Source organism: Equus quagga, chromosome 11, assembly GCF_021613505.1.
Source record: "Equus quagga isolate Etosha38 chromosome 11, UCLA_HA_Equagga_1.0, whole genome shotgun sequence".
Lineage (NCBI taxonomy): Eukaryota > Metazoa > Chordata > Mammalia > Perissodactyla > Equidae > Equus > Equus quagga.
The window spans coordinates 109,650,250-109,787,208 of NC_060277.1; the positions used below are offsets into that span (position 1 = coordinate 109,650,250).

General features: G+C 50.4%; 9 protein-coding genes, 1 long non-coding RNA gene and 4 other non-coding genes across 21 annotated transcripts in view; 10 read left to right on the forward strand and 4 right to left on the reverse strand.

Moving 5' to 3' along the window:
• CDR2L (cerebellar degeneration related protein 2 like) overlaps nt 1-6,765 on the forward strand; it is a 12,066-nt gene extending 5,301 nt beyond the window's left edge. Inside the window, exons 2-5 of the mRNA XM_046677576.1 lie at nt 1,972-2,084; nt 2,332-2,480; nt 3,044-3,208; nt 4,158-6,765. Coding sequence (XP_046533532.1) covers nt 1,972-2,084; nt 2,332-2,480; nt 3,044-3,208; nt 4,158-5,049 — 1,319 coding nt within the window. The 3' untranslated portion in view covers nt 5,050-6,765. The remainder of the gene's footprint in view (nt 1-1,971; nt 2,085-2,331; nt 2,481-3,043; nt 3,209-4,157) is intronic.
• A 9,951-nt stretch (nt 6,766-16,716) lies between these two features.
• MRPL58 (mitochondrial ribosomal protein L58) lies at nt 16,717-23,817 on the forward strand. 2 transcript variants are annotated; one of them, XM_046675520.1, is made up of 6 exons: nt 16,717-16,848; nt 19,623-19,659; nt 22,274-22,333; nt 22,868-22,950; nt 23,043-23,212; nt 23,481-23,817. In XM_046675520.1, the coding sequence occupies exons 1-6, from the start codon at nt 16,750-16,752 to the stop codon at nt 23,563-23,565; spliced, it is 534 nt and encodes a 177-aa protein (XP_046531476.1). In that variant the 5' UTR covers nt 16,717-16,749; the 3' UTR covers nt 23,566-23,817. The 2 variants fall into 2 exon arrangements, with proteins under 2 accessions (XP_046531476.1, XP_046531475.1); XM_046675519.1 differs by having other exon boundaries at nt 16,750-16,935.
• Nucleotides 23,818-27,585: 3,768 nt separating this feature from the next.
• On the forward strand, nt 27,586-27,658 carry TRNAR-CCU (transfer RNA arginine (anticodon CCU)). Its single transcript has one exon. It is a non-coding gene; the product is annotated as a tRNA-Arg (tRNA).
• Nucleotides 27,659-28,074: 416 nt separating this feature from the next.
• TRNAR-CCU (transfer RNA arginine (anticodon CCU)) lies at nt 28,075-28,147 on the reverse strand. Its single transcript has one exon. It is a non-coding gene; the product is annotated as a tRNA-Arg (tRNA).
• A 258-nt stretch (nt 28,148-28,405) lies between these two features.
• On the forward strand, nt 28,406-32,260 carry LOC124246395 (uncharacterized). Its single transcript, XR_006890489.1, has 2 exons — nt 28,406-29,272; nt 30,194-32,260. It is a non-coding gene; the product is annotated as an uncharacterized LOC124246395 (long non-coding RNA).
• TRNAR-UCG (transfer RNA arginine (anticodon UCG)) lies at nt 28,834-28,906 on the forward strand. Its single transcript has one exon. It is a non-coding gene; the product is annotated as a tRNA-Arg (tRNA).
• On the forward strand, nt 29,149-29,221 carry TRNAR-CCU (transfer RNA arginine (anticodon CCU)). The gene has a single exon. It is a non-coding gene; the product is annotated as a tRNA-Arg (tRNA).
• A 3,772-nt stretch (nt 32,261-36,032) lies between the features above and the next one.
• Nucleotides 36,033-41,218, reverse strand: ATP5PD (ATP synthase peripheral stalk subunit d). Of its 2 annotated transcripts, none has more exons than XM_046674449.1 (6): nt 41,093-41,218; nt 38,857-38,987; nt 38,478-38,574; nt 37,455-37,526; nt 36,380-36,442; nt 36,033-36,233 (listed from the first exon to the last, which is right to left on the reverse strand). In XM_046674449.1, the coding sequence occupies exons 2-6, from the start codon at nt 38,976-38,978 to the stop codon at nt 36,102-36,104; spliced, it is 486 nt and encodes a 161-aa protein (XP_046530405.1). In that variant the 5' UTR covers nt 38,979-38,987; nt 41,093-41,218; the 3' UTR covers nt 36,033-36,101. The 2 variants fall into 2 exon arrangements, with proteins under 2 accessions (XP_046530405.1, XP_046530406.1); XM_046674450.1 differs by lacking the exon at nt 41,093-41,218 and adding an exon at nt 39,907-39,963.
• Nucleotides 41,219-41,369: 151 nt separating this feature from the next.
• Nucleotides 41,370-55,928, forward strand: KCTD2 (potassium channel tetramerization domain containing 2). Its single transcript, XM_046675791.1, has 6 exons — nt 41,370-41,754; nt 43,358-43,466; nt 45,572-45,663; nt 50,323-50,418; nt 52,160-52,285; nt 53,030-55,928. The coding sequence occupies exons 1-6, from the start codon at nt 41,416-41,418 to the stop codon at nt 53,057-53,059; spliced, it is 792 nt and encodes a 263-aa protein (XP_046531747.1). The 5' UTR covers nt 41,370-41,415; the 3' UTR covers nt 53,060-55,928.
• Nucleotides 55,929-62,593: 6,665 nt separating this feature from the next.
• LOC124247266 (E3 ubiquitin/ISG15 ligase TRIM25-like) lies at nt 62,594-67,912 on the forward strand. Its single transcript, XM_046676341.1, has 6 exons — nt 62,594-63,190; nt 64,507-64,602; nt 64,777-65,010; nt 65,938-66,100; nt 66,318-66,380; nt 67,243-67,912. Exons 1-6 carry the CDS (start codon nt 62,594-62,596, stop codon nt 67,797-67,799), a joined length of 1,710 nt encoding a protein of 569 aa, XP_046532297.1. The 3' UTR covers nt 67,800-67,912.
• A 13,608-nt stretch (nt 67,913-81,520) lies between these two features.
• On the forward strand, nt 81,521-94,076 carry SLC16A5 (solute carrier family 16 member 5). Of its 5 annotated transcripts, none has more exons than XM_046675114.1 (6): nt 81,521-81,889; nt 83,058-83,240; nt 86,088-86,346; nt 88,873-89,016; nt 91,639-92,448; nt 93,184-94,076. In XM_046675114.1, the coding sequence occupies exons 1-6, from the start codon at nt 81,536-81,538 to the stop codon at nt 93,432-93,434; spliced, it is 2,001 nt and encodes a 666-aa protein (XP_046531070.1). In that variant the 5' UTR covers nt 81,521-81,535; the 3' UTR covers nt 93,435-94,076. The 5 variants fall into 5 exon arrangements, with proteins under 5 accessions (XP_046531070.1, XP_046531072.1, XP_046531071.1 ...); XM_046675116.1 differs by having other exon boundaries at nt 81,747-82,293; XM_046675115.1 differs by having other exon boundaries at nt 81,788-81,889; nt 82,670-83,240.
• Nucleotides 94,077-94,478: 402 nt separating this feature from the next.
• Nucleotides 94,479-114,701, forward strand: ARMC7 (armadillo repeat containing 7). Its single transcript, XM_046675122.1, has 3 exons — nt 94,479-97,369; nt 97,463-97,606; nt 113,135-114,701. The coding sequence occupies exons 1-3, from the start codon at nt 97,279-97,281 to the stop codon at nt 113,494-113,496; spliced, it is 597 nt and encodes a 198-aa protein (XP_046531078.1). The 5' UTR covers nt 94,479-97,278; the 3' UTR covers nt 113,497-114,701.
• A 100-nt stretch (nt 114,702-114,801) lies between these two features.
• On the reverse strand, nt 114,802-116,923 carry NT5C (5', 3'-nucleotidase, cytosolic). Of its 2 annotated transcripts, XM_046675120.1 has the most exons (6): nt 116,452-116,923; nt 116,290-116,307; nt 116,040-116,140; nt 115,904-115,964; nt 115,345-115,459; nt 114,802-115,223 (listed from the first exon to the last, which is right to left on the reverse strand). In XM_046675120.1, exons 1-6 carry the CDS (start codon nt 116,647-116,649, stop codon nt 115,042-115,044), a joined length of 675 nt encoding a protein of 224 aa, XP_046531076.1. In that variant the 5' UTR covers nt 116,650-116,923; the 3' UTR covers nt 114,802-115,041. The 2 variants fall into 2 exon arrangements, with proteins under 2 accessions (XP_046531076.1, XP_046531077.1); XM_046675121.1 differs by lacking the exon at nt 116,290-116,307.
• Nucleotides 116,924-119,279: 2,356 nt separating this feature from the next.
• Nucleotides 119,280-135,907, reverse strand: JPT1 (Jupiter microtubule associated homolog 1). The gene is made up of 5 exons (XM_046677265.1): nt 135,726-135,907; nt 127,481-127,623; nt 127,011-127,108; nt 126,074-126,092; nt 119,280-120,306 (listed from the first exon to the last, which is right to left on the reverse strand). Exons 1-5 carry the CDS (start codon nt 135,779-135,781, stop codon nt 120,158-120,160), a joined length of 465 nt encoding a protein of 154 aa, XP_046533221.1. The 5' UTR covers nt 135,782-135,907; the 3' UTR covers nt 119,280-120,157.
• Nucleotides 135,908-136,959: the final 1,052 nt, after the last annotated feature.

Consider the following 136,959-nt stretch of genomic DNA (forward strand, 5'->3'; position numbering starts at 1 on the left):
ACATTGGGGGCTTTTCTAAGAAACAGCCTCACAATGGGAGAAAGAGCCAGGCTTTCCTGGACAGCACTTTGGTAGAAGGAATCAAATAGACCCAGCCTTTGCCCTGGTAATTCTCTTTCCAGGAAGTATCCTCAGGAAATAGGCTGTAATTTGCACAAAGATTTTTGTACTATGAAGTTAATTACAGTTTCATTTTTAATAGAGAAAAAGTTGAAAACACCCTAAAAGTCCAACAATAAATACTACTTAGGGATGGCTATTTGGGGACCTGCATAGACTATTCACCTCCACTACAAATGACCCTCTAGATCTGTGTTGACACAGAAAGCTGTCCATGCCATGTTATTAAATTAAAAAAAGTGGATCTGTTTACACAAAATTGTGTCCATAGCTGTTTTAAGCACAGAGAGCTGTTTAGGAGGATGGTTACCAGCGTGTTGACAGCACCTCACTCCAGGTGGTGCTTTTCCTTCCTTCTACCCCATCTCTCCCCACTCCCCCCTGCCCCACACACAGAGTGTGACTTTAATTACTTACAAATGTTCTTTCGTAACCACTTGGGGCCATGTCGGTTGTTTATGGAATTCCCAGTGATAGATCTAAGAATAGATGATGTACATTTGCAAGTAATTTTTTGTCACCGTTTTTTAACCTTTCTGTACTGTTTAATTGTTTATGTCAAGTGCGCCTTAACACAAACCTTAAAGCTCTTTTAAAAAGCAAAGAGCTGGGGCTGGCCCGGTGGCGTAGTGGTTAAGTTCATGTGCTCTGCCCCATCAGCCCAGGGTTTGTGGGTTCAGATCCTGGGTGCGGACCCACACACGCTCATCAAGCCACACTGTGGCAGCGTCCCACATACAGTATAGAGGAAGCTTGGCACAGATGTGAGCTCAGGGACAATCTTCCTCAAGCAAAGAAAAAAGAAGCCAAGAGCCTTGTGAACTTAGCCTGAGCCTGTCTGAGGGCCTCTTTGAGGGCCTGCTCCCCACCCCACCAGTCTCAGCTGCCTATATCTTTTTTTTGATAGTTTTTTTGAGATATAATTCACACACCATATAATTCATTCATTTCAAGTACAAGACAACTTAGTGGCCTTTAGTTTATTCACAGAGTTGTACAATCATCATCACAATCAATTTTAGTGCGTTTTCATCACTCTGCCCACCTCTTTTTAGAAACGAAAGGAATATATTTATGAATATGAATATAAAAGGAGGAGGTTGGGCCACAGAGCTCCGAAGCCTCATCCAATTCTAATACCCAGCCCGCCCTTCTGCCCCTTCCAATGCGCAGTGAGCTCCTGGTCACCCTTCCAAGCCCAGTTCGAAGGCTGCCCATCGCCTGAGCCTCCGCTGTCCCCAGGAAGACTGAACTCTCCCGTCCCTATCGTCCCAGGGCATTTGCCCGTATGTTTGTTGATGCTCTTATCACATTCCACTCATTCGTTCTTTCAAAAGAGATTCACTGTGCACCTGCTCTGTGCCAGGTACTGTGCTAGGGCCTGGGGATATCGGTGAACGAGACAGGCACAGTCCCTGCACTGTGGGCTAACAGGTAGTCAGGGGAGATGACCGAGGTAAATGAGCAGATTGTAAGTTAGATGCTGACACTTGCTAAGGAGAAAAATTAAGTGGAAGGGAGTGCATGGTCGGGGAAGGTGCAGTTCTGAATCAATGGGGAAAGGCCTCCTGGAGGAGGTGACATTGAACACAGACTTAAAGAAGGAGAGGGATGAGCCCTGGGAGTCTAGGGAAAGGACTTTCCAGGTAGAAGCCACAGCCAGTGCAAAGCTTTAGCTCCCAGCTTACAGCCCCTCCCAGGCCTCCAGGTTCTCCGAGGGTGCCACCGTGTCCTGGTTGCTTGGGGTCCCCAAGGTCCAGCCCAGAATGAATGCTCAGAACATCAGTGGGGGTCCTCTGACTTCATTCTCCCACTGCTCATGTTTCTCCCACCTTCTGCCCCTCCCTCCAGACTTGCACTTGGCCGCGGAGCTGGGGAAGACGCTGCTGGAGAGGAACAAGGAGCTGGAGGAGTCCCTGCAGCAGATGTACTCCACCAATGAGGAGCAAGTGCAGGAGATCGAGGTGAGGGCCGCACAGGCTCCCCCGCCCACCAAGGGCCCCTTGGCCTGTGTGTGCCTTTGTGCAACTTAGAAAAAGGCACCCTCTTAGCAGACACAGCCTTGTGCAGTTCGCAACCTGTACAACTGTGCTGCAGATGAATACCCCAAAGTAAACCTGTTCCTAGAAGTGGGAGGAGGGCCCAGGCAGAGACATTTTCCCACCCCTGTTCTGAACGTTACTCACCCCCCTCCCCACTTCACCCCCTCAGTACCTGACCAAGCAGCTGGACACGCTGCGGCATGTGAATGAGCAGCACGCCAAAGTGTACGAGCAGCTGGACCTGACAGCCCGAGACCTGGAGCTGACCAACCAGAAGCTGGTGCTGGAGAGTAGGGCTGCCCAGCAGAAGATCCATGGGTGAGGGCTGGGCAGAGGGCTGGGGGGCAGGTGAGGGAGAGGCCCAGCGCTGGGTGTGCATGTGGGTATATGGTCTGGTGGGTGTGACTCATGTTCCTTCTCCCAGAGGCCCAGGCCTGGGAACCTGGGATGGTAGTGAGTTTGCCCTTGTCGGTTTTTGGTGGTTTAACATTGAGGCCACCACCCTCCTTAAGCACCAGCTATGCACCAGGCTCTGTTTAGGGACTGGGGATATGGTCATGGGGATGCAAAGACACTGTCCCACCCTCTTGGGAGCTCACAGCCTGGGAGGGAAGGCAGGCGGGTAAATATTTTATTGCAGTGCAGGGTGATGAGTGATAGAAGAGGGTACAAGGGCTGAGGTGGCTCAGAGGGGAAATGGTCAGCTCGGCCTGGGGGGTGGGGAGAAGGGTGGGTCCTGGGAGTTCCCTGTCTGACCTCAGCACCAGGCAGCATGGCCCAAGGCCGCCCATCTGCCCCAGCCCCACATCCCTCCAGGGCTGCAGTGAGGAGGGCTGGCCTCATTCCCTTAAAGTCCCTCTCATGCCTGTCCCCCACCCCAGGCTGACGGAGACCATTGAGCGCCTGCAGGCCCAGGTTGAGGAGCTGCAGGCCCAGGTGGAGCAGCTGCGGGACCTGGAGCAGCTGCGAGTGCGCCGGGAGAAGCGGGAACGCAGGCGCACCATCCACACCTTCCCCTGCCTCAAGGAGCTGTGCACCAGCCCCCGGTAGGTGAGGGCCCCATCGTGGGTGGAACAGCCTGGACCCTGGACTGTGTCTCCGAGTGCCTGGGACTGCTAGCCTGGGGAGGAGGGAGAGGGTGGGCACCGGGCAGCAGGTGGGAATGAGAGCTGGTGCATGGCCTGGGCCATCAGAGAGACTGGTCCTGTTGCTAATGACGGTCAGCAGCTGGCGCTTCCTGAGCACTGGCACCGTGCCCACCACTCTAAGTGATTTAATTCTCACGGCAGTACCATGAGGTGTGTTATCATCCCCTCTACTCAGATGAGTAAATTGAAGCTCAAAGGTTATGTGTCTTATCCCAGGTCTCCAGAATTCTAACCAGGAGGGGTTAATCACTATACCTTTCAGTTCCCATTAAATCTCCTTAATGGGATGACTTCTTAATGCAAGAACACATATGGTGTATTTAGCGGGTGTTTCAGTAAGGGTCCTGGCAGGAGACAGAGAGCATCTCGCACAGAGTAACTGAGCAGCCACTAACAAAGAGGTATGGGCGAGGTGGAGGGAGAGCTCAGGGACACTGCAGCGGCCCAGGGTTGCAATAGGGAGAAGCTGTTACTGTCCCTAGGCCTACAGGGGCTAGGAGAAGGGAGGGTACCGGAACCGAGAAGGTATGCAGGGTGCTGCCTGCCGAACTAACCAGGAAAGGAGCCTGGAGAAGACATCCCCATGACCTTCTGCTCCCACCCACTGACTTCCTGCGGGTGCCTCGATTAGCTGAGCTCAGGAGAGAGCCAGGAAACCTGGCTGAAGCAGACCATTGGTGTCACCCTCCCAGGGCAGACAGCAGGGGGAGAAGGGCCGGGAGTGGATCTAGGGGAGAAACAGAATGTCCAGCCCAGTGGACAAGAGAGATGCAAGTGTCCAGGGCTGGGCTCCCAGGCCTCGGCCATGACCTCCGCCCTCTCCCTTCCTGCTCTCGCTCCCTCCCAGGTGTGAAGATGCCTTCCGCCTGCATAGTTCCTCTCTGGAGCTGGGCCCACGGCCCCTGGAGCAGGAGAACGAGCGGCTGCAGACGTTGGTGGGGGTGCTGCGTTCCCAGGTGAGCCAGGAGCGGCAGCGCAAGGAGAGGGCGGAGCGCGAGTACGCGGCGGTGCTCCAAGAGTACTCGGAGCTGGAGCGGCAGCTCTGCGAGATGGAGGGCTGCCGCCTGCGCGTGCAGGAGCTGGAGGCCGAGCTGCTGGAGCTGCAGCAGATGAAGCAGGCCAAGACCTACCTGCTGGGCCGGGAGGACCACCTGGCCGAGGCCCTGCTGGCGCCCCTCACCCAGGCCCCTGAGGCCGACGACCCACAGCCAGGCAGCGGGGACGACTCGGGCGCCCAGGACGGTATCTCCTCTCCGGCCGCCTCCCCGGGCCATGCTGTGCGCAAGAGCTGCAGTGACACGGCGCTCAACGCCATTGTGGCCAAAGACCCCGCCAGCCGGCACGCGGGCAACCTCACGCTGCACGCCAACAGCGTGCGCAAGCGGGGCATGTCCATCCTGCGGGAGGTGGACGAACAGTACCACGCGCTGCTCGAGAAGTACGAGGAGCTACTGAGCAAGTGCCGGCAGCACGGCGCCGGGGTGCGGCACGCCGGCGTGCAGACGTCACGGCCCATCTCCCGGGACAGCTCATGGAGGGACCTGCGCGGGGGCGAGGAGGGCCAGGGGGAGGCCAAAGCCGGTGAGAAGAGCTTGAGTCAGCACGTGGAGGCCGTGGACAAGCGGCTGGAGCAGAGCCAACCCGAGTACAAGGCGCTCTTCAAGGAGATCTTCTCCAGGATCCAGAAGACCAAGGCTGACATCAATGCCACCAAAGTCAAGACGCACAGCAGCAAGTGACCCTTTCCTGCCCCGGGCCTACAGCCTGCCCCAGGGTCAGGCCGTGGGGTCCCTCATGCCTGGGCCATGCAGCCTTTGGTGAGGGAGCCCTTTAGCAGCAATATATCCCAGTGGAGGCCGCTCTCTGGCCCAGGGAGCGTGTGGGGGATGCAGCATGTTCCCTGCTGACCTGAGAGGCAGTCCACACACCCTGCCTCCCGGGACCCTCCACTCAGCCCAAGGGCACAGCTCAGAGTTTCAAAGCCAAACATCCCCACTCCCCTGGGGATTCCCAGCTCCCCTAGCCCCGGGCTTCCTGACCCTGGGCCTTGCTCTCAGATTTGTGGCCAGGCTTCTGAAAGCCATTCTGGACCAGTTGCCCTTTTCTTTTTCCAAGTTCATTTTTTTCCGAGAGATTTGCAATGCAAGGTCTCCCTGACCCCTTGCCACAACTGGAAACACTTGAAGGGGGACCCCAGAGCCAGCTGTTACAGGTTCCAGGGGTCTCCTGGACCATCCACTGCTTCTCCCCAGCTGTGATGCGCTGTCATTCCCGGAGCACCAGCTATCCCACCCCCAGGGTCCTGACCAGGTCAGAGATAGCCCCTGCCATGCGAAGCAGAAAGTCTCAGCCGGGCCCCAAGTGCCGCCCACTCCAGCCCTGGTGAGGGGGGGCCTAGCCCTGGAGACCCTTAGCTCACTGTAGATCTGTAGCCAATCAGAGCAGGGAACAGGGAGCTCCTCAGCAGCTATCCACCGGCCGTATACCCTGTTCCCCTCAGAGCCAGCCTCTTTGGGTTCCAGCCCTGGAAATGCCTTCTGGGCATTAAGCCTTCTAGGGATCTGGGCAGAGGGGAGCCCCCCATCTCTGCACGCCGCCTCTGACTCACCGAGCTTGGCCTCTGCCTGCCCCCATCTCAGGGACCATGACGTCTCATTCACTTCCATGCTCCCCACCGGCCTACCCCAGTGGAGGTCATGCCTGCCACCCCCGGGATGCCCCTGGCATGTGCCACCAGCCAGTGGTCCCAGCGTCCACCCCTGCCCAAGATTCTCATCCCACACTGAACAGTATTGAAATGGGACCAGGATGGGGAACATCTCCTCCCCCGCATAAAATGTCTGCTCTTAACCTCCCACTTTTGTGGGGGGCTTTTGAGGACCCAGCTGGGTCAGGGGGTTAATCTTTTGTTAAGGCTTCAGACAGTCCAGCTTCAGCTAAGAGATGCCCAGGTCCCCAGCTTGCCCTGAGCAGTTCTTCAGGGCTTCCAGTTCCTTCTGCTGCCCATCCTGAGACCCTAGAAATCGGAGGAGCCACACAGCCCAGTGGAAGTTGGTGGCCCCGGCCCCTGTGCTGGGAGCCCAGTGGGGAACCTTCATGCCTTATTTGTTCTGAAGGGGTAAAGGGGTTTTCTTAACAAGCATGCCCGACCCCCCTGGAGGCACCACGCTGTTCTCCGGGCGGCACTGTGATGAGAGCTGTCAGCTGGTCCTGTTCACACATCTTGGAACCTTTTGTCCTTTGGAGCTGGGCAGCTCCCAGCCCTCCATGTGTCTGTGATCTAGGGTGGAGGGAAGGGGTGGGACGGGGTGGAGGAACGGCTCCTGCCTGTTTGCTCCCCTGCTCTGTAGCAGCCGACCAGCGTCACCTTTGAAGTATACATGAGAGAAATATATTTACAAATGCTTTATTCTCTTCTTTAATAAAAAACGCATCAGTATTCTAAAAGCAGAAATGGCCCCAGAGCCATGGTCCTGTGTCTGTGTGTCACACACCGCCTCCCATCACAGCGGTGAGGAGAGGGGGACAGCCTGAGCTTCACTCCCCTGTGATTGGCAGCCAAACGGCTCTAAAGAGTGGGCTTTTGGAAGTTACCACATTTATTGAGTGCCAGCTATGTTGCCTTGCAGGGCGCCCCGTGCTGGGTGGACCCTCCTTCCTATACAGATTTTGTAAATTCCCTCCTGCAACCCACACCTGCCAACAGCACAGGTGACTTCAGAAGCTGAAGAAAATGCTCCTGAATCTTGGAGGGGTCAGTTTCTTGCTGCCTTTGCCACTCTCCCATTTCCAGACAGAAAATTCAGCTGGCTCTGGATCCCAATCCCACATGGAGAAGCTTCCAAGGTATTCTGGAGGTAGGCTCGGGGACCCCCAACCAGCACCCCCCCCCCCCCCCCCCGACGTTCCTGAAGGAGCCAGGAGCAACCTCCCTCGGATCCTGGAGGTGAGCATGGTGTGGCGTGGGAATCCAGAGCTGGGCCCCATATTGGCAGTTTCTATGCTTTTTACATCAACTGAACTGTGTGGGGTTTTAACGTGCCCAGCATACAAGTGGCTGTCAGATTTTCCTCTCCTGCTGTGACCTGTCTCCAGTGGGATGGAGAGCACATTGTGGGGTGTGATACCTAGCGCAGTCACGCCTGAGGAGCACAGGAAGCTGTCTGTGGCCTGTATCCAGCCACCCTTCTCTCCTTGGCCTTTTAAATCGCCCTCTGAACATATTTTTTCCCATCCCTTCTTCCTTCCTGCCAGCACTTTGTCCTTCCTCAGCTGCCTCCCTAGGTTTTTCCCCCGGCCTCTCCTGCCTGAGACTGACAATCTTCCCCATCCCAAGACAAATACATTGAACCTCTTTGTAGGGAATTGGTCCCCCCTTCCACCGCCCTAGGAAACAGACCTGCCTGCGCCCTCCCTGCAACCCCTGAGCTGAAAGCCCTGGGTGTTTTCAGGGAACTACGCAGACCAGGGGCGGGCGTGAAGGAAGCTGCTTTCAGGACAAAGAGGGCAGCTTTGCCCACTCACTCATGCCAAGAGGCATGACCCTGCTGCCTGCCCAGCTTCTCCAAGAGGGAAAGAAGGTCTGGTATGGAGCTAGTCAGACTGGATTTCCCACCCCAGTACTGCAGAAAAAAAGCCATCAGATCTGCGAAAGTAAAATTTCCTTGAACCTGTACACACTTAGCATCCCTTAGTAGCAGCTAACATTTGTTGCCTGCTGACTTTGTGCCAGCCAGGGTTATGTGCTTTATATGTATGTGATGCCCTCAGCAGCCTTATGAGGCAGCTATAAAATCTCTATTTTACTGATGGGGATCCGGAGGCTTAGAGGTTAAGTTAGTAATTCAAAGTCACATAGAAATATTCGAACCCAGAGCTGACCAATGCCACTATGCAATACTGCATGTTCCCTATCTCCAAGTAATGCTGCATTTTAAGAGCCAGTCTGACCGAGGGCATTTCAGGAAGGAAGAAAGGAAAATTCTGTGGACCTCCTACATGGGAGTGGTACCCAACTCAGAGGCCATAGAGAAGGACTGGTGCCCGCAAGCTCCTCAGCTGCCGGGAATGTCTGAGTGATTATCTTTTCTTCCCCTCTTTCTTCTTGCCCCTATGAATGTCCCCTTCCTGAAGCACCATTTCAGCTTCTGGAAGACCAAGGAGGGGAAGGAGAAGGCTGGCCCCAGCCTTCAGTGCCCAGCTTTTTAAGGGAACAGGTGGCCCCTCGCAGGTCTGTTTCTCCCAGAAGGGCCTCTGTTCTGATGGTTCACGGCAGCAGCAGGTGAGAGGAGCTTGCCAGCTGCTCTTCTCTCCACCCCAGGGCAGCTTGTCTCATTCCCTCCTCTACCCGCCTCATCTCCCAGAATCCAGGCCACCAGATGGCCCGAGCAGGCAGTGTTTATTTGGGGCCATGGAAACCTACAGCTTCCTTTTCCTGTCACTCTGGGTCAGGCTCTGAGCTGGAGCCCAGCCTCAGAACAATAATGCCATGGAATGGTGCTGACTTTATTTTTCATAATCCCTGAGCTGTCGACCTGTGTGAGTCCCTGGCTTTGCTCCCCTGAGCAGCTTATTCCAGTCACCATGGAGACACCTCTATTCCCTCTGAGGTCTTGGGACTTAGTCAGACGGGGAAGGACTCAGGAGACTCCCCTTCCAGCCTAGAGCCCGAAGGCGTATGTCAATTGCCATTCCCTTCCTAGCTCAGGCTTACAAAGCCAGTGCCTGGGAGGGGGGTGTATTCCCTCCTAAAGAATTTGCCTGTATCACTGAGGCGAGGATGGTAAAAGCCTTGATTTAATGACCATCTCTTGTTTCTAACAGCCAGCATCCCCAGAGGCATATTTTTCTAGGTAATTATGCTTTTCCTAAAAACAGAATTCTTCATTAAGAAACAACCACTAGTATTACTAATAATCACTAACATTTATTGAGCTCTGTTTCCATTTACCACACTGCCTCTCACCTAAGTAACTTAGCCAACACTTAGCTGTTTCCAAACACGACTTGCTCTACTTTGAACCTTTCTCAGAGTTAGAACTCATCAGTCTTGGAGTTCATGTCTTAACCACCCTGTGAAAGGGCTCTGCTTAGCCTGTCTGTGGCTGGCTGAATCTCTACCTCCTTCCCCAGCCTCCCCATAGCTCCTGACTGGGAGAAACTGCCATCACGCTCCACAAAGCCGCTGTTTCCCCCACAAGACTAGAGGCGGCGGCATTTAAAAAAACCTTTCTTTCTCAACCTGCCTGCCTCTCCTCCTATCTGGTATTTGTCCTGCAGAACCATTAGACATGTGCTCCACGGGAATTTCTTTATAGGCTGCCTTGTGAATGAGCCTGAAGTTGACTAAAACTCACCTCTAGCAGTACTCAACTTTGAAAAAAAATTTGCAAAGAATTCACATTATCAGTATTTATGGAGTATCTATGATGTGCCAGGTTCTAGGTGCTGGAGCTCCTGCAGTGAGTCAGTGCCATCCAGGGGCTTATTACATTCTACCTGGGAGACAGGCAACAGACTAGAAAAATAAGATTGAGTGATGTGAAAGAAAAAAAAAAAAAACAAGTAGAGCAGAGTAAAGGGGATAGAGAAGAACTAGGCCAGACAGGGCAGACCTCACTGCGGATGTGAGATCTGGGGGAAGAGTGGTCCAGGAGGAGCACACAGGCTCCAAAAGGGAGAGAAGTGGTGTTTCTGGGGAACACGGGATCAGGGAGTTCTTTTCACCAGGGGGCTCTGTATGCAAGAGAGGAACAGCCAAGGACTGGATCACGGGGCTGGGGGAACTGGAAAAAGGTGTGTGCAGCCGATGGCAAAGCAGACATACTCTTTATTCACTCTGGCAGACAGACAGTGGGAGCACAGTAGCTCCCCTTGTGGCCACTTTTATATGACTACTAGACAAAAGTGGCATACCGCCAGATGACATACAATGTTTACATTATACAGGTTACACAAGGTGTTTACATACATGGTTGGTGCATGCGCTGCCTGCAGCGGACATGCTGAGTCACATCTGCCTGGACTTCCAGTCTGATGGTCCACAGTACCTCCATCTCCCCTTCCCTCCACCTCCATCAGACTGCAGCAGTGTGGGGAGCCTGTGGGAGATGCGGGCACACAGCCCAACGCCCTGGACCCACATTCCACAACAACAGTATAGAGAACAGCAAATGACCACCAAGAGACAGGTTATACCTCCTAATGTGGCGAGAGCCCACTGCCACGGGAAGGACAGCTTAGACCACCATTCCTGCAGGGCATCTCCCGTCAATGTCTGGATCCGTGAGATCTCCTGCTTGGCCTGTCACAAGGCTTGTGATATGTTCCTTGCATTATCTGGTATATACATGCAACACTGCACCTCAGTAACTGCACAGGTCCCCCCTTGTGCTGCAGTAAGAATGTCGAGAGCCTTGCAGTTCTGCAACACTACTTCCGGGTCTGGTGGACTCCATCAGTTGAGAGAGACAGGGCCCGGGCTGTATGATTGAGGGCTCGGGTGATATGCTCCGCCAAGGCCGTAACCTGCCACTGCAGAGCAATAGTCCCCGCGGACAGACTAAGAACAGCCAGGGGGTAAAACCACCAGGGCGTTCATTTCTCCCAGTGATAGTGCCCTTTTATCTTCTCCCAATTGCTGGGGCGCACATCCAAGGTTCTCCGAACAGTAGCCGGGAGGTAGGACCACCCCCAGGTACATCACCCTGCCCAGTTGGCCAGGAGATAAGGCCATCCATAACTACCACATACCCAGAGACTGCCCACAGGCATTTTGTCCGTGGGGACCGTCCCCACATAGGGATGGGCATTCCACCAATATTTGGGCCAGGTCACTTGTTGAATCTTTTGACACAGCTCCTTGGGTATCCACCCTACTATTACCTCCCCCTTCTGTTGCTCTATGCACAGGGGCATAGACGTGCGGAGCGCAACAGCCTCCCTGGGTAACCACTCATAGCCACCCCAGAGGCTTGGGGTCGCCCAGGGCCATTTATGTCCACGTTGTCGGTACAGCTGCTGGTCCACCTGGCGCCTTCTTTGGTCCCACTGAGCATCGGTGGGTCCCTAGAAACGCAGCCAGGTCCAGTTCCCTTCTGAAGCAGGGTGGATGTGCCACGGCAAGCCTTCTGTTGTGCTAGTGGGCAGTTCTGTGCACACCCAGCAGTTAGATACGTTGGCCACCTCAGCATAGGTGTGCGCCCATTCCACAACACTCTTCGCCACACTCCATCTATGGGCAAAAGGACAAAGCAGTGATAAGAACTAGGAGAGGCAAATCACGTCCTTCTGGCAGAATGCAGGCTAGTCTCTTATCCTGGGACAAGAGGGTGGCTGCCAACGGGGGCCTTTCCGGCCGTTGATACCTCATCTTTTCTGCCTGCAGAGGCGCTGCACGCGCTAGCTCCACATGGAGCAGTACAGGGGAACCCATTATTGGCCACGTGGAAATCACATACGTCCCCTTCAGGATAGAACCAGCATCAGTCTGTGGCAGTCTGACAGTTACCCGAGGGGGCCAAGTGCTAGTCACCCACGGGGTGACATGTAAGTCTCATTGTTCCCCAAGTCCCCAAGGCGCTAAAAGTGCCAGCCACCTGCAGTGAGGGGCTTTTATCTTCCAAGGCCTTTCCCATTCTTGTACCTCCCGCACATTGCGGCACACTGGGGCCGGCAAGAGAATGTTTCCCTTTTGGCCATAAGCAGGTTTTAGTAGCTCATCAGTGGTTATTACTTGCAGCTGTATGGGGGCTACGCTGCCATGCAGCAATGCCTCTACAGGGGCTGGCCCTCCCTTTTGAGGCTTTTAACACCATCAGCACCTGCCACAACCGAGTTGCCCAGCCTCGCAACAAGGGGGGGCTGTATGGCTGTGTGTAAGCCCTGCTTTAAAAGCCCATTGTACCTCTCTATTATCCCGGCAGCAGCCGGGTTGTAAGGAGTATGGAAAAGCCATTGAATGTCCGTGGTACTGGCCCACCACTGGACTTCTTGTCCTGTAGAGTGTGTCCCCTTGTCGCTCTCCACGATCAAGGGTTGACCATGAAGAGCACAGAGTACCTGCAGGGCTTGAAGTGTCCGCACCTTTGGTCTTTGGTAACGATCTGATGTAGTTTGCCTGCCATTGGACCAAGGGCACACGCCCTCTAGCTACTTGCTGCTGTGTGGACACCAGTTTCCTTCTATTAGGAAAGGCCTGGGCACATACTGTGCATTCTTGACATGCCGTCATTATTTGTTGCCATGTGCAGGGTAGCCCCCAGCGCTGACTCACTGTTCCCATGGTCTTGCTCCCTGCATGATTTAGGGGTCAATGTAGCCAGTGTGCCACATCTGCAGACAGGTCCCTTTCTAGCCACCTCACACGGGCCAGAGCATCATTCCCAGGAGCAGTTAGAGGCATATGGCTGGGAACATGATACACTGTCACCTCTTTTTCATGGCCCAAGGCCCACAGTTCCTACCACATGGCCTGCCCCCACACAGGGCGGTTTCTGGCCAACCACTGCTGAGCCCCCCACACAGATAACCATAGGGCCAATCCCCAGTAGACCACCCAGCTGTCTGTACAAACAGCTAAAGGCCCTGGTTCATGGGCGATAACCATCCAGACAGCCCATAATTCTGCCCACTGGCTGCTTTGGCCGGTGCCAGTATCAAACCAAATAGCATCAGTGCTTGGCTGCACAGCTATGGCTGTCCACATAGCAGCCGGCCCCCTACTAGAACCATCAGTATGCCAGGCATTCTCCAGGATAGGGGGCTTCCCCTCAGCATAGGGCGTGGGCTCTATCTCTAGAGGAGCTGTCGGAATCTGTTCCCCCACAGCGAGAAACTCAACCGGCCCTAATACTTGCTATAATTCCTCCGAGCTCCTTTCTTCTAGATAAGCCCCCCGATTTTGACAAGGTAGGGGTCTGGACCACGCCAGACTGTGGACAGGTAGCCCGTGACCGGAGCCATCCTTGAATGGGGTACATGGTTCTAAGCTGAACAGGGGCCATTCATGTGATAGCCTCAAACACTATCAGGGTGGCATAAGCGGCTGCCAACTGTTTCTCCACTAGAGAATATCATATTTCCACTCCTTTCCACAGTTGGGACCAGAACCTGACATGGGCTTGTACCTGGTCATGCCGTTCCCACAGGCCCCAGCCAAAACCCTCCTGGGTAACATGGACATCCAAGTCATGTAGCCGTCCTGGGTCAGCCACCTGTAAAGCTTGTGCCTGCTGCACAGCACGCTTGGCGGCCTTAAACGCTTGGTCCGCAGCATCCGTCCAGTCCCACAGGGCTCCCTTCTTTACCAAAGCATATAGGGGTCTCACCACCTGGGCTAAATGAGGGATAAACATTTGCCAGTACCCCAGCAGGCCCAGAAATGTTTGCAGTTGAGCTACAGTTGTTGGCAGGGGGTACGCGTGTATTTTATCAATGACTGTCTCAGGTATCACTCTCGTCTTACCCGACCAGACAACCCCCAAGAATTTTACAGGTAAGCCAGGTCCCTGGACTTTGGCATCGTTGGCCATCCAACCATATGTTGCCAGATGCTTCCGCAGGGAATTAGCAGCTTGCTCTAGATCTGCAAGAGAGTCAGAGGTTAACATAACATCATCAATATAGTGAAATACAAGTACTGTATCACTGTGAGCCCAAGCAGCTAAATCTTGAGCAATGAGCCCATGACAAATAGTAGGGTTATGCAGGTATTCTTGTGACAACACACAAAAAGTCTATTGTCTGCCATCCCAGGTGAAAGCAAACTGATCTTGACTCTCAGTGGCAATATCAATGGAAAAGAAGGCATTGGCAAGATCCACAACATAGTGGTACTGTCCCAATCAGACAGTCAGCTGATCCGCTATGTCATGCACCGAGGGCACAGCAGCATGCAATGGAGGAGTCACTATTTAATTCCCAGTACTCCACAGTCATACACCATGCACCATCAGGCTTCCTCACAGGCCAAACCAGGGAATTATAAGGGCTGTGAGTGGATCGCATGATCCCAACCTCTTCCAACTTTACGATAGTCTGTGCGATACTGTCAGGTGGTAACCACACATCGTGGCACCAGCAACACTTGCGGTGAGTGGTGTGTATGCCCCAGGACAACAGTCTTAACTACATGCACCCGTAGGCGGAGCTCACCCATGATTGTCTGCAGGCGCAGTTCTTGCAAGACATCCACCCGCAGAACATACTCAGGGATAGGAGACACACTGTGTACACTTGGGGCAGCAAACGGCCAATGCCAAGGGACAGAGACACTGGCTTCACTTTTACTATACGGCCTCCATAGCCATCAACATATGCCAGCTTCCCTTGAAACTTATCCGGGTTGCCATAAATCAGACTGCAATCAGCTCCGGTATCTACCAATGCCAGCACACGCTGCACATTGGTGGGGGACCAGTGAATTGCAAGTTCCACATGTGGCCTCCAGTCCTCTGGGGATCCCCCAAGCCAGGCACCTTGGCCTTCCCCCTAGTCAAAGAGGTACATGGGCTTGCCTCCTGAGGGCTGCATAAAGTCCCGGAGGCTTACCTGTCAGCTCTTGCCGAGATTCTTTTCCGTTCCCACAGTCTTTTGGAACTGTTGCTCAGGCTTCAACTGGCGCCACAGTGCCATCAAGCCAACATTAGGTTGCTGATCTATTGTCCTCTGATCAATGCCAGCAGCTAGCAGGTCTATCCATATTTGCATATGGGTGACTCACTTGGGCCCTTCCTCCACTGAGCCTGCTCTCTGCTTGGGCACCCCCTGCCATGGGACAGGCTCCGTTTTCTCCGTCAGCCTTCTATGTCCCCCAAAGTGGCCACTGCAGCGGTTACCTCATGTATCCAATGTCCCACATCGGGTGCCAAAATGGCCACCAAGGACCCAAAAACATTACACCGGTGGAGTTAAGAACCGAATCCTTCATCCTGGGCATAAAGTGCTAGTCATTGGGCCCCAGGTATTCAGGCTACAAATGGCTTGCCAAATTCCCAATTCACGGATAACTGGAACCAGTTCTGCACAGGTCTGCCATTGGCTCCCAGTCTCTGGGAGCTCCCCGGCATTATCTCACACTGTCTGGGCAGCAGCCGTCACGTACTCCACCATGGAGTGATTCCCATGCCCTTGGGCTAGCCGGCGGCTATTCTGCTGCGGTTGCGGGAGGGGTGCAACGTGATGGAGGCTAGCTTCTCCATCTGGTCCAGGAGTACAGACTATACTATCAGCCCCCTCATCCCACAGCTGCAGGAGCCAGGCCGGTATGGGCTCACCTGGCCACTGCCCACATTGCTTACACAGGTCCCGCAGTTCTGTTGGCATATAGGGGCTATACGCCGTGAACTCTGTCACGATCGGGGCTCCTTGGGTGACACCTCCTGGACCCAAGAACTGCTCATGCTTTACCTTTTGCTGGATTACTAGCCGAGCATGGATAGGACGTGCTTCCTCCACGTCCCAGTCCTCAGCGTCCTCCGCCGTCTCGCTGCGAGGTGCCATTTCCAGCTCCGGTTCCAACTGTCGCACCTGCGCCTCCAGGGCTTCCTCCTTGGCCCGCAGCTCCCATATCTGAGCAGCATCCCGCAGGGCAGAAGCCAAGATGCGGCTTAAGGCCGTCAAAAACAGCCAGCCAGCCCGTCCGACGGCAGGCCGAGCCTTCTCTGGCACCTGCTCTCGTAGGCTACGCAGAGCCGTCTCGATGCTGACCGGGGTCCCAGCCACGGACTCCCACCCTTCCGCAGGGGCCCAATTCAGCTGGACTTCCGCCACCGGGAACCACATACTAGCGGGTGGCCACATGTCCGTCCCGTCAGCCTCAGGAGCCGCAGGTCCACTCACCTCGGAATCCTGCCGGCGCCAAGTGTATGCAGGAGAGAAACGGCGGACGCCTGGACCACGGGGCTCGGGGAATTGGGAAAAGGTGCGCGCAGCCGATGGCAAAGCAGACATATTTATTCACTCTGGCCGATAGACGCTGGGAGCGCAGTAGCGCCCCTTGTAGCCGCTTTTATATGACTACTAGACAAAAGCTGCATATAGCCAACAGATGACATACAATGTTTACATTATGCAGGTTACATAAAGTGTTTACATACATGATTGGCGCATGCGCTGCCTGCAGCGGACATGCTCAGTCACATCTGCCCAGGAGCTGCCCCGGTCTGAGTGTCCATAGTACCTCCATTTGCCTTCAGGCTCCCTTGAGAGCCAGCTGAGAGCCAGCGTCTTCCCCACCGCGGCAGCGGAACTCAGAGCGCCAACCAGGGCTCTGGAGGCAGCGGATGGGGAGCCTCCAACAGGTGCCGCAGGAAAGCAATGCCGGGAGCTCAGCTCGCCGGCGGGCACTTTAGACCGCACGGAACCAAAGTCCTGAGGGAAGCGCGAGCTCGCGGACCGCGGAAAGAGGTGCCCACCGGAAGCGGCCGCGAGACCCGAACATGGCGGCCACCCGGTACCTGTGCTGGGGTCTGAGCCGAGCCGGAGCCTGGCTGCTGCCGCCGCCTGCGCGCTGCCCCTGCCGGGCTCTGCACAAACAGGTATACGGTACCGAGTTCCAGAGCATCTACAGCTTGGACAAGCTCTACCCCGAGTCGCGGGGCTCGGACACCGCCTGGAGGGTCCCGGTGAGCCGGCAGGGTCGGACGGAAGGGGCGTTTTGCCTCTGCTGGGTGACGTCAGGAACCCGGGGCCCCAGTGGCCGAGCGTGGAGCTGGTTGAAGGCGCCGCCGCGCGCAGAACGTGGCGGTCGCGGCGGGAGGGAGCTGATTGCCCGAGCAACCAGGGACTGGGGTCGCCGGGCGGGTCCTGGCGTGGCTCGAGGTGTGCGGACGCCCGGAGAGCATGCTGGATGTGTGTCTCACAGGACCACGAGCTTTTCCGTGTTAGCTCCCCGGCCCCCAGGCCCAAATTCTTGTCCCAAGAGAAAACGTGGGCTTTCTGACCTTCCAGAGTGGACCACAAAGGCCAGAGGCTGGCAAGCTGTTTACTCCCTTTTGGAACCTTTCGGAAAGTTACACTGTCCATGACCTCTAGGAACCCCAGCACTCCTGAGGAAACAGGCATTCTTGTTCGTTTCTTCAGGAAGCAGTTATTGACAGCCCGCTGTGTGCAGGCGCTTTATCAGGCCCCCAACCCGGAGAGAGAGGACCCAGCCAATTCTTTTGAGATTCCACCTACAGGACTGGAAGAGGACATTCATTCATTGATTCACTCATTCAACAAACTTCTGTTGAAAGCATTCTGTGTGCCTAGGCATTGGGATAGAGAAGTGACCAAAACACAAAAATCCCAGTGCTTGCCGCGCTGATCTTTTCTAATGGAGAAAGACAGGCAATAAATAAAATAAGTAATATATAGAGTATGTGAGGTGGTGATAAGTATTTTGGAGAAAATAAAGCCCAGAAGGAAGAAGGAGTGCTAAGGTAGGGCTAGGGTTGCAGTTTTAAGCAGGATGGTCTGGAAAGGCCTCTGAGAAGGTGACATTTGAGCAAGGACAGTAGTGGGGAGATCGGATCCCTGCAGAGGGAACAGCAGGTGCCCCCACCTCAAAGCAGTAGCATGCTCGACTTGTTCAGGGAACAGCAAGCAGGCCAGTGGGAGCAGGGGAGTGGGAGGAGAGGGAGCGGGTGGGGGAGACCCGTTTATGTGGCCTACAGGCCTTTAGCTTTACTCTGAATGCGATGGAGACGTGTTGAAGGGTTTGAGGCAGAGCAGCGGAATGATCCAGCTTAGCTTTCCAAGGATCACTCTTACAGAACCTTATAGAGAATAGACTGCAGAATGGCAAGAACAGGAAGACCATTTAGGAGTTTGCAGTAATAGAGGCAAGAGATGATAAGCAGGGTGGAAGCAATAGGGGTCATGAGAATTGATGAGGTTCTGGATACATTCTGAAGGAAAACCTATAAGATTTGCTAATGGATTTTCTATGAAAGGTGGGAATAAAAGAATTGAAGTCTGCAGCCTTGAGTGGTGGAAGGATTGAGTTGCCATTAATTGAAGTGAGAAAGTGGCAATAACATTCGTTTGTCTGTTCTTTCATTACACAAAAAGTGTGTTGTGTACCTACTATGTCGGACACGGTTTCAGGCGTTGCAGATACGGTCACAAGAAACAAAACAGATAGGGTCCGTGCTTCGTGGAACTTATGTTCTAGTGGAAGGAGCACTCAGTAAACAAGTGGGGACAACATATCAGGTAGTGAGAAGTAATGAATAGACCTGGGTGCTGTCATAGAGAGTGCTGGGGAGCTACTTCAGATTGTTAGTAAGGGAAGTCCTCTGTGAGGAGGTTTGGGTGTCCATTAGGCATCTGAGAGGAGCCATTGATAGCAGTCGGCTGTATGGGTCTGGAGTTAAAGAGGTTTGAGTTTGAGCCAGAAAGTTGGGAGTCATCAACATAGGTGATATTTTCATCCAACATAGATGGATGAAATGTTCTAGGGAAAGAGTAGGACAAAGAAAAAGGATTTCAGGGTCATGTCAGTGTTTAAAGGTTGCAAAGAGCAGGCAAAGGAGAGTGAGAAAGTCATAGGGAGGTGAGAGGAAACCTGGAGAGGACAGCTCAGAAGGCAGTGCAAGAGCAGACTTCAAGGAGGCGTGGTCCACGGTCTCAGTACTGCAGAGAGATGAAGTGGGAGGAGGATTCCACCCCAGATGCTTCTCAGATGCAGACACAGCCAGAGTGGCTGCAGGCAAGGGAGGATGGGCTTGGACGGCCAGAAGAGCCGCCGCAGGCAAGTGTTTGCACTGGGCATGTGGACGTGAGGATTTAAGGCTGGAGAGCTTTGCTACTGAGGAACAGCACGGGAGAGATGTGGAGGTGAGAAATCCTGGAGCAGGTCGTTCTGTCTGACACAAAGCCTTGAGGCAGATGTGCTAGTTACTGTTCAAGGCTGTCAGCTTGCCCTGTGAGCCTCCTGTGGCCTGAGAAGGGACAGGGCGGCCCAGTAGGTTTGTTGCTCCGGGTTGCAGAAGGCATTCCTTTTGGGGTCTCCCTGATGGGTGTGTACTGTGGTGCCTTTCCCGCCTCCCTGGAGGCAGGCCTCTGATGGTGCCCAACACTAGCTAAAGTGGGGGCAGGGAAGGCTGGAGAGGTCAGCTCCATTTTCCTGGAAGAGTGTTTCTGAGGTGGTACCTCTGGGAGTCTGGGGAAGCTTTTTCTGTCATTCTGATGTGATTTTGCTGGGGACCTGAAAATCGTTGTATTACATTTGCCTTATGGCTTTACATCATTTCTTTGGTTGTCCTGGACCAGTTAGAAGTCACCCAGCAGGTAATATTTATTTGACGCTGTGTATGTTGCATTACAGGATGATGCAAAGCAAGCCAACAATGACATTCCTCTGGGTAAGTAATTTTGTTTTATAAAAAAATCTGTCATTTCCCTCACTCCTCACACATTTCTTCTAGATCTCTCCAGCCTAATGAAAGTAAAGAAACTGTCTTTGGTGGGGGCCAACCCCATGGCCGAGTGGCTAAGTTCGCATGCTCCACTTTGGCAGCCCAGAGTTTCGCTGGTTCGCATCCTGGGCGCGGACATGGCACCACTCATCAAGCCATGCTGAGGGGGCATCCCACATGCCACAATTAGAAGGACCCACAACTAAAAATACACAACTGTGTACTGGGGAGCTTTGGGGAGAAAAAGGAAAAATAAGATCTTTAAAAAAAAAAAAGAAACTGTCTTTGGGTATGCAAAAGTGGAGTCTTTGCAGCCTTGTTTAGAATAGCAAAAATGCAAAATGATCATGGAGGCACTCTGCAATGCTGTGTGGCCTACGGCACAAATGGAGAGCACGGGATGCTTCTGTGACGTGGAACCATCTTTACAAGAGGGGAAGTGATCATTATTTGAAAAAGGTAAGGTGCACAAGAGTCTATGTAGTAAGCTACCATTTGTCTATTGTGTGTGTATATCTGAAATGTATACTTTCGTATATATACATAGATCTGAAAGGATGTACAAGAAATTGGATATGAGGACTGCCTTGGGGAGCGGAGAGGAAAGGACAAACTTGGTGGCTGGGTAACAGGAGTGGGGGACTTCTCCCTGTAAACTGTTTGCATAACTTTAGAATTGTGCACCCATCAAGCGTGAGGCAAGGACTGACAGGTGTAAAGAAACAACGAGCCCTTTTTAGATTCAGAGAGTTTATGATGTCCAGAGACAGTGAAAGGAAGAGAAGCCAGAGGTGCCGGTTCCTTGTTGCCCTTGTTCAGGGTGACACTGAAACAAAGAGGCCAGGTGACTACATCACAAGGGAGAGGACCCTGTGGCCACAGCTCAGCAGTGTGTTAGCCTGCAGCTGTGTCCTGAGGCGTGCATGTGGCTGGAGGAGGCAGAAAGCCTGTCTCATCAGACCGGAGATGAAGAGACTGTCTCGTGACAGCGCCCAGGGGAGACAGGGAGGCAGTGGGAAATGGCCGTGTGGCAGCCCTCACCTGCCTGCCGTGCTCCTGTGCTCTGGGAGGATCACAGGCGTTCCTGCGAAGACGTCCTCAGCTGCAGTGCAGGCGGTGTCTCGGTGGCCTGTGTGCATGCAGGCAAGGTTGCCGACACCGTGGCGGAACCGTCCCCCTGCAGTACCTCATGCATTCGTTACCTGTTCAGGAATATTAGTTAATTTGATTTTTCAAAAAAGGAAAGCCTCTTTGGAGCAGTCCCAACATGGGTCACCCATCTGCCCGCTGAGGCCTGCTCTCCACCACCATGGCGCCACACTTCTTTGCCGCCCAAAGCACTTGCGGCTCACCATCCAGTCTTCCTTTTTTTTTTCCCTGCTTTTTCTTCTGGAATCTCCCCAGTACATAGTTGTATATTTTAGTTGTGGGTCCTTCTAGTTGTGGCGTGTGGGACGCCGCCTCAGTGTGGCCTGAGGAGTGGTACCATGTCTGCACCCAGGATCTGAACCAGCGGAACCCTGGGCCCCCGAAGCAGAGTGCACAAACTTAACCACTCGGCCACAGGGCCGGCCCCACCATCCAGTCTTCTGAAGTTTCCCTCTACCACCCCTTTCCTGCTTTCCTCAGACACTATGAGGCTGCTTTTCATGAATTACGAAAAGAGAAGGACAAACCTCATTGTACAGATTCAAAAGACAAACAAAACTGAGACCCAGAGAAGCAGCGGAACTTTGCCAGGATCACATAGTCAGTCAGTGGCTGAGCCAGTGTTAGAAGGAAGGCGTCACAGCTCCAAGTCGAGTACGCATTCATCCAGCAGGTGTTTGCAAACACTGACTGTGAGTGAGGCGCTGGAAACACATGATGAACTAGACACACGCCTGCCTTCTTGGAGCTTACAGTTTATTGGGATTCCACATCCACCACACTTAATGAAATACAACATTAAACTAAGTTTGTCCCTTAGCTTGAGCTTTTGAAAGAGTCCTTGCTTTTAAATAAACAGCAAAAAGCTAGGGCAGCCAGATCTGGTGGAATGTACTGGACCAGAAGCTGACAACCCAGGTCATAATTTTACATCCTCTGCTGTCTCTGTGGCCCAGACAAAGTCCCTTACTCTTGATTTTATTTATTTATATTTTAATTTCTTTTGCTAAGGAAGATTTACCCTGAGCTAACATCTGTTGCCAATCTTCCTCTTTTTACTTGAAGAAGATTCACCCTGAGCTAACATCCGTGCAAATCTTCCTCTATTTTGTGTGTGGGTCACTGCCACAGTGTGGCTGCCGATGAGTAGTGTAGGTCTGCGTCCGGGAAGCAAACCCAGGCCACCAAAGTGGAGCGCACCAAACTTAACCACTAGGCCACAGGGCCGGCCCTTGATTTTAGTTTTGACATCTGTAAATAATTTCTGACTTTACTGATCTGAATGTTCTGTTTATATATATAAAAGTCATTGAAAGATGTGTAATAGGGATAGTTATATTGATAGTAGATTAACAGTTTGCACATTTTGTGATGGGATAATCATTTTTTTGGTGTATGTTCTGTTTTACAGATCGCTTGACAATATCTTATTGCCGGAGTAGTGGTCCTGGGGGCCAGAATGTTAACAAAGGTACAGGGTACCTTGTTGTTTTCTTTCATTTTAAAACTTAGCTGAGAGACGGACTTGTTTACGTTCATGTGGAATAAAGAGATTTTTTTAGCAGAAGCTTCAATACCACCAGCTTATAATAATCCTCTTTATTCTTTTGAATGTGGTCTGATTCGCTGGCTCAGCTGTGGGTTGCCAAGACTAGGCTTGGCTTGTTGAGTCTAAACAAAGGGAAATCACAGTGTGAGTTGGCAACCAGCTCCAAGAACAGGTTTCCTTCATTCTTAGGGAACCCATCCCCCCGTTCTTTTCAGAACCCAATAAACTGTAAGAGAAACAATGGGCATTCAGTTCCTGGAAGTTTATTTTTGTCCAGAAGTGCCTTACTATCTTTGCAGGCTTCTTCTGTGGCCAACTTTGTATCCCCAAATTGATACAGGATAGAAATGTGCCTGGTTGGGTGTCTCACCCCTTTGTTTCAGGATGGTGACCAGCCACCGGATGCTGAGCCCAAGAGTTTCAGTGACCCATGCTCCCTCCTCTCTTTATTTACAGTGAATTCCAAGGCTGAAGTCAGGTTCCATTTGGCAACTGCCGACTGGATTGCAGAGCCTGTGCGACAGAAAATGGCCATCACGGTAACCACTGGCCCCCTTCTTTTTCTATAATCCCTCAGTCGCTTTTAAACCTTTACTCTGTAGAACTCTGGTTTTGCCTTTGTTCTCTGCAGCATAAAAATAAGATCAACAGGTCAGGAGAGTTGATACTCACCTCTGAATGCAGCCGCTATCAGTTCCGAAATCTGGCAGATTGCCTCCAGAAAATTCGAGACATGATCGCTGAGGCCAGCCAGCCAGCCAAGGAGCCATCCAAAGAAGATGCTCTGCTACAGAGAATCAGGTACTAGAAAATGCCCCAAGCGTCTCAGCCGAGTCGTGTGGCCGAGGGGCCGCACAGGGAAGGAAGGAGGCAGGGTGGAGTCCGCGCCCTCCCGGCAGACAGGCGGAGGAGCCCGGGAATGGGAGAAGACCCACCCGGAGTGGAGGCTCCCCGCCAGCTGCAGCCTGCTGATGCGGCTACTCTGCTTCCCCTGAGCTGCCAGCTCCTCTCCCACTTTGAAAAGCACTGATTGGGCGTCTGGGACTAATTGCCGTCTTTTTGTTTTCAGGATAGAAAACATGAATCGGGAAAGGCTGAGAAAAAAGAGAATAAATTCTACCATAAAGACAAGCAGGAGGGTAGATATGGACTGAAGTCATCCTCCAGAGCCGGCAAAGGCCCTCTTCAGGGCATGCATGCAGCTGCAGCCGAGGGAGCTCTAACACCAGCAGGCGACTTCTTTGTTGGTCGTGGTTGTTAACGTTTGTCTAACACTGGAGCCATCATGAGAGTGTTCAATTGCACTGGTTGCAGTCACTGTTTGCAAAGGTCTTTATAAGCAATCACGTGTTGTCAAACCTTAATTATCTATTTGATACATTAGCTGCAATAAAATTCTAAATGCAGTGGGCTTCCCTCTCATTCCAAATGCATCAGAACAGAATTCCTCCCTTTTCTCTCAGTTGAACTCTGCCTAACAGTTATTGACTGGCACTGACTGCTTGTCACAGCCGGGGGGAAACAGAGGAATGAGTTGTGGTGTCTGCCCTCCAGGAATACACAGTCAGGTAGGAGGCAGGTGAGTGGGCATCTGAGCTGGGCCTTGAAAAAGGTAGAGAATTTTAATCAGTAGAGACGAGAGGAGGTCACGTCAGGTGAAGGGAACAGTATGAATAAAGGAGACCCAAGAAAAGGCTGGGTGGAGAGGAGGAGGAAGCCATTTGAATGGTGGATTGGTGCAGGAGATTGCGAGAGGTAAGTCTAGAGAGGGAGGGAGATGCTTGATGTGGAGACTCTTGAATTCAAGTTAAAGAGTTTAGACTTGAAGAAATGTAGGTAATAGGGGAGCACTGAGCGGGAAGGAGTGTCGTGAGTTAGGTGCTGTCGCAGTCTGGGGCTTTGGAGGCAGGAAAGGAGTGAGTTGGAACTGGAAAGAGGTTTTTGCAATCCTTTGGGTATGGGAAGCACCCAGGCCAGCGTAACAGTAGCACATTCTCTGGCGTGTACAAATGCCTTAGAATGTTCTCTGTCACTTTGATCTACTTCACTCATTTGGCAAATACTGCACGGTGATGCACTAAATGCAAGATAATGCCCTGGAGTGGTACATACGTGAGCAGGGCCCTTGTTATTCATGTAAGTGTAAACGGGAGAAAGTCATCGACCAGTGATTCTTACAAAATATAGAAGATGTGGAAAACATGGTCCCTGTCCTCAGGGGACACAGAGCCTAGCAGGGAGCGGAAGCTCATATGCAAGGAAGGGCAACATACATTAGTTCATTCATTAATTCAACAAATAGTGAAAGCCAGAAACTGGGTGAGGTCCCGGGGGATCAGAAGTGAACAAAACAAAGTCTTTTTCTTCCAGAGAATTTACATTAAACTAGGTAATGATAAAAGCTGAGAAGGAGAATAGATTCCTGTTACAGTAATGTGACCAAAACGTGGTAAATAGCTTAAGAAAGGTCTAAGTAGATTGCGGGAGACAGAGAAGCAGCTAGTTCCAGCTGGAAGGCAGAGAAGATGCACTCGAGGTGCTTGAGAGGGGCCTGAAGGAGGGGAGGGCTGGCCATGCGAACAAGGTAAGAACTTACCACCTGAAGGCTCCAGTGTGGCCAAGGGCCCTGCCTGTGGCCGGGACAGTGAACTATAGAGCCGAGAATGGGCTCTGAAGCCACACTGCCCCAGGTCCGTGCCTGCCCTCTGCCACCGGCAGCTATGGGCTTTGGGCAAACTCCTTAGCCTCTCTGAATCTTAGTTTCCCCATCTGTAAACTAGGGATGATGCTATCAGTGCTGTCTCATCCAGTGGTTATGGGATTTAGGTGAATAAGTGGTCAATGGCACTGAGCACGCACTCGGGGAAATTTAGCCATGATTAATAGCCCAGTTTGGCTGGAACCCCGGGGATGAAGAGCTGTGGAAGACACGTCTGCCACCTTGAGTGGGAGCCAGCTCTAGAGAGGCCTTAAATGTGACAGCTAAGACTTTTAGGCTCTCCCCCTCCAGAGGCCGGCAGGGGAAGATTAATGTGACAGTGAATGGACGAGGAAAGATTGCAGGTAAGTGAGCACAGGTTGGTGGACTGACCCATGTGAGCAATCAGAGACCTGGAATTAGGGCAGTGGCAACAGGGACAGAGAGAAAACAGCAGATGCAAAAGAATTATGGGGACAGAAAATTGGCCCAGGTGGAGTGGAAGCAGTTGTGTGACATGGGTGACGCTGTATATCAAGACAGGAAAGTCACAAAGGCAGCAGGCTTGGGAGGGTGGTTGATGATGAGGATGGTTTTGCCTGCAAGGAGCTGACTGTGGGCCTGAGGAGGAGTGCCTGGGTAGTGATGCCCAGGAAGGGGAATGGAGCCCTGGAGCTGGGGAGTGAGGTTGCAGCTGGGAGACGCAGGAGGGAGGGGCACAAGTAGTCTTGGGAATGGAGAGGAGCGGTTGAGGATGAGGCAAGGCGGAACCCGGGGAGAAGGTGGCAGCAGGAAACCAAGAAGGCATCCCTGTGGGTTGACTCTGGAACAAAGTGCTGGAATCGTGAGGCCCTCAGAAGATATTCGTGGCATGTGGAGGGACCTGGAAAAGCATTTGAAACACACAAAGGGGAAGGAGAAGTAAAAAGAAGCAGAACAAACTGGGGGACAGAGTAGAGCACAGGGGTAGGAACCATCCTTAACAAAAACTAAGGGCAAAAGAGTGCACATGGGTGAATCAGAGGCACAACGTTGAGCAGAAGAGGCCAGGCTACCAAAGACTATGATTCCATTTGCACATAGTTCAGCACAAGGCAGGGTCTGGCCCAGTGGCATAGTGGTTAAGCTCACATGCTCTGCTTTGGTGGCCTGGGGTTTGCAGGTTCAGAACCCAGGCACAGACCTAGCACCACTCATCAAGCCACGCTGTGGCAGCATCTCACATAAAATAGAGGAAGACTGGCACAGATGTTAGCTCAGCAACAATCTTCCTCAAGCAAAAAGAGGAAGATTGACAACAGATTTTAGCTCAGGGCCAATCTTCCTCACCAAACAACAACAAAAAAAACCCCAAGGCAAACCGGCTTTGTAGTAATGAAAGTTGGGAAGGTATTTGCGGGGGCGGGGGTGGGGGGTGGGGAGGAGGGTCTGGTGATTGGCTGGGGGGAGGCACAGGGAGCCTTCTGGGGTGCTGGAAGTGTCCTGCATCTCATCTGGCTGTAACCTTAAGATCTGTACACCTTGCTGCATGAATGTTGCACCTCAACAAACAGACAATTGATTGACTTAAAGGGAGGCATCCTCAAGGGAGGAGACTGGAGCCAGGTAGGTTAAATTATTCCTTCTTGCTGAAGTTAAGGGAGGAAGGAGAAGGGTTTCTGCAGACTCTGCGTGTTGGAGGGAGAAAGAAAGGAAGAAGAACGTGTCCAAGTCCCTGTACCCTGGGATGCTGGGGATGGACAGGCAAGGCCTCAACGCAGGCACCACGAGTAATAAATGCTGACCTTGGCTGAAGCTTCTGCTGTTACAACTTTCAGATGTGCATGGGTTTTAATATGGATGTTAAACTTGCGTAACGTTTAAAAATGTTTATTCTTTCTATTACTTTTTGTATAACAGTTTTAAAGTAATAAAATATTAGAGTGAAGTATCTATTTGGCTGATACATTTCTTTTCTATACATTATATGTTTATGTGTATATTTCTATTACGACTGGAAGGATTTGTTCCTCTTAGTTGTATATCGTCTTGTGACAGTGACGATTTTCAGTGTTTATGTTTCAATATTCATGATTGATGCTAATCTCTTCTCGTTCGTTTCCTATACTACTTTTTCCTAAAATTCCTGGATTTTCTGTCGGTTCTGTAGAGGTGGACACAGTGGCTCGATGGTAGGAAGGAAATGCCTCCAAATCTGAGCGTTCGCCTACCATGGTCCAGGTGGCCGGGCAGCCCCAGCGCCGGCCGCCCTGCCCCACTGTGCTTCCCGGCGCGGGTGGCTGGAGGTTGGTCAGCTCGCCTCCCACGGTAGTGTCTTCCCGCCTCCTCGCGGTCGTTCGCGAGCTCCAGAGGGCCTGTCCGCGCGCATCCCCGACACTGCATCCCTCGGCAAACGTGCGCCCGGCTGAGCCCTGCCTTGAAGACCCGGAGTCCGGCCGCAGACTAGGAGCAGAGAAGCTGGAAGTGTGTGCCGCGAGCCCCAGTGGCCTAATGGATAAGGCACTGGCCTCCTAAGCCAGGGATTGTGGGTTCGAGTCCCACCTGGGGTAAAGGCAACTTTTTGGGTATTTCCCAGTCTCAGGCACTGGAGTCTACTCCACCGCTGTTCGACCGCAGTAAAGACCGTGAGTACGTTCGGGCTCGGGAACTGCGGGCCAAAGACTGAAGGGTTCACCCAACAGCCCCCAATTTTGGTATAGCTCACAGGTCAAGACTAGAGAGCAGGACTTGTCCCTGCTTAAGGGTGCAGTATCCCCAGGACACTCGGGAACGCGGGGGCGAGGGCGACACTGAGCCCGGAGCCGGGAATACAGGACGTGCAGACATCCTGATTGCAAACACCAGGCCCTGTAAGCTGCCCGGCAGAAGGTTGGCAGGGGTCCTTGGGCGGCGCAGTGCTGAGGCACATGGAGCCCCTGGGTCCCAGGTACCAAAAGTTGCTATGGGAAGAGGTCTGAGCACACACCACCCCAGGTGGGACTCGAACCCACAATCCCTGGCTTAGGAGGCCAGTGCCTTATCCATTAGGCCACTGGGGCGCGATAAGAAGCCAGCGCCACGTGGTCTGTGATAGTGCGTGGTGGCGTGCACCCGCACGCGCACAGATCTCACGCGGTTCCGCCACGCCGGCAGCCGCACCGCCACCCCGACACCGAGTCCAGGTCCCGGGAAGCCAGCTGGGCTACGCAAAACGCGAGAGTTCAGGGTGAGGTGATTGGACAGTGTCCGCTGAGACCAGAGGGCGCCCGGCGGCGCGCAGTTCCACGGAGAGGAGCGAACTCCCTGGAAGGCGAGTGCCAAGCGGCCCCAGGGACCGGGGACGGGGATGGGGACGAGGAGGGAGGGCAGAACGAGCCCGCAAACGAAGCCCCGCGGGATTGCTGTACCCCTCGCCACCGAAGGGCGCGAGCCATTCGCCCAAAAGGAAGCCGACCACGAAGGGACTCAAAAAGCTCAATCTTCAGATCCGAAATCAGACGCCTTATCCCCTTAGGCCATGCGGTCGCGACGCCCAGTGGGCCCAAATGCACCGGCCAAGTACAGCCCCTTTGCTAGTGGCGGCGCCGGCGACTCGAGCCGGAGGGGACTGAGCGCGCTGGGCCACAGAGTGCGTCAGAGGGGTGGCGGGGAAGGGAGCCGGGCTACGGTGCTTAAGCCCCGCATCATCGCTGGTGCATCCAGAGATCACTAAATAGGCATTTAGGTAACCGTTTGTACGCAGGGAGACCGCGTGGCCTAATGGATAAGGCGTCTGACTTCGGATCAGAAGATTGAGGGTTCGAGTCCCTTCGTGGTCGAAACGTTTTAATCCCGAGGAGAGATGGCACACCTGTACCTCAACCGAATCCCAGAACTGTCCTTGTTTTAGACACACACAGGCCTCCGGACCCGCTCCTGACCCTTGCTCCCGTCCCCTGGAGCTGGGAGTGAGGCCTGCCTCCGAACGGCTTTTGCACCTGAGAGCTTCCTGTTGACGTCATTATTCAGCTCCGCGGCGTCACAGTTCAAGAAGCATGTGATCGGCCGCCATTTGCGTGAAGCCCCAGTGGCCTAATGGATAAGGCACTGGCCTCCTAAGCCAGGGATTGTGGGTTCGAGTCCCATCTGGGGTGAATTAACAATTTCAGCAAGATGGGGTTTTTTGTGTGTGTGTTATTTATAAGGTAAAAACAAAAACCGTACGGCACATTTTCTCTTTTTAATAGCATTCTTTTGCGTGTGTGGATGCCTCGGTTGCAATTAGTTTGCCCTTTCTTTTTGATCAAGCCCGACTACACACTTTGAAAGGTAAACCGATATGAGGGCGAATGGGGCCCAGCCTCTTGTTACTTCTCTGAATTGGCATCCAAATACCTCGTGAAAGTCCTCTGCAAGCCACAAAGCCACGTGCAAATGAAGTGAGCGTGTTCTGTGCGTGTCCATCACTATAAAGTTAAAAGCAGGTTAAAAAAAAAAAAGCCCCCGGCCCCTCCCTGCCCGCCAAGCTTCCCACTGGAGGGAGACGGGGCAGTCCAGGTGAGGGTGCTGCCTGACTCCGCGCCCTCAGTCCAGCTGTGGGTTCTGTGTCCATGGAGATGGCACCCACCAACCACTGCCCTGTGCTTGGACCAGGAGGGGTGCAAGGAAGCATGTGTGTGCACGCGCATTGGACAGTGGGAGTAATATTGCCATTCTTTTGTATCAGTCCAAGTATCCCAGGAAAAAGATGGCACACTCAACCTAGGTGATCCCAAGAGTGTTTAAAAAGGGACCTTTATCTACATTTATGATTTTCGCACTTTCCTGGATATAATCCTTTAGTAAAACGTTTAATTTTTTCAAAAACTGTACTATTCTGGTGAGGGGTGATTTTTTTTTACCTTGAAGCCCCTAGCTCCTAAGGAGCTATGTGTGGGCTTCCCAGGTTGAATGCCTCACGTTATGTGAGCTTTGGCGGTGGCGTATTTGCTCAGAGAGAGGCTGCATTGTTCCTCAGACTTTCGTAAGTTCTTGACTCAAAAAAGTTTAAGCCACTGTTCCTTATACTTCTGTAAAAGAAACAACAAACAAACTTGAAGTACAGAATCCTCCTCTCCCTTCTCCAGGGTCACCCCGAATTATTCCTGCGCCCTCTACTCCAAACCGGCCGCCACGGTTTATGGATGCTGCTTGAAGCTATCGCTGGCTCCCAAGCCCTGCCACGTGGCTGCGGCGCCCTGGCCCTAGCCTGCCCTGCTGGACCCACTGCTGCTTTTCTGGGTTTCCGACTTCAGTTTTCCCTAAAGCCATCCTCCAGGCCTTGCCTCCGTGAAGCTTACATTGTAGTGAGAGAGAAGACAGTAAAGAACTAAATGAACAAACGAGATGATTTCAAAATAAAGAGAGCCATGGGAAACTGTTAGTTGAGTAGCGAGAGAAAGCCTCTGGGTGGAGAACAGCAGAAGGATCACTAGCAATGCTGTCACCTTCAGAGGACTTCTTTACTGTCTTGGCTGATACACTACCTACCTCATAGGGTTCTTGTGAGGAGTAAAGGAGGTGATATTTCTGTGAACTGATTAGAACAATTCCTGGAAGCTCGTATGTGCTCTATAAGATCAGGCATGGTCGTCCTCATTTACCAATAGACTAGTTTGCCCCCTTATTCAAGGATTGTGTGATACTCTCCACACTAGGTGTGAACCCCTAACTGAAGGCTCAAATTTCATCTTAGATTTCTTCTCTTTCATTCATAGTGAATTCATATTAAGGTTCTTCTAAATGCCAAGCACAGTGCTAAGCCCAGGGAATATGCATATGTCTGAGGCGTAGTGCTGGCGCTCAACAAAGAATCTTTTAAAATCTTCTAGATCTCCCTAATCTTCTGGCGTTAGAGCAGGAACAGCAAATGCCTGATGGAAAGGGTGGAGTGGGAGGTGCAGTTAGCAGGATGCTGTGGCTGTAACGGGGGAAGGAGCACAGCGTACCAAGAGAGAACCCCGGAGTAAGAGGCTGCATTTGAGCTTGCGTGCAGCGGGAATCCAGGGGAGGGCTTTAAGCAGAGGAGTAAAATGACCATATTTGCATTTTGAAAAGATCCCCTTGGCAACAATGTAAAGAATGGACTGGAGGTGGGTGAGAGTACAGGCAGGGGGACCACTTAGGGAGAGATGGGTGGCTCAGGGAGGAGATTACCAAAGCCTGAACAGAAGCAATAGCAGGACCCCAAGAGGAGGAAAGTAAAGATGTTCAGGAAATGGAATCTGTGGGACGTGCAGCCCAAGATGGTGCCCAGGATTTGTGGGGATGGTGGTGCCACACACCCTGGGGAAGAACATGAGCTCAGGGTTGATCCAAGTGCCTGGTTTATTTTTCCCCACAATCTATCCTTTTTTTCATCATAGTTTCTAGTTTCTCCTTTGGTGTTATGCCTAGAAAAACTCTCACTTGAAGATTATGTAAATATTTACCTACAGTTTTTCCTGTTGTTTCTTGTGGGATTTTTAAAAATATTTAAATCTGTAACTGGAATTTATTTTGATTTTTAGTGTAGAGTAGGATCTGTTCTTATTGCTTTACAAATATTTAAACACTTAGATCAGTGCCTTTCCCCAGTGATGCAAAATGCTACTTAGATACAGGTTATGGACTTTTTCTGAAGGTTCTTTTCTGTTCCGTTGATCTAATTATTTTTAGCTTTTTATGCAACTTAACTGTGAGTACTAATTTATAACCCAATTAATTTTTAAATATTTTTCACTTTTTTTCTTATCTCTATCCTGATTTTTCTGTAATCAAAATGTATTGTGTAATCAAAGTTTTTATATCACGCAACTCAATGCTATGAATGTTTTAATATGAAATGTTCATATTATTTTTATCTTCCAAGCAGTCTGTAATTACATACTTTATTGCTCATTGATTCAAGATTTAGGAGAGTGTGTTTCAATTTCCAAGTGGCTGCATTTTTGTATGGTTTTGTGTTATTGTAGTTTATACTTTGACTATTAATTGTTGGTTTTATGTAATATTTGCTCTGGGATTAGTTGATGTGTGCTATAGTTTCTTATTCTTTTTTTTTTTTTTTACTTTGAAGCTTTCTTTATAGTCTAATATGTTGTCAGTTTCCAGTTATTCTGTTCGTATGACTTAGAACTTACTACATAAGCTATTAAATTAGCCTTTTTATTACAGTCTGCTATAGTCTCATTTGTTTTGCAAACATCAGAATTTTTACAACTGCTATGTTTCTTTTTTCTTTGTCTTTTTTTTGGTGAGTGAGATTGGCCTTGAGCTAACATCTGTGCCAGTCTTCCTCTACTTTGTACGTGGGATGCCGCCTCAGCGTGGCCTGACAAGTGGTGTGTGGGTCTGCACTGGGGATTCAAACCAGCGAACCCCAGGCAGCCTCTCTAGCAATTTCTTTTAAACTTTTTTTGGTTTATATATTTTAATACTTTTTTCAGTACATCAGGTTCCCATCATTATTTTTTTCATGTGGATGGTTCCCTTTATTATTTAAAAATTACATTTGACCCATTTCATGTTTTTGTCTCATTTCTACTATGCTAGATAGTAATATTATAACTAGATTTTTGCCTATCCTTTAAAAATTTTTTATGAAAATTTTCATACAGAAAATAGTAAGTGAACCAACCTAGATTCATCAGTTATCAAGATTTTGTCACATTTGCTCCATTAATCCCTTTCATCCTTCTCTTTTTAAGAAATCCCAGACATCACATCATCTCCCCACTACGTATTTCAATATTCATCTCTTAATTATCTTTTCAGTTAATTGGTGCAAAGCAGGATCCAAATAAGGTCCACACACAGGATTTGGATGTTAGGTCTCTTAAGCCTTTTTTTTTGAGGAAGATTAGCCCTGAACTAACAGCTGCCAATCCTCCTCTTTTCACTGAGGAAGACTGGCCCTAAGCTAACATCCATGCCCATCTTCCTCTACTTTATATGTGGGACGCCTGCCACAGCATGGCTTTGCCAAGTGGGGCCATGTCCGCACCTGGGATCTGAACCAGCGAACCCTGGGCCACCAAAGGGGAACATGCGCACTTAACCACTGCGCCACCAGGCCAGCCCCAAGCGTCTTTTAACCTAAAGCTCCCCCTCCTTCCCTCATCTTGCCCCACTCCATTGACTTCTTGAAGAACAAAAGGTCAAATGTCCCACATTTTGGATTTCCCTTTATTTCTTCATGGCATCATTTACTGGTTCCTCTATCCCTGATATTTCCTCCGAATTAGAAGTTAGTTTTAATGCCTTGATTAAATTCAGGTTCAACTTTTTGGCAAGAATCCTTTCAAATGGTGCTGTGTATTGAATATAGTATATCAGAAAGTACATAATATAGGCTTGGCATCAGGTGACAACCTGATCACTGTCATGTCCCTCATCAACCTTTCCTTTAATCATTTTCAACCATTGATGATCTTTGCCTGAGCAAGCTGTTTCATCAGGGATTACAAAGTAGCGATTTTACTGTTGTTACTTTTCTTTCCCCGTTTATGAACTGGAATACTTTGTAAAGAACTTTCTCTCATCAACTAGGTCTATTGGTTTATCTTGAAATACAGTTGTTCAAAAAGGCAGGATAAATGTGTAAATTTTTTTCCTTCAATGCCAGTTTTTAGAGCAATGACTTGATTGACACATCCAACTCATCCTTTTTTAAAACTTTTTTTACAGGATGGACAGCTTGTAGTTGGCTTTTGAGTTGACCCAGTTTGAGTTTTTGCCTCCCAGTAGGGATCTTCACCAATTCATAATTATCCTAAGGATGTTTGGTTCTGTATGCGTGCTACTTTTGGTTTTGCTGATTTCTATCTTTAAGTTTTGCTATAGAGGATGTACTTTATTTTCCTCTCTAGTGACTTGAAAAGCATCCTATTTTACGAGTGATTATTTTTAATGTAAAATCAACGCATGCTCAATGCAAAAATTTCAAACAATCCAGGAGGGTATAAAATTTAAAAGTGCCCCAATCCTAGCCACATGCCCTGGACTCAGCATATTCTCAGTTGTTCATTGCTGTTCCTTCCAGTAAATCTTCCAAAGGTTCTCCTCTGATACTAGAGACTCCTCCCTTTATCTACATATTTTTTGAGGAAGATTAACCCCGAGCTAACATCCACTGCCAATCCTCCTCTTTTTTGCTGAGGAAGACTGGCCCTGAGCCAACATCTGTGCCCATCTTCCTGTTTTATATGTGGGATGCCTGCCACAGCATGGTTTGATAAGTGGTGCTAGGTCTGCGCCTGGCATCCAATCTGGCGAACCCCAGGCCTCTGAAGCAGAGCATGAGAACTTAACTCCTATGCCACCAGGCTGGCCCTGAGACTCCTCCCTCCATGTTACAGAACTTTCATAGGACTCATGTTGGTTCTTTCCTTGAACATGAGTTCTAACCATACTCTAAAAGCAACCTGAATGGCTTTTGCTTAGATTATCCCTGTTTTCACTGGTCTGAATCCTTAGATCTTCATGGATGGCTCGGTGCCAGTTCAGTGATTCACAGCCTGAGGGGAGGGAGCGTGTGGTACTCATTTTTCTGTTTTGTGCATTCAAAGTCTTCTGGCACAGCTACCACTGAACATCACAGATTATAACTAAAGCAGCTCCAAGCGGAAGACACACTGCCCCTCATCTACATATTACCTTCAACCTAGCCCCTACCCCTACCCGTTAGGGGTGATGGTGCCCAAGCTCCCCTCTGCTCCTGTCCTTTAAATTGCTTTCTTAAGTGCTATCAGCCATTGTTGCTCTTCTGCAATAAAGTCCATCCGCAATCCTTGATAGAAACGTCACAAAGTTGTTGGCCCGTGCATGCTACCCTTTCCCTTCTAGGTTTTCCAAGCCATATCAAGTGAGATGCCTTTGCTTAGATCACTTTCTTACGTAGAAACTTCCTGGCTTATCTCATTTAATCCTCATTACAACTCTGATGTTTGTAAATGAGAAAAGGAAAGTCCCAAGAGAGTAAATAATTAACCTAAAACTAGCAATTAAATGGTCAGGGGAGTAAGTGGTAGGCACACCAGGTCCTCTGACTTCAAGGGTGACAGAACTCCTTCCACCACTGCACCTTACTTTAAACCACCTGTATTTTCTGGCATTGGTCAAGAGTCCTGCTAACTATAATAAACAGTAGGAATTTTTAAAATCAGAAGAAGGAATTAAAATAATTTTCTATGTTCAAACACAAAGCTGTAACCAGTTTTAACTTTGTGACAAAATTTCCTTTTAAACCACAATTATGGGGCTCGCCTGGTGATGTAGTGGTTAAGTGCGTACGCTCTGCTTTGGCGGCCCGGAGGGTTTGCGAGTTTGGATCCCGGGCGCAGACCTACACGCTGCTCATCAAGCCATGCTGTGGTGCGTCCCACATACAAAATAGAGGAAGACTGGCACAGATGTTAGCTTAGAAACAATCTTCCCCAAGAAAAAAGGAAGCCTGGCAATAGACACTAGCTCTGGGCCAATCTTCCTCACCAAAAAAATTTAAAAATTAAAAATAAACAAACCACATTTATGCTGAAGAGCTGAAGCACAGAAAAGCCGATCCCTGCTGCTACTCACCCTGCTGCTACTCACCCTGCTGTTACACCTGCAATTTGGCCCATCTGTTCTTCTGACTCACTAAGGGACAAAGGAGCACTCCCTAGGGACCGGTGGTTTGAAAGCAGAGAGGAAGTTCGAGGGAATCAGTAGATAATGAGTCCTCTTTACCATATTCCAGTGAAATACACTGTCCTCGGCCCTACTGTTATTTGTGAGGACTGCAGCAGCCCTGGGCACTCAGTAATTGACTCTATTTACTCTAACCGTTAGACATCCGGACCAGCCACACCTGTACGCTCACCTTGCCATTTTAACAAAAATCCCCCTTCCAAGGAGGTCACCTCAGAGTTCTACCTATCTCAACCACAAAGGAGCAGACACACATAGCACTATACAATTATTTTTAATGTCCGGAGTTTACAAGACGAGCACCAGAGCTTTCTCCCCAACTCCAGTTTATAAATTCTCAATTGGCTTGTGAGGCCAATAAGGGTACTTCTTCTTGTCTAATTTGGTTTCTGGGAAGACTTCATTCAAGTCCTCAATGGTCATCTGATCAAATGGAATTATGTTCTTCATCTTCTCCAGCTGGAAAGAAGGGAAATGTGTTAAGATAAATAGGGCCACAGAGATACAAAAAAGAATCCAAGGCAGGTTGCTGCCACTAGGTGAAAGATGTGTGACCGTGAAAAGAGACAAAACTATTACCAGCAACAGCCAAGGCTCATCCTTACCTCCTTCTCATATTCCTCAATCCTGGCCTTTGAGAGAGACAAAAACTCAGCACAGCTTTTCACCTTTAAGAGAAGAGAGAAATTCTGTTTTGAAACCAAGTTGTACTGTCCTGACCCTGAGGCTCCCAAGGTATGAGAAGTCCCCGAGCCCACTCTTGCCTTCCCACTCTGTATGGAGAATACGTGGCTGCCCTGCCTACTGGAGGAGCTTGCTTTGAGAGGCAAACTACAGCTTTTTCTAAAGGCACAAAGAAGCCTGTTCAGGAGAACAAGAGTACGATGACAGGACCAGGGTTCTTCAGCGAGTTACTCATCTAGGCAACCTACAAAAGGCCTGCGTTTCATAAGGGCCAGTTATTGAACGATCGGGACAAGCCGCCTGACCACCTAGCCAGAGATCTCTTTGGTGGAGCGACTGGGTTCCAACATTTGGTCGTCAGTACTTTCAAGCAGTTAGGTATTTGAATCCTACCATGGATAATCTTCCTATTCAATTCCAATTCCTTAATTGTTTTTAACAGCTTTGTTGAGGTGTAACTGACATACAATAAAATATACCTATTTAAAGACTACCACTTGATAAGCTTTTCTTTTGAGGAAGATTAGCCCTGAGCTAACTGCTGCCAATCCCCCTCTTTTTGCTGAGGAAGACTGGCCCTGAGCTAACATCCGTGCCCATCTTCCTCTACTTTATATGTGGGACGCCTACCACAGCATGGCATGCCAAGTGAGGCCACGTCTGCCCCCGGGATCTGAACCAGTGAACCCTGGGCCACTGAAGCAGAACATGCAAACTTACCCGCTACACCACCGGGCCAGCCCCCACTTGATAAGTTTTGATATATGTACCCACGTGTGAAACCAACCCCACAATCAAGACAGTGAACAAATTTATCAGCCCCCTCCCTCCCATTCCCAGGCAACCGCTGATGTGCTGTCACCATAGATTAGCTGCATTTTCTAGAGTTTTATTTTATTGCTCCTTTTAATTCACTCTGCTGTAACCTAACCACTAAGAAATACAGAGCCGTCAGGAATTAGAATTTTAGAATAAGTAAGAGTCTTAACTACTTACATCTTCTTTTTCTTCAGCATCCACCTGGACAGTATATTTATCCTCCGGCACAGGAACCTTCAGGGCATTAAACTACAAACACAGGGACATTGAGTTGTCATTAATATACCCAGGAGCCCACAGAAAGGGCTCAAAGGCGCTAATCCTTACAGATCATATCAAAACACATTCTCCGTTCCAAGAGGAAACCAGTATGCATATCGGGTGTTGTAGTGGAAAGAGTATTAGACTGGGCACAGGAGCTCCCATTTCTTCTCTGCCCTGTGACTGACTAACTGGAGACCTCGGACAATTCTTTATTAGGATGAGCCTCAGTTTCTTCACCTGAAAAGAACAGATGGACTTGATGACCTTGAACCTTGGCATTCTAAAGAAATTCTGATTTCTCTTTTAAGTGAAACCCTAGTGGGCTGATCGGTGGAAGTACTGTTTGCATGATGGAGATGGAGACGGGCTCTTCAGAGGCTGCTTGGGGTTGTCGCCCCAACACTTAGCACTGTACCTGGCACAGAGCAGGCCCTCGACAAGCACCTGTTGAATGAATCAAGAACTATATACTGAGGTTTAACGTGTAATTATCAGAAGAGGATAGGTGGATGAGAAATCACAGCTAGAAAGGACAGTAAACAACAGCAGAGAAATGAAGAAAATGGTGAAAGGTAGAAAAGATGTCAGTTTGTTCTAAAGGGGGACAGGTTGGGGGCTAAGAAATAATTCAGGAAGAGTTCACGGAAATATTTAACTTGACAGCCGTCTGGCTCCCTGATTTAAGGCTATACTGTACTGTTTGTTTGGATAAGAAACCGGCTGAATGAAGAAAGCCTGAATTCTCTGCACCTATTTACCATTTCCATCTACCACTGCAAGACCTTCGGCCACACCCATCTCTCCTGAGCTTCCTCTGGGGTCTGAGTGTTAACGCCAGCCTTCTTTCCTCACTGTCATCCTCATAGTTTCCACCATCCTGCTCCCTAGCTGGAAACCACATTACAACACCACTGCTCTAGTCGCCTGAAGTCTCACCTTCTTCTCAAAGTCATCTACCAAGCCCGCCTTCGCCACGTTGGCCTTGTAGTACGCCCAGTCGATAGCTGGTGGAGCCTCAGGCAGAGTAGCCAACCTGCTCACAGGGAAAAGCAAAGGCTAAGATTGCCGCATGAGCAACAGAAAATCCACACAGGAATTTCCCTGTTCCTTATTCTGATGGCCTGGAGCTGTGATCACACTTTTCTCTAGGGGACATCACAGGAATGTAAAAAATTTAGTTTCATTTGCAAAATGCATGGATTTCTTTACACTTTCTGTCAGAAGAGCATCAGAAATTCACATGTAATTCCAGAGCACTGTTTTGTTTCCACAATCAGTGACAAGTTGAGAGGCTCCCTCTCAGAGAGGTACTGACCTGGAGGTGAGGGTCTCATTCCAGGATTTCAGGGAGTTGGCAATGGCCTTCTGGTTTCGGGGTATGATCTCCCCAAAAGCTACCCAGTCAATGGCTTTTAGAGCAAGTTTTCGCCCAGCCATCTTGCAATCCTAGAAAATAAAATGGATCAGATCAAAAATTCGGCTCCTAGAAAGAATCTTCTAAAGGGCATTTTAGAAACATGCAAGTCTTGGGGCTGGCCCTGTGGCCGAGTGGTTGGTTAAGTTCGTGCGCTCCCCTGAAGGCGGCCCAGTGTTTCATTGGTTCAAATCTTGGGCGCGGACATGGCACTGCTCATCAAGCCACGCTGAGGCAGCGTCCCACGTGCCACGACTAGAAGGACCCACAACGAAAAGTATACAACTATGTACCGGGGGGCTTTGGGGAGAAAAAGGAAAAAAATAAAATCTTTAGAAACATGCAAGTCTTTAAGAAACAGACCAGCATCCTCTGAGTGCTTGGTGGGTAAATTTATCAAGTAAAGGAATTAAGATTAATAAAGCAGAAAAGGAGGACAGGTTAGCTTCTCAAATTCAAGTTGTGCAACCTGGCATATAAACATATTCTTTCTCCTAGATGGTCCTCCCTGTATTCCCCAACTCCGAACACATCCTTACAAGCCCAGTTCTCTGTTTGCTCTCCATGTGCCTTTAGAAATATTGCTGGGGGCCGGCCAGGTGGTGCAGTGGTTAAGTGCGCATGTTTCACTTCAGCGGCCCGGGGTTCGCCAGTTCGGATCCCGGGTGTGGACATGGCACCGCTTGGCAAAAGCCATGCTGTGGTAGGTGTCCCACATATAAAGTAGAGGAAGATGGGCACAGATGTTAGCTCAGGGCCAGTCTTCCTCAGCAAAAAGAGGAGGATTGGCAGCAGATGTTAGCTCAGGGCTAATCTTCCTCCAAGAAAAAAAAAAGAAATATTGCTAAGGTAATACTCATGCATTGCATACAAGTTAATAATTTAGATATATTTTCCATTCCGATTGTGTTTTATTCACTGATTCTCCAGTGCACAAAACCTGACACATACCCAAGTTTCAACAAGGCTTAGTTAAATAGAGCAGAGTCTCAGCCAGAATTTCCTCACCTGAAAATGGGGATATCAGCCCTGCTTACCTCAGAAAGCTGTTAAAAGTAGCAAATGAAATTGTGCACATCAATTTGCTCCACAGTCTTATACAAACTTCAGAGGCTCTCTACCCTCTCCCTATCAGACTAGCAATATACCAACATCTTCTTATTCATGTCTGATTATCCCCTGCTGCACTAACACACACCGAGTACACTAGCAATACCCTTAAAAGCGGTATTCAACACATATGTGCATGTGAGAGAAGATGGAAAGTGATTACAGCCATCTTTTTTTAACCAAGAGAGAATATGGAAAATAGTCAACTTAAACGAAATAAGATCAGTGTCACACATTAACAGGAAGACTGAAACGTCAAAGGTCTTTACAAACCATGGGGTGGATCACAAGGGAGGTGGAAGAAATCTTTCCCAGGATCTTAAAAAGAAACTTGCCAACACCTGCCGTTTCCTTTCTTTCCCTCTCAGGACAGCTTATGTTTCCCGGAGTGGAGGTGAGAGCAGGTGACTCTTAAAGATGCCAGAGAAATGAGCGCTCTTACAGAGACTTTCCCAGTACCAGTGGCAGGCAGGCTGCATAAACGAACGGATTTTTGTCTTTCATTTATTGCTGAATGCCCGGCGCCTGGAACAGGTCATGCACATAGGAAGTGCTCAATGAAAACATGTTGAACGGGTGAGTGCACCCGGCACTTGAGAAGCTCTGAATGCTCCACACACTCGAATGCGGGAGCCCTGGGGAGCGAGGGGAGGGCGCAGCCTTCAGCCCACTGAGTGTCCCTCTGCAAGTTAATGCTATCTCCGGGTAACGTTTCCCCAACCCCCAAATCGGACTACTGAAGTCGTCCGCGCTGGCGGCGGCCTGAACGAGACAAGGTTTGTGCAGGCGCCTAAGTCGGCGGCGGCCGGGTCACAGCCTGATCCCTGCGACCTCGCGCGCTGGGGACGGGAGGGGAACGGAACGCGGAGCAAAGCCGCGGCAGCTACCCCCAGGCAGACTGCCAGCGGAGCCTCAGCAGGGCCCGGCGGCCTCGGCACGGGTGCGACAAGGGTCGGTGCGAAGCTCGGAGGCGGCAGGGCACAGGAACCTGGCAGGGAACGGGTCCAACACCCAAAACCCCACTCACCTTCACCGACCCCGGCAGCCTGCAGTCCCCAGCAGCGAGCAACGGAAGTGGGTCACCGGAAGGCTTCCCCTCAGCCAACCCCTAAACGAAAGGGGCGGGCCTTGCTTCGCAGGTGAGCCAGTAGAGATGAAGACTGGCTCCGGAAGTCCCGCCCCCGAGGGCGGGCACGGCACCTCCACTGCGCAGGTCCCCGGGCGCTGGTTGGGGGCCCTCCCATCCCTCTCTCCCGGCCCCACCCCCGCCGATGGGCCGGCCCGGCTCTCCCTGCCGAGAGATGGGCCGGCCCGGCGGCGCGCGGGCAGCGGCGGCGGCGGCGGCCCAAGATGGCGGAGCTGCAGCTGGACCCGGCGATGGCTGGGCTGGGAGGGGGTGGCGGGAGCGGGCTGGGCGACGGGGGCGGCCCGGGCCGCGGGCCCCCCAGCCCTCGCCCCGCTGGCCCCACGCCCCGCGGGCACGGCCGCCCGCCCGCCGCCGCAGCGCAGCCGCTGGAGCCCGGTCCCGGACCGCCCGAGCGGGCAGGGGGCGGCGGCGCAGCCCGCTGGGTCCGGCTGAACGTGGGCGGCACCTACTTCGTGACCACCAGACAGACCCTAGGCCGGGAGCCCAAGTCTTTCCTCTGCCGCCTCTGCTGCCAGGAGGACCCGGAGCTGGACTCGGACAAGGTGCGCCCCGCCCTCGGGCGCGCCCCCGGCTTTCGGACCCCCTCGTTCCTCCTAGGCTCGTCCCCAGATTCCTGCGACACGCTCCTCACAGGCGGGCTCCTCCGGCCGGGTCCCCCTCCTTCTCCCTGTCCCTCGCCAGGCTAACCCCGGGAGCTGTTCTCCCCCATCCTCAGGCACGCCCCGGCTTTCTCTCTGACCCCGCCCTTCGTTCTCAGCGACTCTTTCCCCACTCCGTGCCCACCCGCACCCACGAGAACCCACTCCACACCCCTTCTCCGTATTCCTCTCATCCCAGCCCTCAGGTCTGCATGAGTTTTTCCCTGGCTCCCCGTCAGCCCCTCAGTGCCTGTGCCTGATGCATCCAGAACTGGGTCAGGGTGAGCTAAGGCATCTTTGTAGCTTTCTCAGACTTCCTCTCGGACCCCTCTGCCAAGTTGGGTGAAGGCCTGGGTCTGAAGATGGCTTCGACAGCTGCAGGAAGTGCTTCTCATGCTGTCACACTTCTTTCCTGTGGTCCTGTTCCCTGAGCTCCCATCTGGTAACAGTCACTGTTTTAGGTCCATATTTGAGATCAGATACTTTCCTTGAAAAGAGGTTACCATTTGCCAGTGCAAACCTAAGCTGAGTGGTTAAGATGGAGGGAAAATGATAACCGAAGAATGCTGTTGGACAAGATGCATGGCTGCTAACCAAAGGGTTGAGAGGTGACAAGACGCTTAACCCGTTTCCCGTTTGAGCTGTTGTTTGGATTTTTTTTAACTTTACCCGTTCACCTTTTAGTTCCCACCTTATAGGCATTGACCATTGCGTACACCACCTTATATCCCGAATAGCACTCAGTCACATACCTTGTGACAGAGTTGGGATTGGATAAACATTGGTTGGTTTCATGTATTCATCTCCTGCCTCTCCTCTAATAAACCTCAGATTGATGGAAATCTGTCCTGCCCTGACTTTAAAGGGTTGTCAAAATCCTTGCTTATAAACGAATTATTTTTATCTACCCTGAATCTTCCTTGTTGCAACATAAGCCAGTTTCTTCTTGTTCCTTTTACTGTAAAGATGAGTAGGATTGAAGCTGCTCAGAGCCAAGTCCTGGCCGTGCCAAGCTTCCTCTGGGCACAGAGCTGCGGTGTGTCAGTTACAGCTGGCAATGCAGACTCCCACTGATGTTGGCCTTGAGCTCAGGAGTGTTGCCAACTAAACAGAGGTTTTCTTAGAATTAGGAATGTGATTCGGGGGCACTAGAGAAGTCAGAATGTCCGTCTCAAGAAAAGATTTAAATCATGCAGCTATGACATTTTCCTCCTCCCTTTCTTTATGACAAATATGCCACAGAAGAATGTTGGTTAATTGTGTCCAAGTAAAGATTTTAGTAGTTCAAGTAGATGCCTAGATGATAAGACTGCACATCTGTAACACCTTACCGGATATAGTCTTAAAGTACAAGATGTATAAAGCTAGGCTTCTTGCCAATAGTTTGTGATAAGCAAACATCTAGTAAAACTTGCCCTCTCATTAATGAATTGTGACAGAGAGGTTGAAACCCTGCTCTGACTTAGTTTGAAAGCTCCATAATGATACCCTTGTGTTTGGTTGGCAGGACGAGACAGGGGCCTATCTGATTGACAGGGACCCCACCTACTTTGGTCCTATCCTAAACTACCTCCGCCATGGGAAACTCATCATTACGAAGGAGTTGGCAGAAGAAGGTAAGAACAGTGTTTGCACTGGGCATTTTCAAAATTCAGGCCGAGTCTTTAAAGTTGTATCACAGACTTAAATCTTGTTTGTGAATTTCATCGAGTTCATGTGTAGGTGTAGCCTGGTTAATGGAAGTGAGCAGGAAGCCTCCAGCTACCTAGTCTTGTCTGAGGGAGTCTAGTTTAAGGGAGCCCCATTGGGCTCGTTCAGCCTCCTTACTGAGAAGGGAAGTAGGTAGCTCAGCATTGTAAATAGCTTCAGGAGGTTTTTTCAAACCTGCGAAATTGCCAGGATCCCTTTTTACATTTACTTCTGTGCCAGCAGTCAACGTCCATAGCCGGAAACAACACATCTCTGACATTTATTTATTTATATTTTCAATTTTAGTTTGAACTTGCAGCTGTAAAAAATATAAAGGCTTGGCCTCATTTCTTTTAAGCCTAGTCTCACGCTTCCTTGTAAATTTTTGCAGCTGACCTAATTCATTCTCCAGTCCATTGTCAGGTGCATCCTGGGTTGCCTCATCTTTTTGGTTTGTAGGGCATCTGGGCTGTAAGTGGGTCTAGAGAGCTTTCTAAAGGCTTGGCTTGGTCTCACCGAAGGCGTTCAGTTGAAGACTGGGACCTGTCCCTAACTCCAGGGCGCCCTGATCTGGGAGCTGTAGCTCTGAGTGAGAAAGCTGTAATGGCTGTGCTGGCTGATGAAGTGACTGCAGAACACCTCCCTTTCAACCAGTGAAAAGAAAACTCGCGCTCTCTTTTTATTAAGGCCCTCTTTTTTTTTCCTTAACATTTCAAATGCATACAGAAGTCACAGGAATAGTACAATAAATCCCATGCGCCCACCATCTATCTTCAGCAATTACCAACTCATGGGGAATCTTGGCTCTTGAAAAGAGGAATCTTAAGCATTTTTTCTAATACCTTTAAAAAAAACACTTTTTATTTTGAAATAATTTCGAACTTAGAGAAAAGGGCAAGAATAGTACAAAGAACTCCCTTTACCCAGATTCACCAATTTTTAGCATTTTTTGGTCATATTTGCATTATCATTTACCCATTCTCTCTCCTTCTCTTGCCTCTCCCCCTCCCGCCCCGTTTTTATTTCTGAACTATTTGAGAACAGATTATAGGCTTTACCCCCTTAATACTTCAATATGTATTTCCCAAGAACAAGAGTATTCTGTTACATAACCACAGGACAGTTCTCAAATTCAGGAAATTTAGGGCCAGGCCCCGTGGCCAAGTGATTAGAGTTCTGCACATTCCGCTTCGGTGGCCTGGGTTCACAGGTTTGGATCCTGGGCACAGACCTACTCCACTCATCAGCCATGCTGTGGAGGTGTCCCACATACAAAAAAATAGAGGAGGATTGACACAGATGTTAGCTCAGGGCTAATTTTCCTCAAGCAAAAAAAGAGGAGGATTGGCAGCCGAGGTTAGTTCATGGCAAATCTTCCTCAGAAAAAAGAAAAAAAAAAAAATCCAGGAAATTTAATATTGATAATATGTTTAGCTATAGCTTATATTCCAATTTTGTCAATTGTTCCAATAATGCCCTTTATAGCAAGTGTTTTCCTAGTATAGGGTCACACATCCCATTTAGTTGTCCTAAAGCATTTGATTTTGTTTCACATGGGATTCTTTCAATGATTGCCTTATATATTGCTGAAATAATAAGCATCCTATTAAATTTAGGCCACATAAACTTACACACACACACCCACCCTTGGTCATTTTTAGGACAAACTGGGTAAAAATTGCAAGCTCAGGAGTTAACCAGTGGAACAGTTCCAGGAACTAAGTGACATACGGCAAGGATGTCCTGCAGCTAATGGGCAGGTGCAGAGAGGGTCGAGGAAGGCGTCAGGTGAGGACCCGTAGCGGGGAAATGAAGTGAGCAGAGCAGACCCTTGTGCTTCACTCAGTTTCGTTGGGGAAAAGGTAGTGGGTTCACCCTAAGCAGCAAAGAAACGTTCCGCAGGCTGAAGGAGGGAGACTAAACTTGCGCCTGAAAGATCCAGTTCTTAGCAAACACGTCAGCTCCGGCCTCTTCCTGCCGCTTGCCGGGGAGTTCGCACACACCTCTAACTACAGTTTCGTCCTTTCTCTAGGTGTGCTGGAAGAAGCGGAGTTTTACAACATTGCATCTCTGGTGCGCCTGGTAAAGGAAAGGATACGGGACAATGAGAACAGAACTTCACAAGTAATGGGTTTTGAACTTTTAAGGGGAAAGTATCTCAAGTGGCTGTCTTTGTCCATGTGTCTGGGTCTGATTTGCAAAGGATGATGTACTGCTTGGCGAGAGCCCTGCCTCTCCCCTTGGAGCTGAAGGTCTGTGTGGAACACGGTCCATCTGTCAGGCAGACAGCGCATACTCCTCCAGACTTGTTCAGAGCAAGGAAATAGAGAAGGAAAAATAATAAAGAAAACGAAACAGCCCATGTCCCCTTAGAAGAATGGGGAGGTTGTGGCTGCTCACCATATGGCAGTGGGAGGAGCCCACTGCACTTTAAGTCCAAAACCTGTTCTCTCAGACAGAATAGCTGTCTCCCTCCACGTAAAGACAGAACGGGGTCTTGCTTCCACCTGTTGGCCAGCCTTTAACGTGTGACCACGTCACATCCAGCTCCTGACAGCCACTTGAAACCCGCCTCATGGTGTAGACTTTAGAAGCTGCTTATGACTCATGCTTCTGAGAAAAATAATACCAAGCTTCTTTTTTTGTTATGAAGTCTGGATTTTTATACTAACTCAGTAGATATAGTAACAAAAATGAAACAATCTGCCACCTACTTTGAGAAGGGAAGACAGTAGGGCATACTTGGCTTATTTTATGTCACATCATCCGTCATGTGTCTTAAGTGGCCCCAGTGGCTTCTGTTAGGCCCTTGGGATTCTGTGACTAATAAGAGAAGGTCTGTGCCCTCGAGAAGCTTGAAGTCCAGCAGAAAGATGCTCCTTTTCATGTATTTAGGCTCTGTTTTAAGAAAGTACAACTGCAGTAACGGCAGAATGGGACTCCGCTGTGACCATCTGTCTTGCAGCATCTTGCTTCTTATCCCATCGGAGACTGGTGGTGGGTGCTTTCTTGAGATCTTACCCATTGCATTGTAGAATTTTCATGTGATTAAGAAGAAGGCGATTTTTCTTTTCAAAAGTAAAAAATAATTCCTTGCTCTTCCTGTTAGACTTCATATATCAAAGTTATCTGGTTCTAAATGGAATTTTCTAGATGAATAACTACACCAGTGATAGAAAATGAACTCTCTTACCCATTTTATCTTCAGCACTTTGCAAAGGTGGAAAGAAGGGCTTGTTCTCTTCACTCTGGCCAGTAGTTGAAAGTTTCCTTTTTAATGTTCAGAGACGAATTTGTAGTAGGCTTACAGATCACCGTTTGAAATATGATCTATTGTCACCAATCTTTTTGCCATCTCATATTATATTTACATGTCATCTTTTGCTATTGTAGATATTTAATAGCTTAGACATTCTGAAAATCTAGCTTTATCCTCAATTTTCCATGTTCCAAAAAACTTTTGATTGCTTAGTATAAATTTTGATGGTACCATGAATTATGTAATTTGAAACCATTCAAATCCTCGCACCTGAACATTCTCAGTTCTTTGCCATTAGCTAATTCCTTGAGAACATTGTAAGATTTCTATTTGATGACAGCAATTAAGTTAATTAGTCCTCTAGATTCTGAAGGCTTGTGGATTTATACCCAGTTGGAAGCTTTTTTCTTCTAGGAATGTCAAGACCTTTTTGATGTTAATTGATCTTCCATCTGTCCTTTTTATTTAGTGAAACTCTGGGCAATGGATTTGATGTTCAAAGATACCCTCTTTTGCACTTAATTGCACGTGGCTTTAAGGTGAAGTTGGCTGTGTGTGGATTTCCATGGCTGTCTCTTCAGATACCTTATCTCCTTTAACTTGTCTGTGTTTAAGATTTTATTTTTCCTTTTTCTCCCCAAAGCCCACCCCACCCACCCCAGTCCATAGTTGTATATGTTTTAGTTGTGGGTCCTTCTAGTTGTGTATGTGGGACCCCGCCTCAGCATGGACTGATGAGTGGTGCCATGTCTGCACCCAGGATCCGAACCGGTGAAACCCTGGGCCGCCGAAGCGGAGCCCGAGAACTCAACCACTTGGCCCCAGGGCCGGCCCCAACTTGTCTATGTTTAAAGGAGACACATGTGGTAGACATTCAGGCAAAGCCCAAGATGTGGGGGTCCTACCCCACCTTTTTTCAGTGACCTCTCATCTCTTTTAGTGGCTGCCACCATTCTCTTTCTTTGCTGTTTCCGATAATATTTTTTGCTAGGTGAGTAGTCTTGGTGCATTTGGGAGCACCAGTGGTTTACTGGTGAGAAAATAAAATGAGAAAAATAAAGAGACAATACAGACATCTTAAATATCTGGGACTTTGACAGCTGTGGCTAGTAGCATAGGTCTTTTATGATGCTCTGAGTCTTGTAATATAAAATACCTAGTTGTTTCCAAAGCGTGTGGTTAGAGCACTTGAAATCTTCAGAAGATCTGTCCTATATTTTATATGGAAGGAAATTTTTTTTATCTTAGTACCTTGGTTAATTAATGATAGCTGTACCTTGCTTAGAAGAAGAAAGCATAGAAGAAAGAATACAGTGTTATCAGGCAGACCTGGGCTCAAGGCCCAGCTCTACCTCCAATCCACTTAATCGCTGCACAGGTCGGGAAGATGCTGCTGTCTGACACGGTGTCCCACATGCAGAAGGGAGTCCTGCCTTCCAGGACTGCAGTGAAGACTAGAGGAGGAGGGTGTAATGCTGCGGGCTGTGGCCCTCACTAGTCAGTAGCTGCTTTTATTTATCCAGCATTTCCCAAGTAGTGAGTCGTTCTAAAACTAATTTTCCAGATGACTGAAGCCAACTCGTCCTTTTGAAAAAATACTAAGTTTTCATCGTTCTTAAGGAAACAGTCCATATTTTCTTAGAATCGTATGGAACATAACTGACCCCTCTCTCCATGACTGGGCATCGTTGCTGTTTGTGCTGTAGCAAATGCCTCGTGCCCTCTGGGGCAGGCAGGGAATGTGCAGCCTTTAGACCCACCACTGAGTGGTCCCAGACTGCTGAACACTGGGTCCTCCTGGGTGCCTTTAATTGTCTTCCTGTGGACGGGACCATCCATCTGGTGAGCGTGCCTCCCTGCAGCGCCCTCACCTGACTTTGGCTTCCACTGCCCCATGGGCCAAGTCCAAGTCCCAAGGGTGAGGGGTTCTCCGGTGGATGAGGTGGAGGGCCTTGTGCTGCCGCTTTAGGGCGTCCATTTCCGCTGCTCAGCCCTTTGGCCTCTGGTTCTCACTTTTTTTTTTTTTAATATTTTATTTTTTTCCTTTTTCTCCCCAAAGCCCCCTGATACATAGTTGTATATTCTTCGTTGTGGGTCCTTCTGGTTGTGGCATGTGGGACGCCACCTCAGCATGGCTTGATGAGCAGTGCCATGTCCGCGCCCAGGATTTGAACCAACAAAACACTGGGCCACCTGCAGGGGAGCACACGAACTTAACCACTCGACCACGGGGCCAGCCCCTGGCCTCTGGTTCTAATGTGAGTTCTAGAGAGTTGAGTCTGACCAGCAAATAACTTCTGTCTGAATTTCTGGCACCAGCTAGATGTGTAGCAGTTCAGTCTTCTCCTGACACTGACTGCCCAGAGTTAGTGGCAGACAGCACAGCTCTCAGGGTTCAGTCCCACGAGACCACCGCCACTTCAGTCATCGGTCCGGGGTCCCCAGGCCACCCACACTTCTGTCTGACATGGCTCCAAATTCAGGAGTTCCCACGACACACCCTTCAGGTTCAGTAATTTGCTAGAATGACTCACAGAACTCAGGAAAGTGCCATGCTTACTATTATAGTTTATTGTCAAGGGTACAAATGAACAGCCAGATGGAGAGATACACAGGGCAAGGTCTGGAAGGGTCCTGAGCGCAGGAGCAGCTGTCCTCCTGCACTGCCCTCCCAGTGCTTGGACATGTTTGCCACCTTGGAAACTCCCTGAACCCTGTCGTTTAGGAGTTTTTAAGGATGTTTCATTATGTGGGAATGGTTGATTAAATCATTGGCCATTGGTGACTGAACTCAATCTCCACCCCCCCGTCCTCCCCGAGGTCAGGCAGTGGGATAGGTCTTTCTGGTGACCGGTCATTAGCATAAAAAAGACACTTCTGTCACTCAGGAGATTGCAAAGGTTTTAGGAGCTCTAAACCAGGGACAGGAACCAGGGACAAAGACCAAATATTTGTTTTTTGTTATACCACATTTCTATAACAGGAATGTTACCGTGTAACCCTGAAACACTGCCTCTTTCAGGCAGCCTCAGCAGAGGGTACAAATAGCTTCGACGTTTGTACACTATGGGATTCCTATTAATGTATTATTCCCATAGAAAGATAGCACTCTGACTCAATGAAAATATGGTCTACATTTTCACCATATATGCAGATGTGAATGACTCCAGAAGAACATGTAGCTCTCTTGTCCAGAGGAATTTTACTCTACTCTCTAGTCAGGGAAATAGATGAAGTCTAAGTTTGTCCGCGTGGTCGCTCACCTGATCCCTCTCTCCGAAGTTCAGGATTATTTTGCCCTCTGATTCATGTTCTTGGACCCTTTATTTTCTTTCTTCCCTTGGATAAGGTTCTATTGAAAAACTGCAGTGCTGCTTGTAAAAGGGAATAGTGGATGGCTGCCAAGAAAAAAATTCCAAGCAAACTCCTTTCAGTCCTTACTCTTCTGAAGAGCCTCACCATGGCAGCTGCAAACTGTTGTGTCCTTGAAACTGTTCCTCACGGTCAGTTTGTGGTTGTCGCAGGGCCCCGTGAAGCACGTGTACAGAGTCCTGCAGTGCCAAGAGGAGGAGCTTACCCAGATGGTCTCCACTATGTCCGATGGTTGGAAATTCGAGCAGGTATGTTTCTTAGGTAGTAGCAACCGTGTAGCTCAGCCTAGGAGTCCACACTCTTCCAACAATCACTGTCTGTAGCCGGTTAATCACCCTGGGAGTTCAGGAGGGCCCGGTGTGATCCCATTCAGAAACACGGGAAAAGAGAGCCGCTGGGGTGGATTGTTTGTGCACCAAGTACGTGACGTACTTGGACTCGGTACACGATGAGTTGGGGAGAATTGAGAATAGTATGGTGTCTCCCAGCTTCATAGCCAAAGTTTCAGCTTGATGTGCCCCAAAGGAACCAGTCAGCTTGTTTAGGCTTGAAAATGCCTCTCTGGCTTTTTTCCCTCAGAAGGATTCCTTTCAAAAGTACTCACTGACATTCTAGAATAAGTACCTAAAGAAGACTAGAATTCAACAACAACCTTTCCTTTGCTTACCCAAGGGTCCGAACTGTATCGGTCTGAGTATCTTTAATCCACTGTCAAAAGCCAGGGGAACGGGTGTGATGTGAAAGGAATCAAACGCAATGAGAAGTGTGGCATGGGCATTTCCTGTCAGTCTATTGATTTCTGCTCTTTCAGCTTCGTGCTTATAATTGAGGCATCAGAACAAAGTGACTGAGAGTCAGAGTTCTGCCATTAGATGGCAGAGTTGTTCATCTGTTGTCTTCAAAACACACGGAGGCTGAGCGTGAATGGAATGGATCGTTTAAACGGATTGTGCCTGTGTTTATGTAGAGTTTAAGAGGCCAGTTGAACTGTCACCATAAGCTTACTTTCTAAAATAAAAGTTACTCTCTGTGTTAACAGTATTATGTTATAGATCAGATATACAGGTGTCTGTCTTCACTGGATTTCTCCTCACACTTACCTTCCACTGCAGAAGCGAGTCTGCCTGTGTGTGCCAACCTAGTTCTTGTTCAGGTGTGGGGCTGTACTTCTACTCCAGAAGTGTTTCCCCTGATAGAAAGTCTTAAGCAAAGGATATTTTGAAAACTTTTTGAAAGTGTTCTTTGTGAAACTAATGAATGATTTTTTATCTTATTTTTCTCATCGTGTTAATGTCCTGTGGGAGGAGAGTATTCTCCCATCCACTCCGTCATATGGACGAGGAAGTTTAGGCGCAGGAAGGCTGAGGTGTCTGTAGCCCTCGTACAGCCAGCCGAGCTGAGGCCCCGTGCCCTGGCCAGGACAGCCTCACCCTCGGGCTCAGCTTCTCCCTGTGCATGTGGACTTCCTATTTAGAACTAAATCCTAAATTCAATTCCCCAAAAAGCTTAAAAGTACCAGCAGCGCGTGGCTTACAGTAGCTATTTAGTGATTTGCTTGATGCTTTCCAGAGCCTGTCGAGTGCCTGCCTCCTGTCTGGGACTTCTGCTTAAAGATGAGCCAGCTCTGTGTCGTTGTTTTGGCTGAGGCAGGCATCCATTTTCATTCACAGAAACATTCTGTTTCACCCCAGCGTTTGCTAGAGGGAACGGCACCATGTTAATCTTAGTTGCTGCCTTTAGGGTTGTTTCAGTGCTTGGGTGAGGGGGACAGTGGCAGAACTCAGACTGTTCTTCTTTGGGGAAGCCTTGTTGATGATGCCCTGATGAATAACTGAGAGCCAGCTCTCCCCTGGGGCCTGGATAGTCCCCGGGAATTCTTCATCCTTTGAGAAGCGGGACTAGGAAGTTCAGTCAGGAGGAGGGTTTGATCCGTGTGGCACTTCAGTATTTTAAGATCACCGTGTGTTCCCCACGTTCTTGTCTTACCAGCTGATCAGCATTGGATCTTCCTATAACTATGGCAATGAGGATCAGGCAGAGTTCCTCTGTGTCGTCTCCAGAGAACTAAATAATTCTACCAATGGCATAGTCATAGAGCCGAGTGAAAAGGCGAAGGTAAGAAGTCGCTTCCCCAGCTTTGTCTGTGGCTCTGGGCTTTGCCTGACCTGGCGTTCATCGCTTCTTCCCTTTCCTTCTCAGCCAGCTTTCATTTCCCCTTCATATTGGGCTTTTGACTGTTGTAATTGAAATCAGGATTTATGGAGCAGTGACAGGGGCCTTTAGTTAGGAAACGCAGACTGAAACAGGGCAGAGTTTTCCCAGACTCTGTCAAATCAATGAAAAAGAAAGCTTATTGCCACTAAATACCTCAAGGTGAAAATTCTGAAACTTAAAATTGGAAAGTATTTTGCCTTTATCTTTGAAACTGTTTTATTTTTTTGCTGCCTCAAGAGACGAGGTATTTGGTTACTTTTCTGACTTCCCCCCAAGTTACTGGAAAATCGGACACTGTTGTCTTCTCTTCCTCCACTCTGCCCTCACACACACACACGTGCACACAGACACTTTAAATCACCAACACGTGGCGAACCTGACCCATGTCCTTGGGCCGGTAGCACGCGAGAAGCGGTCCAGCAGCATGTAAACTTGAGGCCCAGCCGTGGGCTGCGCATCTTTTACGGCAACTTCAGGGGAGGCTGCCCCGCCTCCTGGGATGGCGAAGATTGTGTGCTGCTCCCCGGGCTCCAGTGGAAAGCGGCTGGCGGTCTCTTCCCTCAGCAGTCTGCTTAGCAGCCTCAGCCTAAAAGCAGTCTGCATCCAGTCTGAGCCTCAGCCCTCTCCCCCATCTTCCACTTCCAGATTCTTCAGGAGAGAGGATCTCGGATGTGAATTCCAGAATCCTGAACATCCAGAAAGCAACAGCAGAGCACCTCCGTGAAGTCCAATCTTGCTCCTCTCCTGTACAGTAACCGAGCTCCTGCGAAGCGAAGCTGAGCCTGGCCTCCCAGTGGAGAAGTATTCCGGTCAAAACCAAAGGAACCCCACCCCCAGCCCCACTCCCAGGAACCCGAAGACAGATACACCTTCCGGCTGCAGAATACCTTTTCAAAAACCTTTTGTTTTCTTAGCCAGTGTTATGAGAAATCTTTATAGCAGCAGCTGGGCTGGGTTCCCAGTTGGAACCCTTAGGGGATCTGGGGGATGGGAAGCGGAACACCTGGCTCCTTGCACATGCCTACTTCAGGGAAGCTGGAGCAAATGGAAGAGGGCTGTCCCTGAGCTGTGCCATGGTTTCACCTGAGTGTGCCATGTTGGACACTGGCAGCTGTTTGTACACTATCTTTCCCCTCCTATACACCCAGAGTAATGGAGCAGATGCAGAGGATTCTAGCTTCAGTTTATCAGGTTGAATTGAGGTGTTGGATAAAGGGTAGAGTTGCCAGAGTACCCCACATTCCTGTGACCAAAGCCTCTTTGAGGAAGGGGAGGATGGGGTGTCGTTGGTTGTGGGTGGAGGTTGGGGATGGTTGCTCTGGATTACGGCACTTGGCTGCCACCATGTTCAGCTTTGTGTCATTTGTCTCCAGCAGCCTGGACCCTCCACATAGCTTGCTTTGTTCCCAAGAAGAGGGTGGAGGCAGGCGGCATCCTGCACTGAATCAGACAGACAGATGGGAGCTTTAGGTATTTGGTGTACCTGCTTCTGCAGCCTTTTCCTGCCCTCCGTTGGCTCATCTTCCTTCCCTGACTTTTTAAACTGGTCCAAGGATAAAGGGACTTTGGGCCCTCTGATGGCTTGGGGTGGGGACAGCTGTTTCTTTGTAAGTTGCCAAATGTGTTATGTTGTAGTATCCAGAAGTGTTGTTATTTCTGTGATTGTCTCTTGGAAATGCCTTGACTGAACGTGTGATATTTGTATTTCTTCTTGGTTTCTAACCTTGGCCAACCTACCCTGCAGCCTCGTCTGTGACCCCACACAATCCCCAGTAGTGTGTATACGTTTGCCGGGCAGTCTGAGGACTCCCTGCATCTCTGACCCCACCCCTCACCATCACTTCTTTCTATGGAGTGCCATGTCATCAGGGATCAAATGCTCGTTTGATGGTGGGGAGCAGAGCCCTCCTTTGGGCTGTGACCACAGAGCTTATATCTGGATTTTTCTGAGATCTTGAGTCTTGTGAGCAGTTGCTAAATGCAGAGGGGCCGGAGAATCCTTATTTTTCCCCAGATGACTTTCAGAGTGTGGCACATGGTCCAGAGAAGGGGAAGGTGCCTCTGAGGAATGCTCCATCTATAAAAGCCACCTCAAGCTGTTCGCTCCTGGATCCCTTCGCGGTTGAGGTTCTCTGCTCCGCAGCTTAACTCTTTACTGGGTGGGTCTGGGGTTGTAATTTTTGGAAATGACTATTGACTGTGCCAAATGTCTTTTGAGCTTGTAACCTGCCCATGCCCAGATGGCGCGACTCTTCTCCAGGATTCTCACTTTGACCTTATTTCTCTGTGTATAGAGTAGGATAGAAATGTGTGCAACAGTGTCTGCTGATACACGTGTGTCTGCACACCAACGTGAGCTTGCGTGTTGGCACCTCTGAAGTCTGGCCCATGCCCAAGATTTTTACAGCTGTAAAATATTAGAGACACTTCTACCTACAGTCAAAGTAGTCACCTTTTCAAAAAGGTTGCAGGCATCCATCCTATCACCTTTCAGGAAAAAAAAAAGATCTGAGTGCATCAAGCTGCTCTGACCAGAGTAGGAGAGAAGACTTTGGAAGAGGTGCTCTTTGGCCAATTCGAGGAAGTGACATCAGACTGAAAGGAGGAAAAGCAGCTTCATTTGGGGCCTTGTGCCTGATCAGATTTGCTTTCCTGGGGCTCGATGCCTGATAATCAGCCTCTGGTCCCGAGCCGGCAAGAAGGCGTGAGAAGGGCTGGAGGGCAGACGTGGGCAAGCCCCGCAGGAACGTGTTGTTACTTTGTTTCTCTTTTTGGAATTCCGCAGTGGGCCCTGTAAGAAGACTCCTGAGCCCCTTGCTAAGTGTTCTTGGAAGCAGACATAGTGATATTTCTGCTCTCCTAGAGGGCTGGCTATCACCAAGTTTCCCTGCTCACGGCCCCCAAGTGATAATTTAAATTTTTCCAATGCTCCAGAAATCTGAGGATGATTCATTTCTTAAGGTTTCTGGAAAAGTATTTTACCCAAGCCCCTTATGAACCAGGTTGGTGTTTTTCTTGAAAGCCATGTGCCCCTGGGAGAGTCTGGCTGATAACCTCAGAGAGAGATCTGGCATTGGTTTGGGGGTGTCACATGACCAGTGCCCCACACCCTCCAGCTGCCCAGTGCTGCCAAGCAGGGAGTGTCTTCCTGCTTCTCTGCCCATGTCTGGGGCCGCGGGTGATGCAGGCCAGGCCCAGGAGCAGCCTTGCCTCTCCTGAGTGATATCAGACAAATTAGCTCACTTATTCTTTTCCTCAGAACTTGCTTTTTCCTTGGCAGTGAGGTGGGGTCCAACCTCTAGAGTGACTTTGTTTCCACACAGTTAACTGATCTCAGGGGTGTCAGCAAGATGTGGGAGAAGAAGGAACAGAGATGCTGAGGGAGTAGGGCTGAGAGGACACCCACACCCTCCAGCATGGCCTTTGATCCAGACATTAGGGACCATGCCTGTCACTTGTGGGTGCCCCTTGTTACCGTTTGTGTGTTTGAATAAAGTCTGAAATGCTGTGACCTTTTTTTTTGTCAATAAAGACATGAAACAAACTTGTGAATCTTGTAGCTTTTGGTGTATGTTTTCCAGTTCGGCAAGCTCCTTGGTTTCCACTGTCGCTTTGGTGATCATCACACTGTCCTCAGGAGATGAATTTCACTGCACCTTTTCAGCAGAGCTGCCTACAAAGTCCTCATTTCTCCTGCTGCTAAAACTGCCTGAGGGCGTGTCGGGCCTTCTTCCTCCTGCTCTCATTTTACCGAATCTGAGAGGCCCTGGAGAGTGCTGGAAACAGAAGGTGGGACAGATGGGCTACCCACCAGAGAGCGGGGAAGAGTCAAGGGGAGGAGTGTGAGATGGCTTTTAAGGGAAAAAAGTTCCTGGAAGAAAGTGACTAGGTGCCGGTTTTCTCAGCAAGGAAGAGGTTGAGTAGGAAATGTGAGCTGAGAACGAAGTAACCAACGAGTTAAGAGTTGATCATTTCAGGCCTCAGGCAGGGTGTGGGATCCTCAAAAGGCGTTAGGTGGTCCCCTCCCATAGGGTGCTTACAGTGGAGAGACAGCGGCGGCTACACACAAAGTTAGTGAACAAGGTATGTGATTGTATCAGCCAGGGTCCAACAGACACGGAGACCATAGCAGCTGTCAACAATGGTGGGGAAAGGAAAGAGCTGGGGGGACGGAGGTGTCACAGATGCAGTGATTGCAGGATGCAGTTATAGCTCCCAGGACAGGAGCAATGAGAAGAGGTTGGGATTATTAAAATGTAGCAGCTCGGAGGAGGGCCCCTGTGGAGAAGGAGGGAGGGGCCCAGTGGGACTGGCTCTAGGAGTGGTAAAACTGCAAGTGAACTGACACTACTGGAACCAGCTATTGCTGCCAGAGTGAAGCTGCGTTGCTGTGGTTTCTGTGATAACAGGAAGGAGCACGTCCCTCCTTTTCTTCCCCTAGCTTTGCAGTCTCCCTCTCACGTTCCCTACAGGCAAGCCTATCAGGGAGCGAGCTGGTAAAGGAGAAATGGGCTTGGCAGCTTTCCAGCCCCAAGAGCACAGGGCAGCATCTGGAGGATGGGTCGGGGCTGAGAGAGAACAGTAACCAGCTCTGCCCACCTCTGGCTGGTCAGCATCCACATACGTGCTGCTCTGCATATTGGAACTTCCATACAAGGGTAAAAGCAACTTTATGTCTCCACGTATCAAGATGCAACCACTCTTACACAAACAGAGACGATCCTGCTCTCTCTTCAACATAAGACAGTGCCAACAGTCATTATTCTGGGGCCTGAGAGACAGTTACATCTATTTCTGGGCTATGTTAATTACTCTTCAAACTGGGTTGGTGGGTTAGACAGCAGCCATGGTCACTTGACGTCCCATGGTTAGGTGGCAGGAGCTGTTTCTCAAAAGGAGAAGAGTTATCTGCAAAAGAAGTCATGGCTCTCCCAAAACCCTGGAGTTCTGCATGGTGATTCTCCAGTCAGGGCTTGCCAGAGGCTCCATACAGCATTAATATTTGCAACAGATCATTTGAGTATTGCTGAATCTATTCAGTCATAAAGCCCAGGTGGCAGCCCAGAGCTAAATTTTTTTTTTTTTTTTTTTTTTTTTTTTTTTTAAGATTTTATTATTTCCTTTTTCTCCCCAAAGCCCCCTGGTACATAGTTGTATATTCTTCGTTGTGGGTTCTTCTAGTTGTGGTATGTGGGACGCTGCCTCAGCGTGGTCTGATGAGCAGTGCCATGTCCGCGCCCAGGATTCGAACCAACGAAACACTGGGCCGCCTGCAGCGGAGTGCGCGAACTTAACCACTCGGCCACGGGGCCAGCCCCCCAGAGCTAAATTTTTAATCATACCACACAGAAAGATTTTCCTCAGTAAAGCTTGTCCCTGGAGTGAACTGTTACTCCGTATTAAGCCAGTTTTCTGTGCAGTGCAATTAAATTGTTTCTAAATTTTCTATGTAGTGCAATTAAATTGTTTCTAAGTTTTCTATTTTCATTTTTCCTTAAAAACATTTTCATTAAGATCATTGTTTTCCATGAGATTTTATGGTGGAAATTTAATTCAATTTAACCAATTCCAGCTTTTGCCCTTGTGGGCTTTCTTTTGTGGCTATTATCTCATCTATTTTTATTTTCCCCAAGTCAAATTTGGCAGCTGAAAATCCAAGTCTCATATATCTAAATTTGTGCATTTTTAACTGAAGTCAGTTTTCTGTTAATTATTTCTAAGAAAACACATACAAAATGGGTAGAAGATTTATAGTTTGTTTTTGTTAGCTTTTCTATAAGGAAAGTCTGAGCAAGTTCCCTCAGATATTCCTGGATTGCTTTATGTCCAAAATTGGGCTATTGCTTCCACTCATATTTCATTCTGATAACTTTTGATAACAGTTTGATATCATTTTGATAACAGTTAGCAAATCAAAGAGCAAAACATCCTCAAAATATGCCCTGCTTTGCTCAGTTGTGATGGATAGCCAATAAGTACATATTTGAAAAAGAAGGATTTGGAAGGCTCGACAGACTTCTTGAACTAGACCCTGAAGTTGGAGAAGGGTGTGGTTGACTGGTGCAGGAAGGATGGTTAGCCTGTCACCAACAGCTATTGTTGCTCAGGTCTGTCACCTCCGTCACAGGGCTAGAGCAAACGTCTGTTTATTTGCTGCCATGTGCTACACAGCCACCACATGCCGGGATCTGTGCTTAGCACTGACAGCCAAAGCTGAGTCACAGAGGCCTGCAGGACACCAAATGGGAGAGGAGAAGGCTGGAGGTAGGGAGAGGACAGCCAAGGAGCTGCTCTAATGACCAGGGGACATTCATCAGAACCTGGGCAGACACAGAAGGGTGGAAATGCCAAGCTAGAATCAAGCCCCATTGGCATACTTGGAAGGCAGCCATGTATTCAAGAATCACTACAAATTCTAAGCAAGATAAATAAAACACACACATATATATAGTATAATAAAACTGAGGAAAATGCAATATGGAGAAAATCATAAAAGCTGTCGGAAGAGGGGGAAAAAAGGAGCAGCAATAAGACTGACGGCCAACTTCTCAAGTGAAAAATATAAACCAGAAGACAGTGGAATCGAATCTCTAAAGTGCTGAAGGAAAATAGCTGCCAACCTAGAATTCAACACCCATGAAAGTATCCTTTAGAATGAAGAGGATATAAAGGCATCTTTGACAACCAGAACCTCAGAGTATTCATCACCTACACGCCTATACTAAAGGAGATACTGAAGGTGTTCCTCAGGAAGACAGGAAAGGATCCCAGATGGAAGCTAGAGGCATAGGAAGGAATGGAGAGCAATTAAAAATGTAAATACGTGGATTGATCCAAATAAATATTGGCATTTAAGCATTAATAGTGCCTTAAGTTTTAAAAATACATAAAGACAATTAAAATACACAACAATAATGAAAGTTGGGATGAGGTAAATGAATTAAAGTATTCTAAGGCTTTGGCTTCTCTAAGAGATAAAAATAAAGCTTTATATTAGACTTTGATAAACCATGAATGCATGTTATAATTTCTCAGGTAACTACCCAAAAAATAATAATAATAAAAGTGTAACTACCAAGATAATAGAGAGGAAGAAAGAAATTTAATAATGAAAAATCAGGGGCTGGCCCCGTGGCCGAGTGGTTAAGTTCGCGTGCTCCACTGCAGGCGGCCCAGTGTTTTGTTGGTTCGAATCCTGGGTGTGGACATGGCACTGCTCATCAAGCCACACTGAGGCAGCGTCCCACATGCCACAACTAGAAGGACTCACAACGAAGAATATGCAACTATGTACTGGGGGACTTTGGGGAGAAAAAGGAAAAAAATAAATATAAGTAAAACAAAAAGAAAAATCAATAATGGTGAACTACAATTCACCAGGAAAACATAATCATAAATTTGTGTGCATCTAATGATCTAGCCTCAAAAACGATAGAACTAAAAGGAGAAATAGGCAAATCCATAATAATACTAGGAATTTTGTCACATCTTTCAGTAACTGTTACAGTAGACCAAAAAACCAAGAGGGATACAGATGCTTTTAACAAATGATTTCCAAATTTCATTACTGAAATATGTAGAACATACATTGAACAACTACATTCACATTCTGAATTTTTAGGTTCATGTGGAAGTTACCTACATTGACCATGTTCTGAGCCATAAAGCAAGTCTCAAAAAACTTCAGGGCTGGCCCAGTGGCACAGTGGTTAATCATGCACGATCTCCTTCGGCGGCCTGGGGTTCACCAGTTTGGATCCCGAGTGTGGACATGGCACCGCTTGGCACACCATGCTGTGGTAGGCGTCCCATATAGAAAGTGGAGGAAGATGGGCATGGATATTAGCTCAGGGCCAGTCTTCCTCAGCGAAAAGAGGAGGATTGGCAGCAGTTAGCTCAGGGCTAATCTTCCCCAAAATAAAAAAAAATTGGAAAGATTAATTCAGAGCATATTACCTGATTATAGTGGATCAAGTTAGAAATCAATAATAAAAAATATTAGAAAATACCTGTATTTTTGAAAAGTAAGCAACATGCTTTTAATCATTCATGGGTCAAAGAAGAAATCACAATAGGAAAATGTATGTATGTATGTATGTGTGTGTGTATTTATTAACATGTAAGAAAGGGGGCCAGACCCGTGGCTGAGTGGTTGGGTTCATGCACTCCACTTCAGTGGCCCAGGGTTTCACTGGCTCAGATCCTGGGCGCAGACCTAGCACTGCTCATCAAGCTATGCTGAGGGGGCATCCCACACAGCACAACTAGAAGGACCTACAGCTAGAATACACAACTATGTACTGGGGGGCTTTAGGGAGAAGAAAGAAAAAAAAGAAGATTGGCAATAGATGTTAGCTCAGGTGCCAATCTTTAAAAAAAAAAAAAAAAGACAGGTAAGAAAGGCTAAAAATCATTGTGTCCATCTCAGGAACTTACAACAGCAAATTCAACCCAAAGAAAGTAAAAGGAAGGAAATAATAAAGAGCAGAGCAGAAATCAATTACATAGAAAACAAACATACAACAGAACCATCAAAACCAAAAGCTGATTCTTTAAAAAGATGGACAAAATGGATAAACTCCTAATGGGACTCATCGCAGAAAAAGACAATACAAATGACATCTGGAATGTTAAAAGGAGACACAACTACAGAGCCTACAGTCTCTCTAAGGATTGTAAGTGATTCTCTTAGGTATATACCCAAAAGAAAGCAGGGACTCAAATAGATACTTGTACACCTATTTCATAGCAGCATTATTCACACTAGCCAAAAGGTAGAAGAAACCCAAGTGTCCATCAGCAGATAAAAGGATAAAAAAAATGTGGTATATAGTGGAATATGATCCAGCCACAAACAGGAATGAAATTTGGATACATGACATAACATGGATAAACCTTGAAAACATTATCTAAGTGAAATAAGCCAGACTCAAAAGGACAAATGTTGTATAATTTCAGTCTTATGAAATATCTAAAATAGGCAAATTCATAGTGACAGAAAATAGATTAGAGGTTACCAGGGGCTCAAGGGAGAGGCAAATGAGGAATTATTGCTTAATGGTTATAAAGTTTCTGTTAGGGGTGATGAAAAAGTTTTGGATATGGATAGTGGTGATGGTTGCATCCCTTTTTTTCTTCTGAGAATCAGAACCAGCGTGGAAGCAACAATATTTAGGATCACCAATGAGATAATGTTGGGATCATTCAACTTTAGGCCAAGAAGGGGCCTTAAAACATCATCTCCTACAACAACTCTGTTGATGCTCAGAGAAGAGCTGTGGTCCAGAGAGATTAAACAAGTTGCCCAAGAATCTACTGTCATTTAGTTGCCATTTTCCTTCTCTGGTTGGTATGGTGAGTCCCTGACGTCCACTGCAAGTGGCCCCAGGTGCAGCTGCAACTCTCCCGCCTGGGATGAAGGCTCTGGAGTAAAGAATTGCTGGTGGAAGGGCAGACTGCATCAGCACCGTGGCATGTCCAGGGGCACAACTTTTACCCTGCTGACATCACAGGCAGAACACTGGGGCTGATCACGCTTGAATTGTGACATCAGGGAGCAAAATTGTGGGTGGTCTTCAAGGAGGGGGTCCAATTTGATAGGGAGACAGCAAAACAGCAGCCAAAGGGAAAGGTGGGAAGGCGGTCATCAGAGACAAGAGACGTAAGACCAAGAGACATAAAGGGCTGGGTGGGGGCATGCTGGACTGATGGGGATCCTCCCAGCTGCTGGTGAATTGGGACCAGGGGCAAGGGCCCTGTGCCTGAGTACCCAAAGTTTCTTCTCCTTCCCACCGCAGGGCAGCCAAGCCTCTGGCTCTCCTTGACATGCAGAGAGTTTTACGTAAGTACTGTGCTTCCTACCTTTCCTTCCGAAGGGTCAAGGAAGTGGCTCCTTTCCTTTGTCACTATGTAACTTTCTGCTCATCCACCCTCTTGTCCAGGATTTGTTCCAGCAATTAGGGCTGGGACAAGGAGAACACAATCCGCAATTTATGCCTCCAATGTGGGATGACCAATGACAAAATCCCTGTACCCCATGGGCAGACAGCTGCTTCTAAGAGAAGGACTAGTGTGCCCCTCCAAGGCCCCTCAGTTCCTGCCTTGGCTTCAGCATGGCTTTGCTCTGTCTTCCCAGGGCCAGTCCAGGACCACATCCCAGCCCTGCAGCCCCCTGCCCAGCCCTCAAGACCCCCCCAAGGACAGCTCCTGATGAGTAACAATAGCGACCTCTGCACATTTGAGGACCAAGTCCTCTGTCCCATTTGCCTGGAGGTGTTCCGCAACCCAGTCACCACCGCCTGCGGGCACAACTTCTGCATGAGCTGCCTGCAAGGTTTCTGGGACCACCAGGCTACCATGGACGAGATGCCCTATTGCCCCCAGTGCCGAGAGACCTTCCCTTCCAGGCCACGCCTCTGCAAGAACGGCATCCTGGAAGAGATGGTGAACTGCTTCACCCAGGCCAAGGGCCAGACTCTGGGGTCCGCACAGAACCTGGCTGGGCCCACGGATGTGCCCTGCGACTTCTGTTCCCCCCAGAAACTCAAGTCAGTCAAGTCATGCCTGCAGTGCATGGCCTCCCTGTGCGAGAAGCACCTGCGCAGCCACTTTGAGGACCAGGTGTTCCAGGACCACCAGCTGCTGGAGCCCGTGTGGGACCTCAAGAGCCGCTTGTGCTGGAAGCACCGCAAGCTGCAGCGGCTGTACTGCCGCACGGAGGGCTGCTGCGTGTGCGGGGCCTGCCTGCTGGAGGAGCACAAGAACCACGACACCATCCCCCTGGAGGAGGAGCGAGCCCGCAAGGAGGTGGGGGTGGGAGGATAGGAGCCAGGGGACCCATGGTTCTGAGTTTCAAGCCCTGCCACACCTTTCCTTAGAGGAAAATTGTGCAGCCATTAAAATGATGATCATGAGGGGCCAGCTGGGTGGCATAGCGGTTAAGTTCTCGCACTCAGCTTCACTGCCTGGGGTTCACTGGTTTGGATCCGGGGCGTGGACCTACACACTGCTTATGATGCCATGCTGTGGCAGGCATCCTGCACACAAAAAAGTAGAGGAAGATGGGCACAGATGTTAGCTCAGGGCCAATCTTCCTCAGCAAAAAGAGGAGGATTGGCGGCAGACGTTAGCTCAGAGCTAATCTTCCTCAAAAAAAAAAGCAAAGGTCATGCCATGACATGAAAAAGTGCTGGCCAGTTAAATGAATAAGGATCCTAAATTGTAGGTATGAATCCTATGTTAAATTTTTTGAACAGAAAAAGAAAAGGCGGAAATAAAACATATCAAAATACAAACAAGTCATGTTAGGAGTGGGTGAATCCCTTCCTTTTTTTCTATTTCTCAATTTTGTTTAATATATTTCTATCGCTTTTTATAGTGGAATACTTACGTTTTAGACATTCTATCGTATATTCCATAACAGTGCTATTCCAGCTTTGCCCCCGTCAGTGGTCCATGGCCAAACAAGGAGCTTGTGCCAGAGTGTAAACCAACGCACCACACTGTTTAGTTCAGCGGACCACGTTTTCATAGCAAGACTTTCTCAACAAAGGAAGCCGTGTGTTGATTTACAGTCTGGCAGGAGCTGCTTCTTTTGCTGTGGGTCAGCAACAGTTCATGGACAGGCACTAGGAATAGCACAGTTCTAGAATACATTACAGAACATGAAAACGCCCGTTGCTGGAATAGGTGGGGACTCAAGGCTTATGTAGGACTTGGGGACACAGTGCTGCTTGGGCCCGGCAGCGCTGCCCCAGGGAGCCCAGGGCTCCATATCTGATACGCCCCTCCTCCACCCACTGCCTCCCAGGCCTCTCCAGCCACCGAGCCTTCCACAGCCCCTTCTCATGACCTGAAACCCAAAGGTCATCCCTGTGGGGAGCAGAGAACCTGACTGTAAGAATGGGAGGGAGACTCTCGGTGTAAGAGAGTAAGAGCAGGGGGGTGAGACTGGGCCGTCTACCCACCAGCTCTGGTCATTGTCATTCTCGTTCTCGCCTCTCGAGGAATGTAAGAAGGACGTCTCTTCTGGGCTTTGACAAGGGGCTGCTTGCAGAAGGACTTCTCCTAGGTTACCTCTCTGAATCAAGGGCCCTCTCCTCCACTCCACCCTCTTACCCCAGGTCGAGGTTCGGAAGGTCCAGGCCAGCGTGGAGAACCAGATGTTGATCATCACTTCTGACAGCCAGAAGCACCGCGGGCAGGTGGCCTTTCTCTCGGTAAGGTTGGCCCACGCCAGGTCCAGGCTTCCCCAGTGCCCTGCATCGGGCTGAGGGGAACTCTCAGGGCTTGGAGCAGATGGTGTGGGGCCAGGCATGGCTCCAGGCCATGACGATGGGGTCACCAGGGTGGGGCTCAGAGATGCCTCTCTATGCTCCCTCTCACCTCCCAAGAAAATGATCCAGACAACACGAGATGAGGTGAACGCCTGCTTCTCAGAGATCATCCAGGAGGTCACACAGCTGCAAATGAAGGTCTTGGATTTCGTGGAGAAAGAGGAGGCAGCTGCCCTGGGGAAGCTGGGCAGCTCCATGCGGCAGAGCCACAACCGGCTCCTGAAGCTGGAAAGGGACAGCATCTGGCTCCGCACCCTGCTCACCAACCAGAGCGACCAGCAATTTCTGCAGGTAAGGCCCCACCCACCCCACCCGCACCTCTGCCCCAGGCCCTGTCACGACCTCCACTCCCCCTCCACCCACAGATACACTGGATCTGCCCAGACCTTGGATAAAGGGATCAGCGCTTGGGGCTGCATCACTTTGTCCATTCCTCTGCCTCAGGGAGCCTCCATAGCCATCCTGAGCTTACACCAACACCCCTGGCCTCTTCCTCCACCTCAGCACTCGGTCTCTCCCTAACTTTCCTGCCTTCCGTTCCCTGGAACAGATGGGGATGCACCCTGGGATTCTGGGCATCTGACACAGTCTAAGTTGCTCCAGACTCCCCCAGGCCAGGGCTGGAAGGGAGTGCGGAACAGTCTAGACAGCCTGGATTGAAATCCCTTTTCCTTCCCCAGGCCTGGCCTGGCCCCACAGCCTGATCTGGTGCTGCTGCAAGAGGGTGCCAGGCAGGGTAGCTAGTGGGGGGGTGGGGGAGGGGGTAGCAGCAGCCTTCTTTATGGGCGGCGCCTGGAGCTGCCCAAACCCTGTGCTTGGGGACCCTTAGCCAAGATCCCCTTTCTTCAGTAGCCATCACACCCCTGAGCAGATTTCTAGGGCTGTTGCTCACCTTGTCCCATGCACAATAGGAAGCATTTGGCAAGGTTTTCCACTAAGCATTTGAAGACTCAAAAGAAACTCTCTTCCCATTGTTTTCCAAAAGTCCACTTTGTTTAATGCACTAGGCCACAGTGGCCCTACCTTTGACAACACCCTAACCTAAGATGTCTAAACAACCAGGAGGAGGGGAGAGAGATGTCCAGGTTTGAAAGTGGGCAGCTTCTCCTCCTGCTTCATGGTCTGGGGACCACCAAGCCCGGGCCACAAGCAGGAGTTCCTGGCATCTGCCTCGGCCCTGGCTAACAGGTGGTACCACCGGCCACTCCCTGCACGCAGGAGTTCCCCAGGCTGAAGCACCTCCCAGCCTGCATGGAACCCCTGATGGGCACCAACTGTGAGGAGAAGCAGAGCTTCCTCCAGCTGCCAGAGACCCTGGCGGAGCTCCGGACCCGGCTGCTGGACATGGGTCTCAGCTTCACCAATCAGCTCCTCCTGAAGGGTCAGTACCTGGCGGCCTGGGGACCCTGGAGACTCACCTGCATTCTGGGGGTTGGACAGCCCTACCGGGCAGTGGTTGGAGTTCTGGGCACTTGTAGAGAGAGTCCTGCCTGCCCATGTGCACCTTTCCCAGGTGAAGAGCCTCGTGGAAGCCCATGCCATCTGGAAGGATGCTGGGCTGTGAGAGTGTCCTCAGCAAAGCTCCCCCATCTCCCCAGGCATTAAGATGAGCTCCTATGAAGTGCTGCCCCCAGCCGTGGACAGGAAAACACTTCTCAAGTGTGAGTCCTCAGTACTGGGGTCGGGCCCCAGGTGTGGGAGCGAAAGGAACAGGGCCCTGGATGCCTTGACTTCCCCGGCCCCACCTGCATTCAGGCCAGGGCTCCAGAGAGGTGCCAGCTCTCTCCTGCCCTGACCTCCCACTCTGGATTGGAGACCTCAGAAGGACTCGGCCTGCGACTCCAAGGCCCTGATAGGAAGGGGAAAGACTGTCCTGTCCCACTCCCTTGGGTGGGGCAAGGCCTCACCTACTGCCACAGGCGGGCTCTGCAGCCCTGCCTAGCCCTGGTGTGGCACAGCCTCTGCCCTCAGCTGGGTGCCTGCCAGCCTCCCCTGGGCTTCAGCCAGCTTGGCTGATCCTGTCCATTTCTTCCTCAGGCAATCTCCCTTTTATATGATGTTCCCACAGCCCCTCTCCCAGGCTGGGCTGGAGGCCAAATCCCAATGACTTGTCTGAGATCTTGGGAGTCAAGGTTGTGTTGCCTTTGGTGAACCCCTCTGGGTGACTTTCTCTGGGAGCCCTTGATTCTCCTTCAGTCCCAACTCAATCTTGCCTCCTGAATAAATAAAAAGGGAGATTATGTGAGGGTCAGATGGGGGCAGAGAGGCAGGCTCCTGGTTCTCAACTTCTCTAGAAAAGTGGACCTGTGGACAGCACCCAACTCACTCCACTTCTCCAGACTGTCAGCTGCACCTGGGGGCCCGAGTTGGAGACTAAAAGGAGTGGGGATAAACGGCCACTCCTAGGAGCTGGGGGTGGAAGCACTTTGTGACTTCTATGCAAACGCCAGGCAACCTAGCACCTCCTTCCTCTGCCCTGGGGGCCCCTGACCCTGGCTCCCTTTCCGTCCCCTCCCCACCCAGGTTACTGCAACCTGAACTTCGACCCCGCCACCGCCAGCGAGGAGCTGTTCCTCTTCAAGGAGACGCACTCGGTGCTGAACCTGGGCATCCTCCTGGAGCCCTTAGCCGCCGGCGGTCCCCTCCCGGGCTTCAAGCAGTGGCCTCAGGTGCTGTGCTCGCGCGGCCTGTTCGAGGGCCGCCACTACTGGGAGGCGGAGGTGTCCAACTCGTGGGTGTGCCTGGGCGTCACCTACCGCCGCAGCCCCCAGCTCAGCGGCCGCCCGCGACGCAACATCGTCTACCTGCTGGGCCGCAACCCCTACTCGTGGTGCCTGGAGTGGGACTCGCTCAAGTTCTCGGTGTGGCACAATAACACGCAGACGGTGCTGCACGGCGGCTACCACCGCGCGCTCGGCGTGGCGCTCGACTGCCGCGCCGGCTGCCTGTCCTTCTACGGCGTGGCGGGCGGCGTGAGCCTGCTCTACCGCTTCCTCGCCTCCTTCCTGGAGCCTCTCTACCCCGCGGTCATGGTCAGCAGCGGCGCCGCCGTCACGCTCAAGCAGCGCCCGGAGGCCTAGGCGGCGGCCAATAAAGCTAGACTGCAGAGCTGGCTGCGCCGCCGGGCCCGGGGCGTGTGTCCGCGGCCGGCCCTGGGCGAGGCGGGAGGGCGGCGCCCGCCGCGGGCCCGGGAATCCCGGGAAGCGGGCAGACCCCTCCGGCCCCACAGCCGCAGGAGAAGGGCTCTGAACCAGGCTCCGGGTCCCCCGGGCCCGGGGACAGTCCTGAGGCCGCCGGAGGGGGAAAGTCCTGCCCGGGTGCACCGCCTGCCCTCCACTCCGATCCCCCAAATCCAACCAGGGACCCCTGGTCTTGCTTCTCCAGACTGGTCCTGGCCACTCAGCGCCAGGCACTCTTCCCCAAAGCCCTTCTAGCCTGAGAGTGGGCGGGGCTTGGACCAGGTGTCTTCTCTCTCTGGATTCCCCTCCCCCCGCCCCCCTACGCACAGGTGGCCAGACTGAGAGCTGGCACCTGACAGACTAGGGTTGAGGTGTTCTGTCAGTTCCTGGCTTAACGGAGAGCTGGGCAGTTAAGCTGGAGGAACCCAGGCTGACAGACCCAAAAAAGAAAGGCAGAGAGCCCAGATCCAGGCCGGGGCTGGGGCTGCTGACCCAATGCTCAGAGCAGAGGGGCTCACACCCGGGAGGGGGTGTGGAACTGAGGCTCTCCTGCCTGGGGGCTATCCGGACACCACTCCATCTTCCTCAGTGTTCCTGAAAGCCGCCTTCCCCGCCCCCAGCCATAGGCCCACCAGACTCAGCTCCCAGAGGGTACACTGCCGGAAAGGGAAGGAGTTTGATCGACACACAGGCCTCTGCCATACCACCTGCCCAGTAGGATGTGTGGAAGTCTGCCCAAGAGGCCGAACCCCTGCCCAGCGGGCCACTGCCCTGTGATCCTGGCAGGCACATGACTGGGGACTCAGCTCCTTCTGAGGAAGCCACCTGGGCATTTCCAGCCTCAACCAGCCGCTTGTCCCTGTGGTTTCTCATGCGTGGGCTCTTGGTAAGGTTAATAATTGTCTCCGAAGAGGAAATGCTACAAGTCACAGGAGAAAATCCCTGAGAAAATGTAGTCCAGAACTAGGGCAAAGGGTGCCGTCCGGGGGTGTGCCTGAATTCCACCCTGGCCCAGCCTGTTCTCAGAGAGATTAGTGACCCTAGTTTCTCGTTAGGAGGGGTCATTTGGGAGCCGGGGTGGAGCAGGACACAGCGGGCACAGGGTGGGCTCCGGAGGTCCCGCGGGGTGGGGCGTCCGTCGGTGCCTCTGAGCAAGTCTCGGCCGTGGTCTCTTGCTGACCTTCTCGCCGGAGTCCACTCAGCACCATTCCAATCGCTTTTATTCCCCACGGGCTGCTGCCCATGTTGACGGGTAGGAATGAAATCAAAACCTTTCCCCGATGTTCAGGAGAAACCTTTCAACCAAAAAGCCTCAATCTTGCCTCCCCACCTCCCCATCTTTAGTCCTCCCTGCCAAGGGGCTGTAGGTTTCCTCATCACTGGGCCGGGCCGAGGTCAAGAAATTCTGAGGAGGTGAATGCGTGGCCCAAGGGGACAGCAGAGGTCTGCTCTGGCTAGCTGCGTGGATCTCAGAGTCCTTCCCCATTGGGGAGCTGACGAGGAGAGGGCTACCCTCGCCAGCTCCTTCTGTCTCTGAAGGACGCTTAGTCCAGGGTGGTATGTCATGCTGGAACCATGACACCCTCAGGCACATGTTGGTGTGAAATCCACATCTGAATGTAAGAGGGTATTATTTGCTTTCCCAAAGCGTTACTCATTTGCAGTTCCTGAGCCCCTAGGGATCCACAATGATCGTCCTGCGGGTCCTCAAATACTTTTCAGCATTTCAAAAAGCTAAATGGGGGGCCACCCCATGGCCCAGTGGTTAAGTTCCCACACTCTGCTTCGGTGTCCCAGGGTTTCGCCAGTTCAGATCCTGGGCGCGGACATGGCACCACTCATCAGGCCACACTGAGGTGGTGTCCCACATAGCACAACCAGAGGGACAGCTAGAATATTCAACTATGTACTGGGAGGCTTTGGGGAGAAGAAGAAGGAAAAAAAAAAGATTGGCAACAGATGTTAGGTCAGGTGCCAATAAAAAAAAAAGCTAAATGGTAAGCAGTTTCGCAGGTCGGTGAGGCAGCCCGGCAAACCGAAATGTCCGGGGGGTGGTTCTCATGGCAAGGCGTGTGCCTCATGGGGGAAAATATCATGGAGGGGGACCTCCGGGGTGCAACATCAGCCAGTGTTCTTGGATCGTCCATGTCAGTGGGCAGACCAGGGAGGGGACTGTCTGTGGAATGCCACCCACACACCCCTCATGCCTTCTTGCTCCTGCCTGAGCACTCGACGACTATTTTTAATGTGAGTCCAAACAGGCTGTAAACTACTCTGTCTCCAAGGATTATTTCACTTAAAAATTTTCTGTGTTATTCCTTACGAAAAGATTGTGTTACCTGGGTAGTTCTCAAGTTAATTCTTTTTGCATTTTCTATAAAAGTAATTTTGCCTTTACTTAACAAACATATAGTGCCTATTATGTGCCAGTCACTCTTCCTGGCAAATATGAACTTACATGATCCTCGTAACAACCCTGTTGACAAAATAGAAATGGCAAGCAATAGGACATATTGGAGTTTATGAGGAAGCCATTTGGTATAAACCTAATTCGGCCTGACTTTGTTTTTTCCAAAAGGGCCTGACATGACCATCGAGCACGCATTGCATATCTGCTTTAAAACATTTCCCATGGCAAGAACAAATGCCCTTAAGATAAAGGCGCAACTTCCCCCCACATTGGCATTTCCTTAAGGATAAGCATCTTTCCTTAGGCTAGGAACTGATTGCTGCACTCAACTTTGACCACCCAGCTCACCTGTGACCACCTAGCTCGAGACAGCAGACCTGCCACCCTGCTGTGTTCACCGAGACAGAAGACCTACCTGCTGTTTCCATCAATCACTGTGCTGACAGAGCAGTCTCGTGACTATTGTAAAAGGGGCATTTCAATCCTATGTGAAACATCCTGTGTGGGGGGATATAACCACTCTGTGCACCCCACTTCTTTGGTGCCCTTTCTTCCTTTGGGAAGAAAGGCCCCGGGCCATGGTCCTCAGATTTTAGCTCAGAATAAACTCTCCCAAATTTTCATTTATAGATGATTGGTTATGGATTATTTTCATCGACACTGTCAATAAGTATTAATTATTCCCATTGTGTGGATGAGGAAACCAAGGGCAAGAGGTTAAATGACTTGTCCAAGGTCAGGACAGTGTATAAGTTGAGGAGCCAGGATTCAAACCCAGGCTGTCTGCTTTTTAACCATTGTGCTACACTGCCTCTCCTACAGTGTGTTCATCGTAGAAAATTTCCACACTACAGAAACACATAAAGAAGAAGAAAAAACCATGTGTAATCCTACCCTCCAGAGGTAACCTCTCCCGGAGTGTTTCCTTCCAGTCTTTTTACACAGAGCTATGGAGCAGCTGAAGATGCTGATAGCTAGAAGATAGAGTTACAACTCACATCGTGCATTTTCGCCAATATCATACTGTGTGCATTTTCCAAAGTTACTTTCAGAATGCAAAACTGGCTTGTTCACTGGCTGCATGACGTCACATCCCACAAATCTGTCCCGTAGCTTTGTTCTGTCTTTAACGCCTTCCCTGGGTCCCTCTGGAGGTGGATGGCAAGTGGCAACCCAGCCAAAGGTGCAGATAGTGCTTCCTCCATGTTACTCCAAGTTTCACCCAAACTCAGGAGGGTCAAAGTAGAGGCCAAAGGATGCTGACAGACGCAACGGTTTCCACCTGCCTCCTCATCCTGTCCCACAGGTGGGAGAGCGTGGGAGCAGGACCAGATGACAGGAGCCTGGGAAGGAGTCTTAACCCTTCTCTCCCCTAAGGGATGGTGGTGGCTGGAGGGGGAAGGGAGAGGATGTTTGTGGGAGCCTCTGGCAGAGGCCCCGCCTGCCGTGTAGTCGTTACGTGATGGTTATCAGGAGCATCTCACCCAAGAGAGCATAACCTCAGCTCTGTGCTTTTCCTGTGAGGAAGGCACCTGGTGGCCGCCCGGACCGAGTCCCATCAGCTAAGGAGAGATGGGCCATCTCCAGCCTACCCTGCTGGCCCAGTCTCACCCCACCCTCACCCCCCCAGCTCCTTGCCACAAACATCAGTCTCCAGTAGCTCTCATGGGCTTCATTGCCAGCCCCATCCATTCTGCTCCCCAAAGCATCTCTCCTCCTGGCCTCTGCTCAAGCTGTCCCCTCTGCCTGGAGCACTCTTCCACCCTCCCTCCTTCCTTACTCCTGTTCATTCCTTACTTACTCATTACGTACTCCTACTCAGTCAAGACTCAGCCAAGAGGCGCTGTGTTCCAGAAAGCCAGTCTTGAACCCCCCTCTCCCTAAGCCAGGTGGGGTTCCCTCCTCTCTGCTCCCACAACACTCTCTGCCTATGTCCCTCCTGGCACCACCTCATTTCGTGTGTGAATCCTCCATCAGACACAGGGACAGGTTGGGTATTTCATCTCTGTCTCCAGGGCTTAATCGATGCCTGCCACATAGCAGGTGCTTAGAAAACGTTGACCGAGGACTGAAGGATGCCTCCAGAGGTTGGAGGGTGAGAGGCCACTCAGGTCCTGTCCTAGGACAGGTCAGGCTGCGTGTGAGCGGCCCAGGCACGGCTGCTCACTTACTTCCTTGTCCTCCCTTTGCCACCCCTTTGCTCCCTCCTGAGGCTGAGTCCGCTTGCCCTCTGATCCAGGTGGGAGCAAATGACCTACCTATTCCTCCTGTTTCCATTTCAAGCTTCCCCTAGCCTGAAGGTTCTGTGAGGCTGAGGCCCCTGGGTGTATGAGGGGAGAGACACACCCCTCTCCCAGCTGCTGGTTCCCGATCTGTAGAATGGCATGGATGAGGACGCCACTTATATTTGCTGAAGACTACGTGACCTTCAGTGCTTCTCAAGCCGGGGGGGGCTGGGAAAGGTGATGCGTTCGGGGCAGAGGCGAGGCAAGCGAGGCACTCACCTCAGGCACAAACTTTAAGGAGAGGTGCCCCAAACTCAGGAATCAAGGTAAGATATTAATGCGGTATTTTACAAAATCAAAATGAATACAAAAATCCATGAGGGACAGAATACCAAAATTGTAAATAAAGGGGCCCGCCCGGTGGCACAGCGGTTAAGTGTGGCACCGCTTGGCATGCCATGCTGTGGCAGGCATCCCACGTATAAAGTAGAGGAAGATGGGCATGGATGTTAGCTCAGGGCCAGTCTTCCTCAGCAAAAAGAGGAGGATTGGCAGCTGTTAGCTCAGGGCTAATCTTCCTCAAAAAAAAAAAGTAAATAAAAAGCAGGTGTGACCCAGTGCTTGTGCTACCTGCCTCGTGCCTTTCAGACTAACCCCAGCCCTGATTCCAATAAAAGTTTATTCATGAAGGCAGGTAACCACTCCACTGGCCATATAGTTTTTTCATCTGATTTTCTAAAAATATTGCATTAGGGCCTGGCCCGGTGCAATAGTGGTTAAGTTCGCACACTCTGCTTCAGTCGCTCAGGACTCGCCAGTTTGGATCCTGGGCCCAGACCCACACACTGCTCATCAACCCACACTGTGGCGGCATCCCACACAGAAGAACTAGAAGGACTTACAACCAGGATATACGACTACGTACTGGGGCTTTGGGAAGAAAAAATTATATATATTGCATTAAATTAGTATTTCTCTTGATTACTGAGTTTTGTTGGTGTCCCTGTAAATTTCGAGTCCCAGGAAAGTGCCTCACTTGCTTCACCCTAGTTGAAGGTGTCACCTGCCTGGAGGGGCTCCTGGAATGTAGCTGGGCCAGGGGGAGGTGTCAGGGATGTCAAATGTCCTGTGCTGGTCAAAACAGTCACGCCTTAAATGCCCCTGTTAGTAATGTGTAGGTGCACTGATACTCCAAATGAAAAGTTAAATAATGTTTGTTAAGCCGCTCACCCTTGCCCAAGCAAATGTCAATCAAAGTGTCAGGAGCCCAAGGGCACCAATCAAAGGCTTTTGGCTCCCTGCCAAGTGTTCTGGAAGCTGAACCTTCCTGTTGATGGCTACAGATCCGTCCTGCCTGGAGGACATGTGCCCTGGTGCTTTGTGCTTCACACGCAGTTGGAGATGACACCCATGGTTAGATTTCAGCCCAGTTTGCTCCAGTGGCCCACAAAGGTCCCCGAGTGGCTCCTGTGGGCCAGGCACAGGACTCCTCATGGGAGACGCAGTGGCAAGCAAGACAGCTCCAGTGCAGGCCGGGGGGTGGGAGGGACAGGCCCTAATGTTGGCCACTGAGGTAAGTGTGTCTAGACACACGCTGAGATAAGTAGGATGAGATAAGTAGGATGACCGAGGAGCCATCCTACACCAGGTGCCCCTCAAGAGGAGAAGCTGACCTGAGAAGCTGACCTGAGTGTGCACTACCTGGATACAGGGGTGGTGGCTGGTGGGGGTAGAGACAGGTTGTTTTGCCATGTCACACTGAGCTTGCCACCGTGACAGTTCTCAACAAACGTTATGTGGTGGTTAAGCACACGGACTCGAAAGCCAGACTGCCTGGGTTCAAATCCTGGCCTTGCCACTTATAACTGTGTGATCTTGGACAAGTTACTTAACCTCTCTGTGCCTTAGGTTCCCCATCTGAAAAAAGCAAATTAATGATAGTATTTACCTCATAGAGGATTTAGCGAGTTAACCTATGTACCTAGCTATTTTTACACTTTCAACAAATATTCACTGAGCTGGGGTGGTAGACAAAGAGGGAAGAATATTGTTCCCCTCGGTCAGGCAGTAGGGACACAATGCTGAGCTAAGACAGACTCAGCCCCTGCCCTCCTGAAGCTTATAATCTAGTGATGGAAGAAAGAGAGGCTCATCACAGAACTGTGCAGATCAGGAGTCAGGGAACTATGGCCCATCACCTGTTTTTGTGCAGCTTGCCAGCTAATAAAGGTTTTTACAATTTTTTTTTTTTTGAGGAAGATTAGCTCTGAGCTAACATCTGCTGCCAATCCTCCTCTTTTTGCTGAGGAAGACTGGCACTGAGCTCACATCCGTGCCCATCTTCCTCTACTTTATATGTGGGATGCCTACCACAGCATGGCTTGCCAAGCGGTGCCGTGTCCGCACCCGGGATCTGAACTGGCGAACCCAGGGCCACTGAAGCGGAACGTGCACACTTAACTGCTGTGCCACCGGGCTGGCCCGGTTTTTACAATTTTTAATGGGGAAAAAAATCAAAAGAAGAATAATATTTCATGACATATGAAAATATATGACATTCAAATTTCAGTGTCCATAAATAGCTTTACTGGGACGCAGCCATGCTTGTTTGTTTATGGGTCGTCTGTGGCTGCTTTTGCCCACAATGGCAGAGTCGAGTAGTTGCAACCGAGACTGTCCGGCTTGCAAAGCCTGAAATATCTACCATTTGGCACTTTTCAGAAAAAGTGTGCAATGCCTGACTTAAATCAATATAAATGCACAATAGTGGAAAGGGCCAAGAGGAGAGGTAGATGTGCTAGGAGGAGGAATAATTGAGGGAACTAGCCTCGCTCGGGAAATCAGGGAAGGCTTCCTGGAGGAAGCGATGCTTGAGCTGCAATCTGAGATGACAGGGGTTATCCAGGCAAAGAAGGTCAGGAGGGTGCTCCAAGCCAGGAGGACAGCAGAAGCAAAGACCCCGCAGCTAGGTGGGCACAGCAAGCAGAGAAGGCTCGGGTGGCTGGAGGGCAAGGAGTGAAGGAGAGCAATTCGGGACTGGAAGGGTGGGCAAGGGCCAGGCTTTGAGGCCACACCAGGGGCTTGTCTTCATCCTGCAACTCCTGGAAAGCCACTGCAGAGTTTTAAGTAGGGTGAGCAATGGGGCAAGACCAGACTTACATTTCAGAAACATCAGTCCAACTATAGTGTTGAACAGAGATTTGGGGTCTGAGCTGGACAATAGTGGCTGTGGCTGGTCTGGGAGGGGATGGTGGTAGGGATGAGGGCAAATATTCATACTGGAGAAATAGTAGGAGGTAAAGTGAGTAGGACTCGCTTATGGGTCGGATATGCGGCACAAGAGAGATGGGAGGTCAAGAAAACTCATTGGCTCTGACTCAGACACCTAAGTGGATGTTGCCTCTGCCATATATTGAAATAGGAAACACGGAAGAAAGGACAGGTTTAGCAGGAGTGGGGGTTGGGGGGGCAGGATGGTGTTGATGGCAAGTTCCGGCTGATGTTGGCCTTGGGGGCCTTTGAGGCACACAAGGGAAGGTGCCAATTTGCATGTCTGGGCTAGATGTATAAAATGTGGGGTCGTCAGTGTACGGGTGGTGGTTGGAGCCATGAGTGTAGAGTGACAAGAGGAGAGGGTGAAGGCCAGAGCCTGTGGAACTGCCATTCGAAGGTCAAGAGTAACCGAGAATGGCCAGAGACGTGGGAGGAAAGCCAGGAGAGCATGTTGTCCTGCAAGCCCAGGGAAGACCGGATCTCAGGGAGGCGGGGGCCAGCGGGGTCAGACGCTGTAGGCAGATGAAGACTAAACATGTTCACTAGACACGGTAACATGACCATACGGGGCAGAAGTTTGTCTTTAGAGGGCAGACGGAGGAGGCGAGGTGTGGAAATGGAGCCAGTGAGAGGGGACGCCTGTCACACCACGTCTGGCTGTAGAGGGGCTGGGGCAGGAGCTGGAGGGGGATATGAGTGGAAGGAGGGTCGATTTTTGTTTGTTTCATTTCGGGAGGGACCCGAGCTTGTTAAAATGCCAATTGTACACAACAGCCTATCTGTATGATGATCGGAATTCCTCTGGGTAGATTTGTGCCCAGCAGAAATTTTAGATTTAGCAGGAAATGCCCAAAACCCCACCATTCCTAAGGGAAGAAGGAGACTAAGGGAGGAAGGGGCAGGCCAGGAGCACTGGGGAAGACCCCTCAGAGGAGGTGGGTCTGGGGCTGCACCCAGAGGACAGGGGACTCCATCGGGCCACAAATGCACACTGGGCACTTGTACTGGGTTGAACAGCATCTCCCCCCCCCCCCAAATTCAAGTCCACCTGGAACCTCACAACGTGACCGTACTTGGAAATAGGGTCTTTGAGATATAATTGGTTAAGATGAGGTCATACTGCAGTAGAGTGGACCCTAATCCAATGACTGATGTCTTTATAAGAAGAGAAAACGGAGACATGGAGATTTACAGACACAGAGAGAAGATGGAAGGCAGAGACGGCAGTGGTGCATCTACGAGCCAAGGATTGCGGGCCGTCACCAGAAACTAGGGGAGAGGCATGGAACAGATTCTCCTTCGGAGCCTCTAGAAGAAACTAACCCTGCCCACACCTTGTTCTCAGACTTCTGGCCTCCAGAACTGGGAGAGAATAAATTTCTGTTGTGGTAGGACCCCCAGTTTGTGGCCCTTTGCTACGGAGCCCCAGGAAGCCAACGCAGCACCTATTGAGTGTTACATGTTGGGTACTCTGCCACAAGCTGGAGATACCAAAGTGGACAACCGCCCGGGAGCTCCTGGCTCTGGGAAGCTGTGACATCAGGGGCCACCAGGGAAGACTCTCTGGAGGAGGGGGCACTTGGCCTTCGACTCACAAACAGCCAGGCTTATCCAGGGTAGTAGGGTAGCGCCTGTGTCAAAGGAGGGAGGTGACTAAAAGCCTGTCAGGGCTGGAGCAAGGGAAGGGAAGAGAGCAGCAGGAGACTAGGGGGGCCGGGAGAAATTCGGCCGTGATTCTGGAGTGCTCTGGGAATGGGGGAGGGAGGCCCTCAGGGGAGTGGCATGGTGGATTGCATGATCCAGGCTGAGTGAGGGTGAGAGAGAAGGCTCAGGAGGTGAAGGGAGGGCACGTGGGGGGAGGGTGGAACAGGAATGCACATGCGGTGGCAGTGGGTGAGCAGATGAGTCCTATGTGTGAGCTCTCGAGAGTGTGGGCTGGGAGTACAGGGAAATGGGTGTGCAGACCAGAGCCCCGCCAAGGTGTGGGCAGAGTGGTCCATGAACTCAAAGGTGGGTGGGAGCTTTCCAGTGCAGCCCCTGAAAAGTGGGCTCTTGTAGATGATGAGTCTGGTGATTTAGGCAGAGAGGCTGAGGAGAGAGATCCTATCAAAGCTCAGGGTCTGGGCCGTGTGGGCCTGAAGCGGCCCCAGCATCAGGAAGAGAGAAGACATATGGGTAAGATTGAAAAGGAAAAAGACAGAACTGATGATTCGCTGTTTATGAAGCAGGCCCCCGACTGTCAGAGAAGGGAAGTAGGGCCTGGTCTGAAGAGGAAGTCGGTGAGGGTGGTGTGGGGACAGGAAGTTGGGGTGACAGGAAATCACAAGGAGATGGGCCTGGAGCTCCAGAGAGATGGAGTGGGCTGGAGAAGAGAGTCTGGGTAAGAGAGACAAGAAGGGGTAAGCAGGACAAGGAAGTGGGGCTCAGGATGAGGGGGTGCCCCAAAGCCATGGGAGCCCCCCTCCGACAGCCCCTTCCTGGGCTAAGAGGGACAGAGGGGACCTTTGCAGCAAGGGTTGTGCTGAGGTTACAGTTCTGGGAGTGCCTGCCTTCCTATTTATGACCATCGCCCCTTCCCACACACCTGAAATCAGGGCTCAGCACAGGGACAACCCCAAGGCAGAGGGCATGTGGTCACCCTGTGGTTTCTCCTGTTGTGCTCCCCAGCCTGGCCCCAGCATTAGGCAATCTCCCTGAGTGGGACAGATCAGGGATCCCTGTGCCCTAGGAGGTGGGGCTGAGGTGGAGCTGGGGCCAGGGGTAGTGGGTGCCCCAACATCACAGCCAGCCCTGGGACAGACTGTGCCCGTCAGGTCTGAGTTCAGGGGCCTTCGGGGAGATAGCCAGCTAGGCGGCACGGCCTAGACTTCTGGGACCACGTGCCCTGGGCAGAGTAGGGCAAACAGGCCGAGGGGGCGAAGTGGACAAAGGACAGAGCAGCTGTCCTGGAGCTGGAACAGGTGGGGGACTGCAAACAAGAAGGTGCAGAAGAGCCAGCTGCATCCAGGAGACACGGCAGATCGTCCCCACTGTTCCAGCAGAGGGCACTCTGGCCATGCCAGGGACACCACAGGGTCACAGCAGAGGCCAGGACCTGGGGAGAAGGGCAGAGAGACCAGGAGCCCATCCTGGAGCTTTCAAGTCATTAAAATATTTTTAAAGAATCCCGGGCCCTGGGCTTGGGGTGTTAAGATGCTGCAACTGGGGAGTGACTTCAATGGACAGTGCTCCACTCCTTCACTCAGCCAGTGAGTCAGTCCCTGGACGGCAGTTAGAACCGTGTTCCGTGCATGCTGGTCCTTATTATTACTACTATTAGTATTTTTTCAAGATTTTATCTTTCCTTTTTCTCCCCAAAGCCCCCTGGTACATAGTTGTATATTTTTAGTTGTGGGTCCTTCTAGTTGTGGAATGTGGGGTGCTGCCTCAGCATGGCTTGATGAGCGGTGCCATGTCTGCACCCAGGATCCGAACCAGAGAAACCCTGGGCTGCTGAAGCACAGCATGCGAACTTAACCACTCGGCCACGGGGCCGGCCCCTGGTCCTTATTATTACAGCTATTATCATCCTGTGCTATGCACTGTGCTAAGTGCTGGGAAAGCGTTATCAATGGGGCAAGAAAGCTCCTAAGCCTCAGGGAGCTTAGTAGGGGGGACACACAACACTCAGTAGGATTAATACCTCAACTTGGGAGGTCTGTGAGGCCTTCCTGGAGGAAGGGTCTTCTAAGCTGATACCTGAAGGCCAACCAGGGGCTAACTAAGTAAAGACAAGAATCACCAGGACAGGGGCCAGCCACAAGGCCTAGTGGTTAAGTTCAGCGCACTCCCCTTCAGCAGCCTGGGTTTGCGGGTTCAGGTTCCGGGTGTGGACCTAGCAACCCACATATAAAGTGGAGGAAGGGGCTGGCCCTGTGGCCGAGTGGTTAAGTTTGCACTCTCTGCTTCAGCGGCCCAGGGTTTCACAAGTTTGGATCCTGGGCACTGACATGGCACCACTCATCAGGCCACGCTGAGGTAGTTTCCCACATAACAGAACTAGAAGGACCTGCAACCAGAATATACAACTATGTACTGGGGGGCTCTGGGGAGAAGAAGAAGAAGAAAAAAAGAAAAGATTGGCACAGATGTTAGCTCAGGGCTACTCTTCCTCAGCCAAAAAAAAAAAAAGAATCACCAGGACAGGGTGTTCCAGGGAAAGGGAACAGCCATGCATGTGCCAAGGTCTCAGGGGTTCAGCCAACCAGCAACTGAATGCGGTGGTGGTGGAGGTTATCATTATTGACGTATAGCAATTGTGCTATTAACTACTAGTTAATTACTATTAATTCCTGCAGATTTATGATTTTGAGCAGGTGCCTCAATTCCCTTATTTGTAGGGTGACAGCCCTTCCAACCCGGGGTCCCTGGTCACCCCCCCTCTTTGACAGCTGTCATAGGCCCCTAACAGAACTGGGCCTTGTGACTAGGCTGTGAGCTCAGACTTGCACGTACAGAACATAGTCACACAGGAAGGCTGGGGAAGGCTGTGGGGACGGCCTGTGGGAGCCACAGACGCTGGCTCTGAGTGCTGCAGCCACAGTAGCCATGCCCCAGCAGGGTGGGAGCCTCATTCTGGAGAGGTATCCAGAGTCCAGGATGGTGGAGGGGGTGTCCCCACAGCTCTATCAAATTCATCTTGATGAAGTAGAGGTCGAAGGTTAGGGTGGGGTTCCCCAGAGGGCACTGGAGTCCTGGGAAACCTCCTTGGTTGATTTTTTCTGAGAGTTAGAGCCTGCAGGAAGGCCCTGCTATTGAGTTCCTGGGTCCTGCCAGAGTCCCAAGGGATGGGGTGGAGGGCTGCATGCAGCGTGTTATGAGTACCTGGGGCAAGTACTGCCACTCATAGTACTGGGCCAGGCTGAAATACGGGGTACTGAGATGGTGCAGACCCCTGAATGTGATCCCCTCTGTCCTCCATACAGGACCTCCCAAGGTCTGGGACCATCCCAATAGGACCACGGGATAAACTTAATAGATCCCATCCCCTCCTCCCAATGGTTGTATCCCAGGAACCAGAGGCCAAACTGAATATCCCTGCATGTCAGAGCTAACCCAGCACTGGGACTGTCGGCAGGAAAATGAACCAGAGGCACGGCGATGGCTTATGTCTAAGATGTGCCTTACAACTGGACACAAGTATCTCCTACATAATTCCCCCAAAAGTTAAGCTATCCTAGTGGGTGGGAAGTGGTATCTCATTGTGGGTTGGATTTGCAATTCCATCCTACAGTGAATAATGATGTTATGGGTCTTGTCTTTTAGCACCCTTTTTTTTTTTTTTGAGGAAGATTAGCCCTGAGATAACATCTGCCACCAATCCTCCTCTTTTTGCTGAGGAAGACTGGCCCTGAGCTAACATTCATGCCCATCTTCCTCTACTTTATATATAGGACGCCTACCACAGCATGGCTTGCTAAGCGGTCCCCATGCGGGATCCGAACCTGCGAACCCCGGGCCGCTGAAGCAGAACGTGTGAATTTAACAGCTGCACCACCGGGCTGGCCCTTATCACACTTTTAAAGCACACTTTTTTATGTGCTTGTTGGCCATCTGGAGAAAGATCTGCTCAGATCCTTTGATCTGGGCACGCTTTCTCCCTCCCACTTCTGGGGCTCTAGAACCCGGAGCGGGAAAATCGACAGGCAGGAAATTGAGCTGGTGGGCTATGCAAATTACATGCTAACGGCATGCAAATAAACCCTCAGAGCCGAGGCTCCCCCCTCCTACCCCGGGCTGCTGGACGGCCCAGGCCATCAGAGGAGAGGGCCAAGCTGAGAGGAGAGGCGCTCGCCCTGGCCCCGCCCCGCCGCGCCGCGCCCTCCCACCTCCGGGCGAGGCCTCCTTTCTCCACTTCCCGGCGATTCCGAGGTGGTCCTGCCCACCGGCGCCTGCGGCCCGCCCCTCCCCGGGCGCGGCTTTCCGCGTGGTCCCCGCCGCCGCCCGGCCCGGCGTCCTGCCGCCTCCACCGCGGGTGGCCCGGGCTGCAGGAAGCCGCGCTCTGCGGGAGTGGAGCCGTCCCTCCGCCGGGCCTGTGCGACCCGGTGAGCTTGCTGCCCGGGCCCCCTACTGCCCCCAAGGCGTTCTCCCGCCGGGATCCCCGTCGGCGCCGTCGTAGCCCGCCCCGCCCTGGGCCTCCCGGGCCCCTTACCGCCGGTGGGGGGTGAGGATCCAGAAGTCTTCCTGTCCATTCCTGGGTTGCCCCGGCCTGGGATGACTGGGGTCCCCCACGCCTGAGGAGGGGCTCTCCAGAGCGACTCCTTGCCCTCCACTGCCTGTGGGATTGGGGAGGCACGGGCACCACCCAACCTGAAATCTACACGCCGACGCCGGGCGCTGACAGCGCGTCCCAGGAGCCCCACCCGAAGAAGATCCGTCCTGGGGAAGGCGGGAAAGCCGAGTAGAAACCAGATCCAGGACGGCAGGCATGGGGCCAGGCTGAGAAGAGGTCGTGAAGTCCCTGTTACCAATCCCATCCCCTTTCCAGGCTGTGGTGAACCGGCCCCCAGCGGGGAATGTGGGGGCCACATCTGGGGGCAGCGAAGGGCGAGTGGTGACTTGCCTCAGCTCGCTCACCTCTGGAACTCCTTCCTTCCTGCTGGAGCCCCTGCTAGTTGAGGGCTTGTCAGCCCAAGCACAGGCTGGCTCTTGCTGCTCTCCTGCCCAGTGGGAGCCCTACTGCTGCCCCCAGTGTCCTGGGCTCCAAGCCTGGGATCTTGGCTGATGTGAGGCCTGGGGGGGAGAGAGGGTCTCCAGAGCTTGCCTGAGGCTGCTCATTCTTTCCCTGCTCTGGGGCTGGTGGTTCCTCCTTTTTCTCTCACCAGTTCTGCCAGCATGGGAGAGGAAGCAGCTCCTCCACCCTTTTGACGCCTACCTCCTGACCCCAAACCCCTGCTCACCGCTTTGACCGTGCCTGCAAGCTCAGAGGGACAGAGAAAGGATTCTGAGGGCCTGGGGAGGGCTCTGTCATCATATGGGAAGCCCTAAAAACAGAGTAGGGGCTGTGTGGAAGGGAGAAGGACAAGAAATGTCATCTCAACTTGTGCCCTGCCCACAAACCCAGCTTCATACCCCCCAGGCTCGGAGACGGCCTCGCTCTGGGCTGGGGGGGTCCCTGAGAGCTGAGGTCGGCAGCTCCCGTGGAAAGCTGCTCACCTCCAGTCCCCAGAAGTGAGTGAAGCGTCTCTAGCTGAATGTCCCTCCATGTGCCAGGCAGTGATCGTGACTCATGGTTCCCAGTATAAAGGAAAGACCACTTCCCTGCCTGGGCGGAGGTGGAACCAGAGCCCCCAGCCCCATCTCTTTCTGCCCTGCTTGAGTCTCTGGAATGGACCTGCCTGCCAGGAAGCCTTGTCGCCTTTGGTCCTGGGCTTGCCTGCCCCCTGGAGAACACAGGTGGGTTCCATTAATTTTGTGCTCTGCTGGAGGCTGGGTGGGATGTGTGAACAGGTCCCTGCTCATAGCGTAGAAGAAGGGAGGAGGGGTGGGGGCGACAATGACAAGCAAGAGAGTGATCCACTCCAATGTGATGTGAAAACTACTATTAAGGAGAGAAACACAGGAAGGGGGCCTAGCCCAGCCTGGGGTGGGGGTCAGTGTCGCTTCCTAGGAGTGCTGCCAGGGCTGAATCCTGAAGGACCAACTGGACTTCTCTCTGGCTAAGGATTTCGGAACCTCAGCAGCCAAGTTCCTGAGGCGGGACCAGCTTGCTTGGGGAGGGGTGGAGGACTAACTGGACAGAAAAGCTATGGGTGTGACCTAGGAGTTGCTGGGGGTTTGGGTGGAGACAGACCCTCCTGGAAGGCAGAGTCCACAGGGGAGCTCCCAGTGGGAGGCCAGGAGTTCTCAGACTCAGGAGGCAGGGCTCCTAGCGTGCAAAGAGAGAGTAAAGGTGCTTAGGGTTTCCTGGGCTCTGATTGTCCTACGAGGCCTGGAGGGAGGAGAAGTTGTGAAGAGCCAGCCCCACTGGAAAGTTCGGAGAGAAGGTGGGTACAGAGTGAAAGTCAGAATCCTGGACAAATTCCCCAAAGGGCTGCCCAGGGAAGTGGCTGCTGAGAAGGGCACTAAAGAGACCTCTCTATGGAGAGGCAGGGCAAGGATCAAGAGATCCAGGGAGAGTGGGGACGGGGGGAGCCGCGCTGGGGTCCAGCCTCCAGGCCCCACCAAGTGTCTCCTCTCTGATCTCCCCTCCTCCCTGCCACCTCTGCATCAGTGACAGCTGGGTCAGTGACAGCGTACTGCTCTGAAGGGAAACAGTCAGGGTCCTGGGGCTTAGGAGTGCCAGCGGTTGGGGGGCAGAGAAGGGAAGGGCAGGAGGAAATGAGGGGGTTGGAGGAAGGCTGGTGGCCCTTCTGGGAGGAAGAGGGGAAAGTGGCAGGTCGAGGAAGGCTGAGGGGCCAGGATATGTTGGGGAGGAGGGGAGAGCAGTGGAGGCTTGACATTCAGGTCAGCACAGAGAGGAGCAGGTGGCACCAGTGGCCTTTCCGTTTGCTGAGGGAACAGAAATCCTGGCAGAGGTGAGAGCCAGTTTGCTGGAGGAGCCTGCTTCTGAGGTTTGCTCCAAGCCTGGAGCTGGGCCAAGAGGATGGGGCTGGCGCATCTCTGGGGCCAGTGTCACATGCAGGAGCCAGGAGGGCAGAACGTGCACAGTGTGCAATGGGGCTCGAGGTCACGCATACACACACACACCCCCTAAAGCTGAGAAGATTGGGACACTAACCTTGGCAGGGCTCCTGGGCTTCCTCTGGGCGGGAGGAGGCTTTGTGCCCAGAGAAGGGATTGGAGCCTGTGAAGCAGGCGGTTCAGGGTGGATCCAGCTCAGGGGCTGTTTTAAAGCTCCTGGGCCTGGGGCGAAGGTGTGGGGTGCTGGGCTTGGCGGGAAGAGAGGGTTTCATATTTCTGATAGTTTCTATGGATCTTCCCAGGACCTGGGGCTAAAAGGAAGGAGGCTGTGGGAACAGTAGCTTGTGGGATCCGATCCGTAGGCTTTACTGGGGCAAAGGCTGCTCCTGCTGCCTGCTGCAGCCTGAAGGCCTGAGTGTGGGTGAGGCCTGAGGGCGGTGGGGGACGAGGAGCAGGAGGAGAGCCAGGATGGAGGGAACTGGAAAAGGGCTCTGCACTTGGGGAGCGGGCTTTGGGGCTTCGAGGCCTGGTTATGGCAGCTTCTCTGATGAGGGGGAGGAGCCCGGGTGGTGGTGAGGAACTGAGATAGGACTGAGCCAAAGATGGGAAGGGGTGTGTGTGTGTCTACATAGCGTGTGACGCTGTGTGTTTGTGTCTGTATGTCTGTGTACATTTGTTTGTATGTCTCGGCTTGCCTGTGTGTGTCTATGTATGTGTGTGTCTATGTATGTGTATGTGTGTCTCTGTATATGTCTGTGCATGTCTGTATGTGTGACTATGTGTGTGTGTGTGCCAATGTAAGTATGGTTCTCTGTGTCTGTGTGTGTCTATGCTTGTCTGTGTGTATCTTGGTATACATCCATGTGTGACTGTATGTATCTGTGTGTGTGTGAGGTATATGTGTGTGGTGGGATGCTCAGAGAAACCCTTGCAGGTGGTAGACCATTATTCAGCATGATTATGGAACTTGACTCTTGGCCATGAGCTCCTTGAGAAAGGAGCACTGTGGGGCGATTTCAGAGGGCTTCGGATGAGCTCTGAGCCTTCTCCTTGAGAGCTGCTTGTTGGGTGCTCTTGTGAAGCTGTTCTGTGTACACTCCTTGGCTGCACCCAGCAGTGGCTTGCTCCCTTCAGCCTTCACAACAGCACTGAGGGTGAACCTTGCTGTTACCGTGGCATTGCGAAAGTCTGTTTGTGTGCAGGAAGCCTGGTTAAGAATGTTTGAAAACTTCTCCTTCTGTGCCTCTGGGGGCATTGGACTACACTGGCTCTAAAGGTTTCTACAAGCAATTATCGAGGGCTGTCTGTGTGTGGGGGCTCAAGGCTGGGCCAGGAAGTCCTGCTTGCTGACAATCAACTGATGTAATGACTAGAAAGAATTCCACCCCCTGCCTGTTCCACTGATCACTCACCTGCCTGCCCTCCTGACACGCTGGCTCTGGGAAGTGGGTGAAAGGAGATGCCAAGGCCAACTCATGGGCCCTCTGGCCACCTCCCATGGGGTGGAGCCCCTCTGTGATACGTGGTGCTGGGGCAAGAGGAAGGGACAGTTTCAGCTGCCCTGGGAAGGTGGCAAGTGGCCCGGGCAAAGGCTAGCAGCTCCATTCTGTCCCCTCCCAGGTGGCCCAGGCAGTGGTAGCAGTGGCCGTGAGGCCGTGGCAGCAGCATTCGTTGCAGAGGATGCCCCAGGCCCTGGAGCGCCCAGAGGGCTGCTGGGCCTGGGTGGTACTGCTGGCTTGCCTGGTGACCCACGGCCTCACCCTGGGCTTCCCTACATGCATCGGCATCTTCTTCACCGACCTGCAGCATGAGTTCCAGGCCAGCAACAGTGAGACCTCCTGGTTCCCCTCCATCCAGATAGCCGTGCTCCACGCTGGGGGTGAGCAGCTTGGAGTTGCCGAGGGAGGGATGAGAAAGAGCCTGGGGTGGGGGAGGAAGCCTCAACCTCCCTGGCCTCCTGGATCTCTCTCTCTTGAGGCCACAGGTATTGCCTAGTGGGGTGAATTCCTAAGATTTCACCTGATTTCAGCAAGGCCACCCCTCCCACCCACCCTCCTCCCCCTGCTGGAATCTCACTGGGCTGGGCTGGGCTGGGGAGAGAGAGAGGGTGGAGAGGTGCCTAAGATGCCAACCCAGTCCTCTTGTGGGGTGGCTGCTGGAGGATCAATCCAGCACAGCACAGATTGGAGGAGGAGCGGCTTGGGGTCCAGCTGGGTGATCTCTGAACCTGAGCTTCTTCCTCTGCAGTATGGGGGTAGCTCCCAGCATCCTGCCCACCTCCCACATGGGATCGTAGGAAAGATCACATGAGGCCCTGGCAAGTGCTGAGAGCTGGGGAAATGTAAGCAGCTGTGAATTATTAGGATTTTGGAGACCCTCTTCAGGGGCTTCAGGACAGGAAAGGGGGCTCAAGGAACACATTAGGAGCAAGGTGGGGGCAGGGCGAGTGCCCCATCTCTCACCAGGAAGCAGAGAGGAGGGTTGCCAGGGTTGGGGAGATGGGGGGAAGACAGCCCCCCCATTTGCTGGTTAGCTCCTCCAGGAATGTGACACCTCACCCTGACCCCAGCAAAGGGGGAAGGCCTGGGGCTACAGCCTTGGCCTCTGGGGCCTGCCTTGCTCCTGGGAGGTCTCTAGGGAGACTCCACAGACAGCCACCTCAAGGGAGGGGCCTGGCCAGCTGGGGCCAGATCTCACGGCCCATAGGGCTCTTGCCATGCATGTGTTTGCTCACACCCTGACCTCATCTCCTTGCCTACCTCCTGCCACTCCCTCCATCTGGCACCAGCAGCTTGCTTGTTATTCCAGGTCCTTCCTTTGAATTGGGAAGGAGGTCAGACTGGAATAGATGCCACCCTTGCTGGGATGACTCCTGAACCTGCTGCCCAGAGTATGGACTCAGGGCTAGGGGACCGGCCAGGCCTGGCCCAGACCGCATGACAATTTTGCTTGCAAGGTTGGGGCAGAAGTGGGAGTCTCAAATGATTGCTTCCACACAGCCAAAATGGGGTCTGGGCCAGGCGCTGGGAACCCGGCATGCAGTGGGGACCCCCACTCACCAGCCAGCTTTAGACTTACCACTCCCTAGCAGACATGCCAGCATCTCAGTTGGCCTAGGACTCCTGTCTGTCTGTCTCTCTCGTACACACAACTTTAGCCTATGCTTATTCAGAGTATGTAGAAATTTTAAACTTGAAAGTACCCTTGATCCTAAATACCCTGCCCCCACACATTTTAGAGAGGAGGAAAGCAAGCAAGCACAAAGTACAAGGCTGCCCAGGTTACAGAGTAAGTCAGGGCAGAAGCAGCACCCCACCCCAGTACCCTCGGTTATCTCAGCTAAGCTGGCCCACGTCCCACCTCCAACTCAATGACTCAGGGCTTTCCCCTGTACCTTAACAGTACAGGGGTTGGGAAGATGGGTGGGTCACTGGTCCTGTCCACCCTAAAACCTTGCCTCTTCCTCTAGAGCTGCCACTGCTTGATTATCTCTGAGAATGGTCTGCTCACTTTCTGTGTCACTGCCGTACTCATACTGGCTCACACCCACACATCCCCTCTCCACCGCAGATGCACACATGCGCACACCCACCATGTGCACACACATTATCTGTCCTTTTGGCTGCACTCTGGGAGAGTAACTGGAGAAACTCCATCATGTATACTTGGGAGCAGAGCACTTGGCGAATGGGGCCCTGTGAGATGTCAAAGTGTAGCCGGCTAAGACTGGCTCTTTCTACTCTGGGTCTGGGTTGGTGAGAAAACAGCTCAGGGTGGGGGTGGGGTGGGGGAGAACAGGCCCTCTCCACCAGGAGCCAAACATGTAAGACTTTGGTGGTGGCTGGAGGTGTGGGGAGAGGGGAGAAGGCAAGCCACCAGATGTTCTCCAGAGCCCTCCAGAGGCCAGTGCAAGGGGTACAGAGTGGCGCAGGGGCTGGAGGTGCTCACCATGATTTAGATGCCCCAGGATTCTTACCCGCTGAGACAGACAGACCCCAGTGAGGGGCGTTCACCCAGGTTATGAGCCAGTCCTGTTTTACCCAGATGGAAGTGGCTTCAGGTCATTGCAGCGATGGGCCTCAGTCTGTACCTTCGGATCCTTGTCAGGGTCAAACTGAACATTTGCAGCATTGCACCTCACAGCTGGTCTGACCCCTCATTCTGTAGGGGAGCACACTGAGGCACAGAGAGGGATCAGCCTTGCTCGGGCCCATAGCTAGTCTGTGGCAGGGTGGGGATCAGAATCCAGGCCTGTAGGCTCCAGGGCGTGTGCCTTTTACGCCACCTGGCCAGTTCCTGCTGGAACCCCCACCCAACCCCACTCTCCTCCTCTCTCCAGACCCCATTATTCAGCTGTCACCTGCTGGCTGGCTCCTCATCCCTGCCCCTCCCTGCCTTCCCACAGGACCGCTGTGCAGCATCCTGGTGGGATGCTTTGGCTGCAGACTGACAATGATGCTGGGGGGTATGCTGGCGTGCCTGGGCATGGTGGCCAGCTCCTTCTGTGGCACCCTTGGCCAACTCTACGTCACAGCAGGATTCATCACAGGTGACTGTCCTTCCGTTTTGAGAGTTACTGGGCACCTAAGAAGTGCCAGGCACAAGAGAACAGGGCAGGCAGAGCTCTCAATCTTCTGGGGCTGCTTACAGACACACCTGGGAAAGGGACAGTGAACAGATAAATAAGAAGCATTATTTCTGATCGTGACAAGCACGTGAGAAGACAGGAAAGCCGAGGTGGTAGTATCCTGGCTCGGGTGGAGGTGGGCAGAGGTGAAACAAGTAATGAGGCAGGGTCGGGGACATTGCTCCTCTTGACAGTGGGTTCGGGCAAGGCCTCGCAGAGAAGGTGACATTTGGGCAAAGCGCTAACAGAAGTGGGGGAGTCTGCCACTAGGCTCTCCGGGGAAGGGCATTCAGGCAGCGGGAACAGCAAGTGCAAAGGGCCAGCAGTGCTCAAGGAGCAGTGAGCACAGGGCTCAAAGGGGTGGGGTGGAGGCCAGATGAAGTTCAGTTCCTAAAAGGTTTGTAGTGAGATGGGAAGCCATTTGAGGGGTTTAGGCAGCTGGTGAGTGATGTCATCTAACCACTATTTGTAAAGCGCCTCTCCAGTTTCACTTCAGCTTTGAGAATACACTGTAGGGGGCCAGGCTAGGAGCAGAACAGGCAGGGCCGTGGTCATAACCCAGGCGTGAGGTGGTTGTAGCTTAAATCAGGTGGTATGATAGAGGTGAGAAGTGGTCAGGTTCAGGATTGCATGTGAGGTGCAGAGAAGAGTCAAGGGAGACCCAAGTTTCCAAGAGCCAAGGAGGGTGACACCAAGGTTTTTTAGCCCTGAGCCACTAACTACGATGGGGAAACAAGGGGAGGAGCAGGTTTGCAGGAAGATGGGAAGCTCAGGTTTGGACGAACCCGGTCTGGACTTCAGGGAACAGGCCCTGAGCTGGAGAATCAAGACATGGCTAGGGGCCGGCCCCGTGGCTGAGTGGTTAAGTTCGCACGCTCCACTTTGGCGGCCCGGAGTTTTGCTGGTTTGGATCCTGGGCCCAGACATGGCACTGCTCATCAGGCCACACTGAGGTGGCATCCCACATGCCACAACTAGAAGGACCCACAACTGAAATATACAACTATGTACTAGGGGGATTTGGGGAGAAAAAGTAGGAAAAAAAAAGATTGGCAACAGTTGTTAGCTCAGGTGCCAATCTTAAAAAAAAAAAGAGAAAGAGAGATGGCTGGCATTCAAGTCTTGATAGGAGGTAGACAGCCCTGCTGTCTAAGAGAATGAGGGTGGATGGCTAAAGAGGCCTGAGGACTGAGCCCCAGGACACCCCAGTGTTTAGTGATCTTGGGAGGAACAAATGACAGAGAGGTAGAAGGAGAGCCAGGAGGGTGGGGTTTCTTGAGAAAGCAAGTGAAGAAAGTGTGAGGAGGAGGAAGTGATCGACTGTCAAGCTGCTGATGGATCAGACTGAGCGAGGACAGACTTCATCTTTGGATTTGACAATGTGGAGTTTAGTGACCTTGATAAGAGCAATTCTGGAGCAGGGGTGAGGGTGAACGTCTGACTGAATGGTGGGATGGGTTCAAAAGACAACAGGAGGAAAGAAATTGGGGGCAGCGGAGATAAACAATACTCCCAAGAAATTCAGTGAAAGGGGAGCAGAGAAACGGGCCGGTACCCAGAAGAGGCTGTGGGGTCAAGAGAGGGTTTGGTTTGGTTTGGTTTTAATGGGAGAAATAACAAAGAAGGAGAATGACCTAGTAAAGAGGAGAAAATGGATGATAGAAGAGAGCGGGAATTTGCTGAAGGGATGCGTGTTTGGGTACGAGATGCAGGTTGGCCTTGACTGGGAGCATGGACGGTCCATCGTCACAGAGGGGAAGGCAGGTGGTCAGTGGGAGTGAGGAGGGGGAGGTGCTGGGCTGCACAGAGGAAGAAGGCCCAGTGGTCATGTAGGAGGGCGGGAGAGTAAATAGACGAGGGAACCACAGTGGCATCACAGGCAGCTGGAAGGCCTGCCTGAGGCTGGTGGTCGTGGTATGGTTGTGAGCTTTCTCTGCAACACGTTCAGCTGTGTGGGGGCAGGCACAGGGTAGCTAGGGAGGTGGCATCCAAGCTGAGTCAGGAGAGGAAAGTCTGGGGGAAGCGTATTCTAGGCAGAGGGAACAGCAACTGCAAATGCCCCAAGGTAGGGGCAGCTTGGTGTCCAGAGGAAGAGAAGGAAGCTCATGGGGCTTGATTGTGGTGAGTGAGAGAGAGTGGCATGAGATGGCACCCAACAGGCGGCCATGGGCCAGACCATGCAGAGCCTTCCAGGGCATTGTAAATACTTTGGCTTTTTTTCTAGGTGTGCTGGGAAGTCTTTGGAAAGTGTTAAGCAGGGGAGAGACTTAACCCGATTTAGGTTTTTAAAGATCACTCAGGTGCTGTGCCAAGGGGAATGGGTATGCCCCCTGGCAGCCTGGGGAGGGCAGTTATGAGGGGCACGATGCTCTTAGGGAGGGGGCGAGGCAGGCTGATTCCATCTTAAATCCCTGGGGACCTGGCAGTGGGTCTAGGCTAGAATGGAAGGAGGGCAGACATGAGACATGACCCCATGACCCCAGTTCTGGGTGAGGGAGGAGGCCCCAGAATGCCCTCAAGCTGGTCTCCCCTCTCCCACCACAGGCCTGGGCATGTGCTTCAGCTTCCAGGCGAGCATCACCGTGCTGGGCTTCTACTTTACCCGCCGGCGGGCGCTGGCCAACGCACTGGCCTCAATGGGCGTCTCCCTGGGCATCATGCTCTGGCCACTGCTCTCCGGCTACCTCCTGGAGGACCTGGGCTGGAGGGGCACCTTCCTTATCTTCGGCGGGGTCTTTCTCCACTGCTGTGTCTGCGGGGCCATCGTGAGGCCTGTGGCCACCAGCATGGCCCCTGAGACCAAAGAAGGCTCCCCTCCACCTTCCAAGACACCTGCGCCCAGCTGCTTGGCAGCATGTGGCCGGGCCATCCAGCGCCACCTGGCCTTCGACATCTTGTGGCACAACGCGGTCTACCGCATGTATACACTGGGTGTCATGTGGATGATCGTGGGTTTCCCATTGCCACATGTCTTCCTGGTGCCATACGCCATACGGCACGGGGTGGACGAGCACAGAGCAGCCCTGCTCATCTCCATCATTGGCTTTTGCAACATCTTTCTACGGCCCATGGCTGGGCTAGCGGCGGGCCGGAGGGACTTTGCTGATCACCGCAAGTACTTGTTCAGCCTGGCAGCCCTGCTCAACGGGCTCACCAACCTGGTGTGCACAGTGTCGGCCGACTTCCGGGTGCTGGTGGGCTACTGCCTGGTGTACAGCGTGTCCATGAGTGGCATTGGTGCCCTCCTGTTCCAGGTCCTCATGGACACTGTCCCCATGGATCAGTTCTCCAGGGCCCTGGGACTCTTCACCATCCTGGAGAGCATCTCCATCCTCGTCTCCCCTCCACTGGCTGGTGAGGCCCTGGGAGGGAGGGCGGCCAGGTGTGCGCAGGTGTGGCCTGGGTGGGCAGGGTATGGGGGTAGGACAAAGGAGGACAGTCTGGACAGATGTGGGCCCTGACCAGCATCCCAGGGGTATAGACTTGGAACCTGTGATTTTCCCAAGCACCCAGGGGGCTGGCTACAGCCTCTTCCCCAGCTGGCACTCAGGGTATGGACAGTTACAAATAAGCGTCTTCCTCCCAGACTTACCTGAGTCCTTCCTCCTCCTCTTTGTACCTGTGTCGTCTTTTCAGTAAAGTGGGGATGGTAGTAGAGTCTACCTGGTAGGCTTGTTGTGAGGATCGCAAGTTACACAGTAAAGCTTAGTGGAGAGCCTGGCGCACAGTGAGTGCCATGCAGGAGGAGGTGCAGGTGGGCCCAGGGTGTGACTGAGCAGATGTCCAGGACTCCACTGGCCCTTGCGTCCTTGGCTTCCTGCTGCCAAGGGTAAGGGTAACATGCCTTTCAGTGCTCTTCCGGCCTAAGGACTCTTCCTGCCCGGGCCAGAGCAGGTTTAGGATTTCCTCTCCTCTTTTCACTCAACAAATATCTATTGAGTGCCTACTAGGTGCCAGCTACAATTCCTAGTACTGGGGATACAGCAGAGACAAAAATAAGATCCCTGCTCCCGCAGAGAACAATGGCGGCGGGTGGCGGGTGGGGCTAGGAACCCCGAGCAGTGGCCTAACTTGCTGTCTGTCTCTCAGGGTTCTTCCTGGACATCTCTGACAACAACTTCAGCTATGTTTTCTACATGTCAAGCTTCTTCCTCATCTCATCTGCCCTCTTCATGGGTGGTAGCTTCTGTGCCCTGCAGAAGAAAGAGAGGCAGGGCAGGCAGGCAGAGGGGGAAAGAACCATCACAGAGGCTGCCCTGGAGCAGGCCCTCAACGTGGAGGGCACAGATGCTTCCGAGAAGCGGCTGTACACCGAAATCATGTATGTGACTAGCCTCTGAGCTCCAGGATCACGTGTGTGACCGGCATCTGAGCCCTGAGGTCAGTGAGTGACCACTGCCTCAGCCCAGGGATGGGATGTTCGGCTGGTTCGCCAGGAGCTGGGGTGAGGGCTTCCCAGGAAGCCTGAAACCAAAGGCCATCCGGGCTCTGCACGTCGGGACTCAGCCAGGAGCTGGGACCTTGGAGGCTGCCCTCCGAAGACTCAGGGTTTCTTCCAACTAGCAGAATCCAGGAGCGGGTCCTCCTGACTTTTTCCTTGGGTACCAGAGTACCTGGGGCCCAGAAAAGTGGGTCTGAGCCCTGCTCGAGTCTCACGGTTGGCTTGGCTCAGCTGGCTGCCCACTGCTGCTGCTACAGCTCAACACACTGGACCTTCTAGTCCAGCCCGGATGCCTCCGATATGATCTCTTTGTCCTTCTCTGGCTTCCAGACAGTTCCAAAGAACTTACCCCACGTCTGAGGCCCTTCTGGCCCGCTCTTCCCAAGCGACCCAGCCCTTGCCCTTAGAACTGCCCCCAGAACAGGCTGCTGGGCCTCATGCTGACTGGAACCTTGGGAAGAAGGGCCTTGTGAGAGAAGGAGTTGTGACCTGCAGTGGGCCAAGCTAAGGTTTAGACAGATTAAATGTTGCGTGGAGTGTCTGTCCTGGCATCTGCAAAGAACTGAGGAGAGCGTTGGGTCCTAGAACCGGTGAAGTCTGTGGTTCCCTGCACACTCAGCGGGGCCTGCTGGAAGGGTCTCCCTCCCTCCTTTGCCCCACCCTGTATCTTGGCCGAGAAGATTGGTGCTAGGGTGGGGGGAAGGCAGACATTTGACTGACCATGGGAGGGGCAGGATTGAAAGGCAGGGCCCCAAGACCTCTGTGAAAATGGAGCTGCTTTTGCAACAGAAGCCCTTCCATTCTCCTCTCCTGTCCTCTTCTCCCTGCTGTGTCAGAGGTGTCACCCGTGGGGTAAGCAGCTGGCCGAGTCCACCCCTGCTCCCTGTCGGCCTGTGCCCGTGGCCTGGAGGTCAGAGCTCCCACACATACACTTTTCTGGTGCCCTTCCCTAAACTCATCACTGGGGGCTGGCTGTCATCAGCCCAGTCTCATCCCTGCAGGGTACCAACCAAGGGAATAGAAAAACAGAGTTTGAATTACACACAGAAACATTTTCTGCAGCCAGTTATAAACCCTGTGAACTAATGAAGCTGGAAAACAGGCCTAGAGTAAGTTTCCCCCTCCCCCTCCAGTTTTACCAGCTCAGCAAGGGCTGTACCCGCCCAGGACCTTGTTTGTTGATTCAAGCTCAGCCAGGCTTCAATAAGAAAACCTTGTCAGGAGAATTGATTTTATTTTCATAGCCTGGCTCCAGCCTTCCTCTTCATGTCCAGCTGGGATGAGTAAGCATCCTTAGGGATAGCCTGTCTTCTCCAGGACCCAGACACGAATGCCCCCTCATGGCCAAAGAAGGTAGTGCAGAGGTGAAGCAAAGGGTTCTGTGCTGCGATAGAGACCTGAGTTCATGTTTGGCTCTGCCACAATTTGCTGTGTGACTTTGGGCAAACTGTTCACCATCTCTGGGCTTTGAAAAAGGAGGAAGTTGGCCTGGATAAGCAAAAAGTCTTCCAGTTTGGAAAGTCTGACCCCCACTGCCTTCCTGCTCCCCGCCCAGTCCTGTGCTTGGCTACCATTCATAGCTTGTGCACTGAAGGGGAATGCTTGGGCACATTTCACCAGGTCTTGTCTCCTCCATCTTAATTGAATGGAAGAGGAGGGAGATGGGGCCGGTGGGTAGGTGAATGCTTTTGGTGCTAGTAGCCATGAGGCTTTGATGCATCTGCTAATAGGCCCATTTCCTTACAACTGATTTCTTTTATGGAAAAAAGATAGCCGTGAACATTCAGCACAGGCGACTTTGACTTCATCTGCCTCCAGGCAAGAGTGGCAGTAATCTCTGGGCAGAATTCCTTCAACAAATATTTGTTGGGCATCTACTGTCTGCCAGGGACTGGGCAGAGAGGAGTAAGACCTGGTTGCTGCCCTCAGCACAAAACCAAGGACAGAGCATTCTTCCCCAAGGAGGAGGGCCCCTGAGGCCTAGGAAGTTACAAATAAGGGAGGATGGGGTGGCCTATCTGATGCCAGAACTTACATTGAGCCGATTTCCTGGAAATCTAGAGAGGGTCTGGAGCACTTCCTGAGCAGCATGTGGTAGAGCTCATGGCCATCCTGTCCCCAAGCCCTGAGCTCCTGGTCCCCAGGCCTTTGCTGCTCTGGCCAGCCAAAGGCAGAGAAGCACCTGGCCACCTTGGGCTGAGGTGTACTTCCCCAGGTCACATCAGTTCCCCTAAAGAAGCTGAACGGCCTGGGGAGGGGCCTGGAGCCACCACCATCATGGAGCAGCCACAGTACCCAAGCACCCAGACTGTGGTCATAGCTCCTGCCCCAGGGGGCGTGCATAGGGCAGGGGCTGACCACAGGGACCTGAGCCCACAGAGGTGGGGACTGTTCCCAATGGGGCTGTGGCAGGCCAGAGTGTGGCTGCCACTCCACTCTGCTCTCATGCCAGGCAGGCACATGGTCCTTGCCCTCAAGAAGCTCACAGCCCAAGCCCAGTTAACCCCTACATTTTCAAGCACGGTAAGAGTGCAGCAGGGCCATCTCCCTCCCTGGTGCTCTATTTCCTGTGCCTACTTGGTCTGGGTCACACACCACCTTTCCCAGAAGCCCCAAGAGAGAATTAGGCCAAAGGGCTTCGGCATCCAGTGCTTCACAATCCAGAAAGCTGCCAAAGCGGTGACTTTGGGTGAACTGAGGCTCCTATGGCCCGCTGGTGCTGCCCCAGCGCTCCCCGTCCACCTGGCTGACAAACCCAGTTCCCGAGATTTCTGGCTAGACATGGCGGACTCAGCTCGGGCCTGGGGAGCAGAGGGTTTTTAGAAAAGCGAGCAGAAGGTAGTGTCACTCCTAAGTAGAAGATAACAACAACAATTTAGACAGAGATTGGATTGATGGTTACCAGAGGAGACCGGGGTAGGGAGGAGGACGAAAGGGCTGCTTGGGGCACATGCCAATGGCGATGGATTGTAATCAGTCATTGGCTGGTGAACATGATGTAATCTACACAGAAGTCGAAATATGCTGATGTACATCTGAAATTTATATAATGTTATAAACCAATGTTACCGCAATTTTTTTAAAAATGGAAAGTAGTGTCAAAGGACCCATGGTGGGGGCGCAGGGAGCCGACGCCTGAGCTCTGGAATAGCGTCCTTCGTCAGGTGCAAGGGGGTCTGGAGGTGCTTCTGCCTCGACAGCCCCCTACACGGGCGCCCTCCGGCATCTCTGAGCTCCCAAGGATCCTAGAGGTGCTCGTCAAGCCACATGTAACCCTCCGAGGTCCTTCGCCCCGGGCAGGGAAGTAAAGCGTGAAGCAGAACGCGCACGCGCACGCGCGACGGCCCCGCCCCTCGCCCGCCTCGGCCCGCCCCTTCCGCCCTTTGGGGCGGAGCTAAGCGTGGCTTCCGCCGGAAGTCCGGAACTGAGCCGAAAATCAAGCCCAGCTGCTGAGTGCTGGCTGTCGCTCCTGCGTCCTCCAGAGCGGAGCACCGTCCTTGTCTCCCACGCCCCAATTTAGAATTTTCACATCCACCTCTTAGAAGGTCGTGAGACCTCACCCCATCCCCTTTATCCCAGTTCCAGCTGCACGTTACTGCAGAACCTGAACCCAGGAAAGGAACCTCTTTCCCGCCCGGCCCGCCTTTGCCCGGATCGGTGGAGGCCCGGGAGGTTCTCGCCCGGCTTCCCGCCTCGCCTCCCGCACTCCTGCCTGGGCCCCGGGGCCCCTCCCCCGCCCGACCATGGCCCAGAAGCCGAAGGTAGACCCCCACGTCGGCCGGCTGGGATACCTGCAGGCGCTGGTCACGGAGTTCCAGGAGACGGAGAGCGAAGGTGAGAGCGGCAGGGTGGGGGTCAGGGGACGGGTCGGGGTCCGGCCGCAGCCTGCGCTCGGGACCGGGCTCCAGTGCCGCTTTTCCGCTGCAGACGCCAAGGAGCAAGTCCTGGCCAACCTCGCCAACTTCGCCTATGACCCCAGCAACTACCAGTATCTGCGGCAGCTGCAGGTCCTGGATTTATTCCTCGATTCGCTGTCGGAGGAGAATGAGACCCTGGTGGAGTTTGCTATTGGTAAGGATGGGCCTGGGCCCCCAGATGCCTGATGGGCTGTGGTGAGGTAAGTAGGTGAGAAGTGAGCCGTTGGGAAAGGAATCTCTTAGGCGTCCCTCAGCTGCCAAGGCAGACCCCCCCTCGATGTCTGTGCCGCCGCCTCTGTTCGCACATTGTCCGGGTCACAGCTAGCTGGAGTCAGGTCTGGAACTCAGGCCCAGGACTCCCTCTGCATGTCTGCCTTCACTCCTGCTTAGAGATGAGATCATAAATGAGGGAATAGATTGAAGCCACTTGGAGGGAAGAAAGTTTAGAAAGTGATCTTTCGAACATTTTTATTTTAATGTTTTAATATCAAGAGAAGCAGAGGTAACTTGGAACGTGTAGTTTATGGCTCCTGTAGTTATGGTCTGAGACCTATCGAATTATTCACTGGGCACATATTTATTGGGCATGCACTGTGTGAGCAAGGTACTGTTCTAGATGCTGGAGAGGTGGTGAACAAGTTGGGAAAAGGTCTTTGCTCTCAAGGAGCTTCCATTCTAGTGGAGGAGACAGATGGGGAACAAACAAAGAAGCTGAGGCGCTGAAAGAAATAAACAGAGTGGTGAGACAGAGCAATAGGAACTGGGGGCTACTTCCGTTTTGGCTTCATGGGAAGGTGTTCTAGGCAGAGGCGGAGTGGGGGGAAAGACCCTAAAGCAGGAGGAGCCAGAAGGGAGGCTGGTGTGGCAGGATTGTGATGAGTGAACCGGAGAGTGGTACAAAATGAGGTTAGACAGGTCACTGGCACCAGAGCTTACAGGGGCTTAGATCTAGGCCATGGGAATGAGTTTGGAATTTAATCTGAGGGTGAACAAAAATTCTTTTTTCAGCATGCATCTTTTTTTTTTCTTTTTGAGGAAGATTAGCTCTGAGCTAACATCCACCACCAATCCTCTTTTTGCTGGGGAAGATTGGCTCTGAGCTAACGTCTGTGCCCATCTTCCTCTATTTCATATGTGGGATGCCGCCACAGCATGGCTTGATTAGCTGTGTGTATGTCCACACCCTGATTATGAACCGGCAAACCCCAGGCCGCCTAAGCGGAGCACGCGGACTTAACAGCTATGCCACCATGCTGGCCCCTCAGCATGCATCTTTTAAAAATAACGTTTCTGGGGCTGGCCCCATGGCCGTGTGGTTAAGTTCGTCCACTCCGCTTCAGTGGCCCAGGGTTTCACTGGTTTGGATCCTGGGCGTGGACATCGCACTGCTCATCAAGCCATGCTGAGGTGGCGTCCCACATAGCACAACCAAAGGCGTGCACAACTAGAATATACAACTATGTACCCGGATGGGCTTTGGGGAGAAAAAGGAAAAAACAAAAACATTTCTGTATGTAGTGAAAGGAATCTTACTCGTTTAGAGAAAGAAGCCTACCTTTAATAATAATTCCGTTGTTACCTAATACCCAGTTATGTGAATTTCTCTAATAGTTCCCAAAAGGACATTTTGTTTGTTTGTATAAGCCAGGATCCATGCATTTCAGCTGGTATGTTCTTTCAATCTTGATCTCTCTCTCTCTCTCTTTTTTTTTTTTTATTGAGTTATTGATAGGTTACAATCTGGTGAAATTTCAGTTGTACATTAATGTTTGTCAGTCATGTTGTAGGTGCACCACTTCACCCTTTGTGCCCACCTCCCACCCCACCTTTCCCCTGGTATCCACTAAACTGTTCTTAGTCCATAATTTTAAATTCCTCATATGAGTGGAGTCATACACAGATTATCCGTTTCTTGCTGGCTTATTTCACTTAACATAATTCTCTCAAGGTCCATCCATGTTATTGCAAATGGAATGATTTTGTTCTGTTTTGCAGCTGAGTAGTATTCCATTGTATATATGTACCACATCTTCTTTATCCATTTGTCTGTTGCTGGACACTTAGGTTGCTTCCACGTCTTGGCTATTGTAAACAGTGCTGCAATAAACATTGGGGTGCATAGGACTTTTGGGATTGCTGACTTCAGGCTCTTTGGATAAATACCCAGTAGTGGGATGGCTGGATCGTATGGTAGTTCTATTTTTAATTTTTTGAAGAATCTCCATACTGTTTTCCATAGTGGCTGCACCAGTTTGCATTCCCACCAGCAGTGTATGAGGGTTCCTTTTTCTCCGCAACCTCTCCAACATTTGTTGCTATTAGTTTTAGATATTTTTGTCATTCTAACGGGTGTAAGGTGATATCTTAGTGTAGTTTTGATTTACAGTTCCCTGATGATCAGCGATGATGAGCATCTTTTCATGTGCCTATTGGCCATCAGTATATCTTCTTTGGAGAAATGTCTGTTCGTGTCTCCAGCCCATTTTTTGATTGGGTTGTTTGATGTTTTGTGGTTGAGTTGCGAGAGTTCTTTATATATTATGGATATTAAGCCTTTGTCAGATATATGACTTGCAAATATTTTTTCCCAGTTAGTGGGTTGTTTTTTTGTTTCAATCCTGTTTTCATTTGCCTTGAAGAAGCTCTTTAATCAGATGAAGTCCCATTTGTTTATTCTTTCTATTGTTTCCCTTCTCTGAGAAGGCATGGTGTCCGAAAAGATCCTTTTAATACTGATGTCAGAGTGTACTGCCTACGTTTTCTTCCAGGAGCCTTATGGTTTCAGGTCTCACCTTTAGGTCTTTGATCCATTTTGAGTTTATTTTGGTGAATGGTGAAAAAGAATGGTCAATTTTCATTCTTTTACATGTGGCTTTCCAGTTTTCCCAGCACCATTTGTTGAAAAGACTTTCTTTCTTTTCTCCATTGTATGCCCTCAGCTCCTTTGTCAAAGATAAGCTGTCCATAGATGTGTGGTTTTATTTCTGGGCTTTCAATTCTGTTCCATTGATCTGTGCACCTGTTTTTGTACCAGTACCATGCTGTTTTGATTACTGTAGCTTTGTAGTATGTTTTGAAGTCAGGGATTGTGATGCCTCCCGTTTTGTTCTTTTTTCTCAAGATTGCTTTAGAAATTCGGGGTCTTTTGTTGCCCCATATGAATTTTAGGATTCTTTGTTCTAATTCTGTAAAGAATGTCATTGGGATTCTGATTGGGATGGCGTTGAATCTGTAGATTGCTTTAGGTAGAATGGACATTTTAACTATGTTTATTCTTCCAATCCATGTACATGGAATGTCTTTCCATCTCCTTATGTCGTCATCCAATTCTCTCAGAAAGGCCTTGTAATTTTCATTTTATAGGTTCTTCACTCTCTCTCTCTCTTTTTTTGAGTAAACTTTGTATCTTAAAACAGTTTTGGAAAAATGGCAAAGATAATACAGAGAGTTCCTCTGTGCCACACCCAGCTTCCCCTCTTATTAACATCTTAGTGTGGTACATTTGTTACAATTAATAAGCCAATATTGATACGTTATTATTAACTAAAGTCCATATTTTATTCAAATTTCCTTAGTTTTTCCCTAATGTCTTTTTCCTGTTCCAGGATCTCACCCAGGATACTATGTTACATTTAGTTGTCACACCTTCTTAGGCTCCTCTGGGCTGTGCCAGTTTCTCAGACTTGCCCTTTTTTTGATGACCTTGACAGTTTTCAGGAGTACTTTTGAGGAGGTCAGGAGTTTTGTAGACTGTTCCTCAATTGGGATTTGTCTGATGTGTTTCTCATGCTTAGGCTGGGTTATGGGTTTGGGGAGAGGATGGCCACAGAGGTGAAGTGCCATTCTCATCACGTCATATCAGGGTACATGCTATCAACATAACGCATCCCTGTTGATGTTGACCTTCATCCCCTGGCTGAGGCAGTGTTTGTCAGGTTTCTCCACTGTAAATTACTCTCCCCACCCTTTCCATGTTGTATTCTTTGGGAGGAAGTCACTACATAAATTACCTTATATCTCTTTTAATCATTAATAGACTCTTTTTTCCATAACACTGGTTGTTGAAGGATCCAGGTCGTCTTGCCTTCTGAATTGTCTGGTTGCCTCTTTATGGTGTCATTTGGTTTGTTCCTCTATCCCCTTCCCCTTCATTTCCTGTGACCTAGAAATTAGATTGAAAGCCTTGATAGAATCAAGTAACACTTTTTTTTGTTTCTGAATACATCATAGGTAAATGTGATTTAGGTTTTTGAAAGACCATCCAGGTCTGCCCCTGTTTATGGTATCCAGGACTAGAGTACACATGGGTGTCGGCTTCCTTCTCTTCTCACACATGTGTGTGGACATCCATGCTCCGTTCTCACCCCCACAAACACTTGCTCTGTGGCCACTCCTTGGACTTAGGAATGTCCATACCGACAGTGGGGGTACACACACCAACAGTGGAGTTCACCCCTGGGAATCAGGATCCAGAAAGGAGGCACCTGCAGCTATGGGAGCAGGTTTAGGGCCTGGAGCTCCAGGTATGAAGGGAGGGGGATGGGCTTTGGGTGGGCTCCTTGGACTCTTCAACCCATGGGGAGTGCCAGAGTGAGGCCCTCTAAAGCTGGGCCAAGGCAGGAGACCCAGGTGCCCAAGTCTAAGAGTGGTGCTACCTCATGTCCCTGCGCCTCTGGAAGACTATGCTAAATAAATATTCTAAAACACTGGTCACTTGAGGGTTCTCTTCAGTGTGAATCCTCCATCCCCTCCCTTTTTGTAACTGCTCTACAGCTTCTGCCATCTGCATGGTGACAGTGGCCCCTGCAGAAGCATGTGGCTAAACCTCCACCTGGGAGTCATAGAGCTCCTCCAACCAAGGCTTTTGCCTCTGGAGAAAACTTGCCTAAAAAGAGCAGTCACCCAAGAAAAGTTTTCACAGGACCAGGAAGCAGCTTCCCCAAGGCAGGAGCAGCCTGAGATGCTGGCCCGCTGAGCTGGGAACTATGGGGGTGTCTGGGCCTGGCCTGGGTTCTTGCTCTCCTGGGAGGCTTCCCAGAGTGGCTGACCAAGCCCGGGACCAGGAGTCCTCAGTCCCAGCCTCTCCACTTCTTAGCTAGTTCTTGGGGTGAGTGCTGTCCCTTCTCTGAGGCGTATTGTGTTTCCTCATCTGTGCCTTGCCTACCTCGAAGGACTGTTGTGTGAGCAGAATTGTGTGCGTGTCTCTCTGTCTCTGTGAAGGGGCTTTGTCTAGCATCCTTATCACCAGTTATACTTTTCCCAGCCACTTTTTCATCCTTTTTTTCCCTTCCTCCTCCTCCCCGCCAGAGCAGAGTCCCTGGTCCCAAGAGCAGTAGCTTTCCCAGCACTGAATCCTTCCGTGGGATCTTCTGCACATTAAATTTCTCTTGCATTTGTCATGCATAGCTTAAAAGGAGAGTCCCAGTGCTACTTAGGAGCGTATTTTGTTACTGCTCTCATTTCCTTTTCTCTTAATATCTCTGGCGCTAAATGGGAAACACTGTAAGGTGCTTATTCTGCTGCTAAAAGGCTCTGTGCTGCACTTTGTAGTTTTAAATCTTTTCTCTCTGGTGGCAGGCCTGAGATTGTGATCTCTGTTGTGCCTTGGACGCTCAAGCCTTTTGGTATGGGGAAGAGGATGGAAAGGGAGGGAGGGACCCAAAAGGTGCCGAGTACTGGCCATGACTTGGCACTGCCGCCCTGAGTGGGGCTGGTTCTGGAATAACTGGCAGAGAGGAGAGCTGGATTAGATTGCCCGTGGCCATGGCTCGCAAAATCAAAACCAATGTCTGTCTGTTGGCAGGGAGCATAGTGAGTTTGGTAACAGGTGGGCTTTGGGGTCAGGCAGGCCTGGGTTCAAGTCCTCACCCTCCTACGTAACTCTGGGTGTGATGTCCCTTTTCCCATCATGTGTCACGTGGGCCAGCACCTGCCTCACAGAGGTGTTGAATGAGCTAAAGTGTCTGCAGCTGCGGGATCCCCTAGGCCTCCACCCAAGGGCCTGCTCTCTGGAGCCGCTTTGAGGAGAAGCACTTCCCTGTCTCCCAGAGAGGTGAGGTGGGGAGGGATGGTGTCCTATCAAGGGAACTCCCTAAGTGCACTGGCACTGTGCTACGCTTCCCAGCGACAGGACTGGTGCTGTTACACTTACTGGGACTTGTAATAATAGCTGTCACTGTGTGCCAGGCACTGGCTTCCTGTACTTTGTCGCTGTTGACCCTGAGACAGCACTAAAAGTAGGTGTGCTCCTAACATCCATTTCCCGGTAAGGAGTCTGAGGCTTAGGGAGGGCCCGTGGGTTGGTCAAAACTTTGAAGAGTGCCGCACCTGGGACTTCAATGCCAGGCTGTCAGATTCTTGAAGCTGTCCTCTTGACCACTTCCCTGCCCTTGGAGGAGTTCCTAATTCCTAGGGCTGTGGACTGAAAGCTAGAAAGGAGCTTATTCCACATCCCTCATTTTACTGATGAGGAAACTGAGGCGCAGACAGCCGCCCCTCGGCTGGTTAACAGCAGGCTGGGGTCAGTATGCAGGCTTCCTTCCGTCTGTCCTTGCAGCCCCTGCAGTCGCAGGCGTCCTTCCGCAGCAGTTCTGATGCAGTCAGCCGTGAGGGAGACCTCTTTCTTGTCAAGTGGCTTGGCCTCCTCTCTCAGAATTGAAAGCCTGGTCTCCACCAGCGCTTTGGTTTGGCTGTGGTTACTTCTGTCAGTGGTGGCAGCAGGCCTGAAAGCCATGGCAGTCACTCGCCAGTGGTGAACTGGTGTTCCTGACCCTTGTGTGTCTGTGGGGGTCGTTCTCCTGTGACCTCTCAAATGCCCACATCACTACAGCTGCATCCCTGAAGAAGAATCTGGTTCTAGCTATTGCAGATAACGCACAGGGGTTTTCCTTTCCCTTTTTTCCCCTAAGATTGGCACCTGAGCTAACATTTGTTGCCAGTCTGCTTGCTTGCTTTCTTTTTCTTTTCTTCTCCCCAAAGCCCCCCGGTACATAGTTGTGTATTCTAGTTGTAGGTCCTTCTGGCTCTGCTGTGTGGGACGCTGCCTCAGCATGTCTTGATGAGTGGTGTCGTGTCTGCACCCAGGATCAGACCTGGCGAAACCCTGGGCCGCCAAAGCGGAGCACGGGAACTTAACCACTTGGCCACGGGGCCAGCTGCACACAGGGGTTTTGAAGTCTTTTCTCTGCCTTCCCCTTTCTTGACCTTTTCTTTTGTGGATTTGCCCATTTAGAACCATTTTTGCAGTATTTTATTTACCCTTTGGTTGTTGTCCTGGCTGCTCTTTCTCCCCTCTGCGTCAAGGGCTCTGGTTTGGGAGCTGTTACGATAAAAGTGACCTTTTTTGAGATGCTACCACATACCCACTGTGTGTCCACATTCACCAGCACCTGCCCACCTAGTACCAGCACTGCCTGTAAGGTCTCTGAATATGTCACCAACAGCAAGGCAGGTAGTACTAAGCCCTCTTTACATATGAGGAAACAACACCTCAGTGAGGTTCGCTCCGTTGCCTGAGGCTCACACTCTTGATATGTGAGATTACCCACACTTCCAGGAGTTTACCCCTGTGTGCCTGGATCCAAATTCTGTGCCCAAGGGACCCTACTGGCAGAGCCAAGACTCAAAGCAGAGCGTTTTCTTCCCTTGTTCTTTGTTTCCACAGCGCCTTGCGACCTCCACAATATCTGTGAGGTGGCTCTGGTGGGAAGTCATCCCTGCGATGACTGGGGGTGCTCACAGTCCGGGACTACATTTGATGGTGTCTGAGAGGAGCTACCACTGGGAGATGGCACTGGTCAGCCAGGGCTGCCCTCGTCTGGGATGGGGGATGTGAATTATGAGGAACCAGATATAAAGCCAGAATCTTAGTAAATACTCGAATGTGTGAAAGAATTTGGAGCTCATGCCCCAAATAAAAACTCTGGGAGCTGTTGGCCTAAGTTTAGGACTGTTTGCCCAAAGCACCATTGGTTGTTTCTCAGGTGTCCTATATGCAGTCTGTGCACCATCTGCTCCTACCTGTTGGGTCACCCACCTGCACCATCCTAGATGCTGTGTGGAGATATAAAGGAACCAGGAAAGAATTCTCTGCTTCCATCAAAGCTGGTTGAATCCTGGGATATCACACAATACTTGGCAGTTTTGTCACTGAAACAGGGTTCAAGTAGGTGGCCTCTTAGAATTCAGGTTAAATTGCTCTCCTGTGTTCTATTTCCTACAATACAAGTAGCTGCCACCAGATGGTGGTGATGCTCGGGAAAAGGCTGGTAGATAAATCCTTAGCAGCCTCTATCTGGAAAACAGTGTTTAGTAAAATTGAAGACAGGCACGCCCCATGACCCAGCAGTTACGTTCGCAGGGTTAGGGCACATGCACATCCAGACACATGTGCAAAGATGTTACTAGCAGCAGTGTCTGTAACAGTCCCAAGCTGGAAACAGTCAACAGCAGAACGGACACCGACATTGTGGGATGTTCATGCTACTTAGCAAGGTAAATGAACGATCTACAGCTACGTGCAATAATCATAAACATAATGTTAAGCAAATGATGCTAGCCATGTAATACTATGTATTATGGGATTCCATTTCTATAAAGTCCAAAAACAGGCAGAACTGAATTACAGTGTTTAGGGATATGTGTGTGTGGTAAAATTAATTTTTTATTGAGAAGTTAAAAGGTGCTGCTTATTAATTAATAATTTTATTAAATTATTACAAGTTAGGAGGGTGTTCACCTCTGAGAGAGGGAGAGAACTGGATCCAGAAGTGACGTACAGAGTCTTCTGGATTGCTGACAGTGTTTTAGCTCTTGACCTCAGTGCTGGTTACATGGGCATTTGCTTTCTCGTTGTTAAACTCTACCTGTGTGTGTCAGCGCTTTTCTATATGTGTGGGTTGCAGGTATGGCCCTGTGCCAGCCTCAGAGGCTGTAGACAGGTGCATGCTTGGTCCACATCTCCTGTGTGCCGGGGAGGGGCCTTAACCACATTATTTAATCTCTCTCTGCCTATTTTGCTGATGAAGAAACCTAGGCTTAGAGAAATTGAGTTACTTGCCCTGGCCATCTAGGTCCTCAGTGGCAGTACTGGGATTCTAACTAGTCTACCCACCAGAGCCCTTGCTCCATCCTTCATCATCTGGGGCTCCCCAGTACCTCCTTGTCTCGCTGATCAGTTAGGCTCCTGGGGTCACACATCTTTCTGCTTAAAAAGAAATTCCTCAGCCGTGCGCCTGTGGCAGGATCCCCCTCATAGGCAGGGGGTGATGTGGAGGTTCTCACACCGCTGCTGCCTTCCGCACTAGCTCAGAAGCTGCTCCGGGCCGCCCTCACCTGGACCAGGGCAGCCTCCGCCATCCCTCCCTGACTTGCAGAGACCAATTCCCCTTCCTCTTAGTTCTAGGCGCAAGCAGGATGTATGTGTTTTATTAATTTATGTGAATACATAGTTGATTCACATGGTAGAGAATTCAAAAAGGTGTGTAGTGAAACAACTCCCTCTGTAGCCTTTTCTGGAGGCAACCGCTGTTACTAGTTTCTTGTGTATCCTCCCTCCAGAGAGATTTTTCAGGATTTACAAACAAACATGTACATATTTCTATGTATACTTTTTTGCGTGTCCTACACATGCAGTAGTAGTATGTATCTGTATTGCTACTTTTTTAACTTAGTATCATATCTTGGCACACCTGCAGTGTCAGCCGTAAAGAGCTCCTCGTTCTCTGTGAATGCTGCTTCTCTGTGAATGCTGCTTGACGCTGCGCGGCCTGGCGGGACTGGCGCTGAGCCAGCTGCTAAGGGATGGACGGTGAGGATGCCTCCGTCTTGCTCTCACCAGCAGTGCTGCAGCAGTGACCTTATTTGTATGTCATTTCTCACTTGTGGGAGTGGACCTGAAGGATAAATTTTTGGAAGTGAAATATAAATCAGAAGGATGAAAAGCCATGATTTTTTTTTCTTTTGATTTAATTTGATGTTTTTTACTAGAAACATTCATCAGTTTCAGTCAAAACCATATTACAAGGTATTTTCAGAGAAGTCTCACTTCCATTTCTGTCCCTTCCACCCTGTCCCCCTCCCCCCCCATCTAGAACCAGCAAATGTGAGCATATTCGTGTATTTGTCATACCCCCTTCTTACACTTAGTGGTGGCTTTCTATATATACTGTTCTGTCCCTTACGCTTGAAATTTTGGAAAGACCTATTTCCAAGACCTAAAGTAAGACCTAAAAATGAATAGTCCCAAATGAAGATTTTCCCCTGGGATGGGCTGCGGTCAGCCCAGTGCCCTGAGGTGGGCAGGTCCTCGGATGTGGTAACGTCTTGGGCCACTGTCTCCTAAGACTCACCCGGCCCGAAGGCACCAGGTGCTGGCTAAGCACTTGTCAGCATAACCTCATTTAATCCCCAGGACAATCCTTAGACCCTCCTCTCCCTCCCAGCGCCAGTGCCCTACTTGCTGTGTGACCCAAGGTCACCTATCTGACCTCTCTGAGCCTCCAGCTTTCTCATCCCAGGCTGCACTTGAGGTTTTCTCTTTTGCCTCCCGGGGTTTCTGTGACCCCTGCATCTAGAAGGGCTCTGCTTTCACTCTTGCTCTCTTTCTCTCTGTCTCGTCTGGTTTGTCTAAAACATGTTCATCAGCCAGTCAGAACTTGTTCTCCTTTGTGTTTGGTAAGCATTTTTTAAATTGCAGCATGATCAACATACAGTGAAATGCACATATTTCAAGTGTCAGTTTGATGGATTTTTAAATTCATTAAGGTATATGTACATCTATGTAACCAGCGCTTAAACCAAGATATAGAATGTTTCCATCTCCCCAGAGAGGCCCCTCACACGCTCTTCCAGTTAGTGTCTTCCACCCCTAGGCAAGCACTATTCTAACCTCTATCCCCAGAGGTTAGTTTTGCCTTTTTTTTTTTTTTTTGCTGAGAAAGATTTGCCCTGAGCTAACATCTGGGCCAGTCTTCCTCTGTTTTGTATGTGGGTCGCTGCGGACAAGTGGTTTATATCCACACCTGGAACTGAACCCAGGCCGCGGAACTTAACCACTAGGCCACAGGGCCAGCCCGGTGTTGCCTGTTCTTGATCTTCATAAATGGAATCATACAGGATGCACCCTTGTGTCTGGTTTCTTTCATTCAACATAATGTCTTGAGATTCGTCCAGATTGTCACAGTATCATTAGTGTGTGTCTTTGTATGAATATGCTACAGTTTGTTCGTCCAGTTGCCTGTTGATGGACATCTGACTTGTTTCTAGTTTGGAGCCTTTATGAATAAAGCTGTTATGATCATTTTTATACAAATCTTCCAGTATCCTTATGTACTCATTTCTCCCTGGCAGATTGCTTGTATACATAGGTACTCATCTGTCTCAGATAGGTTCGGGTAGGAGTGGAGTTGCTGAGTCAGGATAGATGTATGTTTAACTTTATCAGAAGCTGCCAAATAGTTTTCCAATATAATTATGCTGTGTTACACTCCCCAACACCAGCATATGAGAGTTCCAGTAGCTCCACCTCCCCATCAACACTTAGTATTGTCAGTCTTTTTTGTTTTAACCATTATGATGGGTGTGTAGTGGCATCTTATTGTGGTTTTAGTTTTCATTTCTCTGATAAATAATTACGAGCACATTTTCATACGTATTGGCCCTTTTGTGAAGAGTTAGTTCAAGTGTTTTTGCTTGTTTTTTTACTGTTCATCTTTTCTTGATATGCAGGAGTTCTTTATATATTCTGGATACGTGTCCTCTGTCAGATATATGTTCGATGAATATTTTCTCCTTTTGCCTTTTTATTTTTTTTAATGTTGTCATTTGATGAATTATTCTCCTTTCTGAGTGAAATTTAGCTTGAAAAAAAGAATCCCTTCAGGGCCGGCCCAGTGGCGTAGTAGTTAAGTTCGTGTGCTCTACTTCGGTGAGCCGGGGTTCACAGGTTCGGATCCCAGGTGCAGACCCGTATACTGCTCATCAAGTTGTACTGTGGCAGTGTCCCACATATAGAACAGAGGAAGATGGGCACAGGTGTTAGCTCAGGGCCAATCTTCCTCACCCAAAAAAACCCCAAAAAACCTTTTTCCTGGTTATAAAAATAACATTTTTATTGAGGAAAACTTGGAAAATAAAGAGTAAAGGAAATTACAATTACCCATAATCCCACTTAACGGAGATAACTATTGTTAACATTTTGGTGTGTTTCCTGTCTTCTCGTTTAATGTGTATATTTATTTAAGAGTTATTCATTGAGCACCTGCTGTATGCCAGGCTGAGGCTACAGAATGGAACAAGACAAAGTTCCCCTTCTCCTGGAGTTTGTGGTTTAGTGGGGCAACAGCCAATAAACGAGTTAAGAAAGAACTCTAAGTATGAAGAAAAGGAGCGAAGGTGGGTGAGGAGAGGCTGTGATGGCGAGAGGGGCTGATGGGGGTGGTCACGGAAGGCTCTCGGAAGAGGTGACATCTTATTGGACTTATTTTTTTTTAGTTGCAGTTTCATTGTATATACAATTTGATGTCCTTTTTTTCCTCCTTAACTTTATATTGCAAACATTTTCGCATACTGAACATTCTTTGAAAACATGATTTTTAGAACTGTATAATTTTCCATCATACAGATGTGCCAGTGATTTAACCAGTTTGCTATTGCTGAGCATTCTGTAGGAAGCTTCCAGGGTTTGTGTTGCTCCTTTTCTACAAGAGCCCTCCTTAGTTCTTCAGGGCAGGCTCACAGAGTGGACTCAGGAGGGAAGGCTCCCAGCAGCTGTGGCCGTGGCTTCTTGTGGGTCCTCTGGCTCCATCTTGGGTGCTCCAGCTTGGCCTTCTCAGCCCTGAAGTTCTCCTTCCAGGCCCCACTCCTCTTTTCACCTCTGAGGGTCGCTACCAACAAGGCAGAAGGCCTTAAAGACTTCTCTGCGGCTGGGCCCAGGCAGCTGGTGAGCTCTGACTGGCACCTCATCCATCCTCGGAGGCTTCCCAGGCCTGCAAATGGGGAGTAGGTGGGGCCCGCCATCCTGAGGCCTCCTCCTGCCCCACCCTCCGGCAGATGCCATCTAATTATCCCCTGGCCTGGGTGGCAGTGCCCTACCAGGCACACCTGGGTGTGGTGATGACTCACCAGCCAGAGAGTGATTCAGGCTTCATCTTATCATGGTTTATAGCAGTTACAGCAGTCCCATCCCCCACCCCTGAGTTGAGTCTGCAGTGTGGGCAGGAAGCTGGTTCACCATCCTCAGCTCAGAAGAGAGAGTATGGAGAAGCCAGAGGCCTGCCAGAGGGTTTCCACTTGTCCCTGCTCCTGGCTGAGCCGGGCATCTGCCTGCAGCAGGACTATTTGTCCTTGTGGCTTCTGGAGGGACACCCTTCCCATGGCAGTGGCAAAGGGCTCCCCATCTCTGGGATTTGGGCAAGTTACTCAACAGCCTCAGCTTCTTCCACTAAAGTGGAGGTGATGATAACTCTTGCTTCGTGGGGTTCAGTCACGTTCCCAGCACGTGGCCAGTGAGTATCCACAGTTGCAAGCCCCTGGGATACAGAGGTAAACCAGAGAGCAGGACCTGCATTGTAGTGCCCAGTGACGGGGACAGACAGCAAGTACAGAAGGTAGTCAACAGGATGACCCCAGGTTGTGCTAAGGGCTCCACTGGGGTGAACAGGTGCTGAGCTAGAGATTGGTAGGGAAGGCCTCTGAGTGTCCCGTAGGGAGGGACCACCCTGCCAGAGGGCCTTATGTCCCTCTCCTGCAGCTCATCTTCCTCATGACTGCAGGAATACCACTCAGCCCCTTCCCTCCCTCACATCTGCCCGGTCTGGGAGCCGCAGCCGGGATCCCACAGCTGCAGAGGTCTGAGGTGGGCAGAGTTTCAGGGAGCCATCCTGTCCAGCCCCTCACCCTCTGCAGTTCAACCCTTTCCCCTGCTCACTGCTTTAAAACCCTTCCAACAAATATTTGTGGAGCGCCCCTTGTGCCAGGGCACCGAGGGCGTGTGGGACTAAGACAACCGAGGTCTTGACCTCAGGCATGTACCTTCTCGTGGGGCTCAGTGGGCAGTGAGCAAGCAAACAAATCCGCGAAGATGATTTCTCAGCGTTGTAAGCAGATGAAGAAAATGACATAGGTGATGGGGGAAGTGCCTGGATGTGGCAGGAGCAGCTGGTGGGGAACTCCAGGGAAACCTCACTGACGAGGGAGCCGTGGGGGGCTGGTGACCAGCAAGAGGGTGGCAGCATGTGAAGATCTAGGGCCAAAAGGTCCCAGGGGCGGCCCGAGGTTGGTGACTGCTGTGAGTGACAGGGAGAAGGAGGAGGAGCAGACTGGGTGGTGCAGGGCCGTGGCGGCCATGGAGGGGAGGTTAGGTGTTATTCCAGATGCAGTGGGAAGCCCCTGGAGGCCACGTGGGTAAAACCTGTGAAAACATTTCCACAGCAGGACTCAGACTGACCCAGGCACTGCTAGGGAGAGGGCAGCAGTGCCAAAGCTGGGCAGATTCCTGCCCCTGGAGGAGAAGGCGGAGTGTCCCTGGCAGGGGCCTCCCGGGCACCTGTCCTTTCTTGCTGAGGAAGGTGTCCTAGTGGGGATGGAGTCTGGGGGAAGCCCTCTTCTCTTTGCTTGTTTCTAGAGAAGTGGGAACCTGGATGGGCTGTGACTAACTCCTGATTGGACACTCAGGACTGGTCAGCCATGTTGTGCAAATGAGTTGGAAGCCCCTCCTCTGCATGGAGCAGGAACCTAAGGGTGGGGGTGCCACGCTGGCAGGAAGCTCAATCAGGACACACAGGAAGTCGGCTTCCCGCATAGAGGGCTCGGAGGCCTGGCGTGCGAGAATGGGGGCTCTGGCCGCAATACCCAAGCAGTGGGGTTTTTGATCCAGAACCAAGGGCCTCTCACTTTGGCCCTTTTTTGGTCCCCCAGAATCCTAGTAACAGTCATGTAAAAATGACACTAAAATGCTCTAACCTCTTAATAAGTTATACTGTATCCATAAAATGGTGTACTGTGTAGCCATTAAATGATACCATGATTTTAGATTTATTAGTATGGAAAGATGTTACAATACATTGTCAAATGAAAAAAGCTGGCTTACAAAACAGTAAGGGAAAGTATCGTGTATTTATTAAATATTTATATGTGTTCACATATTTAAAAATTGTGGACTGAAAAGCAAATGTTAAATGTCTAGGTGGTAGGATTAAATGGTTTATATTTTGGCTTCTTTCTAATATTTTTAACAGCTTTATTGAGGTAATTGACATAAAATAAACTGTACATATTTAAAGGGTACAGTTTGATAAGTTTTGACATATGTATACACCAGTGAAACCATCACCTTACCTATATTTTTAAATTCTTCTAAAGTGATGATATACTGTGAGTTTTGTTTTTATTTATTTTTTACTTTAAAAAGAGGAAAGCGTATCAACCATTGAACTGGCTGAACCAAGAGGGAAAGGGATTAGTGACCCCTTCCAGAAGGCTCGGCTGCGGCAGGCAGGAAAGCCTTTCTGGAACCTTGAAAGGGAGGGCTGGAGACCAGAATGGACTTTGGATCTCTTGTCCCTGGGCCACCTCTCACAGGCCTGGGCCCTTCCCTGGGACTCAGTGAGCAGACAGGAGCTGGGAGGGGAGCTGGGAGGAGGCCCGGGACTGAGGCCTCCAAACTCACCTTGCTCTTCTCCAGGAGGCCTCTGCAACCTGTGCTCAGACAAGGCCAACAAGGAACACATCCTGCAGACAGGGGGCGTCCCGCTCATCATCAACTGCCTGTCCAGTCCCAACGAGGAGACTGTGCTATCTGCTGTCACCACGATCATGTACCTGAGCTCGCCAGGCTCTGGCTCCCACCCCGAGCTGACCGCCATGCCCGTGGTCCAGTGCATGCTGCGCTTCTCTCTCTCGGCCAACACGAGGCTCCGGAACCTGGCCCAGATCTTCTTGGAAGACTTCTGTTCCCCAAGCCAGGTGGCTGAAGCCCGCAGCTGGCGGGCTCACTCTGCCTTGGGTATCCCCCTGCCAAAGACTGAGGCCCCACAGCAGCCCTGATCCAAGGAGACCTCGGGCCATGGCACCCTTACTGCCAGAGACAAGACTAAATCCTCAGAGGGCTCGGGAAGCAGGAGCAGCATAGCTCCCACTGAGCACATCCTCCCCAAATGGTGCCTTTTCGGCCATTGTAAAGGTGAGTTTCCTCAGCGTGACAGGTATTTACACTGATGAAAGGCGTTAGGAGATGAGTGAAGAAGCCAAACTTCTAGACACACGGAGAAGGAAATCAAAGCTGGTGCCACTGTCACAGGCTGCCGCTCTGAACCAACTGGAGGCGAAGGTCCTGCCTCCCAGCCCACCCCACTGCCAGGCTCGCACCCTCACGTAAGAAGCAACCGGGTCCCTAGATCCAGAGACTTTGCAGAAGGCTCTTCTCCTGAGGAACAGCTGGGCCTGGGGCTCAGGAGAACTGCCTGAGCTGGAGGCTTTGAGGAATAGGCTTCACCACTTAACAGAATTGTCTGGAGTGGTTTGGAGGAATAGAAATGAGAAGTTGTTAAAAGTATCTCGGGGCTCTGGGAAGGTGTCGTGCCCACTCCAGGGCTCTGAAGCCTGGGTACTGCCCGACAAGCTGTCCAGGCCAGGCACCGGGCATGGTGGGCACCAGCCTAGAGAACGCTATGGCCCAGGACTAACTGTTTATTCACACAGGCCTGTCTGCCAGGCACCACGTTAGGGCTTCAAAGACGAAGATGTGGTCCCTGCTCTTGAGTGACGCAGCCCAGTGACTGTTAACATGGCCGTCAGGCATTAAGCCCAAGCCATGAGGGTGATGACATATCAGAACACAGGCACAAATCCACGGAGCTGTGTCCTCTTCCCTCAGTACCCCAAGGTCCCCACCTGAAAGCCCTGGCCCTCCTCCTCCGCCATCACGGTTAGTGGCAGGGAGTCCCTGTCTCAGGCTCAGGAGGGCTTCAGGGACACAAGGAAGAGCGGCGCTCAAGGGGAGGACCAGGTACTGACACACAGTGTGTGCTCGGATTCACAGTGTGCGCTGCTCAGCGTGCGGGAAGGGGTGTGCGACTCCCAGTGGAGCTTTAGGAGCAGTGGAGGGTCCTGGTCTCCCTTCTGTACTCCCTTTAAGGTTGACCTCTTACATGCCCAAGGAAAGGCAGAGGCAGAGGGATGGTGTCCAGGTGGACGCGGAGGTGGGGCAGATTATGGGACTGATGGATAAGGATTATGGGACTGATGGATAAGGGGAAGCGGGAGGGAGGGCGGGCCTCCTCAGCCTCTATTCCAACTGCCTCCCTGGGGGCCCTGCCCCTTGACTTTCCCAAATAAAGGACCTTAAAAGAGTAGTGAGCCAAAGTGTTTTATTAAAAAGGTTCCTGACTGACTTCCACCATGCTTCCATGCCAGACATCTCAGGAGGGTCTAGGTGGCTGGCCTGTGAGAGCACAGAGGTTACCGTGTCTCCCTGCTCCACAGTGCTGGGGGTCACCACCAGGATGCCGCCCTGTCACTCGGCTCTGTTGGGTTTCCCTGCTGGCTTGCCTTCCCTTCCTTCAGCTACTGTCCGCTGCTATGGTCCCTTGATTATTCCTGCAGCAGCCCCAGGCCTGTTTGGTCCTGCTGCACAGCTGCCCGCTTGCTGTCTATGATCTCCCTCCAGTCGTCACTCCAGGAGAGCAGCCGTCTCCTTGTAGGGGGCAGGACCAGGTGCTGGTTGTGGCAGCAGGTGAACAAGATGTGCTCCCAGCTTGGGGTCTCCTCTTGGCCTGGGACAGGACAGAGGAGAAAGGCGGTGAGCATGCAGTCTGTACCCTGGTTATTTTTACTCCCTCTCTGTAATCCCAGCAGGCCAGGTGCCTGGAGGTTGCCAAGGAAAATGACTCCAACCTTGAATGGTGTCCTTGTCATCAATGAGCAGGTCCCCCAAGATCACTGTCTTGTCCCTCGTCAGGATAATGCGCTCCACAAACTGGGGCCCCAGGTGCTTCTCCACCCAGCAGTACTGTGTAGGGGGCACAGGTCTGTCAGTAGGGCCTGAAGGGCCCTTGAATTCAGGGCCGGTGAGCAAGCAGGTGTGCGGAGGGCCTACAGCCCTTGACAGATGCTGCTCCCCTCCTCCCCACACAGCACTTTCTCTGTTTCTGGGGGTCTCTTTAAAAATCAGGACTTAGGGGGCCGGCCCCATGGCTGAGTGATTGGGTTCCTGTGCTCCGCTTCAGCGGCCCAGGGTTTCGCTGGTTCGAATCCTGGGCGTGGACATGGTGCCACTCATCAGGCCATGCTGAGGCAGCGTCCCACATGCTACAACTAGAAGGACCCACAACTAAAATATACTACTATGTAGCAGGGGGCTTTGGGGAGAAAAAGGAAAAATAAAATCTTTAAAGAAAAAAATTTCAGGACTTAGGAAGCTAAGTTTGCCCATGAGGTACGGGGGCAGCCGAACCTTCTCGTACACGCTGTAGTCATACTTCTCCGGAGGGCTGGTGCAGATGAAGACCTCGGTGCTGCAGGGAAGGGGAGTCAGTCAGGGTGATGCCAGGCCTTGCTCCCCACCGTCCTCCCTCCCCAGCCTTCCTCACTCCTGCATGTTGTTCATCTCCCGCATGGCCTCCAGGGCTCCAGGGATGGGCTCCAAGTCGAGGAAAAAGCCTGGGGCTTCAAACACACTGACCGCTTTCTCCTGAAAGATACAGTGTTCTGTCCAGGCTTCTGTCTCCAGCCCGTCTAGCCCCAGCCGGGACCGGAAACGTAAGGTTCCTGGGGGCCTTCGGTGCCCAGAGCAGAGCTTCAGGGCGAGGATTCTGTTTAGGGGGAAGCACTCTCCCAAACCTTCTTGTCCTGGGGATTCTGAAGGGAGAGTTTTGTTAATTTTAAACAGAAAGTGGTGTCTCCGGAAATGGAGCAGAGGCAGTCCTCCCCAAGGGGGAGGCTTCCCCCTCCTGGGCTCCCCGCTCCCAGGGCGGCCCCGCGCTGCGCCCCGCCCCGTCCTACCTCCAGGTCGGGCCGCAGGGCGCGGTACTGCTCGCTGGCGAGGGAGCCGCGGCGCTCGTCCAGCGGCACGTGCGGCTCCCCGGGGAAGCGGCGGCGGAAGCCCCGCAGAAGGCCGGCCTCGAAGTCCGCCAGCACGCCGTCCATGTCCACCAGCACCCGCACGGGCCGCGCGCGCCGCGCCGCCGCCGCCATCGCCATCGCCGCGGGGTCCGGGCGCGGAGGGCCGGCCGGAGGCGCGGAAAGCTCGAACCGCAGCTTCCGGAGCCGCGGCGCGGGCGGGGCGCGCCAGGCTGATCTGCGCGGGCGCCGGGCAGCGCGAGGCCTTCCCCGGGACTCGGCGTGCGCACGGCCGCCTCCCCCTCTCCCCGAGTGCTGGGGCTCACCTTCCAGGGGCCCGACGGAGGGCCGATCCGAAATACTGGGAAGCGTCAAGCCTCCTTAAACCTGTGCGGTTCGCTCCACCTCCTTAGAACCCGTACCTGGTGTCCTTGGGGGACCGGCGGTTCTGCCCTCCCTGCTTGTGGGCCCCGGACCCCGGACCGGAGCTCCCGCCGCGCAAAGGCCGCACCAACCCAAGGCCCGAATCGTGCGGGCTCCCGGTCACTGGTTCGTGTGAGTCAAGCTCCTGAGAGACGATTTCATAAGCCAGGGTTGGCATGAAACATGGGAGCATCTACTTTTTGGGGGATGTGGGGGGGGGGGCGGTGAAGATTAGCCCTGAGCTAACTGCTGCCAATTTTCCTCTTTTTGCTGAGGAAGACTGGCCCTGAGCTAACATCCGTGCCCATCTTCCTCTACTTTATACGTGGGATGCCTACCACAGCATGGCTTTACCAAGTGGCGCCATGTCCGCACCCGAGATCTGAACCAGCGAACCCTGGGCTGCTGAAGCTGAACGTGAGAACTCAACTGCTGCCCCACTGGGCCGGCCCCTAAAGGGAGCATCTACCTTAAACATCCAGTTCCTCCTGGAGGAGACGACTGTCCTTTTGTGAAACCGACACTCTTCTCTAGAATTGGCAGTCATGTGCCCTTCTGGAAAATGCTGAACATTGCTGTTTTGTCGATTCCCCTTTTTGTAGGTTTCACACAATTTCCTGACTACACTCAAGATATATTTACCTACAACTGTAAACTCAAGTTTACGTGACCTACGCTCCTGCAGTTCACCTGACACCCAGCGCTTCCAAACCAGTGTAACAGAAGAGCTGCAAGGGCCTGGTGTGTCTAAGGTGATGCACTTTCAAAATGCTTAAGAAAAGAGGTAGCATCAGCATCGGCAATAAATACCGAGTCACTAAGTCACACAAACTGGCTGAAAGGTCCAAAATGTCAATGAAATGCTGATTCCTCCGCTCTTTGGGTGTCTTTTATTTGGTGTTTTTTTTTTGAGGAAGATTAGCCCTGAGCTATCTGCTGCCAATCCTCCTCTTTTTGCTGAGGAAGACTGGCCTTGAGCTAACGTCCGTGCCCATCTTCCTCTACTTTATATGTGGGACACCTACATGGCTTGCCAAGCGGTGCCATGTCCACACCTGGGATCCAAAGCAGCGAACCCCGGGCCACCGAAGCGGAACGAGGGCACTTAACCGCTGCTCCACCGGGCCGGCCCCTTCATTTACAATTTTGATATCCTGGTGTCTTTTAATAGTAATCATTGTCATCATCATTTTAGGATCATTCAGCTTCATTTTCTAGACCCTAAGCCTTCCAATTCTGGAAAATCGAACACCCTCAACAAACGTGTCCATAGAATTTCCTAAATCTGTGCTGGTAGTACCAAAATGACTGGCAGGACTGTCCGTCCCTCAGGACACCTTAATTTTCCTGAGGCACTTATCTTCACAGAATAAAAAAAGCCAAATTACAAGTTATGACACACATCAGGGACATCTCTTCCAGGAGCCCCACCATTCCTAAGAGAGAAGGGTGCAGGTTCCCCACCTCTGAAGAGTCAGAGGCACAACAGAAACGGTGGCCTGAGGAGACTGGAAGGCTCCTGGAGCACAGCTGTTGAGTCTCCACTGTGTGAATGCTTTATACCATGAGGGGAGAAAAACTTAACGCCCCCCCGCCTCGCCCCGCAACCTGTAACTAGCCATCTTCTTCCCCCAAAGACGTCCAGGAGTTCAAGTGAGTTCGTGGTTACAGGTTCTGCTCTTCAGTCATTTCAGTCATGGGAGGGGCTTTAGAGTTGACCTAGTTCAAAGGTATCATTTCTGAATTTGGAAATTGTGCCCCAAATGAGAAACCGAAGGAATACAGCTGGTCAGTAGCACAGCTAGATCCACTTTGGATATTTAATATAGCATGTTGATCTGGAACTTTCTGCCTAGAACCCAGAGAGCTTTCTCCTGTCTTCTGTCTTCTCTATCACTTGAAGAGACTCAGATCTCCCCGCCCCCTAGTTACACAAGACTTCCTTCCTGAGCCCTCTGTGACCCCTCACCATTGGGAAGCACCTTGCAGGCGTGAGGGGACCTAAAGTTTTAAATGTCACTGCCCAGCACAGGTGGTAAAATTTAAAATATATTGGCTAATAACTATTTTGAACATCAATTATTCATATTATTCATGTGTTTTATTACCCCAGATAGCAGAGATAATGATCATTTTAGCACTTTGAACTCATGCTATGACTTTAAACCTGTTTTGTTTAGAGAATTTTCTTTAGAGAGAAGCCCACTTCTCTCTGGGCCTCCATTAGCCAGTTTTAACTTTAATGACTCATCAAATCACTGCGCAGCAGAATTGACATTAACAAAGAAAAAAGCTAAACCAGTAGACCAATCTGAAACAATCTCAAAAAGATGACACAGGACACAATGTTTCAAAATTTGTACATTGTTTACTTTTAAGCAACAGTCCAGGATTGTGAAGTACAACACAGATTTTAAGGATGAGAGTTTCATTTCATGGTCAAGCACCAGCATCATGCACACAGCTTCGAGTTATCTACGAAGAGCACTGCCCCAAGGGGTCGTTCATGAGGAAGACCCACTGTGTGGCCACGCCCTTGCTTGCTTCACCACTTGAAATCCGTCAGTTCGAGGGCACCCGGAACCCCTCCTCTGCCTGAGAGCAGCAGGCTCGATGCTCATCAGCCAGGCAAGTTAGTATCTGGCTTATTTCTTAAGGTTCCAAAACAAAAGGCAGTTTTTCGCTTTGCAGGCAGCAAGGCAGGAGGCACAGGCCTCTTTATTGTTCCATATGGCACAGGAAGATGCTTTTAGCAAAGGGCACTGACAAGTTACGGCAACACCAAGGAGGTTCGGCATAAAGACATCCTTGTTTGGGGGCCTGAAGGGACGGTGCCTGGGGACTGTTCACTGGTCTGTCCAATCAAGGCTTGGTAAACCCAAGTAAAGCTGACAAGAAAAGGGTTTTAAAAACCTCAGTACAAAAGATCCTCTAACACATTTGGAATCAAATTATTCTTAAAAACACGGTACTAAGTGTCACAGAGCTTTCCCTCCAATCTACTACTAGAAAACACTCATGCCATGGCCTACAGACCCAGAGGAATCAGGACAGATAAGAGAACCTGTTCTTCAAAAAGGGGAAAAAAAAAAAAAAAAAGACAGCAGTACATAAAGTGCTTCTTTTTTAATGAAACAAATCCAAAAGATGTACAGTCAGGCTCAAGTTGTGCAGTTCACAAGCATGGAGAAAACAAATAAAACAACAGAGTTCAGGACAGTCGGAGCTAACCCAGGACGAGGCTAGACTTGCCACCAGGGGGGTTTCTTCGGGATGGCACTGGGGCAGGTGCCACCGGGCTGGGCACAGGGGCAGCAGGCACGGGCTTCTCCTCACTCTGCCCCAGGCTGCCCTGCAAGTCTGTGTCCAGGTTTTCTAGGAAAACAAGGAAATTAAGGCTAATAACTATTTCAAGTTAAGATGAACAGTCTAAGGTTTTTTTAAAAGCTGTTCCTTAATTAATTGCTTTGTAATATTTTTATCACATGATATAGTATATTTGATGTAATATAGTACTATATTTGCTCTACTGATACCAAAAAATTGGAACCAACCGAACCATTCCAAAGCTGTAATGCATCCACACTGGAGCGTGTGCCCATGGGGCCACGGGGCCACCATCTTCAGTTTGAACAGACACTACACCCCCCCCCCCCCCCCCAGAAGATGTGCCCATCTCTACCCCACACCTGCGTCAGGGTCTGTCTCCTTACATTTTTGCACATCCACCATTTGATAACCACCTCACTTTAAAATTTGCCAAACCGATGGGTGAAAAAAAATGTTCTTTCTTTCCTGTTTGATGTTAGGCTACATTTCCATGATTACTAGGTGAGGCTGATTTATTTTTTAACCACACAGATAGCCAACTGTACTGTGGAAATTCAAAGAAACCTTAACTAAATTGGAGCTGGAAGGCCTGTAGGAGGAGCTCTCAGGGCCTAACACACAAGGTCAATTACACCAAACAGGAAGACAGGGATGTTGACATCTCCAACAGAAAGTAAAACCACTTTACTACTGAAGTAAGCTTTCTCTCCCCACCCAGCAACAGCCCAGCCAAGGAGAAACGCCTCGAAGCCCAGCCAATGACAAGACGCTGCCACCCTGAACTTCCCCCCAATGGGCTTTCCTTTAGCACAGCTCCCCTACTCTGCCTTTTTCTCTATAAAAGCAGCTCCTCTCCTCGGTTTGCTAGATTTGCCTAAGGTTTGCCATAGTACGCACATCCAAAATTGCAATTCTTCTGGCTATTCCTGAATACACTCATCTTGAAGATAAAATAACAGGCAAATTTGCTTTTTAAGTTGACAGTACTGACACCATTTATCTTTTGCTGAGCAAGGTTAACCCTGAGCTGACATCTTTGTCAATCTTCCTCCACCTTCTATGGGTGTTGCCACCACACCGCGGCTAACGAGTGGTGTAGGTCAGCGCCTGGGATCCAAAGCAGCAAACCCAGGGCCGGCCCGGTGGCCCAGCGGTTAAGTGCACACGTTCCACTTCTCAGCGGCCCGGGGTTCGCCAGTTCGGATCCCAGGTGCAGACATGGCACCACTTGGCAAAAGCCATGCTGTGGTAGGCATCCCACATATAAAGTAGAGGAAGATGGGCATGGATGTTAGCTCAGAGCCAGTCTTCCTCGGCAAAAACAGGAGGATTGGCAGTAGTTAGCTCAGGGCTAATCTTCCTCAAAAAAAACAAAAAACAAAAAAACAAAAAACAAATCAGCAAACCCGGGCCTTGGAAACCAAACATGCTGAACTTAAAACTACGCCACGGGGCTGACCCCCTGATGTGATTTATTAGAGTCTATCTTTCCCCTACTGATTTGTAATAACAGCTCCATTAATGAGGTAAGTCCCATTTGTATTAACTGGGCACCTTCCATGTTAAGGTTTAAGAATTAGCATCTTATTATCCAATATACTAGATATTGCTTGATGGATTTACTGACTGATTTGTGAAATTCCCAACAAGCATATATTCTTAACCAGGTAGTTTCCAAACTTGGAAAAGTTATTGATTCAAATTCAAGAGTGACTGCAACAGAAAAAGCTGTATTTCCTGTGAAAGGAAATTTCTATGAAGAGTTTAATAGTTGAAGGAATGTTAGACATTTTAAATTTTTTTTTTTAAGGCCAGGCCTCATTTCAGTGTTAAGCCATCAAATTGAATTCAGTTGCATATTCTAACATGTCCCTTAGAATAATCTCTCCCTCTCTCTCACACACACACGCGCACACACACACACACACACACGCACACACACACACACACACGCACACACACACACACGCACCTTTAGTATAGAAACTAAGTACTAATTCATAAGACTTGGGAGAAAAACTACCTTAAAGTTTAAAGATATTTATTTCCTCCCCTAGTTTAGAAATTCCAAAACCTGAAAGCAGCACAGCAGAAATGCTGATTCTGGGGCCAGCCTGGGAGTGTAACAGTTAAGTTGGCACCCTCCGCTTTGGTGGCCTGGGGTTTGCCAGTTCAGATCCTAGGCAGAGACCTAGGCACTGCTTATCAAGCCATGCTGTGGCAGGCGTGCCACGTATAAAGTAAAAGGAGATGGGCACGGATGTTAGCTCGGGGCCAGTCTTCCTCAGCAAAAAGAGGAGGATTGGCAGCAGATGTTAGCTCAGTACTAATCTCCCTCAAAAAAAAAGAAAAAAAAAAGAAATGTTGGCTATGATATATACTATGTAAAAACTTCATATGGACTCATACTGGACACCAATGAAAAGTTCTAATTTCAAAAAATGTACTTTCTTTAAGATCCTCAAAGACTAAACATTAAAAATTCACATTCCTGGGGCTGGCTCAGCAGTGCAGTGGTTAAGTTCATGTGCTCCACTTCGGTGGCCCAGGGCTCACCAGTTCAGATCCTGGGCGCAGACCTACACACCGCTGATCAAGCCATGCTGTGGCAGCATCTCACATAGAAAAACTAGAAGGACCTACAACTAGGATATACAACTATGTACTGGGGCTTTGGGGAGAAAAAAAGGGAGGAAGATTGGCCACAGATGTTAGCTCAGGGCCAATCTTCCTCACCAAAAAAAAAGGGGGGGGGCCAACTCACATTTTGAAGAAAAAAAAAATTCATGTTCCTAAAACCACTTGTACCAAGTTTTGTTTTGTTTTTTGTTTTGTTTTTGAGGAAGATTAGCCCTGAGCTAACATCTGCTGCCAATCCTCCTCTTTTTGCTGAGGAAGACTGGCCCTGAGCTAACATCCATGCCCGTGTTCCTCAACTTTATATGTGGGATGCCTGCCACAGCATGGCTTTTGCCAAGCGGTGCCATGCCCACACCGGGGATCCGAACCGGTGAACCTTGGGCTGCCAAAGTGGAACATTCGAGCTTAACCACTGCCCCATCGGCCTGGCCCCAACAGAGAAAGTTTTTGTCTTTTGAATGTAATAATTAAAAAATGGAGCTTTAAACAAAAACAATTCTGGGGCCGGCTCGGTGGCACAGTGGTTAAGTTTGCACGTTCCGCTTCAGTGGCCCAGAGTTTGGATCCCAGGTTCAGACATGGCACCACTTGTCAAGCCGTGCTGTGGCAGGGGTCTCAAATATAAAGTGGAGCACGATGGGCATGGATGTTAGCTTGGGGTCAGTCTTCCTCAGCAAAAAGAGGAGGATTGGCAGCAGATGTTAGCTCAGGGCTAATCTTCCTCAAACAAAACAAAACAAAGCAAAGCAAAAAAACAAAAACACTTCTACCATAATGTACATCTTATATACTCCTGACTTGTCTTCCCTCTTTGGTGCATCAAAGAGGTAACTGAACAGACACCTATGTCAGAATAGGAAAATAGGATTCATTATAAGGATCAAAGAATTAGAACCACCAGAAAATGTAGCAGACCATCTAACCTGCCTGAAGGGAGGGGAAGTTCTGCCGAAACTTCCTAGAGCTTCTCCCTCTTTCTGAAAGACTTCCAAAGTCCTCCCTGTAGCCATTCCTGTGTTTAATTATCCAAAAGATAAAGGCAATCTTCCTTACATCCAAACAAAATCTGTTTTATTTAAACTGAGAGGGTTGGGGCTGGCCCCGTGGCCGAGTGGTTAAGTTGGTGTGCTCCGCTTTGGCGGCCCAGGGTTTCGCTGGTTCGGATCCTGGGTGTAGACGTGGCGCCACCTGTCAAGCCACACTGAGGCGGCATCCCATATGCCACAACTAGAAGGACCCACAACTAAAAGAACATGCACAACTATGTAGCAGGGGGCTTTGGGGAGAAAAAGGAAAAATAAAATCTTTAAAAAAAATAAAAATAAGTAAATAAATAAACTGAGAGGGTAGCTTTGCTTTGAAGTAAACTTGCCAACAGAGTTGAGGCTGACCTCTACTCCGCCAGATGCATCCTGAATTATTATGCCCCTCGTCATTTTATGACAAGTGAACTAAAAGCAGCAGCAGTCAGGGGCACAAAAAACTCAGGTGGCAAAACTGATGACCATTAAAAAAAAAAAGAGGGGCTGGCCCAGTGGGATAGTGGTTAAGTTTGTGGGCTCTGCTTCGGCAGCCCAGGGTTCACAGGTTCAGATCCCGGGTGCAGACCTGCACACCACTCATCCAGCCATGCTGAGGTGGCGTCCCACATACAAAGTAGAGGAGGATTGGCACAGATGTTAGCTCAGGGCCAATCTTCCTCACCAAGAAAGAAAGACCAAAAGAAAGGAAGGACTTTTCATACTATACAATTCAACCTGTTATTTACATGAAGAATCTATAACAAACTGAGCTGGGCTGGGGGTGGGGATTATTAATTATTAGCAGGACAAATGACATATTTTTTCACAACTTCATCAGGTCTCTCACATACTTCTCCAGGCTCCCCAAATTTCTAATTATATCCGTTAGCCAAAATTCGTGTATAAGATTAGCCCATCAATTGGGGCCGGCCCCGTGGCCAAGTGGTTAAGTTTGCGCATTCCGCCGCAGCAGCCCAGGGTTCGGATCCTGGGCTCGGACATGGCACCGCTCGTCAGGCCACGTTGAGGCAGTGTCCCATATGCCACAACTAGAAGGACCTGCAACTAAGATATACAACTATGTACCAGGGGGGATTAAGGAAGATAAAGCAGGGGAAAAAAAAAAAAATAGATTAGCCCATTAAGACAGTGTTGGAGGGGCCGTTCCCGTGGCCGAGTGGTTAAGCTCATGCACTCCACTTTGGCAGCCCAGGGTTTCACCAGTTCGAATCCTGGGTGCAGACATGGCACTGCTCATCAAGCCATACTAAGACGGCATCCCATGTGCCACAAGTGCAAGGACCCACAACTAAAAAAATACACAACTATGTACCAGGGGCCTTTGGGAGAAAAAGAAAAAAAAGACAGCGTTGGAGAGGACAGAGGGGAATGTGGTTCTTAAACACTTCTGTTTCACTGGAAGACCACATCACGGTAGGAAGAGGCCATGAGGAAGCGCTTCTTCCTTCTGGACCGGAGGGCCCTCTGATGGCTGCATTTCACCGAGTCAACTCTAACCTGATCACTACCGCCTGACACTTGTAAACCTTTCATTATTCTCATCAGCCATTCTCCGGCACTGGTTAAAGAAGTGCCAATAAATACTTCAAAGATTTGAAATAATTAAATAAATGATTATAGTGCATTTCCACATATAATTGGTAATATGGATGCTAACTGAAACTTTCCATCTGCCCCCTCCATCATCATTCACAAGATCACAGGGTTAACCGATGTCTTGCCAAATAAGCACCTTGGTATAAAATCAAACAAGTTATGTAAATTAAATGCTGTGGGCTGAGCTTGAAATGCCAGAGCCTTTTACTAAAAAAAAAACCTCTCATTCAGTGTAACAAATACCAACCTGACTAATGTACATATATTTTGTAAAGGATTCGCCAGTATTCTTCCTTTCTTGTACATTTCTGGCAGTGCTCTCACCATTGGCCAATACCAAACGTGGCCACATTTGCTAACTTTCCAGTTTCATTTTTCTTTCCTCTCCACCCAGAGTATGCTGGCACTCAGGGCAAAGACAGATTTCACTCCCCAGTCTTCTTTCCCCAAGACACAATTAGAATCGAAATTCTGATCTATTCTAAAACCATTTACAGAATAAGAAATTTTGGGACTTCTTCAGAAGTACTCACCATGGATGTCACCTTCTCCCTGAAAAAGAAAAAAAAAATTAACAGGTTACTTTAGATTTTAATTTGGCAACACACAAATAAAGCAGCCACAGTTCAGAGAGACTATCTATTTGAAACCAAATGTGCAATTTCATTTCGACGCAGTCAAGTACAGGTAAGGCAGCATTACAACAAGCAACTGTTATTCAACCTGGGACAATGCGATACAAAAATGCTGCTGACAAATTGCCCCAGTGCCAGTAATACACTCAAAGCACCAAAAAACCTTAACATTTACGCTGATGACCTAATATCAATGAGCATGTCAGAGGCTCTTCTATCTGAATAGGAAACTGGCAAGTTTACCCTTCCGTTCTCCATCTCCCTTCCCCTTCTCTAGCCGTTGAAGGGCCCCTATCAGCTCCAAACCCCTTCTACAGGTCGTCCTCCTCACACGGCGATGCCACCATGTGCTCTGAGGTCCCTACTCAAGAGGACACCCTACCAGGCTTTCCAGACACGCACCTGGGGGCTTTGGGGCCGTGCTCATCTGTGGATAACTGATGGCAGTGCCCATGTGCTGCAGTCTCCTGGAGTTCAGCTCAAAACAACCAGGCAACACTTGCCAACAACTAAAACAGTCCTTGAACTCAGAAATGCTACTGGACATGAGTTACACAGGAAGTGCGTGTGATCCAGATGTTCCAAAATCAGTACCACAGGCTACAGTCTAATGCTCATGGGAGAAGAGAGATGAACAGACCAAGGTCATGTGAACTCGCTTTTCTGACTACTCTATTTATCAATCCCCCCTGACCAGTAGGGCCCAGGCCCTTTCCTAATCCCCTCTATGTAAGACTCCAGTGGCAGAACTGGAGCTCTTCGTACAATAGGGGGCATTTAATTTCTAAACTGTTAACCTCAGTCTTTTCCCAGACGTTGTCGTTGGCACACTGACCTTCAGATCTAAGAAGTCTCCAGAGTTTGCTTCAGAAGAGTTCCTTCTCTGCGGTCCAGATGACTCAGAATCTTCTCTGCCACCACTAGATTTGGCACCTGAATCAAAATATACTTTCTTGAGGAATACAACAGAAAGACCGAAAGCAAAACGCTTTTTTAGTAAGTGGCATTACGTGTTAGTCTCCTATGATAAAATGAGGAAAGAGTGTTAGGGAGGTTAAGCCATGGCTTAAAAATTCTACGGAAGGACGAAATAACCCAGTCTCACGCCAGTCCTTATTCTGATCCAGCAGAGACTCTCAGCACGTCCCATTCCTCAGTTCCAGTCCTTCCTCCAGTGACAAGCTTTCACTATTGTTTATCTTATTATGATTAAGCTAGATTTTGCCCATCAGCAGAAAACCAGCGTGGTTGCCCATGCTGGGTCCGTCCCTTCCTGTGATCAGTGACCACAGAGATAAGCCATACCTGCTGACTTGGCCCACGAAGGGGGATTTTCCTCAGGTGTTCCAAAGATGCTAGAGGCCATTTTGTTCCTCCTCACCGGTTGCTCTGTTGGTTCATCAAAGCCTAATGAAAAATTGGATCCGCCACCTGGAGGTCGCAAAACCCTAGGAACAATAGCAAACCCTCAACTTCAGATCATACCAAAACATTTCTTGGCATAAAGATCATCCATCACACAAGGTAGCTGAAAGTCCTCACAAATAACAGCCTCGTTAGCGTCCCCTTTTAGGAAAGGGCAAAAGACCTCAGGGGCATTGCCTGCTGGGCTTAGCTGCATATACCTGCAAAGAAGTTTAGAAGCAGCTCTTGTCATTTATTCAAAAGCATTTCCATTTTTATTTTCAACAAAATAAAAAATGGAAGAATACACACAGAGAAGTTAAGTTGACCAATTTAGAAGCCCGAGGAAAGCTGATAATAAAGAGTCTCTCCTACCTCAAAATCACCGACAAGCCCTGTTGATACACTTGTACCTCGCTACTCTCGCCAATAAACATGAGTGTCTAGCCACACAGAGAAAGGCAATATGAGACAACAAGCGTTAAGATTCTGTGGCATATTCTATACCCTTGTTCCTTTGGACACCATCTATAGCTTTTTAAAGATTTTATTTTTCCTTTTTCTTCCCAAGTCCCCCCGGTACCTAGTTGTATATTTTTAGTTGTGGGTCCTTCTAGTTGTGGCATGTGGGACGCCGCCTCAGCATGGCCTGATGAGTGGTGCCATGTCCACGCCCAGGATCCAAACCAGCGAAACCGTGGGCCGCTGAAGCAGAGCGCGTGAACTTAAGCATGCGGCCGGTCCCAAGACACCATCTATAGCTTTTTGTTCAACTAGGAAATATAGTACTTTCATATTTCCAAATCTTCCTGCCACAGATTGACCAATTTGTCCCCTCCCTGGAAAAACTCAATATACCTTGTCGTGTTGCCACTCAAATCATAGAAAGTGGAGATGGATTTATGGGAAGATTTTCTTTTTTTTTTTTTTTAAAGATTTTTTTTATTTTTTCCTTTTTCTCCCCAAAGCCCCCCGGTACATAGTTGTGTATTCTTCGTTGTGGGTTCTTCTAGTTGTGGCATGTGGGACGCTGCCTCAGCGTGGTCCGATGAGCAGTGCCATGTCCGCGCCCAGGATTCGAACCAACGAAACACTGGGCCGCCTGCAGCAGAGCGCGCGAACTTAACCACTCGGCCACGGGGCCAGCCCCTATGGGAAGATTTTCTAACTACTGATTCAGTACTTTTATTGGTGATAGGAGCAGTCTGGTTTTCTATTTCTTCTTAAGTCAGTTAGAGTAAGAGACATTTTCTAGGAATATGTCCATTTCATCCAACTTTCCAAAGAAATACAGTTGTTATTTGTAAACGCAGCTCCTTATATTAGAAAAGAAAGGGGCCAGCCTGGTGACGCAGCAGTTAAGTGAGTACATTCTGCTTCGGTGGCCCGGGGTTCTGCCGCTTCAGATCCCAGGTGTGGACATGGCACCGCTTGGCACGCCATGCTGTGGTAGGCGTCCCACATATAAAGTAGAGGAAGATGGGTACAGATGTGAGCTCAAGCCAGTCCTCCTCAGCAGAAAGAGGAGGACTGGCAGCAGATGTTAGCTCAGGGCTGATCTTCCTCAAAAAAGGAAAAAGAAAAGAGAGGAAAAATTAAACACTGAAGGTATAAATTTTCTTCTAAGTACCCCTCTAGAGGCATTCCCAAGTTTTGATATTTTTTACTATTATTCCATTCCAAATGTTTTCTCACTTCCATTTCTTTCTTGAGGAAGATTAGCCCTGAGCTAACATCTGCCAATCCTCCTCTTTTTGCTGAGGAAGACTGGCCCTGAGCTAACATCCATGCCCATCTTCCTCTACTCTATACGTGGGACGCCTACCACAGCATGGCGTGCCAAGCGGTGCCATGTCCGCACCAGGGATCCAAACCAGCAAACCCGGGGCCATCGAAGCGGAACGTGCGCACTTAACCGCTGCGCCACCGGGCTGGCTCCACTCCATTTCTTCTTTGACTCATAAATTATTCAGAAGTGCATTTGTAAGTTTCCAAACATAGGGGTCTTTCTAGTTTATTGATTTCTAGCTTTTAATTATAACACAGACAACCGAGTCTTTATGACATGAACCCTTTGAAATTTGATGAGATTTGGTTTATGGCCTAGTATGCCGTCAATTTTGGAAATCTTCTATACATGCTTGAAAAGAATGTGTATTTGCCAACATTCTATATGTCTACTACATCTTGTTAACTGAGTTGTTCAAATCTACTTATTTTTAAATGTTTTATCTCTTACTGAGAGAATCTGTTAACTTCTACTACGAGAGATTTGTCAATTTCTACTCAGAATTCTGTCAAAATAGAGAGTTCTCTATAAGAGTGCCACTGGATCATTTTAAGTCAGTAGGGAAAACTGCACTGCTTTAACTGGCTAGTCATTTGATTAAACAAAGAGACAAACAAAACATATATCCCTAACTCAATTTTATTTACCAAATAACTTCCAGCTAGGACAAATATTTCACTTTAAAGACTAAAACAAAAATATTGGAAGAAAATACGTACGAATGTGGTCCTAGTCTTGGAAAAAAAGGCTTTCTTTCTAAGCATGAGATCAAAGCCAGAAACCATGAAAAGATGGATAGATTAAACTTGGCAAAAATACACATAATATTTGACAAAGGATATCATCACTAGTATACAGAATGCTCTTAAAAATGATTAAAAGAGGGGCTGGCCCCGTGGCCGAGTGGTTAAGTTCGCGCGCTCTGCTGCAGGCGGCCCAGTGTTTCGTTGGTTCGAATCCTGGGCGCGGACATGGCACTGCTCGTCAGACCACGCTGAGGCAGCGTCCCACATGCCACAACTAGAAGAACCCACAACGAAGAATACACAACTATGTACCAGGGGGCTTTGGGGAGAAAAAGGAAAAAATAAAATCTTTAAAAAAAAAAAAAAAAAAAATGATTAAAAGAACCACAAGATAAAATGGACAGAAGGTACTAACAGGTAATTAAATATTAAAAATTCAAGCTCACAAGGAAATAAATGAAATGTAAAACAAAAGGATTTATTTTTTATTAGACTGGTAAAGATGAAAAAATGCCAATTCCCAGAATTAATTGAAGAGTGAAAGTATAAATCTGTACAAACTTTCTAAAGGACATTTTGACAATATGTATTTGCATTTTATCTGAATCAGCATTTCTACTTCCAGAAAGTACCCTAAGTAGATAACCAGACATATGTACAAGGATATTCCTATAAAGATGTTAATCTATAAAAAAAAAATCGGAAATACCCTAGTTATCCATTAGTAGGACGTTAGTTATCAAAGTACATCCATACCACAGAAAGCTCTAGACAGTAGGTTGAGATTTACCCCAAACACAGTGAATGAAGAAAGCTGGAAAACAAATATAAGCCAATTGCACATTATATAAAATGATGTGTATAGAGATACCCACTTATCTGGCTATGTGACCCTGGATAAGCTGCTTCACCCCTCTATGCTTTGGTTTTCTCTTCTATAAAAAGAGGGTAATAGTAACTGCCTTATGAGACTTTTATAAAGATATTATATATACTGAGTTTAGAACAGTACCTGGAAATGGCAATCATGTGTGCTAGCTGTTATTATAACCATAACTAGGCATAAATGCCTGAAAGTATGTACACCACAACGTTATCCAGGGTTCGCTCAAAGACAGGATTTCAGATGAATTTCAATGTCTTTTTTATGCCTATTTTTCTGTATTGCTATTAATCTAAAATTCTTTTAAAGACTGCTTCTGGGTTCCAGAATTCCCTGGCCTCGGCTCCTTAACACTGCCCCTTCCTGCATGAGGGCTGGTCCCCTGTCCTGGGTCCTTTTCTGCCGGGCTCCTTTGTCCTTATCAGTCCCTGCTCCCTGCAGGCCTGCAGATGCAAGACTTAGTCAAGCCTAGGCAGGACTGAAGGAAACCTGACCAGCTTTGCCAACTATCAATATAGCCTCCTGTCAACCATATCTACTTCTTACATCTTCTTCACCAAGCCAGTCAGGCCACTTTCTTCACTGTTCCAGGAACAGCTCTGGTTTATCTCCACCTTGGGGTACTTTTTTTGTAATTTGAGGAAGATTGGCCCTGAGCCAACATCTGTTGACAATCTTCCTTTTTTTAAATTTCCCCCAAGGCCCCAGTACACACTTGTATATGCTAGCTGTAGGTCCTTCTAGTTCTTCTATGTGGGATGCTGCCACAGCATGGCTTGATGATTGGCGTGTAGGTCTGCGCCCAGGATCCAAACCAGCGAACTCTGGGCCGCCGAAGCAGAGTGCACAAACTTAACCACTTGGCCACATGGCCGGCCCCTCCAACCTGGGGTATTTACTCCTGTATTTCCTCCTGCCTAAAGCACACTGCACTGTCCCCTCAGTGACTCATCAAAATCCAGCCCATCTCTTCAGCTTCTGCCTCCTCCATGGAGCCGACTGGTAGAGCCCTCCACGATCTCCAAGAATGAGAGGTGGAACCCGAGAGGAAGAGATGTTAGACATCCTCTCCTGGTCGCCAGCTCTCTCTGTAAAGGGCCAGACAGTAAGTATTTTTGGCTTGTGGGTCATATGGCATTTCACAACTATTCAACTCCCATGATGGAGCATAAAGGCAGCCACAGAGAACGTGAAAATGAACGTGTGTGGCTGTGTTACAATAAAACTTTATTTATGGACGCTGAAATCTGACTTTCCTCTAATTTTCACAAGTCATGAAATCTTCTTCTTGCTATTTTCAACCATTTATAAATGTAAAAATCTCTCTAACCTTACAAAATCAGGTGCCAGCTGGGTTTGGCCCTTGGATGGCAGTTTGCTGGGTTCTGCTTTATCTAGTTCAACGAACAGCCTCATTTTTAAGAGAAAAAAGTCAGGCCCTGAGAAGCTCTAAACAAACTGCCCAACATTAGTTAAGTGACACAGATGGGGCCAAAACCCAAATCTCCCGTCCCTGGCAGGCATGTAACAAGTGCTCCAAGGGCCCACAGAGGGGAGTCACACAAGGCCATTCTTCTCTCCAAACTACAAACCTATATAGTTGGTGCTTTGATTAGTTATCTTGTTTTCTAATGTTAGACTATTTTATATTTCTCATATAGGTCCTCCAGGGTCCTCCCCTGATTCTAATATTTGTGTCTGCCCATAGTAAAATTCAATACTCAATTTACACTAAATAGAAACTGCATTATTCTCCCTCTGTGGGGGAAGACCCACCGTGTTCTTTTATACCATGTAAAACATGTAAAACCCCCTCTTTTTAAAAAAGTCTCAGATATTAAATATCAACTTAGATTAAATTCATTATATGAACTAAGATAAATATGTTCAGGCATACATTTTATAGAGACGAAAATTTTAGGTTTGCTTAATTAAATTGTTTAAATCATAATTAAAAGTGTGTTATAAATCCTTACTAGGCTTTCTCTCATGTTAAAGTTTGAAGTGACTAGGTTTTTATCATTTGTACCCCAAATCAATGGACACCTGAAATATTATAATCAAAATTAACTTGCTTCACTGTCATCCCCTTCATGCCCTAGAAATCAGAATGATTTTCCTTACCATCATAATTAAACCCTCATAAATTATTTTAGCCAGATGAAAATTTTCAGAACCCTAATGGGCCGGGAAATACTTTTTGGTCTTAAAAAAAGAAAAAAGACACTAGTACCCGAAAGACCAGCTTAAAAAGAACGTCAAGGGAAAAGAGCTGGGAGAGGGCAAAAGGGGTGAAGGGCAACATTAGAATGGTGACAGATAAAAACTAGAGTATTGGTGGTGAACACGATGCAGACTATACAGAAACTGAGATATAATAATGTACACCTGAAATTTACACAGTTATAAGCCAATATGACCTCAATAAAATAATTAAAAAAAAAAAAGAAAGAAACAATGTCATAGCTCTCTAACCAGCCCAACTTTTCAAAGGTCTGTGTTCCTCCTGCAATAGCAGGTGCTACCTACTCCGATGACGTCAGCGTTGTAGAGCCCATTTGTAACAGCGAGACATCCCCAAACAAAGGATTGGGATCATAAGACGGAAATTATTTCAATTTTATTTTTTAAGGTCCTACTATTCTCTCTGAACTGTACACATGGGAACTAAATCGGGATTATATACTTGAGATTCAACAAAAATGTGTCCGTGTGTGCCGACAGCAATTTTTTTAAAAATTACTTTTTCTTTCTTCTCTCTTTAAATACCAGAGTTCCCATATGATCTTTGCAGATCATTCCTTATCAGACTAAATTTACAACGTGTTTATGGAGCCAGGAGGATTCGACTGGAGAAAAGAAGTTTCGGAGAATTAGGTGAGATTAGAAGGAAAGGTAGGAAGTAAATGAAAGGATAATGCTTCAGTCCTGGGGTCACAATATTGGAGGGAAACTGGTGACAAAAGGTGATTGAAAACATTTATTGTGCAGAACCAAAAATCATTTATGTCTCACATTTCAAACATACATATGAAAAAACTAGTGTGAGGATTCATTTGACCTGGTTACTGAAATCATGAAGCACTCACCTGCACTTCACCCCAAAGGGAAAACCCTCCGATTTTTAACATAATGTATAAAATTTCACATTCCAATCACTACAGTTTGACTGGCAGAAAGTTGACCTCATAGCACAAAATGAAAAACCAAGGTTCAGCATGTTCCAGTGTCCTCTGAAAAAAATGATCTCACTGGAAGGATGACAACAGAAGAGGGAGTGACCAGTATTTTTGTAGGTCTATACTACCCAAATTCCCCCATCCTCCAGTAACCACTAATTTAGTTATTTAAATCCTTCTTAAGCTTTTCTACATTGTGAAAGAGAAAGGAATGCGTTGAAAAGGACTGTCATTTCCAACTCCGTCCTGAGACTCAATGCTGAGGCCTTTTTGTCCCCAAGTTCTCCAACCCCGAGAGACATTGCTATTTCGCAGCCGTCTTCTTAGCCCCACAAAATGGCTCCCTTTGTGCCACTTGCCCAGGACCCCAAGGCTGGCCACACATGACTGCGGGTCGTGATCAATCAAGAGCAGATGCCCAGAAAAAGTGGAATTTAAGCTTCCTCCAAGCCTTGAGCAGGATCCCAGAGATGCCTGTATCTCATCTTAAAGAACAGTGTGCAATTAGCCGAGACAATGTGGACATCTTCCACAGGATCCAAACCCTTCCACCAAGTTAGACAAGGGCTTGGAAAAGGGTCTCAGTCCAAACACCATGCCCAGCGCCCCCTTTCCCAAATGTAGTGGCATGAGTGGCCAGAAAGGCCCCAGCTTTTCAGGTGGAGATAGTACGGAAGAGACAATGGATGTCTCCGGCCCCGCCCAAGAACAGGAAACCTCCTCCAGCACGGGAACCGGGGCCAGGGATGAACTCATTTGACAAACGTCAAATGGGGAAGCGAAAGAGGAGGGATGCAAAGACCGAGGTCCAAGAGTTTGAGCGCAGAAAACCCACTCGGACTGGCTCGCTCCCCCTCCCTTTCGGTGGTGGGAGCGGGAGGGGAAGGAGCAGGGGTCTTTCCTTTGTTAGCAGAGGGGAGGCACTTCGCAGAGTGCTGACGGTTGGCTCCTGGACGGGGTTGGGGGTCGCGATAACCAGCCCCGCCTGACCACAAATGCCACCTGCCGGGCGGGCCCCAGTGGGTAGGAGTCAGCCGGACCCGATGGCTGCGGCTGCAGGATTTGACCGACGCGCCAGGCGCAGGGCCGCCACCTGCCCCGGGCCAGAGGCAAGAGCGCGTGGCCCGGGGTGGGACAATAGGGCCTGATCGAGGCGCCCCGTGGGCTGCCCGGGCACCCGGGGGCCAAGACCACCGCCCTGGGGCCGGGCCAGCCGTGCCGCAAAAGAGAGAACAAACCCTCTCGGCAGGTCCCAACTAACGAGAAGTCGCCGCGCCGCGAGGACAGGTGGCCCTGGCCCTCGGCCCCTCGCTCCGGGGGACGAATGAATGGGAAAAGAACAGGAATCGGGCGGGGCCGGGGTGCCGGGCTCGCCAGGAGGCACAAAGGTGACGCGGGCGGCCGAACCCCGCCGCCCGGTTGGGCGCGAGCGCGGCGCCCTGGGCACGTTACCGACAACGACCGGCCTCCCGACCCTCGCAGCCCCGCCGGGCAGCGACCCTCCCGCCCCCAAGCCACGCGCGGCACGGGCTCGACCCCGCAGCCTCACCGGGAGCTATTCCTGCTGTTGGGGTCGACGCCCTTGAAGGTGGTGGTGGTGGTCATGTCGCCGAACAGCGAGGTAGGCTGGCGCCGGAGCACAGCGCAGAAAAGGGTCGGGTCCGAAGGGCACAGAGGAGCTGTCCACGCCACCACCGGCGACCGCTGCAGGAGCCTCCGCCACCGCCTGCCTGGCCGGCCGCCCCGTTTATACGGCTGGCAAACCCCGCCCCCTCCCCACCTGCATTGGCCGATTCAAATAGCTCTTTTCGTTCCTATTGGGTCCCTGGAGTGTCAAGCATCGTGCGGCGTCGTGACGGGCTGCAGCGGCCCCTGCTCAGCCTAAACCCACCCCCTTCCTGGTCAGGGAAGGTCTAGGGGAGTTCCCCTTCCCCCACCCCAAAATCTCGGCGATGATTGGACAAAGGACGAACCTGCCCCGCACTTGGTACAAGTTGTGCTCGCTGTCACTTAAGAAAGTTACCTGACAAGAGGGAAAAGCTCGCTCTGGGCAAGTTGGAACCCACAAACCGAAGGCAGATTTGTCGCTACCATTCACTTATTCGCCTTACTCACGGTGAGACAGTAAAGGCATGCTCCTTCAGGGATGAAAATCACTGCTACAAACTGACACTTATTGAATACCTACTGTGTCCCCCGTTTGGAAACCTAACTGTCCCAAAGCAGCAGCACTATGAGTCAGCAACAGAAAGCAAGCCAAGACGATCCCTTTTAAAACGACTGGAAATTCTTTACATTTTAATGTTATTATTTAGCTGTAACGGGTGCTGCATGCACTAGACCAAAATTACAGACGTTCCCGTTTCAGGGCCTGTTCTAAGGCTGGTTAATGCCCGGCGGCAGGGAATGGCCACATCCCTTGCTACCAAAACTACTGGAGCAGCCCAGGGCTCCGCAGCTGTTTATAACCCTTAAGTCATGCCTCTTCCACCTGTCCGGGTAAATCTATCCCTGCAACAAATGCGGACACACTTGGAGGGCTGAGGAATGACTGTACAGAGCATCACAGGAAAGTCTTGGGCAAACGAGAGTGGGGGCCTTCCCATCATGCACGTTTCCTCAAGTAGATCTTTTTTCAATATTTCCATAAAAATTGAATTATATTCCTCTGTGTGTGGCTGCCTCCTCCTTCCAGGAAGTTAGAAGTAACTAACCATTCTCCTGGGCTTTCATGAAAAGCCAGAGATGATAAGTTCTCTTCTAGAAGGCATGGATCATGTCTT

Excerpts from the sequence above, each read along its gene's own strand:
- MRPL58 (XM_046675519.1), top strand. The coding sequence starts at position 16,750 with ATGGCGGCCACCCGGTACCTGTGCTGGGGTCTGAGCCGAGCCGGAGCC. Across the intron at positions 19,660-22,273 it reads CAACAATGACATTCCTCTGG|ATCGCTTGACAATATCTTAT; the intron begins GTAAGTAATTTT and ends TCTGTTTTACAG. Across the intron at positions 23,213-23,480 it reads GCTCTGCTACAGAGAATCAG|GATAGAAAACATGAATCGGG; the intron begins GTACTAGAAAAT and ends TTTTGTTTTCAG.
- ATP5PD (XM_046674449.1), bottom strand. The coding sequence starts at position 38,978 with ATGGCTGGGCGAAAACTTGCTCTAAAAGCCATTGACTGGGTAGCTTTT. Across the intron at positions 37,527-38,477 it reads TAGATGACTTTGAGAAGAAG|TTTAATGCCCTGAAGGTTCC; the intron begins GTGAGACTTCAG and ends CTGTGTTTGTAG. Across the intron at positions 36,234-36,379 it reads TTGAGGAATATGAGAAGGAG|CTGGAGAAGATGAAGAACAT; the intron begins GTAAGGATGAGC and ends CCTTCTTTCCAG.
- KCTD2 (XM_046675791.1), top strand. The coding sequence starts at position 41,416 with ATGGCGGAGCTGCAGCTGGACCCGGCGATGGCTGGGCTGGGAGGGGGT. Across the intron at positions 41,755-43,357 it reads CGGAGCTGGACTCGGACAAG|GACGAGACAGGGGCCTATCT; the intron begins GTGCGCCCCGCC and ends TTTGGTTGGCAG. Across the intron at positions 45,664-50,322 it reads ATGAGAACAGAACTTCACAA|GGCCCCGTGAAGCACGTGTA; the intron begins GTAATGGGTTTT and ends TGGTTGTCGCAG.
- LOC124247266 (XM_046676341.1), top strand. The coding sequence starts at position 62,594 with ATGAGTAACAATAGCGACCTCTGCACATTTGAGGACCAAGTCCTCTGT. Across the intron at positions 66,101-66,317 it reads CAATCAGCTCCTCCTGAAGG|GCATTAAGATGAGCTCCTAT; the intron begins GTCAGTACCTGG and ends CCATCTCCCCAG. Across the intron at positions 66,381-67,242 it reads CAGGAAAACACTTCTCAAGT|GTTACTGCAACCTGAACTTC; the intron begins GTGAGTCCTCAG and ends CTCCCCACCCAG.
- SLC16A5 (XM_046675114.1), top strand. The coding sequence starts at position 81,536 with ATGCAAATAAACCCTCAGAGCCGAGGCTCCCCCCTCCTACCCCGGGCT. Across the intron at positions 83,241-86,087 it reads CTGCCCCCTGGAGAACACAG|GTGGCCCAGGCAGTGGTAGC; the intron begins GTGGGTTCCATT and ends GTCCCCTCCCAG. Across the intron at positions 86,347-88,872 it reads AGCCGTGCTCCACGCTGGGG|GACCGCTGTGCAGCATCCTG; the intron begins GTGAGCAGCTTG and ends GCCTTCCCACAG.
- ARMC7 (XM_046675122.1), top strand. The coding sequence starts at position 97,279 with ATGGCCCAGAAGCCGAAGGTAGACCCCCACGTCGGCCGGCTGGGATAC. Across the intron at positions 97,370-97,462 it reads CCAGGAGACGGAGAGCGAAG|ACGCCAAGGAGCAAGTCCTG; the intron begins GTGAGAGCGGCA and ends TTTCCGCTGCAG. Across the intron at positions 97,607-113,134 it reads CCTGGTGGAGTTTGCTATTG|GAGGCCTCTGCAACCTGTGC; the intron begins GTAAGGATGGGC and ends GCTCTTCTCCAG.
- NT5C (XM_046675120.1), bottom strand. The coding sequence starts at position 116,649 with ATGGCGATGGCGGCGGCGGCGCGGCGCGCGCGGCCCGTGCGGGTGCTG. Across the intron at positions 115,965-116,039 it reads GAGATGAACAACATGCAGGA|CACCGAGGTCTTCATCTGCA; the intron begins GTGAGGAAGGCT and ends CCTTCCCTGCAG. Across the intron at positions 115,460-115,903 it reads ACTACAGCGTGTACGAGAAG|TACTGCTGGGTGGAGAAGCA; the intron begins GTTCGGCTGCCC and ends CCCCCTACACAG.
- JPT1 (XM_046677265.1), bottom strand. The coding sequence starts at position 135,781 with ATGACCACCACCACCACCTTCAAGGGCGTCGACCCCAACAGCAGGAAT. Across the intron at positions 127,624-135,725 it reads AACAGCAGGAATAGCTCCCG|GGTTTTGCGACCTCCAGGTG; the intron begins GTGAGGCTGCGG and ends TATTGTTCCTAG. Across the intron at positions 127,109-127,480 it reads TTCGTGGGCCAAGTCAGCAG|GTGCCAAATCTAGTGGTGGC; the intron begins GTATGGCTTATC and ends ATTTTGATTCAG.